The sequence below is a fragment of the Lynx canadensis genome, chromosome A2, assembly GCF_007474595.2.
Source record: "Lynx canadensis isolate LIC74 chromosome A2, mLynCan4.pri.v2, whole genome shotgun sequence".
Taxonomy (NCBI): domain Eukaryota; kingdom Metazoa; phylum Chordata; class Mammalia; order Carnivora; family Felidae; genus Lynx; species Lynx canadensis.
The window spans coordinates 85,413,895-85,558,073 of NC_044304.2; the positions used below are offsets into that span (position 1 = coordinate 85,413,895).

Genomic DNA, 144,179 nt, shown 5'->3' on the forward strand with positions numbered 1-144,179 from the left:
ACAAACAGTACCTTGTTCCATCAAGCTTTAACTTTGAACAGGTTTAAAGGACTAAGAGAAAGTAGGCCAATCCATTAGGTTGGGTAAAACTCCTCTTTAAACTACGTTTACTTATAATATGCAACAATTTAAAGAGGAGAATTATTAACAGCTTCAGTAGTTGTGACAGCAAATCTTAAAGACTTCTCTTGAAGGAATGATTCTAGCTCTCTTTATCTCACATAAATTTAAGGGCCTTACAGTCAGCTTTCTGTTACCTCTGCCCAATCCTACTGTATCAGAAGTGCCCTACCCCTTCACTGCTCCCTTGTTACTAATAACTTGATTTGGAAAAATCGTAACTATGAATGCATAGTTGTGCCAAGAAAAATATTTCATAATTTTTAAGTAGTGGTATTACTTAAATTCATCTATTGTGTATTTCCATTCTGTGAAAAGTGGGATCACAACTAAAATATAATACCAGTTGCAAACTCTGTTTCAAAGGTTGTAGTCTCCCAAACGACAAAGGTGAGGCACATTGGTAACTTTAACCACATCAACTATGAAGAAGACTGAAATAGCTAAATGTACACAAGACAACCACTAAAGTAAAAGTCAGTGGTTCACATGCACAGTGCAGAATCCTTACATTTCAATTTTCTAGCAAAACTTAACTCTAATTCTAATCTTTGGAGTTGATTAAAGATAAAATCAAAGTCAAAGGTGAAAGAGTTAGAAAGTGCTGCAGGAACTTGGAAGTCAAACTTGGTGATTTCCCCTCTCAGAAACAACAGACAAATGACTCCTAGGTAGAGGTGTACCTCATTTTATTGTGATTTGCTTTATCGTGCTTCTCAGAAAATGTATTTTTTAAACAAACTAAAGTATGTGGCAACCCGGCATGGAGCTGGTCTATTGGTGCACTCCATGTCTCTGTGGAGACATGTGGTGCATGTCTCTGTACCACACTTTGGTAATTCTGGCAATATTTCAAGCTTTTTTTTATTATTACTGTTATATTCATTACAGTGATCTGTGATCAGATCTTTGATGTTACTACTGTAATTGTTTTGGGGTGCCACAAACTGTGCCCATACACGATGGTGAACTTAATCTATACATGTTGTGTGTGTTCTGACTGCACCAATCAGGCATTCCCCCTCTCTCTCCCTCTCCTTTGGTCTCCCTAATTTCTGAAATAAAACAATACTGAAGTTAGGCCAGTTAATAACCTTCTAATGACCTCTAACTCTTCAAGTGAAAGTAAGACTTACACATCTTTCACTTTAATTCAAAAGCTAGGAGTTATTAACCTTAGTGAGGAAGACATGTCAAAAGCTGAGATAGGCTGGAAGCTAGGTCTCTTTCACCAGTGAGCCAAGTTGGGAATACAAAGGACAAATTTTTGAGGGAAATTAAAAGTCCTCCTTCAGTGAACACACAAATGATAAGAAAGTAAAACGGCATTATTGCTGACATGGAGAAAGTTTTAGTTGTTTGGACACAAGATCAAACTAACCATGACATTCCCTTTTTTCATGCCTGCTAATACAACATCCGTTCTGGAACCCATGAATTAAAGAGTAGTTTTGACTTACATGTTTTTTGTTTTTGTTTTTGTTTTTTATTTAAGAAATACATTTTGTAAGGCTATAGCTGTCATAGGTAGTGATTGAAATAAATTGAAAATCTTCTGGAAATGACTCATCATTTTGGAAGCCCTTAAGAACGTGTGTGATTCATGGGAAGAAGTCAAAATATCAACATGAATAGGAGTTTAGAAGAAGTTGATTCCAGCCATCATGGATGACTTTGATGGGTTCAAAACTTCAGTAAAGGAAGTAACTGCAGAGGTGGTGGAAATAGCAAGAGAAGTAGGATTAGAAGTGTAGCCTGGAGATGTGACTGAATGGCTGCACTCTCATGATAAGCCTTTCAGAGATGAGAAGTTGCTTTTTTAGGGATGAGCCCAGAAAGAAAATGGTTTCTTGAGATGAAAGCTACTCTTGGTTAAGATGCTGTGAGGACTGTTGTAATGACAACAAAGCATTTAGAAAATTACATAAATAGCATTTGAGAGGATTGACTCCAGTTTTGAAAGAAGTTCTACTCCGGGTCAAATGCTCTCAAACAGCATCTCTTGCTACAGAGAAATCGTTTGTGAAAGGAAGAGTCAATTGATGTGGCAAACTTCACCGTTGTCTTATTTTGAGAAATTGCCACGGTCACCCCAACATTCAGCAACCACCACCCTAATCAGTCAAGAGTCATCAACTTCAAGGCAAAAAGGTTTCAACTCAGTGAAAGTTCAGGTCATTGTTGGCATTTTTTTAGCAATAAAGTATTTTTAAATTAAGGTATGTACATTTTTTTAGACAAAAGGCACAGTTAAAAGACTACAGTGTACTCTAGACATAACTTTTATATGCACTGGAAACCAAAAAATTCATTTACTCACTTTACTGTGGTGGTCTAGAACTCAACCTGCAATATATTCAACTATGCCTGTGCTGAGATTTATAGAAGTACTTATTATGGTTTAAGGAGATTTAGCTTAATTTACCACTTGACCTTAATATGATTTAGTTAAAATATATACATATATTTTTATATTATTTGTGAGGTAAAATAATTTTTGCTCAGCTATAGTAATGTTCCCTTTTGTTCTGACAAAAAAAAAAAAAAGAAGAGAGAGGGAGGAAGAAGGAAAGAAATTTGAAAGTTCTCTTAATGAAACAACATGTAGACACATTATATTTCATTATGTATCAGCCTAGTATTTGTGCAAATGAAAAATTTGTTAGCAAAATATCCCAAAAGATAAGTGCACAGAAGGAATGACGGAAGCCAGACAATTTGTGCCTGCACTTCAATCAGGAAAGTCAGAGCAGTGAGCTAAATTAGAGACAAGGATGACAAATTGAGGTGGGAATTTTAAAATTTTAAATATACACTTCTGGCTTTCATAACGCAGAAATATTTGTTTATTTGCTTCCCTCATCGCTGTTAGAATTGATCTTTTCCACATCTTCCTGGGATTTCTTTTTCTTTTTGCACCCCTTCTGAAAGGGACCAAGAACTCCAGTCTTGAATAGCCTTCCTCCACAGAGCCAAGATATACTCTAAGAACTTTCTGGGGAACTCCCAGTTGCTGGAAAATAAGTTAAAATCTGGCAAATGGATTTATCAAGTGTTACAAAATTTAAAATATAGATGTTAAAAGCTTAATACCCACTGCAACATTAGCACCATATCCTTGATCATATTAATGACATAGACTAGACATTACTCTAATGACCATCTTAGTTCTAAAGCCAAAAGTACTTAATAAAATTGCCTTATATTTATAACCGATAAATGTGAAGCATAGGTGCATTTACATGTGATTGAAAGCTACATTGAATTATATGGCATTCTTTGGAGAGAATTTTACTTTTAGATTTATTTTTTGGAAAAAATCAAACAGCTGCTTTTAGTTTAAATTGTTTACTCTTGCTAAAAGCAATGGCAGTCCAGAAACATTTTTCTATCAAGGTTTATCTCCACTTGTTAAAGTTTAGATAAGAGACTGCCAGATTTTCTGCTTCAAAAGAGATAAGAACAAATGTAACCACAGACACTGCTCATTTATCACCAGCGTGTATGGTTTTACACAACAAAGTAAAAATGCATCTATCTCCACTTAGAAAGAGGATACATTTGAATTAGACCAAGAAAGAAACATCAGATATTTAATTTCAAAAGATAGTGGCACAGTTTTTGTACAAAGGAGAGAATAATTCATAACTAATACAATAATGAAATTTTAAAGATAAAGTTGATAAATTTTGAACTTCACTACACTCAGGTGCTTTTAAGGGTTTTTGGAGAAGTCTGAATGGTTTAAAACAGTCACTTATTTTTATTCTGTTGCTCAGGATTAAAACATAGTGATATTTTTATATAAGAAGAGTACTAATATTTTTTATGTTTGTATTGTACCCCTTTTGCTCAGCCACTAACATTTGTATGCACTTAAACACATAAATTATTGAGGCGCCTGGGTGGCTCAGTCAATTAAGTGTCTGACTTCAGCTCAGGTCATGATCTCATGATTCCTGGGTCTGAGCCCCACATGGGGCTCTGTGCTGTCAGTTCAGAGCCTGGAGCCTTTAGATTCTGTGTCTCCCTCTCTCTCTGTTCCTCCCCCACTCTCTCTCTCTCTCAAAAATAAATAAACATTAAACTTTTTCTAAAAAATGCATAAATTATTGAGAATTATTAATCATTATAGATAAAATAATTCTCAGGAATTGTTGTGTAGATGGTATAGTCTGGGCAAGTTGTTAAGCACAGAGATTTAAAAGACAACAAATAAAGAATTCTAGAGGGAGGAGGTATTTTTTAAAAGATACACTTAATCAGAATGTGGTAAGATAGGGATTATGGGAGAAAATGAGCAATCATTTTATGGATAAGGCAAGATTCATGGACAGGAGGATATTAAATCTGAGACTTGGAAAATAATCAGGGTTATATCGAATAAAGAATGATAAAAGGAAAGGCACTCTGTTTAAGAGGCATAATCAAAGGCACTGAATTGTAAAAGAATATTACGAATCTGGGGATAGAAATATAGTATGACTTTTACCAGGTGGTGAAATGGTCTGGGGGGAAACAATGGAGGAGATAGAGATGTGGGCCAGGTAATGAAGATAATTTAACTGAACATTTGGCATTTTAAGATGGTAAATTTCCATCACGTCAAATAGGTTACTATGGCTAAAATATCTTTGGGTAGCGAAGTGAAAAAGAGGCAGATAAAAAGACTGGAGGTGCATATGTGTGTGTGTGTGTGTGTGGATAGAGAGAGAGAGAGAGAAGGAGAAAGAACAAATTAAGAAGGGTTTTGCACATCACATAGTAAAAAGTTTGTATTTAACTTCAGCCAGTGAATGATCACTGAATTTAAGCTGGGAAATAACACAATATAAGAATAAGAATGTGAAGGAATCGAATTGCACAAGGTCAGAGACATGTTAAATTGGCCTTCCCGTAATTCTTCCTCCCCTTTTTAGTAAAAGCACCTTTCACTCTTTTTCTGACTCTGGGGGCAAGGAACATCCTATGCTACCTTGGCTGGGTTTAAGTACAGTATCCCTTATCTCTGGCTATAGTGAAAGGACTATAGACAGATATATGTGCTTAACAGAAGAAATTAAGGTTTCCCCCAGAATTATTATTTTTTTCATCCATTGCTGCTAGGGAAGAATTTACTTTCATCGTAAGAACAAAGCCACTTGCAACCTTAGGACTAGCTCTTGAGGAAATAGCTGCCTGAAAACTATGGATTAGAGCTAAACACAGGAAGAGAGGGACTAATTCCTGATAGAAATTACTTACATCTTCATTTCCAATCATCTGTACTATTAGCCCCATTTTGTTTCTCAGTTTTGTTTATGAGTATAGCCCATGGCACTAATTGTTCCTCTGCCTTTACCTGTGCCCTTTGCAATGTGAATTTTCAGCCCCTTTCATTTAGAAGTGAATCTATTTCCCCCTTTGAACTGAGATAGCCTTGTGACTTGCTTTGGCCAATAAAATGAGGTAGAAGTGACTGTGGGCCACTTTTTGCGCCTGTGCCTCGAGAGACCTAGGGCAAGTTGTTCTCTTGAAACTCTGCCATTACCATAAGAACAAACCCAGAGCAATCTGCTAAAAGGTTGGGAGACCACCTGGAGAAGAGCTGAGTCAGCCTCACCAGTTGGTCACCAACTTGGCAGCCTATCTCAGACACCTATGTTAGCCCAGCCAAACATAGTTCATATCAGTAGAATTACTCACCTAACTCAGACTTCAGAGCAAAATACGTTTTAGTGTTATATTCCATTGAGATTTCATGATTGCTTCTTATGCAGCATTGTTGTGTCAGTACATAATTAATATAATAAGCTAATAAATTTTCTCTTTTTGAATAAGTTGACTGGATTTGAAATTCTGACCTGTCTAAATGAACCCTATTACAACTGGTTAAGAAGGCATGTTGATACCTAGAGGAGAGTTCAAGCTTAAAATGCTATGGAATGCACAGGACATTAATATTAGAAACCAATCTGATAGGTAGTGCACAAAACTTGTTGTACAGTTGGATATGGTTTGAGAAGAAAGGGGGCATTATTAAAAATGATGCTGAGTTTTTGGGGTGCCTGGGTGGCTCAGTCGGTTAAGCGTCTGACTTCGGCTCAGGTCATGATCTCACGATTCGTGAGTTGGAGCCCTGCATCCGGCTCTATGCTGACACAGCTCAGAGCCAGGAGCCTGCTTCGGATTCTGTGTCTGCCTCTCTCTCTGCCTCTCTCTCTCTGTTTCTCTCCCTCTCACTGTCTCTCTCTCTGAAAAATAAATAAACATTTTAAAAATGTTTTTAAATGATGCTAAGATTTCAATCTAGAAAAATTGAGTGATTTGTAATTACAATGGAGAATAAAGAAGGAGAGCAGATAAGTGTGGCCTGGGGAAAAACTAAGCATAATTTAGGTATGTTGTATCTGATGTTGTATTGGACATAAAGGCAGAAGTGAGAGCAAGAGTACACATTTAATTTTTCTAGTGACTATGGATAGGTCAAATGCAATGGAGTCTGAGATGAAGGCATTGGGCTTGAAAATCAGCAAGGCATGATTGAATTTTCTAAGAGCAATTTCGATGAAAAAATAAAGTCAAAATGTAATAAAAAGAATAATCTGCTTTAATTATTAACAGCTAATATTACATTCTATGTATTGACACCTATCTTTTTTGAAAGGGGGGAATACATATGCATTTACTTACTCATTCAACATTTATTTATTGCCTGCTCTTTGTCATATGTTTTACTAGGCATGGAGAAAGAGACTCTGATCATAGTCTAGTAAAGGTGATACCCATGTGTACCTATACATGAAGAACACTAAAAAGATGACAAAGGAAAACATTAAATATAAAATGCCAGATTATCACAGAGAAATAGCCAGCTCTACCTTTCATGAGGCTTCCTGAAAGATAAAATATGAATTGGTTTTTGAAGTATGAATATAAGTTCTCCATTTGGATAAGCAAGTAAATGATCACTCAGGCAAAACAAACAGAAAAACGAAACAAAAACCAATTGGCCTGAAAGCACAGACTTGTAACGTAGTAGGGATTTTGCAGGAGCACAAATTGTGCTGTGGAAGTTGTAATCCATGACAGTAGGGGCAAAAACAATGAGGTGAGGGTCAAAAGCAGATCATGGAGAGCTTTGCACATTCCTAAAATTGAGATTTGTCCTATAGAGAGTTTTAGGAGTGGAAGACACTTAAGGCAAGGAGCTACAAGATCAGAATTTTGTTTAGGAAGATAGCTCAGAGGACAGTATAAAAAGAAGTAGAGAATAAGGCTGGCATAAAAAAAGACAGTCCAGGTATAACATATTTTTTCAAACACGAGTCATTCTCAGAAGTCATCAGAATGGTTTGCATATCAACATATTACCTACATATGTCTCTGCTTAATGCTTTATTTTATATCAACTTGCTTTAACATTCAAGCCTATCCATTCAGAGTGAAAACTTTTTATCTTAAAATAAAATATATGACTTTATTTTTGTGGTTTAGTCTTACATGCCATCTAAAATAAGCTTCTGTACTACTGACGGCACATGAACAACCTGGAAAACAACACCCTCTGTAATTGTCAGTGATAACAAAAGGGACAAGATAGACACAAAGAGAGAGAATCACCAAGACCTGGATGATTGGGTAATGGTGGTAATATCAGCTAACTTTATATTGGACACTTTATATATGCTGAACACAATTATAAGCACTTCACCCTATGAGGATATTGTTATTGTCTCCATTTTATGGAATTATCGATGGGAAATGATGCATAGAGTCTAGTAGGATGGTAATCAGTATTCTCATACTGTTGGTTTTCTCTAAACACGCACATGGATAAAATAAAAAAATCAATATCATTGTGCATAAGCCAACATGTATTATGCACTTGTATATTATTATTGCATATTGTAGTGGAGTTTTGATGGTAAGTCTAGGCACAAAGAAAAAAACATATTCTCCCGTGCTTATAAAAACTAACTTCTTGGGGCGCCTGGGTGGCGCAGTCGGTTAAGCGTCCGACTTCAGCCAGGTCACGATCTCGCGGTCCGTGAGTTCGAGCCCCGCGTCAGGCTCTGGGCTGATGGCTCAGAGCCTGGAGCCTGTTTCCGATTCTATGTCTCCCTCTCTCTCTGCCCCTCCCCCGTTCATGCTCTGTCTCTCTCTGTCCCAAAAATAAATAAACATTGAAAAAAAAATTTTTAAATAAAAAAAAAATAAAAACTAACTTCTTGTCTTCCACTACTATACACTTCTCTGTGGAGTTATTTTAAAGAATGGCAGAAAAATGAGGATTATTGAAAAATCTGATTGAGATAGGATTTCATAATCCCAAGAGAAAACTTTGATGAAATTGAGTTGGAATGTATAGCTTGGGCATACATCCTACCTTCTGCCAACCTGTCTTTTTTCCCCACCCCTATTCTTTTGGTAAATAAATATTGGGTACTTACACTGTGAGAACTACTAGGATTATAGGACTAAACATACACCTCTCTACTTCCTGGAGTTTATATTTTATTGATACAAGAGAGACAATTAACAATTAAGTTAGATTTTTAGTATGTTGGATAACCATAAGTGGTATGCAGGAATAAATAAAGCAGAGGAAAACAATAGGGAAAGCCTGAAAGATGGGAATACAGTTTGTAATAGGGTGGACAAGAGAAGGTCTCATTGAGTGCTTTGTACTTTAACAAAGACCTGAAGGAAGGAAGTCATGCAATAACTGAAATAAAAGCATTCTTTGCAGAGGTAAAGAGTGAGAGCTGGAAGGCTCAGCTAGGATCTTAGCCTACAAAGAAGAAGTGGAAGAGAAAGAACCAAACAATGGCAACCACCCTTTAAGTTAGTTATAGTGAGTCCATTTGCTGGTTATTGTGGTTTATGATAACTTGAACTCTGATCAGGCAGACCAGCAACTAGTTCTTCATTAAAGAAAGCCAGGAATGGGTTTAACAGAGGAATTCATGGCATGAAAAAAGGGCAAAAGTGTTCTCCCTAATGCTAGTCTGGTTTGATGAATGAAAATTAGTTCCTCATAATGGTGGTATTGGGAGGCAGGGGACAAAAGAGTTTAACTTTTAAATGTTGTTGATGATTTAAGACTAGATCCTTTAGAGAATTTGAGTCCATTGTGGTTTTTAAGTTGGATTACTAAACTTGTTTCTAGAAATATAAATTGTACAATACAAATAGTATTCATTATGTACACTTAAATAAGTGACATTAAATGGTCTAATAGAAAGAGTAAAGGCAATGTATTTATAGATACATATTCTACCTTTTGCAACCATCACCTTTAATTTTTAACTGAGAACCAGTTTCCCCTTCCTTTTGTAAAATTATATGTTATTACAAATTATATAATCATATATCATCATATCACTTTGTACAATGACAATATATCTAACTTGCATTATAGCTGGACAAAATTCACATAGAAGGTATCCAATAAATATTTTACCGCCACTGCTTTTATTCATAGGGTTGTTCTGAAGATAAAAACAATTTGTACATTTATACATTTAAAGTTCTTAGTATTAACCCTGGCACTTATAAAGCACAGTGTTTCATTTTCCTTTCTCTTTACTTTTAAACTGAAATAAGTGTTTGATTACATTTGTTTTACAAGAAAAGGCAAAAAAAATCTCATTTTGAAAATGCCGTAAGGAAATCTTAGGAATTAAGCAGTGTGATTTAAAAAAAAAAGTGACAAAAATAAACTTATGTGATATCCATTCACACAAGAAATAATAGTTTTAAAATGAAAGGCTGACCTCTTGACACACCACTAAAATATAGAATGATTTCAGGTATGAGAGAAAAAAAAATGGCCTATAAAGATCATCATGGAAAGATGCACATGATATAATGTTGAACATGCAAAACAAATTATAAACTAATATATACAGGCTGATCAAATATTAGACACAAATATGTATTATTATAAATAGAATACTATTTGAAAGATATATGCCAGATTATTGATGTTTCTGTGATGATGTGTTACTTTCAGTTTTAGCTTATATTGTCATATTGTTCTGCATTCTTTGCATTTTTTATACTTATAGGCATGTATTACATTTTTATTATAAATACAAAACTTGGTAATGCCTACACACACACACCCTTTAACAAGCTATTTGTTTATTGTGCACTGAGATAATACATGAAAGATAGCACTAAAGGACAAAACACCAATTCCTTTTACGCAGCGACCCAGCTCACAAAAATGCAAAGGGGAAGTGGTGGCTTTACCTTAATGAAGATAAAGCTGACATTGAGAAAGAGCAGGGGAGGGTAATTAAAGAGACATGCAGAGGCATGCCTCCACTCATGTTCGGTTCCTGACTACCAACACCGCTGCTGTGCATGGACAGCAGAGGCAATCTGTGAGGCTTACAATTAAGTAAATAAAGATAAATCTCACCCTTTATTCTACACAGAATGAGAAGCATAAGGAGTCAGGGACTGAGGTGATAAGTAGCATAGAATTAAACTTCAGCATATGGTACCTACAGCCACTCAGAGACTTTTCAGAGAACCCAACTAGAATTAAGAAAGTTTGTGTCATTTTCAAGTGATAAATTGGAAGTAGAAGATTTAGAAATGGATTAATATGGAGTCATAAAAAGTTTTATTCTAAGTTACAAACACAAAAAAATGTTGGCAATGGAAAGGGGAAAAATGCTATTTTTCATATAGGGGAGAACTCGGATTTTTCTCTTTTAAACACTTTGTGAACATTTTGCATTTGTATATATTATGTTTTCTGCTTAGATAAGCCCGAGGTTGAGAGAGAACATTTGGAAAAACACAAACTCAAATTACCTGCTAATCCAATATATCATGTTTAATTTATTTTCTCCCTCAATTAAATCTTGTCCTTTCGAAGATCAACTATAACACAATCTGCAAAATCTCATAGCCCCTACTTTTATCTATATTAAATGTGGGTGCATGCATATACAATAGAGTAATAAAATTTAGTGAAATAGTAAGAATAATTTAAAATCACTCCTTTGTCCATCATCTTATGATGACAGATGTTGCCATTTTGGTTTCTAGACATTCTACATTCTCTTTTTCACGTTTATTTTTACAATAAGCACTAGTATTTTATATGTAACCTCAGCAATGTAACACATTTCAGTGGCAGTAAAATGTATCTGAGTTTGCACTATATGTTATATCATTGTAAAGCTGGATATCTACTTTCTTGTTTTTAAGTATTACAAAATTGCATAAAGTACTAAGTATAATTATTATGAAATAACATATTTGTATGTTTTTTTCTCCGTATATACAATTGTTTTCTTACACTAGACAAGTTAGCCTCCTTGGCCACACTCTCTGCCCCAAACCAGAGTTGCTTGTTGGCAGGTCAACTCTAAATCAACATGTCTTCATTGGAAGTGTCTGCCTGTCTGAATTTTAATTTTGGTTCATACACGAAAGCACTGATTTTTTTTTCTTATTCCATAGAATCTTTTTTCCTAGCTCTATTGAGGTATCATTGACAAAATTGTCATAGAAACTTAATGCATATTGTGTGCCATTACTTACTGACCTTCATGTAGGAATTTTAGTGTATCTTAGTTGTAATCCTCAGAAGCATAATTATATTGATCAAGGTAGGCTCGGTTATAGTAATGCCATGGTGTTGAACAACATGAATATCCTAGTGGTTTCTGAGACAAAACCTTTATTTCATTTCTACCCACATATCCACTGCTAGTAACGAGGGCATGGAAAGGGCCATCCTCAGAACCAGCGGGGCTTGTATTCAAATTCTAGCTCCTCTTGGAAGCCAAAGCAGGAGAAAGTGTTCCTGTTACACTATATGAAGAAACCAAAATAGATGAAGCCAGAAAGCAAACTACTAATGATGCTCCAATGACACTTAGGTTTTCATATGTTGTTGATGGGAGCTTAAATTCATGCTTCAGTTATGGTCATCTCAATAATCTGGTAATTTTTTATCTGAGGCTCTAAATAAATAGAGATTTTCACCTGTTTGTTAGATCTATATGTTTCAATGAAATAGTTGGAGCATTTTTTTTCCAGAATTGGGAAAGTGTTTTTTAAATAGTATGATTTACATTTTTTTATGTGAAGTATACGGAATTTACTTGAGGACTCCAAAGGATTGTCAAAGTAACAGATGGTGAATGTGGTAGGCTATGTTATTATTCACAAATGCCCCTCCCCCTCCCTGAGGAAGGATTACACTGTCTGTCTCACAGATGCAGACTTGGCCACATGACACACACTCATCACTGAACTGAATGCAGACGTGATGTGTGTTGCCTCTGGGCAGCAGCTCTGAGTCCCTTCTGCAGCGATGACTGGCCATGGTCCAGATTCAGGCTTTTCCATCAAGCTGAGTAAGCAGAGCTTCCTAGTACATTTAGAAAAAAATATCCTAAAAACAACAAACTCCTAACCAAGGGCTACAAAGCTCTCCGTATATGATCTGACTCCTGTCTACCTATGAACCCCATCTTCCATTACTCTTCAGACTCTCCTCCAGACACCAGGCGCCTTCGTTGCTTTCATTCTCCAAGCATATGCCACTCCATGTCCTTTGCTAAGGCTCCCTTCCCCATGAGGATGCTTTTTTTCCTTCTTCTGTTTTTGGTCTCTACTCAAACATGATCTTCAGGAAGGGAGAGGTCTTCCCTGATCATAGATGTAAGACCTCAGGCTTTTCTTCTGTCTCCCTACTCTTTTATTTTCACTTCTAAAATCACTGTTTTTATATTTGTAGAATTTCTTCACTTGTTTACTGCCTGAGTTATTCACCACTCTGTTCCTAGTGCTTAGAAAAGTACCTGACACATAACATCTGTTCAATAAATATGGGCAGGTTAAATTAATTAACAAATATTATAACTTAGAACAGGGCCAAGTTTTATATTCTTGAATAAATGGTTTGTGGTCTTGCTGTAAGGAATTTCCCTAAGTATCAACAAGCAGAAAATGAATTAACTCCTTGAATTATATGCTTAAAAATGCAGAAGGCAGAACATACAAATACAGCAATAATGCTAGTATATCTATCAAAATAGATGTTTTAGCTATCTCATATAAAGAATATATATTCTTATATAAAGAATATATATATTATATATATATATGGTGGGGCATGAAAAATCTGTGGTAAAGAGCATGGGTTGAATGCAGTCACTTAATGGTAATCACCATACCTAGCTCTTAACATTCATTAACTTGCAGGTAAAATGAAGATATACAGATTATTCTGAAGCTGACATTAGAAATCTCTCATTTCTTAGTATAGTGGGATATAGGAAGCACTCAAAAAATATTAGCTGTTGTATATTAACTTTAATAAATATGTTTTAACTTGGGGGTATATAACATACCATTATTTGGACGTAGATTAACTAATGATAAATATTTTCCAAATGAAATGTCTACTTAATAATTAAAAAGTTGGCATTACATTAGATATACACATTAAATTAAGAATTTGGCCATTATAAAATAAAACCCCCTTTCTCATAACTATATGGAATCAGAATTCATATAAGAAATTCCTATGAAATATCAGGCTTTAGTGGTACTTTTTAATATACTGCATTGTTTATCACAATAATATAAATATGTTGAAACAGTTGCTAGAAAAATTATATATATATATATTTTTTTTTTCTTAATGTTTACTTATTTTTGAGAGAGAGAGCATGAGTAGGAGAGGGGCAGAGAGAGAGGGAGACACAGAATCCGAAGCAGGCTCCGGGCTCTGAGCTGTCAGCATAGAGCCTGACATGGGACTTGAACTCATGAACCGTGAGATCATGACCTAAGCCAAAGTTGGATGCTTAACTGACTGAGCCCCCACGTGCCCCTAGAAAATGTTTAAAAAGTACTATTCCATTTTCAGTCCTGCATAAAATCCAGCTCTTTCATAACTATCCAGTATCTCATCAAATCACACAAGTGTTACCTGAAGTATTCATGATGAGATAAGTATAATTTTGTCTTCCTAATTTCAAGAAGATATTATTTCAGGATTTTTTCTTGTCTTCTTTAAAACTTGTTCGTTGTACATTTTCTTCCCACAGAGTATAGAAAATTGATTACGGTAACAGTATGCATAACAAAAAGTAAAATATATTTAAATAGCAGGAAGGAGGAAGGAAGAAAAGAAGGAGGCCCCTCTCCCTTTAATAACACTTCCCAGGAATTCCTTGGCCACAACTCAGTCACATGGCCAAATCTTGCTGGAAGGGTGGCTAGGATACGTGGTATGTCAGGGTCCACATGCCCAGCTAAATATTAGGGACTCTATTACCAAGGAAAAAATGGAGAATGGATTTGGGGGAAACACTAGCAAACTCTTTGCTAAAGGAGATTTACTTTTCTGAAGAAAATATTTAAGTCTTCTTTTCCCTTCTTACTGACTATTGAGAATTGTTCACAAATTTGAGGAGAGTACCTAGCACATAGCCTCACCCTGTCATTTCAATAAAATGCTTTTATCACTAGGTGAGTTAGATAATTATGTCAATACTTGCTTTAATTCAGTATTGTAATAATACGAGTTTGTTATCTCCCCACCCTGTTGCTGCAGGGAAAATAGGTTCTTTAAGGATATCCATCTAAAAACAGATGGAACAGATCTAGAGCAGCGTTTTGCTCCCAGAAAATCAGGCTGGCAGGAACTGAACAAGAAAGTGGGACCCAGCCAGCCAGCTGGTTGGGATAAAGGCCAAAAAGAGGTTACACCTACGGTCAAACTCAAAAACTTAAGTAGAATATAGCAAATAATGGAGATAGGAGGGAGAACCATTTCAGGAAGACAGAACATCCATGACAGAGTTAGTGCGGCAAGAGACAAAGGATAAATGAAAACAAACAAACAATAAAACAAAACAAAACAAATCACTTTTTTTTTTTTCCAAGCAGCTAACATGGCATCTGTTTGAAGCACCTTAACAAGGAGGGAAGAGGTATTGAGTGAGCTCTGAGGTCACTGAGTAGCTTCGTCTACAGGATATAGGCTGTATCCTGGCAGATGGAGAGCCAGATAATGACTGTAGGCATGGGCTGCCCATTTCATATGGCTTTTAAGCAGATCACTGTAACAGCACAGATGATGATGGCTTCAGGGAGAACCAATGTGGATTCAGCGTTTTAGGAAACTGAAGCAGTCAAGGGAAATGATGACGGCTTCACCCAGGGAAAAGGAGGTTAGAAAGAAGAAGAATGATGATTTTCAAGGCATAATTAGGTGTCCAAATCAGCAGACCTAGCTGTCTGAGCTGTGGACAAGTGAGAGAAGCACGGGAGGAACCAGGGTTCTCACTCTAGTTTTGGTGGTTTGCACACGGTACTGCCACAGTGTCGTAGACTCTGGGTCTAGAGTTCTTTCTTGTCTAGCAAGAAAGTGGGACGCAGGATTAAAAGTGAGAGATGGCTAATGTCTGGGAGAAGACAAGAGCCCAATTAAGGGTTCTTGCTCCATTTTTATGAGGATCAGAAGGCTTACAAACATGGTGATGGACATGCACAAAGAGACAATAAATCTGTGAACATTAACTCATGGACATGAGGGAAAGAGGGTTTTGAAGATATGCGGGGTTAGGGGTTTGGGTTAATACAAAACAAAATCCTGGCACCCCAAAGCCTGGTGGAAGGTTGTTTACAGCAGACATAAGGCACCACTTCTGTGGGACAAGAGAGACAGAGAGAGCTACCTCAGGGTCAACAAGGCACCTGTCTTTTGTTAACTAGCTTTGCCCTGCAGGGGTCTATAGCCATATTACCTGTTTACCTTCCTTCCTGTGAAAACAGCCTTCTGCTATAGTACTAAATTGGGGGGGGGGGGTTGTTTCCGCCCTGAATACCTAATCTTGTTTACCTCCTATACCTTTGTTCCATATTGGGGCCTTTGCCTCACTCTCTCTATACCGGGGCTTTTGCCCCACCCTCTCTGTACCTGTTTACCTAATCTTGTTTATCCAAACTTGGGTGTGAGTATCTATGGTTTTCTAATTCTTTATGCCTTGTTAACCCATCCATGCTAGCCCAGAGAATTCCTAAGCTTACTCCCCACACAACTGAAATACAGAACAGAAAATAATAAAGGAAAATCAGGTTTAGAGGGAAACCGCATGGTGTGGGTTTGAATATGTTATCTGAAGTACCTATTGTACATCCAAGTGGAGAGAGGCACAGAAGTGTTTCTGAGTAAAACCCAGGAGAGCATTCTGGACTCTAGGTCCACTAAACTCAAAGCATAACAACACTGTAAGAAACGTCCAAAAATTTCAATTGACTAAAATGCATGCCACATTATTGGGTGGCTAATAAAAACAACATTTTTTTAGTTTGTCTTTTTTTTTCATTTTTTAACATTTATTTATTATTTTTGAGTGGGAGAGAGAGACACACAGAGTGCAACTGAGGAACGGGTAGAGAGAGAGGGCAACACAGAATCTGAAGCAGGCTCCAGGCTCTGAGCGCTCAGCACAGAACCCCATGTGGGGCTGGAACCCATGAACCATGAGATCATGACCTGAGCCAAAGTTGGACGCTTAACCTGACTGAGCCACCCACATGCCCCATTTCAGTTTGTCTTTTGGAAAAAAAAAATTCCACAATGTCAAGTTTATGCAACTGTACATTATTAACTACATGCTGAAGGGATAAAACTTCAAATGGGCAGAGAACACATTTACTAACCTTACCTCTCTTCCCCGTCAGAACTATTCATGAAGGAAAGACACTACACAGTGTCCAGACAGGATCATTGGACCAAGGTGGCTTTTTATTATGTTTTTAGACATGTGAATGTCCCGAGAATACTCATGATATTCCAAGGCACATAGAGACAGAGTTTAAAGACTCAGACTGATGAATTAAGGTGGCTGAGGCATATATAAGTCATGTGTGTAATATCAGGATCTGTCAGTACTATTTAATAAGCTTTTAATCCCAATGTATACACTTGTGTTTGGGAAACTTAGAGCTAGTGTTTCAAAGTCATATGTTGTACAGCCGCAGAACATCCCTGGCCCCTTTTCAGAAAGTGTAAGCAATTCTAGTCTGCCGCACAACCAATCTTCTAAAACTGCTTTAAAAAATAGAATCACCTGTCGAGGTCAGGCGCTCTTGCAGATTCCTGAATTGGTTAGCCTAGCAGGTTTATTCCCACGGGTTGGGAAGGATGGTCCTACGCTCATTCCATCTTATGCAACTGCTTGTTAACATGTGCTTTTGGTTCCTTTGCAATTTAATTTCAGTTTTGCAAGAAAATTAATCCCCCCAGCTTGTCCTTAGAAGGCTTCTTCCCAGTCAGAGATGGGGTCAGATTGCTAAATGAGCTGAGGAGGGAAGCCAAATGACATCCACCTTGACTCATTCCTTATGGAGGAGTTTGCTAGATCTCTACCTGGGATTAGCTCTCTCTGCCAGGCCTCTGTCCACATCCCTTTAGGCTATAAAGTAAAGAGGACTTCAGTTTCGTTGGGGCAGCCTTTTTAAGTTTTTTTTTTTTAACTATTCTTTTAAAATTCTTTTTAAGTACTACAGTCCTTTTGAGGTTTTGAGTATTATGTTCTTTAAATTTATGATCTCAGTTTAAAAATAAGTAAATAATAAAATCAAGGTGTTGAATTAAAAAAGGAGTAAATTTTGTTTCCAGGACTGGCTCTGCTTCCTAGGTGTGTGACCCTGTGCAGTTTGTTTCACTTTTCTCTTCTCTCTCTCTCTCTCTTTCTTTTTTTTTTTCCTCTGTAAAATCAAGTAGGTGATTTTTAGCATGTCTTTGCAGCTGTCAAAGTTACTGATTTCATGTAGTATAATGCAAAAACTAAATATGTAGGTCATATTTTTTTCTGGGACTGATGTGGCCGTATGTATATATTATAATGGCCTTTGAAGGTTTTTCCTTCTTTTCTAAAACACTCTCTGGTATGTACAATAAAGGGCAGGCACCATTAATTCTTTTCTTTGCTTCAGAATAAATTCTGGGCTTCCCCTCCCCCCCAATACAGGACCCTTTAAATTCTTACCACTAAGTGTTTCTCTAAGGTTCTTACTATTTCTGTCTCACAAACTTGATGCTTTTATCAATAGCTATATCCTCCCTCCCCCTTTAAAGATAAAGAAGCTTCCCCTTCTAAACTAGCCCCTTTACCCCCTAGCTTTCGACTCCATAGTAATTACTATTACAAGTAACTCCTATTTTAGCCATTTATATTGGAAGCTGAGGAAGCCATGGTCCTTTGAGTTGATGCCTCACAGAGCTTTGGGCCAGGCATGCTTGAAAAACAGCTTGACCTCTGAATAGCTTCTTGCTCATATCCTGCACAGATGATGGCAACATTTTCTTGTTTAAATAAGAGTCTCCCCTTTCCCCCTACGTTTTTGGGAAAATAATTAAATTAAATGTTCATTCACCAGAATAGAAGGAAAGGGTCAAGCAGATTTAATATTGAAAATATGCCCCAAATGCGTTCCTATTACAAGTTATTCGAACACTTCCTTTTCTCTAAAATGGATATAGTTGTAGAACTTGCCTATGGAACATTGTAATGATGATTAAATGAGATAAAACAGAGCTTGGCAAGTAGAAAGCCCTGAATAAGCATTATGTATTATTATTAGATCATCTTCAAATATAATTAAAAACTTATGATGATAAAACATTTATCAGTCTTGCACTAGCAGAAGAAATAATTTTTTCATCTCAAAAATTGCTATTGTTCTCGCCATTTGAGAAGTTATGCTATTTTCTTGATAATAAATGCATCAACCTCTCTGAATCTACTAAAAATGTCATAAGATTCTTGGGAATGTAATGAAGAAGAGGCAGGATTAAAAAGATTAGGAAGCTGGAAAAATGGAACAAAGAAAGGGGAAGATAAAAGAAAAGAAACTCTGTTAAAAAATTAGTAATGCAATGACAGAAGTGTTCAAAAAATAGAAAAATAATATTCAAATTGGCAGGATTTAAGCTACAGCAACACAAAAAGGTTAAGGAAAGATGAGCCAAAGAGCTCAGCAAAATCTTGCATTGTGTTCCAACAGCTATTTGCACTTCTCAGTTACCACTTTCAGGTTCTTGTTTTATGCGTGTCTCCTACACTTGTCTGTATTTATAAGGAGGATAGCAACTAAGTTTTATTTATTCACTGTTATATTCCCAGTACCTACCACAGTCATGGTGAATGATCAATAAATATTTGCTCTCATAAAACAAAAGTTTATGACAAAAGCTAGTAGAAACCACCTCCCCAACATGACCTTGAAAATAATCTGAAGATGTTACTATTTTAATAGTAAATAAAATTTAGCGATTGTATATGTCATTATATTTTAGAATTGAATAGAGGGAAAAAGAGAACCTTGTAAACAGATAATTACCGATGCATTCATTTAACAAATACTTATCATGTAGGGCTTAGCCAGTACTGAAGTTAAATGTGTGACGATTTTAAACCTAGCCTATATGTTCTCATGGAGCTTACAGTCTAATAGCTCTGACTATACATATATGCAAATATCTAATTAACCGAGGTAAGTGTTCTGAAATAGAAGTATATCATACTTTCAGATATGTGATGTGTAACTGGGTCAGGAGAATGAGCAGGGGGATAATTGATAACATTTAGGCTGAAGGATGAAGTAGGCATTAGGCAAAAACGAGTGGGTGGAAGAATAATTACAGTTAGAAAGAATAGGAAATACAAAGGCTTAAAGGAAGGAAAGAGCTTAGCCTGTTCTATGAATGGAAAGAGTCTGTCGTAGCTGGAATGTAGTGTGCAAAAGGAAAAGAGATGATGGATGAGCTGAACAGTCAAGGACAGACCATGTAGGTATTGGTAGGTCAGCGGAAATAGCTGAAGGATTTTAAGCAGCAAAATGACAAAGCTATATTTTAAACTGTGTACTTTAGAAACTGGATAGAAAATGGCTTGGAGTATATATGGAAAAATATTTTTATATTATTGTAGTAATGAAGGAGAAAGAAAATGGTGGCATGGGCCAAGATGGAGCCACTGGAAATGAAGACATGTGAACGATGCAGGGTATATTCAGGCAATAAAACTGATCTCTTGGAGTTTGTTTGGATATAGAAAGGGAGATACAAAATAGATAAAAAAACTAACTTTGTGGATTCTGGTTTGAGTAAACCAGATGAATGCAACTTTTATTGAGAAGAAGATTGAAGGGGAAGAAGGGATTGGTGTTTAGTTTTGGATACATTTAATTTAGAGGTGACAGCACATCTGAGCAGTGGTGTCCACTAGACAATTAGCTTTTGCCTTTGTATTTCCATTTGGTACTTCAATTCTTTCCTGTTTAGCTGCCTTGTTGAACTGCCAGCCAAGTTCACCTGCAAGTAATGGCAATAGAAAGATATTGAAGCCCTTGAAGTTGAGAAGAGTGTTCTAATGTTTCAGAGAGCAACATTAGTATAGAGAAAGCTTTGTTTTTCCATGTTACTTTGGATCACAGTTAAGATATAACTGATAGAAGCAGCAAATAAAAAAGGAATGGAGAACATGAAAGAATAAAAATGGGACATTGACTGTGGATGCACACTATCTATGCTCATACTCTATGTTTGCTTATTTGGGGATGACTCATTGCACTTCATGATTACAAGTGGATCTGGAAAATACAAATCATTATGACTAAGAAGGAGAGAGGCTAATAACAATGCTTTAGATCTTAATGTTGACCTTACCTTTGGGTACATGTAAGGACCCCTAGAAAATATCCTCCAGGTCTTTTTTTCTCCCTTTTACTCTTTTCATTTTCTTTTCTTTTATAAACTTCACTCATCTTTTCTCCCCCTTAGCTCTCCCATTTCCAAACTGGAAATTTCAGCTGATGAGGGGACATTGTGAGGGCCAATAAGACAGAAAAATATTAGGCTGTTTTGTCTTTTTTTGTCTTTTTTTTAGTTGTGGGTGGTGAAATAATATTGCCTTCATATTTTTGTGTTGTCAATTTGCTTTTATATTAATAACATGAGAGGTAAAGTAGATGGAATATATATGTCTAGATAAATATTCCTCAATGCTTCTAAAGTGTCTGAATTTTACTCAAATTGAGTATAAAAGAGCCAAACTTTGCCAAATGGAAGGATTGCTGGGAGATGTTTTTGGTTTTGTTTTTTAGAAAAGACAGATCATTGTAGATTATAAAACACAAGAGAAATCTCAAACTATATAGTTACCACTGCCTCCTATTCAGAAAATAAATATGCAAATCAAGTTTTCCTGGACAGTATTTCGCAGGTCTCTAGTGCTAACGGTGTAACTCTTGTCTACATATTTTTAATGGGGTTCTGTGGTATAGCATATTTGAAGAATATGCCATACCCTGTTCCCTCATGGAACTTCAAAATGCACGTGATCATTCAAATGTCCTTGAGAACTCTGCAACAAAGTGACCTGTATAAAGTATCCCAACATCTCTAAAAGTTATTCAAACCCCAACCATTTTGTTTTCATTACAGAGTTAAAGTGTCCAGCAGAATAGTGTTCCATGAGAGACCACTTTGGGTAAAACTTACCCAAGTCATTGAAGAAATATTTCCCGTATTAAGAAATATCCATAGTTAAGAATTTCCATGAGTTTTCATGGAAGATTTCAAGCCTTCAGAATTAGAAAATTCTGTCTAGGACCTAAACTATCTGAATTAAATATCAATCTTTTTTTCCCCAAATTCTTACTCTCCTAACTGGAAGGACCTGAGCATTTCCTCTCAGAATAATTCTTTGAACAACTGAAGAAAGATACTAAATCACACTTGCACCTTCTCTCTCCCCTCTAAAGATCCTTAATCACTGTTATCATTCCATTGTGCCAAATTCTCACTTATTAAATTATTCACTGTTTTCCTTTTATAGGATATAAAATCTTTGTTTTAGGGTATAATCATATATTCTAAACTATCCTGCATTTGAATTTCAACCACTTAAAACATCAGAGTTTTGAAAACTGGGCAATATCTCTGTAAAACTTTAAAATATATATGAAAAAATATGAAAATCCATCTGCCTTTTCTCCCAATTCATATCATTACAAGATGTTCCCCAAGTTGAAGTCTCTCAGTTAAGAAAATTCATCAAATGAAAATCTTTTGTTAATTGAGTAACAATATTGTGAAACTTCTCAATGCACAGCAGATGGCATATTTGCACATTAGTAATGAGTAGACTGTTGTTGCCTCAGAATATTTTTGCAATAATTGATATGATCTTTTTCCCCTCAATGGTATGACATCAGTGCTTTGTGGAAGAAACTCAGAAGGGAAAATGTTCACAAACAATCAAAACTGTATCAGGTTGTATGAAGTAAACACCTGCATCCATTAGCAAACTACAATCAAGTTCTACATTTTCATTTTTTAATGACTGCATTTACAAATATAAAGGCATAAACTCTTCAGAGTTAATAATTCCTCTCTTTTCCAGCTGCATGCTCTAGTGTATGAAATACAATAAACCATTGAAAATAGTCCCACTTACTAAGTCAAATCTAAATAATGTAATTAATTACATTAATTAGTTAAAAAAATATAAAACCCTAAAAGTTTTAACCCTCCCAGAGATTTTCATAATTTTTACAAAACTTACATATCTCTGCATAACACTGATAAACCTTCAAAAATAGGGTGGATTCTAGAAATTTAAATAGGGTGTTATAAAATATTTATTGGGTATCATTATGGGGGAAGCACTTTGAAAAATAAATATACAAAGCTTAATAACAAAATAATGCTGATGAAGCTCAAACTGAGTGGAGGCAGTTTGCACATTAAAAACAAAGCAGAATAAAACAAAACAAAATAAATCTCACGCGGACATAGGCAGACTCTTCTAACAAGTGGAAAGGAAGCATCAGCACACCCAGCAATAGGACTGAAGAAATAACTTCTAGATAAAGATGTTGAAGATGGGGGCGCCTAGGTGGCTCTGTCAGTTAAGCGTCCAACTTCAGCTCAGGTCATGATCTCACAGTCCATGAGTTCGAGCCCCACGTCAGGCTCTGTGCTGACAGCTCAGAGCCTGGAGCCTGCTGCAGATTCTGTGTCTCCCTCTCTCTCTGCCCCTCCCCTGCTCATGCTCTGTCTCTATCTGTCTCAAAAATAAATAAAAACATTTTTAACAACAACAACAACAACAACAAAAGATGTTGAAGATGGATTCCCAAGGGAAATTCCATGACATTTGAAGGTTTGGGGTGTCACAGAGAAGCTTGGTGCTTGCAGGGATGGTTTGAATACAAACATGAAGTTTAAAAGGGAAGACATTTAGGGGCACCTGGCTCAGTTGGTTAAGTGCCTGACTTTGGCTCAGGTCATGATCTCACAGTTCGTGGGTTAAGCCCCACATTGGGCTCTGTGCTGACAGCTCAGAGCCTGGAGCCTGCTTTGGATTCTGTGTCTCCCTCTCTCTCTCTGACCATCCCCTGCTCATGCTCTGCCTCTGTCTCAAAAATAAACATTAAAAAGAATAAATTAATTAAATTAAAAAAGGGAAGACTTTTAGGGTGTGAAATATAACAATGAAAATAAAGTGATGGGTGTTCAGGAGTCAGTTTGGAATTAGATAATATGTCAGATTGATAGGGCTTTTTTTTTGTTATTCTTTACCTTTTTAAAGCATAAAATAATACATATAATCTATAATCTCACACTTCTCTGAATTATTTCCTTTGCCCAGGATTTGCCGTCTTGCTTAGATGTGCTTTAGGCAATAATATATTCTTCATAGGACAGTAAACTTTGGCCAAATTACTATAAATATTCTTTTTATCTTGAAGTTATTTTAAATTTCCCTTCTCCTAAACAACACACACAACTGAGACATTTGTAAATAAAAGCAACTAGATAGATAGACTGTGTAGAATAAGACTTTTAAGCTGAATTTTACATGAAAGGGTTGTAATTTGGTAAAACGACATAGAAAGCACTTTTAGGGTTGTGTAAATTAAGGATGGTGCCTGTGTAGAAAATAATGAAATATAACAGCAATGAAACTCCTGGACTAAAACGTTGAGGAAATGCAAACCAAGGTGATTCTCTTCAGGATATTGGCAAGTGGGACTAATTAAAGCATTACAGTTTATAAGAGTAAATTAATACACTATATTAAGAAACTAACAAAAATATCGTTCAAGTTTTATTTATTAGACTCTAGATATTTACCCAGCTTGCTCTTTCACTTCATTGAGGACTCTGTTCAAATACCATCTCTTAAAGAAGCTTTCCTGGACTATTCTACTTAAAAAAGCAGAGTACACATTTAGAATGGAGTACACATTTAGAATTCAAATACATATTTGAATATATATATGTATTTGAAATATTAATTGATACTGCTACCAGAAATACTGCTACCAGAAATAAATAAATGCATATATTCTACTTAGCTAATAATCGTTAAGAAGACCAGATACAATTATGGTATAATAATTATAATACTACAATTCTAGAGAATTAGATACAGTAATCATCACTTGAGACAGGTATCTATGCCAGAAAATTAATAGAGCAACTTTTTTGGGAAAGAGGCAATATAAGTTGAAAAATCAATAGTGTTACAGAGCTCTTTTGGTTAGATGAATTGGTAATTTGTTCTTCCAAACTTGCTTTCAGTTTGAATTAGGCGCATCCATTGGATTCACATTTATTGTGAATTTAATGCTTATTTTAAAGGTAGAGTACAAATTGATTATTTGAATCATTTGCAATTACTTCTGTAATATATAATGATATGATAAAGGAATTTAGGTAATCATTCATGACAACATTTTTCTTATATTAGCAAGTTATATCATAGCACCATTCTAGCAAATATGAAAATGACTAAATAATTACATGTTACAGTGGAGGAAATCAAAATACATAGAGATGAATGGTTTACTGACAACCACTGATAATGCCACGGATACAAGTTTGGAATAAACTAATGCCTATTTGTCTTAGTTTTGGGATTTCTTACAACAAAGCATATGTAATTTCTGTCAATGAGATCATTGTTTTCTGCACTAAGCCCTAGAACAGATTCAAACATGCCCATGTGTATAATTATAATAAGAGAAAGGAAGCATTTTGATAAAATATTTTATTATTATTAAGAATAATAATATAATCATGGTTATAAAAATAGCAACTTTATTAACTACAGGAACTTTATACACAAGTCATAACCACAGTGTCCCCTTTTGGGTAAGCATCCAGCCATACCACTCAATAGGCAGCTTATCAATTTCCTATTTACACCAAGACAAACAGTTATAACATCCACAGTATTCCCTTTTCAGTTTCCTAAAGATAGAAACTTTCTGTGCAAATGGAAATGAACCTACTTAAAATTACACTGTCAAGATTTATAGGGACCAGAAAATGTTAACATTTTTCTTGTATTAGTAAATTCTTACTACAAAACTCAGTTGAACATTAAAAGATACTTTATTATGAGAGGTATTGACACACAACTATGTCTTTTTATTCAAGTTGACTTTTCTCCAAATGAGTTTGTCTATCAATATGTAATATAATTGAAAGTAGTTATATTTGGAACCTTAGTTAATCAATTTAAAGTTTTTAGCAAGAGAGTTTATTAAAATTCCTTACCTCATGATTTCTATATTGCAATACCAGTATTTATTTCTTAAAAAAAATGAAATGAAGATATTTAGAAACAACAACAACAACAACAAAATGTCTGACAACAATTTCTTGACAGTGCTTTTTTTTTTACCCCCCAAGAGAATGTTGCGGCTATAACATTCAGTTTGTATAGTACCATTGGTACCAACAAGAAATATTCACAGGAATAAGTGAAATACAATTTTGCTATCACATGCCATTACTGTTATTTTTCTTGCCTTCCAGTGTCTCAAATTTCCCACAGTTTGAAACACTCAGATAGCAAGCGAGAGCCTGTTAATACTAGAAATTGATTCAATATAAACCATTTTACTGGGGACCTGCCCACAGCAAATAGGTAAAACTTATTACATATTTTACAATAAAATTAAGGAAGTATACAAAAGGATTATCACCCCTTCTGCACGGCAGAGGCATTATGACAAATATTTTAATTTTACATTACTATTCCTGGAAGACATAAGAAAATGTCCACAGTGACAACTGCACATAACCATTATTCAAACAACCCAAACAAAAATAGCATTAAAAACTTCTAATTTAAAAGCTCCCTTTGTCCATTACTCAAAATACAATGGATTTTGGATAACTTGGATTTTTCATTTTTTATCATTTATTAAGAAAAGAATGCCCAGGAAATAGTATCTTTCACCAGAGAAAAATGACATTATTATTATCCATTGTCCTACCACCTAAAATAACATGGATCTTGTTCATCTTGCTTTTATTGTCAGTTCTGCTGACCTCCCTCTGTTACAAAGGGAACTTCCCAAAGCTGTAACTGCTTTGTGTACCATGTCTGATGTTTCATGAGTGGTATGTTTACACCCTTTAAGAAAATGGAAAACAGTGAATTCAAAATATCTACAAAGTTAGCTTCATCTTGTATCTAGGGAATCCCTATCTCTCGTTCCATGGAAATTTGGAAGAAAAGTCGTATAAGAAATATTTTAAAATATGAGTTTTTAAAAGTATTAGAATTTCATAAATGTTTTACAAATATCGCTAATATATGACTGAATAAAATTTTGCCAGTTCAGCAGGAAAAAACTGAAAAATAATTTTTGGACAATATACCTTTGAAATTCCTAGTGTTTGGATTAGAATGATATATCATATAAGGAAAGAAAAATACAATCAAATAAGATGGTGTGGACTGACAGCTTTTGGAAGTCTCTTTGCTTTCCCTGTTTCTTGATACCAGCACATATCTGACCATATGTACATATACAGCAAGTCGAGAAATGCCTATCCAAATTGTGCAATGGACACATACACACATATGTATATATGTGTCCATTGCACAATTTGGATAGGCATTTCTCGACTTGCTGTCCTACACTCTGTGGACTAAGTTTTCAAGTAAATTTAAGAGCATTTTACTCAAGATTAAACAGTGTCCTATGAAACTTTTAGAGCATGATTAGGATATCTGGCCTTAATTGACATTATTCAAGAAAAACACATGAGAGATAATGGTGATACCGGATTGGGAGCATTCAAATAATCATTTTAAAATTTGTACGGGATGGTTTTGTGAAAATTCACAGCCTATCCTATTAGTCCTTGTGATCTCATTTCTTGACAAATACATGATTTTTTTAGCTAATCATGTCAAATACAATAATAAACATGATAATCTGGTATTATTAGACAGAATACAAAATTCAAATGAATATTCCCCATGGCATTAGAAAGATGCCAAAGTTGTAAAATGAAATAAGACAAAATTTAGATACCTTGATAAAAATCTTTCATTCAGCAGATGTAACTCTCCTTTAAAAATATAACTGAATTCAGAGTTTAGACAAGCTAGTTTATTTCCTTTCCTATTACATTTTTTCCCCTTTACTTAAATAAAGTTTTATTAGGCTAAAAGAGTTCCAGGTTAAGAAATGTATTCTGATTTTTTTCTTCAATATGTACTGTAATGCATAGTTTGATGGAAGTCTCTTTACAAATCTTTGGGGATACATGGAAATTTTCCTCTGAAATAATCTTTAAAAATTCAAAGAAGGCGAACTACAAGCCAATCACCCAGCAAGTCTTATAATTAACCTACTTAAATACATTTTAAAGACCGAAACATTTTTAAGCTTCAATTACACAATTATCTAAGACTAGTAAAAAGTATTTTAGGAAAGTAGATCTAAAAATATCTTTCATAAATAAGTGTCCCTAAATTTGAAGGAAAGAAATAATACTAATACACATATTACCCTCTTCCTTTTAAGAATTAGAAACTACACAATGACTAGGATGATAAATATGTTTAAACACCTAGATTAGGCATTACTTAACTTTGTGGGTCATGACCACACCTTAAATGCCAACCAGTAGAAATCATCTGCAGATTATTTCTAGAGAATGAGCTGGTCACTTCTGTCTTGCACCTTTCCTTAAATTTTCTACTGGTCTTTAGACATTTATGGTTTCCTCTTAAGGACAAACTATATAGGTAAGCACTCAAAATATTTAGAGGCTACATTAGATATACCACGATTTGAACTCTAGTGCATGCACATGTGCACCCAGGTAGGATTATATGGGTACATGATTTCATAAAAAGTATGTGTACCAGTATTACAAGATACACAGTGAGGAGGAATGAATGAAATATAGTGTATTGCGTATGAAAGGTAAATTAATTTAATATAGAGCTACAGTTTAAGGGCACAGGTATAAATTGTCTTTGTGAGGTTAAAATAATGTTTAACTCATGGCTTATTCATTATTAAGAAATTAATCTTGGAAAGCAGCGTAGAGAGAGTAATTGAACTTTTCCATTAAATCTTTTATCATCCAGCAATTATACCTTTGCAGTTTTTAATCCATTCAAGTATCTTCAGGAGATATGTTACTACACTTGCATGTACCTTAATTCACTTCAACATTTACAAAATAACACTGACAAACGAAACGACAGAAAACACCCATAAATATTAATGAGTATCTTAACAAACATGACACTCAAGTAGTTGTCTCAGGATTGTTTTCAGTGACATTTTAATTCCATGTTCTCCGAAATCTTCATGTAAAAGGGAATTGTACTGATGCAAGCCTCAAACACAGTTACATCAGCTATGACTGTGGTATCTTATATGTTAATATAATTTTGTGTATCCATTTTGCATAATATGCTACTCGGACAAAAATGCCAGGACGATTTGGAATGGCACATCCACGACCAGGAACAATGACACCAAGGACCATTCTCATTTTATGTTGTTCACAAACAAGTGGGCCACCATAATCTCCCTAGGAAGAAGACGTGCAACAATAACAACAAAAAAGTATTATTTTACAAACAAAAATTAGTAATTCATTAATAATTTCTATATAGATTGATATCTCAAATATACACATCTACACAAAAAGAATAACTGCAGCTATGAAGACAGAAATAGATGTTCTAGACCTTTGGTTGTATTTCTACAGAATTAGTCACGTAAAACTGAGAGAAGTACAAAACTTCTCTATCGTGTTCTATTGTGTGTAGTATCCATTTAAGAATGACTTGTCTTATACAAAATATTCACTCATCTTTCTTTATGTTTATTTATTTTAAGAGAGAGAGCAAGCAGGGGAGGGGCAGAGAGAGAGAGGGTGAGAGAGGGAGAATCCCAAGCTTGCTCCGTGCTGACAGCACAGTAGGTGAGAGGCCAAAACCAAGGGTTGGATGCTAACCGACTGAGCCCCTAAGGTGCCCCTTCACTCATCTTCTAAAGTGGGTTTTGTCTTTGTTGAATGCGGACTAGTTAACACAAAGCCACTGATAGCTACTTAGAAGGTAGAATTTATATTTACTTTTCTTTTCTTCTGATGTTCAGAATATGTTTAACATAGAAAATTTAGAAAATTTAGAAAAATACAAGTACTTTTGTACCACATCTGTAATCATACAGGTTATGATTAATGCATATGATTAAACTGCATTAAATCTTCTTTTATTTCTAAAGCTTTTTGTTTTTCTTCCTTCTGTCTTGTCCCCAGAATTATTTTAACAAGTTAAATATAAATTGTAATTGATAAAATAATTTTATTTATTGTTCAGAAATTACTTTTCTTGGCATAAAGAAAGAATACTCCTGTATTTCCTGTTGGTGTTGGTAATTAAATTTATATATTTTTTTTATATTTCATACTCCCCTTCATGGAAGGTAGCCTGTGATTTCATGACCTTTCTCTCTTTCTTTTCGTCTTTTTGTGCAAATGCCTATTATATTAAAGCATAGGTGCTTACCCTGTTTTATCATCAGATGATAGAAGAAAGATGAATAGATTGATAGATTGATTTTTGTGTTATGTTTTTATAAAAATGTATATATTTATGCTTGTTATTATGTATAATCATTACAAATGTGCTGCATCATTTACATGTACCATGTAGCCTCCTAAGACTGCAGTGACTGGCTTTTGGCACCTCTTGTGTGAAGAAGAGTGTTTAGGACTATCTAAAATTTCCCATAACAGTGATGTGCTGAGATAAAACTAGAGTACTGCAAATTTAGTTTTGAAAATACAGGTGTAAGAAAGAGAGCTATCAGCATTATATGATGGGGGAAATCAAGGTAGGGGTGAAGCTGGTGATAAAACAGCAAGGGAAATATGTTAGTCTAAGAGATTTCATATAAGCTATGCCACATGACTTAATAAATCTGAAGTTTTACCATTGATTACTGATACAAACTCTTCAAAGCAATTCACTTTGGAAGACTTTCACTAAATGTGATTCCATTGCTATTATACAAACATTTGGGAGATTTTCTTCAACTGTTTAGATTTCAGTGGCTTCAGGGATTATATTACCTTGTTTTAAATATAAGTCATATTAAAAAAAACATTCTAGAGGATAAATACATTTTTGAGACATGGCAGAATCAATTTAAAATTTCTTGTCAGTATGGATAAAAAATAGGGGCACCTGGTTGGCTCAGTTGATTAAGTGTCCGACTTTGGCCCAGGTCATGATACTGTGCTTTGTAGATTCGAGCCCTGCATCGAGCTCTGTGCTGACAGCTTGGAACCTGGAGCCTGCTTCAGATTCTGTGTCTCCCTCTCTCTCTGCCCCTCCCCTGCTTACACTCTCTCTCTCTGTCTACCAAAAATAAATAAACATTTAAAAAATTGTTTAAAATATGGATAAAATACATATATGATAGTGTAATGAATAATTCAATTCAGTGATAAAGTTAGGAATCTTAGAATATATAGATGATAAATCAGATTACAGGCTGTTCCTGATAAGCAGTTGCAAAACATTTTGAGTAATGGCAGTAGGGCGGGAGAAGTGCATAGCTTCTTAAATGGTCGTGAAGATTGGACTGAGCTCAAAACTTTGTTTTTACTTAGTGTAAATAAATAAATAAATAAATAAATAAATAAATAAATAAATCTTTCTCCTAGTAGGATTTCTATTATAATAATGGACACAGTAATACTGATTTACTGGAAAAACACCAAATTTGAAAGTGGTTATAAACACATAATCTATTTCTGACAATATCATTTTAAACCAGTTTTTAAAACTCTTCAACTTAGTAAATATTTTCTTTTCAGGAACATAATATTAAAGCAATATATATAACACATGTATGTCAATACATATTTATGCTCCATATTTAGAGTATTTTCCTACATGTCAAAAGATACTTCATTATTGATTGAACTTATCCCATGCCTTACCGCATATAGTATTCCACAACTCCATAGCTCCTAGGCTTGGAGAGTATGTCTCTTATATTCAAAATACATAAACATGCCAGTGAAAGGACACAGGGTGGTGGGGCACCTGGGTGGCTTAGGGGGTTAAGCTCCTGACTCTTGGTTTTGGCTCCGGTCATGACATCACAGTTTTGTGATATCTGTGTTCATGATCTGTGCTATGTACACTGCTGTGTGGCGTATTCCTGGGATTCTCTCTCTCCCTCTCTCTATGCCCCTTCCCAATTTGCACTGTCTTGATATCTCTCAAAATACATAAATAAAATTTAAAAATATTAAAAAAACAAGACATAATGGATAAAAAAGCAAGATCCATGTATATGCTGCCTACAAGAGACTCATTCAGACCTAAAGACCTATGTAGATTGGAAGTGTAGGGATAGAAAAGCATTTATCATGCAAATAGAAGTAAAAAAAAAAAGCTGGGTTAGCAATACTTATATCAGACAAAATAGACTTTGAAACAAAGACTGTAACAAGAGACAAAGAAGGACACTATATAATCATAAAGGGAACAATTCAACAAGAAGATATACAATTGTAAATATGTATACACCCAACATGGAGGCCCCCTAATGCATAAAGCAACTAATAACAAACAGGAAGGGAATAATTGATAGTAATACAATGATAGTAGGGAACTTTAAGACCCCACTTACATCAATGGGTAGATCATCCAAACAGAAAATCAACAATGAAAGAGTGGCTTTGTATGACACATTGGCCAGAAGGACTTAACAGATACATTCAGAACATTCCATCCTAAAACAGCAGAATACACATTCTTTTCACTTGCACTGCATATTGTCCAAAATAGATCACATATAAGGCAATAAGTATCAACAAATTCAAAGAGATTGAAGTTGTATCATGCATCTTTCCAACCACAATGTTATAAAACTAGAAATCAACCACAAGAAAAAATCTGAAAAGATCACAAATACATGTAGGTTAAATAACGTGCTACTAAAACAATGAATGTATCAACTAAGAAATCAGAAAGTAAATAAAAAAATACATGTAGACAAATAAAAATGAAAACACAACAATCCAAAGTCTTTGGAAGGCAGCAAAAACTGTTCTAGAAGGGAAATTTATCACAATACAAGGCTACCTCAAGAAAAAAGAAAAATCTCAAATAAGCAACCTACCCATAAACCTAAAAAAAGAGCTAGAAAAAGAAAAACAAACAAAACCCAAACCCAGCAAAAGGAAGGAAATATTAAAGATTAGAGCAGAAATAAACAAAATAGAAACTAAAAAAAAAAAAAGAACAGATCAATGAAACTAGGATCTGTTTTTTTTAAAAGATCAACAAAATTAATAAACCTTTAGACTCATCGCAGAGAAAGAGCTTAAATAAAATCAGAAATGAAAGAGGAGAAATAGAAACAGATACTACAGAAACACAAAGGATTATAAGAGAATGTTATGAAAAATTACATGCCAACATATTGGACAACCTAGAATAAATTCCTAGTAATGTATAACCTCCCAAAACTGAATCAGGAAGAAATAGAAAATTTGAACATAATAACTACAAGCAGTGAAATTAAATCAGTAATTAAAAAAAAAAAAAACACTCCCAACAAACAAAAGTCCAGGACCAGACATCTTCACAGGTGAATTCTACATAAACATTTAAAGAAGAGTTAATACCTATTCTCAAACCATTCCAAAAAGATAGAAGAGGAAGGGAAGCTTCCAAATTCATTCTACAAAGATAGCATTACCCTGATAGCAAAAGCAGATGAAGGCACTGCATAAAAGAGAACTACAGGCCGATATCTCTGATGAACATAGATGCAGAAGTCCTCAACAAAATATTAGCAAACCAAATACAACAATTAATGATTTAAAAAACCATTCACCATGACCAAGTGAGATTCATTCCTGGGATACAAGGTGGTTCAATATTTGCAAATCAAACAATGTAATGCATGACATGAGCAGGAGAAAGGATAAAAACCATAAGATCATTTCAATAGATGCAGAAAAAGCATTTGACAAAGTACAACATCCATTCATGATAAAAACCCTCAGCAAAGTAAGTTTAGAGGGAACATACCTCAACATAATAAAGGCCATCTATGAAAAACCCACAGCTAATTTCTTCACCAATATGGAAAAATTGAGAGATTTTCCTCTATTATCAGGATGACAGGGATGTCCACTTTCACCACTGTTATTTAACATACTGTTGGAAATCCTAGTCACAGAAATCAGACAACAAAAAGAAATAAAAGGCATCCAAATTGTCAAGGAAGAAGTCAAACTTTCACTATTTGCAGATGACATGATACGCTATATAGAAAACCCTAAAGACTCCACCAAAAACCTACTAGAATTGATAAATAAATTCAGTAAGGCCACAGAATACAAAATCAATGTATAGAAATCTTTTGCATTTCCATACACTAATAATGAAGTAGCAGGAAAAAAGAAATTGAGAAAACAATCCCATTTACAATTGCACAAAAAGTAATGAAATAAAGTATACTTTGTTAAGTATAAACTTAACAAAGGTGGTGAAAGGCCTTTTCTTTGAAAACTGTAGCACTGATGAAAGAAATTATCAATGACACAAAGAAATGGAAGGATATTTCATGTTTATAGACTGGGAGAGCAAATATTGTTAAAATGTCCATACTATACAGAGAAATCTACAGATTTAATGCAATCCCTATCAATACACCAACAGCATTTTTCACAGAAGCAGAAAAAACAATCTAGAAAAGAGCATGAATAACCAATGTAATCTTGAAATAGAAGAACAAAACTGGAGGTATCACAATCCTAGATTTCAAGATATACTACAAAGCTGTTGTAATCAAAATAGTATGGTACTAACAAAAGATAGACTCATAGATCAATGTAACAGAACAGAGATCCCAGAAATAAACCCAACATTATATGGTCAATTAATCTGCAACAGAGGAGGAAAGAATGTGCAATAGGAAAAAGACAATCTCTTCAACAGATGGGTTGGGAGAACTGGACAGCTACATGCAAAAGAATAAAACTGGAACACTTTCTTTAACCATACACAAAAATAAATCCAAAATGGATTAAGAAATAAATGTGAGACCTGAAACCACAAAAATCCTAGAAGAGAGCACAAGAAGTAATTTCTCTAAAATCATCCATAGCAACATTTTTCTAGATATGTGCATCCTGTGGCAAGGGAAATAAAAGCAAAAATAAATTACCAGGACTATATCAATCATCAAAATAAAAAGCTTCTGCACATCCAAGGAAACAGTCAACAAAACTAACAGGCTACCTAATGAATGGGAGAAGATATTTGCAAATTACTTATCTGATGAAGTTAGTATCCAAAATATAGAAAGAATTTATACAAAATCAACACCCCAAAACCGAGTAATCCAATTGAAAAATGGGCAGAAGATGGGAACAGACATTTCTCCAGAATATACAGATGGCCAACAGATACATGAAAAGATGCTTAACTTCACTCATCAATAGGGAAATGAAATGCAAATCAAAACCATAATGAGACATCACCTGCCAGAATGGCTAAAATCAAAAACAATAGAAATAACAAGTGTTGGCCAGGATGTGGAAAAACAAGGAACCCTCTAGCACTGTTGGTGGTGAAAGCAAACTAGTGCAGCCACAGTGGAAGACAGTATGGAGGTTCCTCAAAAAATTAAAAATAGCACTACTGTATGATCCAGTAATTCTACTGGATATTTACCCAAGAAATATTGAAACACTAACTAAAAAAGGTATGTGCAGCCCTACATTTATTGCATCATTATTTACAATAGCTGAATTATGGAAGCAGTATTAAGGGCCCATAAACAGATGAATGGATAAAGATGTGATATATATATCTATATATATACATATACATATATACATATATACACACATATACATATATATGTATATCTACATATATATACACATATACATATATACACACGTGCATACACACAGGAATATTACTCAGTCATAAAAAAAGAATGAAATATTGCCATTTGCAGCAACATGGATTAATCTAGACAGTATAATGCTAAGTGAAATAAGTTAGTAAGAGAAAGATAAATACCATGTGATTTCACTCATGTGTGGAATTTAAGAAACAAAACTAAGAAAAACAGGCAAACCAAAAACAGAACGTTAACTACAGAGAACACACTGTGGTTATCAGAGGGGAGGTGGGTGGGGGAGTGGGTGGAATTGGTGTAAAGAATTAAATACCCTTATAATGATGAGCACTGAGTAACGTATAGAATTGTTGAATCACTATATTGTACACCCAAAACTAATGAACACTGCATGTTAACCACCCTGGAATTAAATTTTTTAATAAAAATATAAAAAAATATTCTCAGTTTCAGAAATAATTTTAAAAGTACAAAATTTGCATAAAAATAAATTAAAAACAAAATGTAAAAAAAATACATGTAAAATAATGGTTTAACAGCTTGTCTATGTAAAATAGGGATAGGGAAACTGCCAAGTTGAAAGAACAGTTGCCTAACAAATGAAAATGTCCAAGCTCTTGAAACCACAAACTTTGACCTTTTGTTTTTTTAAAATAGAATTTGTTTACACACACACACACACACACACACACACACACACACACGCATGCACACGCATGCGCGCACACTGGCTTAACCAAAAACACATTTAAAAATTTAAAACCAGGCCTGTATCTGCTAACAAAATTACTAATGGGGTTCATTTAGGGAGAATTTGGGAAGATCAGATAACTTTAGAAAAACATTAGAAAAATGCAAACTATTGTATCAAACTGTGTATTGAATACTTTTAATTTGAACAGCTGTCCATTAGAGTTCTGGCTGCATTATTTTATTGTATTTGTTTTTTGTTTTGAGAGACAAATGTCATCATAGCTTGCTGATAATGAAACATGGATTTTCTTACTGTTTAAAGTAAGTGTAGAAGAATAATGAAAGGTTATTTTTCCCAATTTCTGCCTCTTAGAACAAACTGGTATACAGGGGTTTTTATTTGAGAAAAATGGACCACGATACCAAAGAGACAAAAAAGAAACAAAAAACAAACATGAGAAACTATGACATTTATTACATACTGTTTACTTAAAAAAACAAAAACAAAAACAAAAACAAAACCTTTTACCTCACATGGTCCTGACACAATATTTTCGGCACCTGCACATATTTCAGACTCATTCAGAGTCACCTTCCCTTGATGGTATTGGCTACATTTCTCATTCCCCATAATATAGAGATGTGCTACTCGTAATAGACCATCAGAGTTGATTGCTAGAATGGTGTAAAAAATGCACAGTTAATGAGCACAAGGTAAGGTGAGAAAAAGGAAACAAATAGAATTGTTTTACATAAAAACATATGATATTGCCTTATCTTTTAAAAATAGCTTACATCCAGTATAACCCCAGCCATAAACACTGCAAGTGGTTTTTTCAGGAATGGTGCATCCATAATTAGGTAAATCAATTGTACTAACAAAATCATCCAGGACAGCAGGCCTGAAAATGGAAAATATAATGATAAATACCCTTGATTGAATCAACACAAAATTAACACATTGAAATTTGGTGTTAATTTTTAATATGAGATTAAGAGAGAATAAACAGTCTTGTTTCTTAAAAAAGAAAAAGGGAATGTCTAATCCAATGTAGGTAGTAGAGGTGGGGGTAGGTAGCAGGGAAATGAGTCATTTACTTGCTAAGTGGTCGCTGTATTTTTTAAACATTATTTTACCTATTAAAGTTACCAAATGATTACTCCCTAAGCTTTGGTTTTAGAGCAGGTTATTCAGACTTGGTCAAACTTCATTTATTAATTTTGAGAATTTTTAAGATGTCTTTGTCTCTTTGTACACACACACACACACACACACAAACACATATGACATGTGACATATGCTTTTATAGTAAATTTACGTGAAAGAGAGAGAATAGCCACATGGCTAAAGAAAAAGCTTCAATAATTCCAGTGTGGGTTAAAAATACAAAACTTTCTCAAGCAACTAACCTAGCAAGCTTCAGTAATACCAGATCTGACCCTTCAGGCCCATATACCAGCTGGGACACATTTAGAACCTGTTTGCGTTTCTCATCTCCTCTTCCGTGGACATCATGAATCCCAAGCCAAGCTTCGTAATCTTTCAAGTCTTTGTTTCTAAGTAAAAAAATTAAAATGTAAAATACAATTTTAAATTGGGTAGTATTATTCAGACATATGATCATTTTAGCTTATAAATAGGGCAGATACATAACCTAAATTTAAAATTTGAATCAAAGTATAATAAAGAGCAACACATTCGTTATGAGAGATTCTGAGTGTTGCAAGCACACATAAGGAGAAAGAGCCTTCAAACTGCTCAAATTCTAAATGGCTATTTAAGAAAAAAACTCTTTTAGCCACACGTGAAAAATTCTCAGGTGAAGCACATCACATGAAGTATAATTTTCTGCAGATTTTCCTTCTTAGCTTTGTATATGTTTGGTTTATTAATGGGGATTGAGAATTTATACCAACAAAATCAAAATGACTTTGATGAGAATCAGGAAGTAAGTTTACAAATGCTACCTCCTTAACTTTTCCTTAGGCTAATTATCATTAAAAATTAATCCCAGGATGCTTCTGAGCCTGGATCTACATAAGAAAGGAGAAGTGAGAATTGAGAGAAATTTGCTGGTAACTAAGAAAAGGATTTCTATCTGGAAATATAGAGTGCAAGTAGGAGGTGGGGGGAAAGATTATTTACATAATTCTAGCAAAATTCTCTCCCAAATGAGAGTCATGCCAATTGTAGAAAGAAGTGAACAGAAGTAGTACCCAGTACATAAATATCAATTAAGTCAAAGTAAGTTTTGCAAGCTAAATCTAAAAACAGAAAGTACATAATTTGTTCAACACTTGTTGGTGAATCTGTTAAATGAATACACATTTTAAGCCTAAAAGCTAAATGGAAACCCTACATATTTTTGAAGGCTCAAAACAAATATTGGTTTCAGAAACACTTTACCGAGAAGGGAAACATTGTCTTGCGGTAAGAATCCAACTTTCCTTTATCAATGATCCTCCACAGATATGTTTATTTCTATGAGAAAGAGGAAAGAGAAACAAGTAACATCTGTGCAGAAAGGGTGCCTGCCAATTAATGCAAAACCTATGGCTCCACTGTTAAAAATAAATGCATTTGAGAGGAAAATATAGAAATTAGCTCAGCGAGAATAAAATGAATAACTCTTTTACTGGAAGGATGATATTTGATGATTGAAGCATTAGCATTTTTTTCCTCATGTGATAACAAATACGAAATCATTTTTATTTTTGAGTAATGAGCCCTATCATTACACACTGAGATCCATTCCCATCACACATATTCACATGTGTGTGTATCTATCCTTGTGAGAGCAAGTATGTACTACAAATATAGAATATTTAGCATGAACAAAAATCACAAAAGAACAACAAAAACAATGTAGACCTATTTAAATTCAATGTCTGATTATAAAAATGCAACCCTGAGTTTTTACTTAAACCCTAAAAACTATCTGATGGCGGCAATATATATTTGGACATTATTTCCCTTCTTTCATTACCATTATTTATTTTTGAAATGTTAACTTTGAATATAGTGGAGTTTGAGTAAATTTGCTGAGCTTAAAGCAAGCAGTATAAATTTCACTTATAAAATTAAAACAATTTTATAAGACAAATCATCTAAGAAATTATTAAATATTTGTAGGGAATAAAAAATACTAGCACATTTACTTGATGATATTCTAAATCTGTAAATGCATTATTTTTTGGCAGAGAAATGGAAAAAAACACAACTTTTCCCAATTTACATTTCCAAAGAGTACAGATGTTCAATGCTTCAGAGGGTAATAGAGGAAGGTTCCCAGACTAAGACCACAATTATTTATGGCCAGTACCACAGAGGAGGCTAAGAGTGTATATCGAGTTTTAATTTCTATTCCTCTCAGTATGTGTTTTGGAAGAATAACTAAACAGCTGTTTTTACTGAGGACTTGGATTTAAAAGAAAAAAATATTTTTTTTCTAAAAGTTTATAATACTCTGATCTGATGGAAAAGAGTTTCACCTGCTCCTCTAAGGTTGGAGACTTCCAAAGGACTATTCTTATACATCCTCCCTTGGTCAGTAATAAATTTAGAAGTATATGCCTCTTTTTTTTCTGGAGTTATGAGATTTGCAAAGAATCAGTAATTAATTCATATATGTGGAATATTAGAACAAATTTATCATAAAGAAAATGAAACACTCTCTCCCCAAAATTGACAGTCTTCATTAAATCTTTATATTTCATAGTCAGCTCTAATATTCTGGTGAGTTTCACAATTCTGTTTCAGTACTACACGCCTAGGACAGCAACACCACAATTATTGACATAAATATTTGTCAAATTTGGTGGCTTACTCTCTGCAAAAGGGCATATTAAAAGAAAACTTTAGGCCATCTTCTACACAGTATCTAGAGTCTGATTTATATTTATATCAAATTTATGAATGCCATGTTTGCTAAGAATTAGTTTATTCATAAAAGAACTTCAGTTTCAAGTTGTCTTTATTCTACTTCAATATCCCTGATTTAATTGTAGCAAAAGATGTACTTTCTACCTCTACTAGAAAGTTAGAGGTAAAGGAACATAGAGGGTCTTCAAAAAGAGGAGATATTTGAGTTGGTATTTGAAGAATGAGAAGTATTTTCCAGACATAAAATAGAGGAAGAAAGATACAACATGTAGTGAGAACAACAACCTAAAGGCTTGGAGGGAGAAACATGGAATATCTTGAAAACAAGGGGAAATGGGGCTAAAATGAGTGTATTTTGGGATAGACTATATAATGAGGCTCCAAGAGAGATAAAAACAAAGGTACTTTAACATTCAGATTACCATATGGTGTAATATATGTAATGTATAGGAAGTTGTAAGATCAGATTTCAACTAACTTCTATTTTCAATATTTAATTCTTCCAACATAACTAGTGATTTTAATTTTTATAGGAGTATATTGTCCAAAATGATTTTACTGAAAACATATCATGAGATATGAGAAATAGACATGTCAAGAATTTTTCATCCATGCTGAATAGTATAATAGCTAGGCTATCCAACATCAATATAGTTGGTTAATCTTTTTCTCAATGATAGACTATTCTATAACTTAAAATTATTATTTTCATTAGAATGCAAATGAAAAAATTTAGAAATTAAAAACAAATATAAAGTTTCTGATATGATTACATATAAGCATGTTAGAAAATAAAGTCATGGGGTGCCTGGGTGGCTCAGTCGGTTAAGCGGCTGACTTCGGCTCAGGTCATGATCTCACGGTCCGTGAGTTTGAGCCCCGCGTCGGGCTCTGTGCTGACAGCTCAGAGCCTGGAGCCTGTTTCAGATTGTGTCTCCCTCTCTGATCCTCCCCCGTTCATGCTCTGTCTCTCTCTGTCTCAAAAATAAATAAACATTAAAAAAAATTTAAAAAAAAAGAAAATAAAGTCATAATATCCTAGATTAGGGAATTAATTGCATGTGTTTTATAACTGCTTCAGTGATATCAAGGTATAAGTAGGTTCTCTGTGTAGTTGTGTTTTCTTAAAAATTAATGAAGTGTCACTTGTCATCAGAGACAATGTCAACACATAGGGAACCTCCATGAACATTTAAAAAGGCACTGTCTCTGAAGGCACAAATTGTAAAATCCGGAGCTATTTGGTAAGCAGAATCTGGTCAGTCTCCTCTTGTGCTCCCCTCATATGGGTGCCTATATGGATGGTACAACCATCCTGTTGGGAATATGACTTTGCAAATAATTCAAATACATGTGATTTGTGTCTATTAATAATTACCTGTATTTCAAACTAACCATCCATCCTACATTTGTCCGCGTTGGGATTCCATTTACAACTCGCAGTTGTTTTGTTTTGGCACAAGATATTACGGGATCTAAAAAGAGGACCAAAGACAACATTTTGACAAAACATCTTGCAATAATCAGTGCCTCTCAGTTTGCTTAAAAGCATGGTACTTAAACAAATGTAACTACTGTAAGTTTGTCAGAAGAACATTTGGAGGAAAGAAGGTAAGTATTATGACTATAGTGTCAAAACGGGCCTAAAATGTTTGCTATGTTCATCTAAGTAGACAAGTAACATAAAAAAATGAATTAACTCAAGGTAGACAGCATTGCCATAGTGAGAGTGGCTTTGCCCACCAAGCACTAAATATAGGCTCTTCATATCTAACACTAATTGTTATTTCCTTCACAAACCTCTATACAAAATGGAAGAATGTTCTTTATAGTAGCCATTTCTGAATATCAATGGAAATCAATAGCCTCAATGAAAAAAAAAAAAACTATATTTGTTTTTTATTACTTCTTTTTTATGATAAGAATGTAGAGCCTTTTGAAACATGTTACCAGCATTGCATTTATTGAAATTGTATCCAGATGACAAAATTATTATGTCCAAATCATTAAACCCAAATGACATGATGCAGAATTCTTTGGCGTCAACTTTTTCCTGACCCTTCTCCGGATTCCTTGCCTTATCCTTTCTATTCCTGTGCATGGTCTAAAATTTCCATTTGCTTCTTCAGGCTGAGACAGAGCAGGTAGTCTCTTAAATCAAAATACTTGAGTATCTTCCTTTAGCCCAAGACATATGTGAAAATCAAAAACAAGCAGTTCTAAAAATATTTTCGTAAATTGAATATTAACCGAACCTCTCAGTTTGTATCGTCTTTTACCTAGTGGTGCATGTCAAGAGCCTTAAAAATAGAGTAGGTAGACACATTGCATAACTTTCCAACCTTCTGGTTTTATTTTTTTTCTGACTTTAGCATCCTGATTTAATTTAAAGGATGGTGAAGGTCCATTAATGTCCATTTTGCCCAAAATTATGAGTAAGATAAATGCTCTTCTCAAAGTTAAGTATTACATCTTATATTTTCTGATAGAGAATTGAATTTTGATGTTTAGTATGTAGTTGCCTTTGTAACCCCTTTACACAAGCACATAGAGAAGAATTTAATAAAAACAAATAGCTTAACTTGTTTTTATGACAGAAGTTAATATAGTGATAAGATATTTTCCATGAAGAAAATATCTCTGACACATAGAGATTCGAATATACTATATATTACAAAAGATTACTTACGGTCTAAATTGACTATTGTAGGTGTGGTATCACCTTCACCTGTAAAATAAATATATACATATATACATAATTCATTCATACATATTTCTGTTATATAGAATCAAAAGTATATATTAAAATCCAAATATCCATGAATTGGATAACTTACTAAAATTTCAACATTTTATTTAAAGATAAAATGTGATAGTACGCTTTTAGTAATAATGTATGACTTTACTGGGTATTAATGACTTTACTGGGTACTGTGAGGAAAGCCCTATTTTATGGCTGTGGAGACACTCAGGTGTGTGGTTTGATGAGTATTGGAAGCTTAGATTACACTGCTGGCCTCACGGAGCAGCCTCATTCTACAGAAATGTCCCAGAGGTGCCCAACATGATACACAATGAATATTCCATTGAATAGCACTAATGCTTATTATTGTTTGCTTGAGCCAGTCATACAGACTGACTGTGTTTTGTTTGCTTGTTTTTGCTTTTGTTTTTTTATTGTAATTTGGACCTTTTATAGTTTTTCTGAAAATCAGTTTTATTTTGTTATATGGTTGAGGATAACTGAAACACCACATGCTTCAGAAAACTCTTTTAAGAATTCTAGAAGATAGAGGGGCGCCTGGGTGGCTCATTCGGTTAAGCGTCCAACTTCAGCTCAGGTCACGATCTCGCGGTCCTTGAGTTCGAGCCCCGCATCGGGTTCTGGGCTGATGGCTCAGAGCCTGGAGCCTGCTTCCGATTCTGTGTCTCCCTCTCTCTCTGCCCCTCCCCCGTTCATGCTCTGTCTCTCTCTGTCTCAAAAATAAATAAACGTTAAAAAAAAATGTTGAAAAAAAAATTAAAAAAAAATAAAAAATAAAAAAAAAAGAATTCTAGAAGATAGAAATCAATGTCACTAATGGAAAAAGAGGTATGACAAAATATAATTGCATTTTGTTGGAATATTTCAAATACTGATTCTTCCACATGGTAACAAAAACAAAAGTATGGGAAAAAAAAGAAAACTGGGAACTGCAAGTTAATTCTAACTAAAATGTCATAACTTACTTTTTTTTTTTCATAACCTCCCTACCAGGGTTTAATCTCTGCAAAGAGAAAAGCTTGGAAGATGCTAGGATTTGAAAATACTTATGCAATAATGAATGAGGCATGCAACATTTCCTGTAGTTTAATGTCTGACTGTTCAGAATTCATGGTATAGAGTTTAGTCAGGCACTATTTAGACCCAGCTGGTTGTTAATCCCAGGAAATGCCCTGAGCTCAAATAAACCAGCAGCAAAACAATAATGGCATATGGATTCCTTTGTAATACATGCAAATTTGACTGTTATTTATGGGAAATCTCATAAGAATTAATATATGCTAAAGGGTTGTTATTTATGTTCGTTTTCCAGATCTAGATATTTTAAAATGAATAAGGGTAAAGGCAAACATATAAATTTCATTATTTCCCTTTTTAGCTTATCCTTGGGGAGGGTTTTGTCTTAGAGTCAGCTGAAGTCAGTGTTTTAGCTCATAGTACAAATTAAGATTGAGGCCAACTATGGTCATTAAAACATCAAGGATATTGGTTATTCCACTCCAATCAATCACTTGAAAATTCTAAATTTAAAAACTAGATATTTAGTCCTGGTGTTGTGATGAAAAACACTAGACTGACCATTCTATCCTTATTGTATATCAAGTTTCCTATTTTTAAGCATCAAGTTAATAGGTCAACAAAATACTTAGTTCATTATTGTAATTTACTACAATATTTACATTTTTAAAAATTTATAGATATTGTATATTTAGGACTTTAATAACTCATAGTTATTATATACATATATTTCCATTAAACCAATATTTCTCATGCTTTAGAATAAGCTGAAATACCACTTAAAATCAGATTTCTGAAGATTCTGAATTGGTAACTAGATTATGAGTTCTTTAAAAAACATTCTAGGTTCTTCTGTTGAACACTTTGAGCAAAACTTTGAGAAACTACTCTCTAGGCCTTTTCCATTTTACCATCAAATACTATTCTTGCTTCTTCTTTTTGCTTTTCCCATACTATCTCCACCACAGTACTCAAATCTGAAATACACTTATTTATGATACAAATCTTTTGTATTGATTCAAGTTAAACTTGAAGGGAAACATGTCATTGATAAAGGGTTTACCTATGGAAGAGTAGGTAAATGTGTATGTGTCTGCGTTTATATGGCCTCAGAACCAAATATGAATTCTTACTGAAAAAAACCTTCTTGTAATGTATTCTTAGTTTCAACCCAAGCTCAAAACTTTATGGACATCACATATTTTACCAGGCGGATATCTATGTTCCCATTCTCATTATATATTTTAATATGAATATATATTTATTAAATTATATTTACATAAATGTCTCTTTTCTACACTGAAAGATAACTGAAGGTAAAAAAAATATTGTTTATATTGCTGTATACCTAGCATGTTATAACATAGGGTTTTGTACACACTAGCAACTGAGTTTAAAATTAATAAGTGAATAAGTAATACAAACTGAGATGGAAGTTAAGTTTGTGCAAGGCACTTATAGTAATGGAGCTGAAATTCTTACCCTGGAAGTTGCAGTTGAAGCTCTTAACCACTACATTCTAAGTATTTAATATTGAAGATTTGTCTAAGATCTACAAATTATGTATGTGCATAAGTAAATATATAGGCATTTCTACAATTTTATTTTTACATATCTGATAATCCTAAAAATGTATGTTAAGTATTGTTCTGTAAACATTTTTTAAAAAGAAATTAAAACTTTTGCATGTTTTTTAATACAAATGTACAGTGTGAAAATGATTTATACAGTCTCTACAGTTAAATAAATAAGAACTCAAATCTTCTAAAGATAAATTTTATTAGGCTTTCACCAGTGGGAAAATATAAATAAATCCTGGCTATAAATATTAGTTAGAAAAATGACAGTGTAAAAATATTTATTGAAATTAATGTTCAGAATATATTGAAATAAAAATGAGTTATTTGCAATAGCATTTAATCACATACTAGCAACACTCTGAAGTCTTTCAATAGCACATTACTAACTTTTAGTTTTAAAATGTTAGTTGAAAATATGTTTTGAGAACTTTTAAATTATTAGAGTCCTGTGTCAGTTAGGTTTATAAACCAAATTACGCTTCTCTGAGATTCTACAGGACCATTTTACTCTGAACTATGTCGGTGTGCAATAGAACTGTTTTAGAAGCCTGACATTCCCTTCTTCCTAGACCACTGGATATTTTATTAGCCTCCATCATTCTTAATCATAGAGACGTCACAGAAAGATACCACCAGGTAAAGCTAATGTTTATAAAGAATAATCCTTTAACCATTAAAAAAAAATTATGTGCCAGATAGGTAGGTTTCTTTGCTTTTTATTGCTAAAACTAGAAAGACATCTTCTGTAGAAGAACATTTTCAGGACCTAAGCCAACCCTAATATGGGAAAAATAGAAAATTAGGAACGCACTAATTAATTTGAAAGGCTATGATTATAACTAATGAAATAAATATATGTAATATAATAACATATATAATAATATATAATTTATTTATAAGCATATAAGGTGTTTATTTACTATTATAGAGAATTTATTTATTAAAAATAGGTTGGGAAGTTACAAGTCACTTATAACCATACTAGATGAATATCATATTTAAGAAGTTTGTCTATTTATGATAAAATTTCAGAAACATGACTAGTGTTGGGGTGCCTAGGTGGCTCAGCCGGTTAAGCATCCTACTTCTGCTCAGGTCATGATCTCACGGTTCATGAGTTCAAGCCCGCGTAAGGCTCTGTGCTCACAGCTCAGAGCCTGCAGCCTGCTTCTGAATCTGTATCTCCCTCTCTTTCTGCCCCTCCCCCACTCCCACTCTGTGTGTGTCTCTCTCTCTTCCTCTCTCAAAAATAATCATTAAAAAAAGAAAGAAAGAAACATGACTAGTGTTTCCACTTAAGGTAAGAAATTATCTCTTTAATTTGCCATAAATTATGTGTTTGTATTTCATGTTTTTTTTTAAGGTTATTTATTTATTTTGAGAGAGAGAGAGAGAGAGAGAGAGAGAATGAGCAGGGGAGGGGCAGAGAGACAGGAAAAGAGAATCCCAAGCAAGCCTCACACTGTCAGCGCGGAGCCCATATAGGGCTCAGACTCACGAACTTTGAGATCTTGAGCTGAGTTGAAATGAAAAGTCAGATGTTTGACTGAGCTGCCCAGGTGCCGCTGTATTTCATGTTTTAAAGCAAACATCATTTCTTCATTTTAATCCTTTAAAATGGGTACTTTTGTTCCTATTTTCAGGGTACTTGCTACTGGCTTATGTCACAAGAGAAACATTCTTTTTTTTTTTGCGTTTTTTATATTTTAATTCCAGTGTAGTTAACATACAGTGTCATATTAGTTTCAGGTGTACAATATAGTGATTCAACAATTGTATACATTGCTCAGTGTTCATCATAATTGTACTCTTTTTTTTTTTTCAACGTTTATTTATTTTTGGGACAGAGAGAGACAGAGCATGAACGGTGGAGGGGCAGAGAGAGAGGGAGACACAGCATAATTGTACTCTTTAATCCCCTTCACCTATTTCACTCATCCCCCACCCACCAAGAAAAACATTCTTAAAATAAAAGGTGTCTTTTTGTAGACGTGAGATAGTTTAACATAATGTTTAAAGATGTTTGCTATAAACAGAGCTATGAGATATGTAGTCTGGTAAGATGGTCTTTTGCTACTGACACAGTTTTATAATAAGGCTTTTTCACTCAATACCATATGGAGGATATACTTCCATCTCAATATATATTATTCAGTGGTGCTCAATTAGGATGATTTTGTCCCCCAGGGGACTTTTGGCAATATTTAGAGATAATTTTTGATTCTCAATATTTTTTTATTGACATCTAGTGGATAGAGGCCGGGGACACTACCAAACATTCTATATTGCGCAGGACAGCTTCCTACATCAAAGATTTATGCAGTACAAAATGTCACTAGTGCCAAGATTGAAAACTCCCAAGACATTTCTCTAAGCTGACTTCCAGACAAGCTTTCCAATTCACCAAGTTTCACAGTATTGAAAGATTTTAACTAGCCAGACCTTCACAAACATTGGGCATAAATAATTACTTTTTATTTGCCAGTCTTATTGGTGAAAATGATCTTATGCTTTTATAATTTAATTTTTCTATTAAGTTTTAATCTATTTTTGTTTATTTGTTTAATTATACTTATTCTTTAAGATTCATTTTCTTCATTTTTCTCCTAAACTGTGACATTTTTTTTCTTATTGATATATAGGAGCCCTTTTATATGAGGTATATCAGACATATGTATTTTACATATATCTTTTACTTTAGACACTGATATTCTTTTAATAAAATCATCTTTGACTCAGAAATGTGGTGATAATGCTCTAGACTTTTTAATATTTGGTAAGGCACGAGAAGAAAATGAAAGCAATGTTATTTCAGGTCTGTGTATGGGTCTGTTACTGGATGGGGGCTTTGTAAGAGCTCTGCTATACTCACAGCCTGAACAGTTAGTATTGAGAAGGAAGTCTTTATGGTGCAGTCATATTGGAACCATGACCATTTATTGCGTATGGATTTCAAATGAGAATCTTCTGAGGAGGAAAATATTATTTAAAAGGTCATCAGAATGTCTCTTTGTCTACAAAAGAGATGAAGAAAGGTGTGTGTGTGTGTGTGTGTGTGTCCGTCAGTCTGGAATGCATCCCCACTTTAGGATTGACTCCAGCGCTCCTATATTTCCACCTCTGATTAAGGTATCAATTTAGTGGAGATTCAGTGTATTTAAAATATTTCACCTGAAGAAGATCACTGAAAGTACTTACAACGAGAAATAGGACAATAATCCCATGGAATGAGAGGATTTCCCGTGTAACACCAGGGGCCATGGGCATCATCATCAGGATTCCGGCAGTAATTCTTATTCAGCTTACTAGCATCTGGTTCCCAGAAGATATGCCTGCATAAACAACAAGCTCTGAAGATCACAAGATGCTCAGTTTGTCCAACAGAAACAAACTGTCACCAAGAAGATAAAATCCTAGCATGTAACTTCCATTATAGAAACAACACGAGCTTCTCTTTGGCGTGAATTTTAATTATTTTATTTTAGACTTATTTTGTTGTTCTTACAGTTTGGAATCATGTGCTCTAACTCAGGAATTTGGAATATGGCTACGTGATTAGACAGATAAAATGATGAGAAGTTTTGTGATTTGCTTCTATTTAATAATTACAGTGGTAAGGTAACAATACCCCTATTCATAGAAGTGGAGAAACACTGCCAGAAAAACAGCAGATGGCAAAGAAAATCAAGGTTATAAAACACCTAGAAAATGCAAGCTATTGCAAAAGTATTTTTCATGTTTCAAAAACGTAAGAAGCATGACTAGCAACATCATTATAAGAAAAGACAGAAAGACACACTGAAAAATTAATAGTAATGTGCTAATGAAATAAACTCTAAAATATCATTGTTTATATAATTACAATAGATGATCTTTGGACAGATAACTGAGTAACACTTTCTCATTTTACATCTTACTAAGTTTATTACATAAGAAAAGCAAAAACTCTCTACATTATTTTGTAAGGCCATGCCCACTCATATAACATCAATATTTGTATTTATTTTGATCTTAATACAGCCAGATCCCAAATGGCCATCCTGACCAAGTCATGAAAACTGTACAAGTAACTGAATTTGTTTTGGATTATCAATTACTACTATGCTTGATTGTAATTAACGGGTCATTCAAAACAACAGAAAGATCTTGGACAGGGAAAGTTGGACTATCTTTCCAAACTCAGGTTCATTCCCTGGACTAATGACAACAGCAAACATATATAGTAATTACTGTGTACAGATTCTATTATATGTGATTTACATATATAACCTTAGACCAACCTAATGAGACAGGCTATCTTATTTTTGAGGAAATAGTAATCCACAGAAGCCAATTTTTCTAAGGTCACATGGCTTATAAGCAGTAGAGCAGAGGTTTGAACACCTGGCTCTTTCCAGAGTCAGTTTTCAAAACCACCATTCCGTACTATGTCCTTACTCAGTTGTAGGTTATTCTTAAACCAAAATGGTAACATGCAACTTATCATTCATCAAGTTCCTGCAAATTGTTTTCAAATGACTTTTAACTATTTCTGAAGGTCCAACCCAAACTCAGTGAATTAAGAGTTATAACCATGAGTTTCCTAAATAAACACTTCCAGTGGTATGCTGGTAATGTTTAAAAGGGCACTCTGAGATGTATATGAAGTCTTTATTTGTTGTCCTTGCTGATTTCTGCAGTGTAAATTCTTCCATCATAAAAACGTCAAGTTCCCAATGTGAAATCTCTGAAGGCAGAATTGGTACACTTGTCTGTCACAAGTCCATAAAAGCTAGGTCCACCCCACCATATTTCTAAAAATGCCTTCAAAAGTATCAGTGTTGAAATATAGCATTTAATCTTAATCACACTAATTCTCACTTAAAATTCTGTAATGAATCTCTTTAATAAGATAAAATCCAAAGTTTTTTTAAGTTTATTTATTTGAGAGAGAGGGAGAGAGAGGAGAGAGAACATGAGTGGGGGAGGGGCAGAGAGAGAAGAGAAGAGAGAGAATCTCAAGCAGGCTCTATGCTATCAGCACAGAACCCAGCATGGGGCTTGATCCCACAAACCATGAGATGATGACCTGTGCTGAAATCAAGAGTTAGAAACTTAACTGACTGAGCCACCCAGGTACCCCCAAGTCCAAAGTTTTTAACACACCTTACAAGGCAATATATGGTCTTGCTACTGGAGAATTTCTTGTCTGTAGATATTGACCAACCTTACCAAAATTATTTCTGATTTTCAACACTTCAATCTTTGGGCTTTGGGACAAGCTATTCTTTCTGCCTGAGGTACTCTCCTCCTACACTTCCTTTGACCAACTCCTAGTTAACATATATGTCCCAATTAATGTCCCTTTTTCTAGGAAGCCTTCCAGAGTGTGAAATCCATGAGGCTAGAATTCTGCTTATGTTTGAAATCCCAAAGCTACGGTGTCCAGTACAGTAGCTACTAGCCATATGGGGCTACTGAAGAATTGGTATGTGGCTAGTCCAAATTGAGAGATGCTTTAATTGTAAATATATACCAGATCTTGAAGCTGTAATATGAAAAACATGTAAAAGGTCTCATTGACAATTTTTCTATTGAATACATATGGAAAGGAAAAGGCTTTGGATACATTGGATTAGTAACATGTATTATATAAAATACTTTTGCCTGTTTATTTTTACTTCCTTAAATGTGACTGTTAGTGCAGATTACATGTGTGAAATGCATATTTATGTTAGAGAACACTGCTTTAGAATTGTCTGTACTGGTTTGTGAAGTATATTAAATGAAACCATGTCATCCACTAGTGAGTACATTTTCAAAGAGAATAAAGTTATAATTTAAACAGGACTAGAGGCCAAATAACAACCTCTCCCGAGCCCTTACATCCTTATTCACACATATAGAAATATCTTCCACATAGGATTGTGGTGGCCAAATACGATCAAATGACACTAACTTTTTTCCTTTTATTCATAGTACGTATATTCTGAGATATTTGTTAAAAATCAGTTTTATGTCGCAACCATGTCTCAGATTTGCCACTTAATTATACAGTCTTATCAAGTCATACAGTTGCTTCCCAATATAACCGTATCATCCTTAAAAGTGGAGCCAAAACTTATGCCCACTTTTTGTTAACATCTCCCATGGCACCTATCACAGAACAGAACACATAGTAAATGTCCAATAAAAAATGTGCTAGATTGAATTACTTATCTAAAGGTTTGTTACATGGAGGGAAAATGCTAAATTGAGTTGCACAGAATGACAAATCTAAAGCTTTTATTACCTTAATATAATATATAAAAGACTAGAAAGAAATAGCAATGTGCGTATCTGAATATACTATCTGCTGTTATCACTACATATTATATATTGAAAGAAAGAAATTCACACACCTGTGTAAGTCTTCCATGTTCTTCTCCCACATTGAACATGTTAGTCCAGATCGTGTTTTGGATAAATTGCCCATATAATTTTTGCCATTCCCACGATAACAATCTAAACATAAAATATATGGAAGGAAGTCTAATGAATACAAGGAAGTATAGAACAAAAACATTTTTTACAAGCATGAAAGTCAACATAAAAGTTAACACACTCTGAAATCAGTATAAGTCAAAGATACTCCTATATTTCATATTAAAGTATCTTTACTTTCAACCAAAGTTTTCTTCCTCGAAATAAGGGTTTATATATCACACTACAAACTTAAAACAATCAAAGAAAAAATTAAATGAGTGGCCCATAGGGACACTAAATAAATGAGAATTTTTACAATGGTATATTTATTTCTCAACATTTTCTTCTGAAAAAATTTGCTTCACAGGAAAGTCACAAGAATGATAGAATGAACACTCATATACCCGTCACATTTGTTGTGTTTTGAATTTTGTCTTCCTGAGAAAACATTCTGAGTCACTCAAGCCAGCTGTTTTGCAAATGCTCTTTAATTCCATTTTGTCTGATTATTTTCTCATGATTAAAATCAAGATAAAGGCAGGATTATGGCAAAGATGATATTTTGTCCTTTTCACAGCAGTTTATCATGTGACGTGACATATTTTATCATGTTCCATTATTGGTAGTGAGTTTGATAATTTGGTTAACTGATGTAAAGGAAAATTTGGGGAACCTTTCAGATTGAATCAGCATCTTATTGCCAAACAAATGTTCATAAATGGCTTGGCCTACTTTGGTTGCTTTTGCATGAATCAGTGATTACTATGCTGGTTTTAAAATAATTATTTTACAATTTCCTGCATTTCTTTATTTATTATCATTTTTCTGTAAATGAGAATGTTTTCTTCTCCCCACTACGTCTATTTAAGTATTCAGCTACTACCATTAGTAGCAATAAAATGTCTGTAGTAGAAGTGGTAATATACACATAGACTTATGTGTCCTCTTTTTACTCAACATGATGATCTATTCCCGTTGCTGATTTTGATACTCAAAATTGTTTCAGAGTTGATTGATGGAAGCCATTTTAAGCTGGTTTTATGTCTTTTAATGTGTCCCATGTGGTTTTATTTTTCACTTTTTTTCAATTGAATAATTTGTGTTTTATTAAACATTGATAGAAATGTCAATATTCCTAATTTTTAAATATCACAAAAAGGAAGTCATGGTCTTCCAAACACATGAATTGCAGTTCTATATTTGAAAAGAAACACTTTCCTTATTTTAAAATAATAATACACATTTTCTTTTATTTTATTTTTTTATTTTTTTTTCAACGTTTATTTATTTTTGGGACAGAGAGAGACAGAGCATGAACGGGGGAGGGGCAGAGAGAGAGGGAGACACAGAATAGGAAACAGGCTCCAGGCTCTGAGCCATCAGCCCAGAGCCTGACGCGGGGCTCGAACTCACAGACCGCAAGATCGTGACCTGGCTGAAGTCGGACGCTTAACCGACTGCGCCACCCAGGCGCCCCAATAATACACATTTTCAAAGTGACTATCTATTAAACATTCCTGATTTTTATATGAATGAGCACTATAGATTTGACTATAAAATGTTATCTACAAATATACATCAACATTAAGACTATTTGTTTTAAATTTGGTAAACCATAGTCTATTGTCACTGGCTTTAAATATGCTTTGTATAATCATAATAAATAGGTGTAAATCCTAATAACAATTTTACATAAACAATTTAATAATATTTTCAGGAATCAGTTAACATAATGAAAAAGAAATATAATAAGCATATTCAAAAGCCATGTTTTCATATCCATGGATCACATTTTGCAGTAGCACTATAAGGAATTTGGGCTTAAATATAAAAACTAAAATAGGATAGGATTTGATACAGATGATATCATAGTCATTCCAATACACAATAAAATTGCTCTCAGCATAAATTTGTAAAATCTCATACTTGCACATATGCAGAATATACGAGTGAATTCATTTTCCTCTGACAGTGCTTCCCTCCCCCCCATCCCCCCCATGTTAGGAAAGTTTAAGTCTTTAGCTGTTAGGTAGTAAATTCTTTAGATAGACTCTTACTGAAGAAAACAATTGTGCAATACAGTATGCTAGTACTATTTTTTCATACATTTTGAATTTTTGCACATACGCTTTCTGTGTCAGAGGAAGAGATGCTCCTAACCACCATCACCCTTTTATTTGAATACAGGCTATGGGACTTTTTATTTTAGAATAGATTTGACTTACAGGAAAGTTTTAACTTTGTACAGAGACTTCTCATATACCAGACAGTTTTCCCTACTTTTAATATATTACATCAGTATGATAGATTTGTCTTAAATATTAAGCCATACTGATGCATTATTAACTGGAGACCATATTTTGTTTAAATATTTTTAGTTAACCTAATATCCTCTTGTGTATTCTAGGATTCCACATGATACCACATTATGTTGAGTTGTCATGTTTTCTGAGGTTCTTCTAAATATGACAGTTTTTCAGGCTTTCTTCTTTGATGACTTTGTCAGTTTTAAGGAAAATAGGTCAAGTATTTTGTAAACTGTCCATTTATTGGGTTTGTCTGATGTTTTCCTCATGGTTAGATAATGGTTATAGGTTTTTGAGAGGAAGACATGAATTTTTTATAACTTCTTAACTTGCTGGTGAAATATATTCCAGCCTCACCTTATACTCTCTTTGTCCCGGGCCTCCTAACATCATCAATTTCTCTAAGGAACTCTTGTTTATTTGGGGGATGGAAAGTAAGTAGAAGACAAGAAATCGGTGCCAAATGTGCTTATTTCTATTTGGTGCCATCATTTCTACTTCCTTTTATTTGATAGAGCTAGGTTGTGTGTGTGTGTGTGTGTGTGTGTGTGTGTGTGTGTGTGTGTCTAGCTTCAGTCTAATACCACAGTTCTTCCTTCCATACATTCCATTAGTGTGAGAAACCTCATTCCAGGTAACATTATGTTTGCCCATTTTCTCAATTCTACAATGTACACAAAATAATTTCAAAACTATATATCCCAATACTAACAAAAACTTACACTTTAAAGTTCAAAATCTATTTATAGTTATTTGGCCCTAAATATATCCCAGTGAGGCCATATACAGCCAGAAAATCATGTCCAGAAGTTAACTTAGTCTTTCTTCCTTCTCTGTAGTATTGGTATCTATTTTATATAGAGGGAGGCATATTGTTTTTGTTCCTCTTGAGGTCACTTTGCTTGTTTGTACCTCTTGAGGTAACATTGCTTAATGGTTAAAACTATATGAAAATATATCTCAGAGAATTCTCATTTTTCCCTTTCCCTTTGCATCATTGTATTTCTACCCACGACCTACCATTACCAACGAACCCAATCTCATTAACATCTTGTTATGACTCCTGTATAATTCCTTCACTTTTTTTGGCAAAACTAATCAAATATATATTTGTAATATAAATATACAGATTACTTTTATGTATATTCTATATATGTATTATTACATCCCATTTTTATTGCTAGTAGTACGTCTCTTTATTTATTTCTAACAGAGTACCAAATATGTACTTTAGTGCTTTGCTTTTTTTTATTATCAATATATCTGAAAATCACTTCATATAGCTCACAGAAAATTTTATTATTCTTTTTGCAAATTTATAATATTTCATTGTGTGACTTTGCCAAAGTACATTTGAGTTGTTTTGCTATTACAGAAAATGCTGCAGTAAAAAACTCATGCATATGTTTTTGCATATTGTTGGAGCTGTATATTCAAACAGTACATTGTTGAGCCAAAAAGTGAATGCATATGTAATCTTAATTATTGTAAAATTATGTTCGATGGGTTTTACCATTTTGAACTCCTAAGAGCAATGTATGAGAGTTCCTTTCCCCAAAAGGAAATGGATAACCAGCTTAGCAAAAAGATAGTGTTGTCAAGCTTTTGAATTCTTACAAATTATATGTGAGAAATACAAGTCTCATAATGTGAGAAATTTCAATATTTATATTTATTTTTGTATTATGTGAATTTAAGCATAATTTCCTTGAGTTTGAAGGGAATTTATATATATTTATATATATATACAAACAAAATACATAAAGTTATAAAGTTAAATATATATATAACTTTACATATATATATATAACTTTATGTATTTTGTAAAATATATATATATTGCTTTACATATTTTGTTCATTACTTAACTTTTTTGATCCTTTACACTGGTTTCAGAATTTTTATATATGAAAAATATTTCCTCTTTACCTATAATATGCATTTCAACACTTACTTCCAAATTTGTCTTTTGTCTTTTGAATTTAATATGGGTGTGTGTGTGTGTGTGTGTGTGTGTGTGTGTGTGCGTGTGTGTGTGTGCTTTGCCATGGTAGGTTTTCAATGTAGTTTATCATATTTTTCTTTTATTGCCTCTAGATTTTGAGTGTTAATTAAAAATCATTTCACCATATATAGGTTAAAAAGGGATTCTTCCAAGTTTACTTCTAGTATCTATATGGTTTCCTTTTTCACATTCAGATCTCTAATATATTTGGAGTTTATTTTGGAGTTTATTTTGGTGTAAGGCATGGATTTAATTTTATCATTTTTCCAAATTATTACCTTATTGATCCATTATTATATTTTAAAAGTTTGTTTTCTACTCAGTTATGTATAGTCACATTTTTAATATCATAAATCTCTCTAAGGAGTCTATTTCTCATTTCTGTGTTTTGTTCCAATTGCGAATTTATTCATTGTACTAGAACTACAGTCTTAATTACCAGCTCTTTATAAAATGTTTTAATATGTATAAAGTTAATTATCTCTAATCACCCTTATTTTTCAAGATTTTCCATAGTATACTTATGTATACTTATGTTTACTCTACCAAGAGAACTGCAGAATCAGTTTGTTGGTGTCAGAAAAAGACATTGATCTATTTATTAATATCACATTAAATTTGTACATTAGCTTAGGTAGAATTGATGTATTCATGATGTTGTGTTCTCATATCAAGAACAAGGGATGTTTTTCCACGTTTAAAGTACACCTTTGTGGCTTTGAGTGTTGATTTGAAAATTTTATTACACAGATTTTACACATTTCTTTCTAAATTTATTCCTAAGTTTCCGTCAGCTTTATTACTATTATAGATATAGTTTTCCCTTTAATTAAATCTTCAAACTCATATATGAATGCTACTTTAGTGATTTTTTATTATTGAATTTAATTTTCTAAGTATATTACTATTTATATCATTTGCATAAATAAAGATCAATATGATCTTTTATTTATATGGAATAACATCTCCAGTACAGTGTTAAAGAGGAATATGTTAACTTATCTTAACTTGTACTTACAATGTTACATAGTAAAGAAAATATTATACATTCTTGTTTTCTTTTTTACCTTCATAAGAATGTCTCTAATGTTTCCTCATCAATTGTATACTACATATATCCCCATTAACTATATAATATATACTTATATATGTGTTTGTGTCTATACGTGTTTGTGTATGTGAGGATGTCTATGTGTATATGTTAAAATGTGAATATATATTTTAAAGAAGGCTCTGTCTCAGCTTCTCTCTCTCTTTGTATATATATATGGATATACAGATATGTGTGTAGAGTGTGTGTATATTCCAGAAAATCTCATTTGAATGTTTTTATGAGAAAGGAGTAAATTTTGTAACAGAAATTTTAAAATTTATTTACATTTATTAGATGATTGCTTTTCTTAGGTCTAAGATGAATTATGTTAATGGATTTCTAAAACTAAATCATTTTTGTCCTTAGACTAAACTCCACTTAATCATTATGTTTTATATTTTAAGTCACTTTATTGGGCGTTTACTCAAATTTCATTTAAAATTTCTATATTCACAAATGAGATAAGCTTATTGTTTTTTTTTTGCTACCTTCATCATGTTTAGATATTAATATTATAATTTCAACATTCCTGGTGGAAGTTTCACATATAATTTATTGTGCTTTACTGTATTTGTTAAGCTACATAGGAAGTTATGTAGCATTGAGATTAACTGGCCTGTGAATGCACCTAGGCACAGTATATTTTTGATAGGATGGTTCATTAATACATTTCTATATTTCTTCCCTAAGAATAGGTCTAATTCTTGGACTAATTGAACTGACCAGGGTCAATTCGTAATTTGAATTTTCTTAGTAAATTATCCATTTTTTTTTATTTGCCAAGTTTCTTACATGAGGTTATATAAAATAGTCTCATGTTTTCTAATATTCCTGTTTCAATGCTTATTTCCCCTCTGATAATTATTATTTTATATTTTGGCTTTTTTTTCTCATATTTTGTCTTCTTTTTTTCACTAGCTGGTGACTATCTATTTTGTTAATTTTTTTCAAAGAACCATTATTTTGCTTTATTCATTAGTTCTAGACCTTATTAATGTTTGCTGTAACTTGGTTATATTCTTTTTACTGCTTTTGGTTTATTTTTCCCCCAACTCTTAAGTTTGAAATTTCATTTACTTGTCTTAATTATTTATGATATTGATATAAGTACTTAAAGCTATGAATTGCATCCCGTTTACTGCTTATAGTGTGTGTTATATAATCTAATAAGTTGTGTTTGAAAAGCATTTTTGAAGAAAGTCTGTAATTTCAGTTTTTAGTTTTCAATAGAGTTATTCAGTATTTAATTGGAAGAGCATTTGATTATATGCTAATTCAGATGTTCAATATTTAGGAAAATCTTTTCTAATAACAGTCTATACGTGTTTGTATTTTCTGTTACATGGAAAATATAACAACATCCTTCTGTGTGTGTTTATGTGCATGCATGCACACATATCACATATTTAACAATGCCAATGATTAGCTTGGCAGTATCATATAATGGCATAACCATTATAATTTCACAGCTATATGTCGAATTGGCTTAACAGTGTCTCTTAAGTAGGACTTGGTTTTTAACTTGCCCTACAGAGCTTAACACAACGTTGCACGTATCAGGTATAATATATTGTTAAAAATAATATATTTTTTAAAGTAATGAAAGATCATTTCAAGGAAGGTTATATTCAATCCCAGCTGTGCTATTTGAGAATTTAGGCAAGCTATCTGAATTCATAAAACTGAAACTAATTTCTTCATCTATTAATTTGTAGATTTACTAGATAAGCAACATCATCAGTTTAACTTTTAGAATCTAAAATTCTCTATTACTTGACCCTTTGGTAAGTGATATACATGGATATAAAAGCAGTTTAACATACATAAGAAGCCTTTTAAACAATTGTTTTCATTTGCCTCTATCTCAAATTAGCAGTGCTTGTTTACATGAACAAGACAGGGACAAAGAACATCCAGCTGGTACTAAACCTCACTTAAACACTGGTTTCAACTTTATTTCCAAATGACCTTTGAAATCTGCCAAAGAACGGTGAAATTGACTGAAAAGAGACTCAACCCCTCCTCCCTCTATAACTTTTCAGAACTGTTCATAAAAAAAAAATGACACTGCAGAAAAAGTTAAAGGATGGGAGATGTATAGGACAATAAATCTATGAGATGAACTTTAAATTTGGCTTGGGATGATTTAGGACTGACCATGATTAAATTTATGGGAAAGAATATGATTGCTTAAAAATCATAACCCTGAATTCATTATGTACTAGTAAATGCCCAGATTTCAACATTATTATTAATCTTTGACAAATGATTTCTTTTTTAAACCTAAATCATTTTGACTTTTCTGTACTACTGCTTTCTGAAACAATTATCTTCAATGGCATCTATGTTTACAAGTCAGTGGTGGTTTATCCCAAACCCCATTGCTACACATCATCTCCACTGCTAACACCCAGGTCCATATCGCTCTCCTCTTTTTACTGAATTACTGAAAACACGCAATGGATCCTCCTGTTTTGGCCCTTGTTAGAATCTCTAGCTGTTTTCTGTAATGCAGCCATACTCATTTGTTAAAATTGAAACCAGACAGATCATCTACATCTTTCAGAACCCCACAACAGAGTCCCTTCTCTTTCAGAGTAAAAGTGTAAATCCTTCCAATTCCTACCAGGCATATGTGATTTTAGCCCAACTGTTTTCTAACCACATCCTCTGCTATGGTCTCCCTTGCTTGTTCTGTACCAGCCACAGTGATGTGGTGTTTCTTTCCTTTCCCTTTTCAAGCACTGTCCCATCTCATGGCATTTTCACTTGCGGTTTCCTCTACCTAGAACGCTATTTACAGATACATGCACATGGTACATGACGCTCCCTCACCCCTTTGAGGTCCTGCTTAAATGTTCCCTTGATATGTAAGAGCTTCCCATACCGTTAAAATCTAATAGCAACACTGTCTCCTCTACCTCTGGGACATTTTTCCCTCTAGCATTTACACAAACGAACTTATCATTCCCACTTCCCTTTTGCTTATTTATTTTCGTTGTCTGTTTGCGGGAATTTCTGGAGTCCCATGGAGTGAGAGAATTTTGTTTTGCTCACTAGTATATCCCCAGTGTCTAAAACTGTGCCTGACACTAGTATGCACTCAAACAAATAAAAGTTGAACAAATGAACGTGTAAAAGAAATTCAACTGCAGACTTGGTGATTTTGTTTGCAAACCAGCAAAAAACCAGTGCAACAAGAAGTAGGTCCTCCGCTGTGAAATGTGTTCTCCCTTTAGGCATTAACCCTGAAATTAATCGTGCCCACCCTGAAAATGTCAGCTATTACCTTGTCCAGTCGACACATCACATTTTGGAATTTGGGAGCAGTAGCCAACTCGGATGTTTGGATCAGTGGTAAAACACCAGGGTGACTCAGCTCCATCTGGATTTCGGCAAAAATTTTCTCGTAGGTCCCTATTGAGAATAAGTGCGTTAATGCAAATTGCCTGAGTTCTTACAAATGGGGAAACAAGCGCTATTACATTTCTAGAATCCCCGAATGCATGCATGTTTATAAACAGAGTTCTAAGTTTTAGATTTAGGAGAGTTATAACAATTTAGAATTCAGTATACACAACTGACACCGCCCATATGACTGAAATAAAGGCTGTCAGAGGTCAGTATTCTTTTCATGCCACAGGCCTGGACTTCCATACAAACACTACTGCCTCATGAAAGGGAAAAATAGCACCACCTCATTTTTCTTACTCATTCTCAACGCCTGGACTCTCAACTATTATAATTTGTAAACACTGGCCTATTATTTTTATGTTTTCACGGCCGTTATATATAATGTAGAAACAACATGTATCTCTCATTTAAAATGAAAGTTCTACCTATCCAAACATTTGACACACACACACACACACACACACACACACACACACACACAAACACAATAGCTTTCTTTTTCTTGAATTCTGTATTCCTTTGATTTAATTTGCTGCATACATTTCTTTCCATTCCAGAACGCTGCTTTATTGATTTATAAAAGTGATCTCAAATCTTATAAATCTAATAAATATTTCTGTAAAACATTCTCTTAATTCTATAGAAACCCTAACTGTTGGAGAAATCATCAGTGTATTGCATAGACATCCTTTATGTTAGCAGTGATTTGATAGACACTTAAAGTGCTTAATCAGGAAAAAGTCTATATTAATATTCCCTATATATAAAAGAATTTTACCTTAATATAAGGTTCACGTTACATAAGACATGTAATTTATGGTTTGCTCTCCCAAGCAAATGCCCTCAAATTTGAAGCAAACATGGGCTTTAGAGACGCCCTGACAAATAATTTAACAAGATTAATATTCAATCTATTGGAAACTGCATTCTTTGTATCACTTAGGTCCAATCAGAAGTACAATTTTAGTAATATTCATGTTCACCATTAGAAACAGAGAAGTTTTTTGTTGTTTTTTTTTAAGGAAGAAACTTGAGTTCAGTTATAAAACCAAGTTAGTAGGTTATCTAGTCAAAATAGATCCTGATACCAACTGGGTTATGTAAGATCGTGAGAACAGTGATCACTAACAGCTAAAGCGACTGCATAGCAAGCGATCATAGTTACAACCCTTATTAAAGCCATTAGCCTTCTTATGAAATGATACAATTATTTTGAAGAAAATCTTTTATTTCTTTTAACCAATTTATACTTATATTTTAAAAATTTGTGCCAGCATAAAATATGCACATTGAGTTTTACATAAATTTTACACAAATTTGCTCTTTTAGATAAATAATTGCCTAGTTAAATTCTTTTGAGTATTTGTACATACACAGTTTCTTACTTGAGTATTATCAGCAGTCATTAGAAATTAACAAAACATGTGAATGGCATGGACACTGTCTCCTTTGTGCCTCTTAACTAATCTCTTCTCATTCTCTTTGCTTTCTCTACTTTGGCATTTACTTCTGAGGTGTGAAACACATGGGTCAGGAGCAGAGAGAATTGCTCTGAAGTAAACGAGGGAAGCAAACCCACAATGACAAGTAAACATTTGTTATTATAAAATAATGAAAAAAATACTTATGTTTTTACTATCTAAGCAAATACATTAAATTAGCTAAAACAAGCAACGAACCTATAAAATATCTCCTCTCTCCAGTGGATGGGCCAACTCATGCTCATAATTCTCCATCTTGAAATGTTAAGCTCTCTTATTAAAAGCCAATTACATAAAGCCAATATATGTTATTTATAGGTGCTATTTCGGCAAAGCCACTATGAATGGCACGTGTGTTATAAATTTCAAAAGCAATCATTTTATGTTCCTCATAACAAGGTGGACAATTTAAAAACACATGGCATTGTGGCTGTTCTGTCCAGCAAAAGTCAAGCGGTGAAAAAAAACAGCCATGGAGAAGGCACATAGCGGCAATATAATTGATATTGAAGGGCAGTTTCTTTGGCTTGATTCATCTAAATAATTGTTTTACTTTCCTACTCTTCAAAGGGAATCTAGAAACAGCAGAAAACATTCATTTGAGACTTTAAAAATAATATTTCTTCAAGGCCGAAAACACATCAGTTTACAATGTTGATTGAAATGAAGGCATGCCTCTTTTTGTAAAAGGAAAAAAATGTAATCTCCCCTAAAATTAATGTGAAATTTTAAGAAGGCACTAGCTTGAAACTTGGCTGGCTATCATTATCCTTAAATGAGTTATGAAATGTACCTGCAAAAACAAAGCTGTGATCAGAAACCTAGAGGTGCGTTTTCCAAAATATGGTACTTCAACTATCTGATTCAAAACTCACCTAGAGTGCTTATTAAAATGCATATTTGAGGGCCAAATCTCATATCTAAGGAATCAAAATATCTGCGTGGATGAATCTGCGTTTTAACTCCTGATTATCTCTAGACACACTAAAGTTTAAGAATTACTAACACAGGAATTATTAGAGTCACCATTCTTCCTCATTTCCTGAGAGCCTGCTGAAATTTATATGTGCCTAATATACTCACTTGCACTTGAAATTTTCAGGAGTTATGTCATGCTGGTGAGGATACTGGGAATCCCAACGCTGACAGGGAACTCCATTCCAGATGGAGTTGGTGGTGCCCCGGTAACCTTCTCCTTGACCCTGAATGCATTCAGTTGTTTCCATAGGCACATCTGTGTCATTCATAGTACTGTGAGCTAGTGGTAAAAACAGCATTAAACTTAAGTACAATCTTTAAATCTTTCATCCATCTCTTAATGTTCTTTTGCATATGGATTACTAAGGTATTCTGTCACATAGGTTTTTGTAATAATTGAGTAGAATATATTTTTTCAGTTATCATTATTGCTCTCTCACTCAGCCTAAAGGAGTGAGTTAACATGGTGGACTCAACTATAGAATTTCTCTGCTCATGAAACAGAATATTCTAGGAGCGGCTGGGCGGCTCAGTAGGTTAAATGTCCAACTTTGGCTCGGGTCATGATCTTGCGGCTTGTGAGTTCAGGCCCTGCATCAGGCTTTGTGCTGACAGCAAGGAGCCTGGAACCTGCTTCAGATTCTGTGTCTCCCTCTCTCTGCTCCTCCCCTGAGAGCATGCATGCTCTCTCTCTCTCAAAAATAAATAAACATTTAAAAAAAGAATATTCTAGCTTGACTTTATCTAGCCTAGTTTGAAAGAACGTCATCTAATAGCACTTAAATTTCCTGATTCTGTCTATTCATTCATTAATGTTAGATGTACAATCTTTCTATTTATTAATTTTTATATATTTTATAATCACTTTTCTTACTTTAGAAATTGAAAAATATCTATGAGTACTATAGTGAACAATCAGGGAAATTAAAAAGCACTATGCTGTAAGTTTGGTCATAAAAAAAGTAAGAAAGGGAAAAGTTGATCTACAGAGCAGTTATCTTTTAAAAAATCGATTTAGGTGGCTCAGTTATTAAGAGTCTGACTCTTGATTTTGGCTCAGGACATGATCTCATAGTTTGTGAGTTCAAGCCCCACGTCAGGCTCTGTGCACACAGCGTGGACCCTGCTTGGGATTTTCTCTCCCTCTTTCTCTCTCTCTCTCTGCCCATCCCCCACTTGCTCTCTCTCTCTCTCTCTCTCTCTTTCTTTCAAAAATAAAATTGCTTAGTGTTGACACTGTTTTAAGTCAATTTATTGTTATTACTATCTCCATTCCAAGTTTATTTTCATTCAAACACTAAAATAGTGTATTTTTGAAAAAATTTTTAAAGGCATTTTACTTCCATATGTCGCTATAACTAACATATGCTGAATAGACAGTATTTCTGAAATGGCTATACAATTATTCCGAAAATTAGTTTGTTTAAATACATACAAAAGTTGGTAATGGCATTAACCACTGTTCTCCTCCAGTATAATAAATATATTCTAAGCTATGTTAATGTTTTAATCAATTTGTTGGCATTAAAAGAAATCAATTGTTCCTAGGCAGATTTATTTCATGCTTTTTTCCTAGTCCAAATATAATGCTTACCACATTCCATGCAGATCATAAAAATCTCAGTAACAAAGTATAAAAAGTACAAAATTAAAATTTCACTAATTTTAATTCAGTAGTGAAACTGAAAATATTTAAGGAGCAACTAAAATCCACACACCTTCTCAAAATATCATGAAAATGTTTATGGTTCAATAGAGTAAAGTAATGTAAACTCCTCAGTTTCCTTTACAATCTAAATGGTCATTAATGATGCTTCTAGATAAAACTCACATTGCCACACTCTACAACAGCTTCGGATGTGAATAAATATCTTTGATTCATACATTCTGGAATTATATATATCATTTCTCAAAAGAATTCAGAATTAGACGTGTCTTCAGAGGCTAAGGGTGTCTATAAAAGTTCCATATTTAATAGTGTAAATTCTTTTTAAATGGCTCTTCAATTTTATTTAAATTTATTTATTTCTTACAAATAATCACCACCTTATGGGACTTAATGTTTTATTTCATTGAGTTCCATGCAAACTAAGTGGAGCCTCAGTTTGGCGTTATTCTATGAAACTCCGTGAAAAAGGAGGAAGATTAATTAGTGACCACTTCAACCATTGGACTAGGTTGTATAAACAGATTTCCATTAATTGCCCTTCTAATAACAGTTCTTTTTAAAATATGCTTTTATTTCTTATGTATCTCTTCCACACTTTTATTTTTTATTTTTATTTTTATTTTTTTAAGTTTATTTACTTGAAAGGGAGACAGAGAGCCAGAAGGGCAGAGAGAGAGAGAGGGAGAGAGAATCCCAAGCAGGCTCCGCTAGGTCAGCATGGAGCCCGATGCAGGATTCAAACTCACCAACTGTGAGATCATGACCTGAGCAGAAATCAGGAGTCAACGCTTAACCAGCAGAGTCACCCAGGTGCCCCTTGGCAGCTTATATATCTACTTTAGGGAATAAAAAATTGTCTCCGAAATACCTTAAATTAAAAGGAACTTGAAATGGAGATAAGTAAAATGTCCAGAGATTGATCTGTAAAGTGGTCATTGAGAGTTGATTTCTGAGAATTAATGTATACTGATATTGGTAACATACAGTGATTCAGGAAGAAAAAAAAATTATTGGCCTGGAAGAAATGACTTGTATAGAAAAAGTGCTACTTAACCAAGTCCTTTATGATTTTAATATTAAAGCTATTTGATGGAATAGACAGTAAGATGGATTTTATACATCCTCAGGAACTATATTTTATCAAAAGAAATACCAACAAGCAACTGTATTTCTGATTATTTGAGTCAACTGTTAAATGAGTTGAGGATACTGAGTTGGGGGGCTGGGGCACATCTTTAAAAGGTGATAACTTTAGACAGTTAAAAGGTCAAGCTGGTACTGACATATTTTAAATCTAGCTACAAAACTATGATGTGAAAAAAGACAAAAACAAATGTCTCCAGAAACCCATCAGTTCATTAGCTTAACATTTTAAGAAGAAAAGTTTTTAATCCCCCACCTGTTGGGCACAAGTTCCTGGGAAACAAACTTGTGACCTCAGGATGCAGAACCCAGGCCACAGCAGTAAAGTCAGAGTTAGGGCACAGAACAAAAGTACTTCAACTGCTCTTCTCAGGGACCTGATTGCCCGTCTTGTGTGCTTCTACTGTCTTGCTTTCCTATGTATTTGTGTGTGTTTGGTTTTATTTATTACTGTCCCATTTTTCTCAAGTATTACTCTAACATCGTGAATATGTAATCAAAAAACCCAAAGTTGACGATTTTCAATGTCTATCACACCTGCCTTTGCTTAGGTATGTGTCCATCACATCTCACTGAGAACATAGCTAGAGGCTGAGCCCATCAGAAATTACCAAACTCTGCTCCTTGGACACTACGATATCAATATAAGATTAAAAACAAATATAATTTCTAGAATGTGTTATTAGACAAGAATAATTGGATCTTCAATTTTTTTTCATAAATACCTTTGTAAAGTGACATTTTGCAGAAATAACCCATACAGTTAAAATTTGAAACCATACATAGAGACTTAATGTCAAAACAATTTTAATTGAACTTTTTTTTGTAAAAGGGGAGATAATTAAATAAATATTATCATAATTCATGAGGAACTCAATACCCAGAAAATTCATGTTCATGTTTAGAAGATATTAACAGGATGGGGTACTTGGGTGGCTCTTTAGGTTTAGCGCCCCACTCATGATTTCAGCTCAGATCATGATCTCACAGTTCATGCATTCAAGCCTCGAGTCAGGCCCCACGTTGACAGTGTGGAGCCTTCTTGGGATTCTCTCTCCCTCTCTCTCTCTCTCTCTCCCCCCTTCCTTCCCTCCTCCCCTCCCCCACTCATGCATACACTCTCTCAAATAATAAATTCAAAAAACTTAAAAAAAAGAAATTATTAAGAGGAATCATAAAATTTTAAAGCTAGTCGAAGATGAAAATTTTCCTAATTTGAGAGAAAAGTTTTCAAATTTCAAAAACCCTAAGTAAAAAAAAAAAAAAAAAAGGACTCCTTGAATAAGAATATTGTGGATATTGTGGAAGACATTTCACTGCTGATTCATCCACTAAAATCCCAGTGTCAAGTTTAGAGACCTAATTGTTGGTACTAACTTTGTATCTCAACTGCAAAGTTTCCTCAAAAAAGATTTAATTAAAGATTCTTTCACTTTTAAAAGTAGCAATCATAAAATCCTCATTTGGACAATTTTGTTGAAAAGTTTTTTTTCTAAACTTCCATTAGTATAATTTAAAAACTTTGATATAAATATAAGGAGCCACCAAATACTCACTTAAAGACAGTGTTAGTTAAAATGAGTAAATAAAACCCACAATTTTGGATTTGTTGTAAACAATTTGGATTATTTAACAGATTCTAATTTGGAGGTGGAAACTCAAACCTTTGGAAATTACAGAAATTACTGCACATTAATAAAAATACAACATAGTGCAGAATAAATATAACTTTTCATTAGGCCTTTCTACAGACTGAATATTTATGTCTCCCCCAAATTCATATGTTGAAATCCTCATCATAAATGTCATGGTATTAGGATGTGGGGTCTTTGGTAGGTGCTTAGGTCTTAAGGGCAGATGCCTCATGAATGGGATCAGTGCCCCTATAAAAAAGACACCACAGAGTTCCCTCACCCCTTCTACCATGTGAGGAATCTTCTAGTACTTTGATCTTTGACCTCTCAGCCTCCAGAACTGTCAGAAATAAATGTCTGTTGTTTATAAGCCACCCAGTCCATAGTATTCTGTTATAACAGCCCGAACTAAGACAGGCCTCAACAAGATATAAAAAAATATAATTAATAGTATTCTTTTTGTTTACTTTTATTTTAATAAGTATCCATAACTTTGAAATATATACCTCAAGTAATTTGATGGTTATGATTTTAACTGCAAACTAGCAGTATTGAGATAATATTTTTCTTCAAAAAGTGCTCTCTGAAGTTAGTGAGTCTGTATTTATCCCATTCGACATTCAACTGCTAAAAGTGCCTTCATAAAGAAAAGCTATATAATTCTGGTGAAAATGTATAGAATAAATATCATAGGCCAAAAAAAGATATATTAGTACAACAAGGTAACTAAATAATTTTCACCACTAAATAGGAGTTATTATGAAATTCCATACAGCTGTTGAACACATATTATCTGATGAGGATCATGTGAATGATTTTTCATAGACCATTTAACTGTGATACAAATGTTCCTTCTTTATTGCCTACATACATATTTCCTACTCAAACAAGATGAATTATTCCTGAACTGTAATAAAATAGACTCCTTTACCTGTCCTACTGTATAAATACCAAAACTTGATGCAAAAACAAAATAAATGTTTCATGCCAGTTGATTTGGAAAAAGCTATTAAATTTTGGGAAAGCTATTCCTCTGGACTTAATACTTTATAACATGGGACCTGAATAAGGGAAGATTTTGAGGTCTTCTGTGACCAAAGTGGTAAAGAAAAGAAGCACAGAAACGTCCCTAAATATCAGCTGCAGTTGATCAAGTTTAGCCAAGGCAACATGTGTATATCTTCATATATACAAACATTTTTGCAATTTTGTGTCTACCAAGCACACTGAAAAATCTGAGAAACTCACAAATAAGAGAGCTCCTCACAAATAAAGCATTTTTTTCAGGTGTGCCCGTGGTGGCCACCCTTTGGAAGCACATGTAAAGATAGTTGTATGATCTTTCATGACCTATGAGTGAAGAAATGTTTTTTCTTTGATGAGTGACATAAAGTTTTCTGTTTGGAAATGCTTTTTATAAAAACAACATTGACTACTGAAATTTTGTACTGTTCTTTCACAACATAATCAAATATAATGGGTGCCTCTTGGAATATTAATTTCACTTTGCTGGTATGGATGTGTTATGATCTGATTGCTATAATATCTGGTGGGGACTTTAAGGTTTGAATAGATTTTCTGAGAGAATGAACATTAACTGTTATGTGATGCTTGGGACAGACATCCTGCCACCCAACAGAAAGACCACTAGAATAAGATGACAAATAATGAATCTGATCCATTTTCTCTGTGGAAGTCTTGCTGAGTTTTTGCCGAGAAACTTCAGAGCCCTGATGGAGGTCTGTGAAAGGCAACTGGAGAATACAAGTGCACATGCATATTACAGACAGCCATGCACAGAGTTCCATAAGCTTTCCATGAAGGATAAGTAAACCCTGACATTTACAGTCCCCCTTCTCCCCCAAAATCTAGATATCCCAGTGGTGATACACTGTTGCTGTTGCTTTGCCTATAGCTAGGAGCAAGTTGCTCCACAGGCCATTGGACAAATACCTCATTATTCCTTGGAATACTTCTGCACAACCCACTTCTATTCCCACTTCAGCTACTGAAGAGCAACTGAAACATAGGATTTACTTTATGGTGGTCCCTAGAGATTGGGAACAGTGTGTGAAGCTATTCTCCCATCAACAGACTTGTGCTCTTTGGTCCGCAAATGGCAGGATCAGGCTCAATGAAAATTTAAAGAGCTTCTTGTTTTAAAATTGACATGGGAAAGTAGTATAAAGACTCCAAAGTACAAACCTCAAATTGCTTGCACGTTTGCTTTCCCTATGAGCCTAGAATTCCTATCTGAAACTTTTCTTTGGACTTTATCCAAGCCTTTACTGGTATAAAATGCTCAAGAGACAAGACTTTCACGAAAGGTCTTCAGTTCTATACTCTTATTCCTTAGAAGATGACTTGAAAAAGACCTCCAAGTATAAGATCTTTCCCCTGAGAAAGGGTATTGATGGCATTGTTTTTGTCTGACTCAGAATACAATGAGATTTCATTTCTATGAATCTCTGTTCTAGCCTTGGATAAAATAACAAGTTCTGAGAAATAAACAGCTTTCTTTAAGAAAGAAAATAATGTGCTAACATTCTTTTCCAAACATATAAACACGCTCAATTTTACAAGGTTAGATATTCTCTTAAAACCACACCAGTGTAGATTGATTACTAGAAGGAAGGATTCTTTTTATTTATTGTCAAACACACCTGTATTAGTGTGCTTGGGCCACCGTAACAAAATACCACAGACTTAAAAACAACTGAAATGTATTTCTCACAATTCTGGAGGCTAGGAAGTCAAACATTAAGGTGCCAGCCAAGTTGGTTTCTAGTGAGAGTACCTTCCTGGCTTGTAGATGGCCACGTTCTCGCTGTGTGCTCATAAGCAGTAGAGAAAGAGAGAGAAAGAGAGAGAGAGAGAGATCTCTTACTCTACTTATAAGGCCACTAATCCTATCAGATTGGGGTCCCACACTTGTGATCTCATTTAACCTTAATTACCACCTAAATGCCCTATCTCCAAATACTGTCACACTGAAGATTAAGGCTTAAATGTATGAATTTGTGTGTGTGTGTGTGTGTGTGTGTGTGTGTGTGTGTATGGCAGGAGGTGGGTGCATAGTTCAGTCTATAACAATACTTTGAATAGAAATCTTAGCTATCAAAGATCTGCCTAGGTAACATTTCTGAAATGGAGAGTTGTTTCATAGGTATAAAGTTTTAGTTACGCAAAATGAGTAAATTATAGAGACCTAGAGATCTGAACAACATAGTACCTGTGGTTAACAGTGCGACACTGTATACTAAAAAAAAAAAAAAAAATGTTGAGAGTAGATCTCAAGTTAAATGTTCATACACATACATTAAAAAAAAAAGGAGAGTAATGGCAGGAAGAAGTTTTGGAAATCATTGATGTGTTTATTACCTTGATTGTGGAGATGGTTTCATGGGTATATGCATATGATCAAATCAATCAGATTGTATACATTAAATATGTACAGTTTATATTAATTGCACCACAGTAAAGCTGTTAAAAATAAATAAAATGGCTCTGGACACATATGTGTCTAGAATTTAAAAAAAAAGAAGAAAATGGAGGAGAAAAATAAGGCAAAACATGACAAAATATGTCTATTTTTTGGTAAAGAAAAAGCCCTCCCGACAACTAACAACAAATGAACAAAAGTATCTCAGGGAAGCATGAAACCTCAGGATGAGTTCAGGATGGGTTGAGGTGATAGGAAGAAAGCATGAAACAAATCTTCATGCATGGCAATATCTGAGAAAAGCTAAGTTGTCATATGAAAATCTAGAAGCATAAAAGACATTCCAGGAGACACACACACACACACACACGCACAAACACACACAAATGAAAAACTACCACTATATAGGAATGTAACATTCATTCATTCAACAAATGCTTGTTGAATCCCTGTCTTGTCTAAGGCAATGTGCTGACCCGAAAAGAGACATGATCTGTGTTTTGGTGGAGCTTACAAATTTTGATAGAGCTATTAATCAAATAATTTCAAAAACAAATGTAAAGACAAGGCTCTGAGAAGCACATAGGAGAGGTTTATTATGGTATAAATATATACTAAGGAATTTGACCAAGTCAGAGAAGTCAGATGAAGAAATGCTAACTGAGGAAATAGTAACTGAGTGGAAATTTCAGCAATTAGTAGCTGTCAACTGGGTGAAAAAGAATAAAACATTTTCAAGGCAGAGAAGAAGTTAGGGGTGAAGGAAATATAAATGAGAATATAGAAAATATGAAGCATAGGAAGTAAGCTATTCTGGCTGGAATAGAGAACCTTGGAGAGAAATGTGGTAGTATATGAGGTTAGAGATATGGGTAGGGAAGTAAAAGATGGTTTTGTTTTGTCTTTGTTCTAAGGTAGAAGGAAATCATTGAAAGGTTTTTAACTGGTGTGTGTGTGTGTGTGTGTGTGTGTGTGTGTGTGTTGCTAGGGATGGGAAATGATATACTCAGATTTTTATATCATTCTGTTTGTAGTATGAAGAAGGGATTGAAGGGAAAAACTAGTGAATATGGATTCATCTCCTTTCAGAAGGCAATTTAAATATTCAAGAAGAAAAATAACACTAATGGAAAAAGGAGAGAGTGAAATGGCTAGACTTGAGAGGTATATACAAAATAAAATTGACAGTGGTGGGTCAAATGTGAGGAGTGAAGGAAAGATCATGTCTAGGATCATTCTAGGTTTTTGAACCTTAGATGTAATGGTGGTATCAGTCATACAAAAGACAGCTTGAAAAGCAGACTAGACCATCCTACAGGATAAAAGAAGAAAATCAGAAAAACGTGATAGATGATAGAAATCTCCAACCAGGTGATTTGCTCTTGGTGAGAACTGGAAAACAATTTGACCATCCAACAGGTATATGCTAGTTAATGTATATCCTAATGGGACCACATCAGCCTTACAGGTCTGACATGTAGCAAAAAAGCTGTTTGCAGAGGAACACCTGGGGTTCCAGAGGTCCTTTGGGGGATCTCGGAGATCAAAACACTCTATTAGGACAATTCTAACATGTCATTTGTGTTTTATACAGTGAAATTCCTAGAGCACTTGAGGTTTAATGTTCCAGAAAACTGAATGCAAAAGCAAATGCGAAACACAAAGCCATCTTCTAATTAAGGTATCAATTGAAGAAATTTGCAAAAAATCTGAATTTGCAGAAAATCTAAAACACTGCCATTGTTCTCCCTATTTTTCTGACAAATATAGTTTTCATTTTAAATATGTTGTATTTATTAGCATTCAATGAGCTCGTCACTATTTTAATGAATTAATATTCTTTAAATTTACATTTTAATTTCTAATGCAGTACATATAGATTCGTATAGCTTACATACACAATTTGGGGCTCTCAATAATGGTAAAGAATGTAAAGATATCTTCAGTCCAAGAAGTTTGTGAATAACTGATTTAAATAATCAAGAAGATTTTCTATGACAATCAACCAAATTATAGCTTTTCAATTGCCAGAGAAGTATTTTCACTTCAGAAAAATATAATTAGTCCCAACAAATATTATTATTTCTCTCTAAAAAGCAGTGAACTAATCTATGGAACTGTTATTCAGAATATAAAGTTATTATAGTGGAAAACCATAAGAAAATCAGAATTTCACTCAGGTATTATACAGGACTCCCAATTTGTTATATATTTGCAATGTCTAAAATTCCATATACTTGGAAATCTGTTAAAAGTTATATAGCCAGGTAGAACCAGAAGTGGATAGTGCAGAGCAAAGATCACTCTGTGGAATACATGTGAAAGATGGTCATGGAATTTTTAAGGGAGAAGATTGATAAAGAGACCCACTAGCCCCTTCAAGCCGCCATTTTAGAATTCACTTATATGCAGTTCTGCTCACTCAACTCAGAGTTTCTCAGGATAAATTGGTGAAATGATTCCCCTTATGGGACCCAGTGGGCCTACCTCAACATGGCGATGATGGATTTGACCCAAAACTAAATTTGAGTGACACTGACCCCTGGAATGATTGCTTTGCCTATGCTCATGTTGCTGGAGAAGAAAGCCCGGTAGAGTAGAAAGAAGACAAAATAGGAGTAAGAAATGGGATGACATTCAGGGGTGTGGCCACAGAATACTCTCAGAAGCAGTGGGAAAGCATGGACCCTGCTCAAAGGGCTTTGTACAGGGATCTGATGTTGAAGAACTATGAGCATCTGGTCTCTCTGGATGAGGATAACTAACCTCCAGAAGATGGGATCTGCCCTTGAGTTTCTTCATATTCCCTCCTTTAGGAAGTCTCTGCACTGATTGACGGAGATAGAAACCCTATTGACTCAGAAATGGAAAGCTTCATGATGCAGCACCTGGACTTTAAACTTGTCCCTTCAGATGATCTGCCCACTCCATACTACATCACGTGTGGTTCCAGAGCTTAAGTATGATTAAACCTTACGGCAACTTTAAAGTATTCAATTCCCTCTTTTCTACCCCTGTGCTTTTGATTCAGTGATTCTTAGTAGAAAATTAGACATGCACATTATACTGTTCCCTATGCATTCAGAAGGACACAGTGTATTCATAAAATTTTGAAACCGTTTTTCAGCTTTATTGAGGTATTAATTGTCAAATACAACTGTAATATATTTAAAAAAATTTTTTTTAATGTTTATTTATTTTTGAGAGAGAGAGAGAGAGAGCGAGCATGAGCGGGGGAGGGGAAGAGACAGAGGAAGACACAGAATCCGAAGCAGGCTACAGGCTCTGAGCTGTCAGCATGGAGCCCGATGTGGGACTCAAGCTCACGAACCATGAGATCATGACCTGAGCCGAAGTCGGACGCTTAACTGACTGAGCCACCAGGCGTCCCTGTAATATATTTTTTAAAAGGTATATAGCCAAGATGTTTGTGAACTGTTGCCATTTGGGTAGAAATCGCTTTCTGAGGAACATGGTGCAAAGGTTTACTGAGAAGGCCTGTCCTGGCCACATTTGTCAGGTGATGAGCAACACTCATCCTTCACTTTTGGGGATACGTCCACTGATTCTCTAAGATTAAAAGGTTGGGAGCAAAGTGACAGGAACTAATTTGTGGCTCATCCAGCTTTTAACAAATAAAAGGAACAGATAGCAGTCATCAAAACCTTGGCTCTGAAAGGTGTGAATATGCCCATGTCACGGCAATGTCAGCTTTTACTTTACTAGTTCTTGCTAGTGCTCTGAAATTTCATTTTATCATAGACCTTGGTGTGTTTTGTTCACTTCTATACCCCCAGAATCTAGAAAAAATTTTGAGGTATGAGAGCTAGTCAGTAAATATTTATTGAATAACTCCTATGCAAAAGGGGCCGACAATCTTCCTTGTGTTTTCTGTGTGCTCCCTGGAATTGCTGTTCTGGAGAAGTTTTTTCTGTCACTATTTACTTATGACTTTTCAAGACCTTCAGAAAAGACTGAAGTTGGATGTGCTATGAGCATAGACATCGAGCACCTACATCTCAGCATAAGCAGAACTCAGCTTTCTTATCTTCCTCCTCAAAGTTACATCTCTCTCAAATATGCATCATCTACTCAGTAACTTAGGAAATATGTAAGACTTTGCTCTTTCCCTATCTCATTTCCCACTATATCCAATTTGTCATTACATATTGGACATTCAGACTCTTCAGTATCATTCACATCCTTCCTCACCTTGTTATGCTCACTGTTTACGGCATTAATTCACATTACTGGCCTGTTCCAATTAGCTCTTATCAGACCCACCTGCCTCCTGTCTCAGCACTCTCCTGCCAATTACTGGAAATATATAGTGATCTTCAGTTGGTGGAGGTGTGTTGGTTTTTGCTCTTGTTTTTTTTTTTTTATTCCCATTACTAAGAGAATTTTGAAAACAAAAATTTATGTTCTCCCACATGTTTTTTAAGTTGGCATCCACATTTTTTATGGTAAGTTTAAATAGTTGCGAAAGATGTGATTTCTAGCGTATGTTAACTACTGTCATTTTTACACCTAAATTTTTATATTGCACTTTAAAAAAGATTAATGGAGTGATTTGATATCTACCTGTTCTTGGATAAATGTATATTATCAAACTCTTTTTCTCCTTGAATTAGTATTTCTATTCCACTTTACCCATGGAATGTTATTTGAATTTTTTTTTTAACTTTTAACTTTATTTATTTATTTTTGAGAGAGAGAGACAGAGAGAGTGAGCAGGGGAGGGGCAGAGAGAGGGAGAGGGAGAATCTCAAGCAGGTTCCACACTGTCAGCATGGAGCCCAATGCAGGGCTCAAACTCACAAACTGTGAGATCATCACCTGAGCCAAAAGCAACAGTTGGACACTTAACCAACTGAGCCACCCAGGTGCCCCTTGAATTTAATGTATTTTATGTTCGAGAGTCTTTTATTCTTAACCCCATCATACTTTTCTCAAAGATTTTTATATTTTGAAATTTATTTAAATTTCTTGTGACCATAGTATTCTAAGGGATAAATACACATGTACCCTACACACACATACAAAAACACTTGCACGTATGTATGTATATATTCCAAATAGAGTTGTGTAATTATTAGTAGTACATAAATGATAAGCAGCATGAATATATAGCATTTGCAAAGGTCTCTTGGTTTAGTTTTCCCAAGGTTTTACAGCCCAGGACAATGTACCAAAATAAAATTCAGGAAGGATGGGCAGTTTGGTTTTATTCGGGAAAGTAAGAAAGAGTAATGGTGAATGAGAAGGTAAGATTTTGAACTTGACTAACTCCTTAGTAACATGTACATCTCAAGCAGAAGATTTGGGGAAAGAATTAATCTGGAAGTAAAAGAGCTAGGATTTGAGCCTCTAAGCTGTCCATGTCCACAGACCCCTATGAGAGTTTTGTGTTCCCGAGGGCTTCACAGACAGCAATCTGGAGGCTTCTGTAACCAGCTTATGTTGTACAACAAAAGTGAAGAGATTTTGCAGGTATAAGTCAGGTCCCTAATCAGTTGACTTTAAGTTAATTAAAGGGAGCTTACCTCAAGTGGCCCTGAGCTAATCAGATGAGCTCTTTAAAAGAGTATGTAGAGCTTTAAAATAACTATTGCCCTTTAATTAGAAATTGCCATTATTGCACATGAATATTCAAGTGGCATGCTATTCAAAATGTCTATTACATTATATTACACCTATTCCATGCTATTGTTTTGTCCCTGTATCTCCTTGACAAACAAAAATTCTTTCCTAAAATATCTTGTGATTTATTGTTAAATTTTGAAGTTAATGTTAAGGCTTTTAGAGGATTTGTGTAATAAAGAAAAATTTTGAAAATTAAGAAATTAAAAAAAATAAAAGAGAATGTAGAGGTCAGAGGCTGAAACTAGCAGAAAACTCTGCCATTATCCTTGAAGAAGTAAAATTCTCTGTTGTGGAGAGGGTCGTAGAGCAGGAAACATCAGGCAGTGTTTCGGAGCTGAGGACCTCCATACTATAACCACAAGAATTCTGCCAACAACTGCTGGACTTGGAATGGGATACTGAGTCTTAAATGAGAGAGTAGGTCTGGTGGGCACCTGGGTCATGGCCTTGTGAGATCCTAAGCAGAGAATCCACCTGAGTCATGCCTGGACTTCTGACCCACAGAAATTATGGCATAATAAGTGTGTACTGTTTTAAGCCACTACATTTTGGCAAATTGTTATGCAGCAATATAAACCTGTTCTACAGTTGAAAGCATCACCAAATGTCTTACTTTTGCATTATATGCTTTGCTATAAATGTAAGCAAGAATATTCACAAAACCTTATCTCTTATGCTTTCCAGAATTGCAGAATATCAACTTCCATTCATCTGAATAAGAGTATAGTCTCCATGTATACTTTTACAAATTAAAAGCTTTCCTGTAATGAAATATTTCTGAAATATTCTCCATGCTTAAGAAATGATTTTATTCTTCACTATATGGGTTTGGCTTACATGTTCTACTACCATTTTCTTAGCATTACCATCCTATACACACGATTCTCTGTTTAACAAAGCCATCTGAATCACAGCATGTTAGTTGCATAATTAGCAAACACTTCTTTGGACAGAAGAGAAAAAGAAATCTATCTGGTAGTTAGGAAGCATCATATTTATTTTATTTCTTTTCTCTCACAGTGTCTTTTAAAATCACCAAATACTGGTTGGAAAAGAATAGGAGGGCAACAGTGAATGTGCAGATCATTATGCATGTGATCGTGTCTGTGTGTATGTATTTATACTGATCTTATTCCTGAGACAATTTACAGGAGTGCCTAAAAGCAAACATTTGTGCACACAAAACGGAAGGGAAACAGTTGGTTTATTGTATCTAAGTAGTCTAAAATGGTGGGAAGATTAATGAGATTTTAGAAGTCAATGAGTGGAACTACCCCAATCTATACAGAGAAACACTGTCACAGAAGTCATCTTTTATGCCAAGGGACCAAACAGATAATTCAGTTTCCTTAGAACATTGCATTCACACTGCAGGTCTACCAGAGTCTGCGGTTATTTCACACATGCCAGACGTGTCCTCCTTCTATGGGCTTTATTTGAGTTGTCCAAAACATTTCCTCTTATTAGCAGGTCTAGGTGGAGAGAGATTTACCTTGGCAGTATCACAGTGTGAATAATGTTGAATTAGGTTTGTTCAAAGGGATATCCCCATCATGCTGCTCTAGGAAGATATGCAACTACCTATTCTTATCCTCATAACTGTCCACTTATCATGCAGGGTGCTGGTACCTTATCTTACGTAGATTATTTCTCTTTGTACATTCCTCTCTATATGCATATCTTTATGCTGCCAAGCCCATCTCTAATGTTATTATACCTTAGCAAAGTCATGGAATTCTACTAGTCTTAGAGCATTTTAGGATCCAGCTGAAAAAATAAGACTTGTACCCATAGAAATTAAAGCATGCCTATATCTAACTATCCAGTATTATTTCAAAGAGTGAAACTGTGTAAGTTAACCATGGAGGAGGGGACCAAACATACAGATTTAAAGAGCTACCATAAAGCAAGTGAGGTAAGAAGCTTTTACCATAAATTCAGGAGTGTTGGGTAAAGGCCAGTATATAGAAAATGACCACAGTACAGCTAAAAGACAGGTTTGAACAGAATACAGGCTGCGTACGAGGTCAGCCAGAGGGGTGGGGATCAGCTACTAGAGATTAAAGATGTCTCTGAGATTCTTCTATTAGACTTGTTATTTTTCACCGCAGCCTCTGTTGTTCACCAGAAGAGGCTCACAGTCAGCTGACAGCTCATGTTATGTCTGGGGAAGAAAGGTATGGAAAGGATACCGGGTTGGAAGGTAAAAATCTAAGGTCCTAGCTTTTAAGGCCCTAATGACATTATGATACTGCACACAGTCCCTGATCTTTTTTCTCCCTCTGTGGATATTTTTTAAAATAACATAAGAATGTTTAGGCCTTCATCATAAGTATAAATGTTTTGTGTTCACTTGCACACTTATCTCTTTCAAAACAATGACTCTGAAAATTCAAAAGCCTTGGATAGAATTATGGAATGCATTCCTAAAATATTAAAGCCTACACCCATTAAAGCATCAAGTAAAATAGTTGTTAACTTGTCTCACTAATAATCGCCTGCTTAGATCCAGGCTGAGAGGAAAAGGAAGCAATAAATTTGACCCTAACTTACCGCACATTTTAATTGCACAGTACTCCCAGGGGGTGTCAGGGTCAAGAGTATAGCACCATGGCCTCGGCTTGCCATCAGGATTGCGGCAATAATTATCATCAAAGCCCTTGTCGGGATATCTGCAAACCACACCAAGAAAAGTGTCATGTAAATCTGCCTGGAAGCACCACCCACCCCTCAGTTCACAAAGTAACTTTCGACGGAGCTTGGATACTACTAGCTGGGGAAAGAAGAGATTTCCTGTTACCTTACAAGAACTGCTGATTATCAACTATTGCGTATGTTAGCTTCCATATCTGGTAAGTATAGAACACATCCCTTTGCTAATAAGTTAGATTCATTTGGTACCTGTCCACCAGGTTGAGCTCCCAAACTGAATCCCCTTCTCACAAAGCCCAGTTAAGGACAGATTACATAAACACGACCTCATGTAGCCTGCTCATTAAGAAAACGGGTCTTTTTCTGGGGCAGGCTTAAAGTTCAAACTGAAAGTTAGGTTTCAATAGTCCTGTTACTAATGATAGATCAATTTTGAAAATAGAGCCCTTCTAGGTCATGCCCTCACCTCCACCATGAGAGAGAGAAACTCCATTACACCACTTTCTCTGTACCCTCCTCCCTTTAAATTAACAGGGTCCTGAATTGGTGACTTGATTTTAATTGCTACCATATTCCTCCTGCACTCACTGAAAGGACAAGAGATTCACTTAAACACACACACACACACACACACACACACACACACACACGCGGTTTAATTTAAGAGAAAAACAAACAAAAAGATAAGAACAACACCTTTCAGAAAGATGGAAACAGAAATTCCCTTACAATTGTATTTTCATTCTTTATAACAAAAATAAAGACATTTTTGTCAACTAAAATATTTCATGTGAAAGGAATGAGCCATAGTAGACATATTTTTTTTTAACCATTTAAGCTCAAAACCTATTCCTGAGGAGAAATGTAGACGTGGTTGCCTGACTTCTCCAGACTGGCGATTTCAAAACACACTAGGATAAAGCAGCCAAAGAATTGTTTGTTCCATCTTTCATTCCCTGTCTATGGGCATGACCTATGTCATGGTGTCACACAGGTGACCCCACTTTACCTAAGTCATTGAAGATGTGGCTTTAGAAGGACATTGGCCTGTATTTAGCAATAATGCCTCCTCCCATAGCTTGGACTGTGGTCATTACTTAATGGATCTCTGTCTTTTCCCTGCCATGGAAGGGAAAGAGGAAGCTTCTGTTAGTGCTCCCCTTCTGCCCCTCACTGATGCTCCTGTGTTTCCGACCATCCTGATTTCAGGGACTCAGTCTCCTCAGCAGAGACCGGTCAGAGGTGGGGCCAGCATTCTCATATGCCTCGTCTGAAGTCCCTTTGCCCCAAGACTATCCAGAAATCATAATATAAGGAGAATTTCTCTAGCAGTTTGTCATGGAGCAAATAACACTTTGTGAAAAGAATCATTGGAAGCACGATTTGGTGGTATTTTACCTTTCTGGCAAGAATTTGTGCCGGTGTGGTGTCTGACGATCCCAGCGCTGACAAATCTTGCCTGATTCTGTATGATCCATGGGACCTCGATAACTTTCCCCATTGCAGGTCATGCATTCAACTAATAAAATTAAAGTACGGCATGTTAATTGCTTCTGACAGCAAAATCAAGAACACCACCATTCCATTGAAAGAACAGTAAATCACCTGTTTAGCAAAAAGATTTTTATAACAACTTACATACCATTTTAACGTTGAATTGGGGTCTAATGTCCATAAAGAGTGGCATAAAATACTCCCTACAGAACTCTTCATATAGTTTAAATGGGATTTGTGTAGTTAATGTCATAAAAATTTACCACAAGGCCAGGATGCTGCCTTTCTAATTTCTCAGTAACTGTCCCAAAGATACCCAGACTGGACATATAAGATACGCCCTTGGGATCTGCCCTTTGTTGGTCTAAAATGCAAAGAATTTCAGTGTCTGTACTGACAACAGAATAATTCTCTTCTCTCAACTTACTCTCCAAACACATACGTAGGAAATATACAACTTACACTGAGTACAGGTTATACCCCGGCAGTTAATGTCAAAGTGAGGACCAGATAAACTTGAGAGATCAGCTGCAAACCTAAATCTGGTACTATTCAAAGAATAGGGTTATTTTAAAAGAACAAATGATGGCTTCTTTCTGTTACTGAATAACCATGTCAAATACCTGGGCAGGCTTACATTCTTAACTAGCCTAGGCTAAAAGATGACCTGATATTGAACTCCTTGTACTCAGTGTTTTTATAATGTATAAGCTCATGTAATTATGCAGGACCCTACTGATGATTCTGTGAGGTTAATTAATAGTTCTCTTCTGGCTCGCCTCTTATGTCACACTGAAAACTCTGAATCACATCAGCTAGCTGAAAACGAGACTTCTCAAATGGACAGGTTGATTTGTAGCACAGCAGGCATCCTGTGGAATAAATCATTGGTTGGCTTTCTTACGAATCCGGCAAACTTCCCCAAACACATCATTTGTATCTTGTGACTACTGATCATCTAACTTTAGCCAAAGCAGGGAAAAGATACGGATGTTTAGCTTTATCCGCTGGTATATAGCCTAATGAGTATCTGTAATAATTTGGGATATAATATTAGAATAATCACTTCTGTACCTTTAATTTGTATAATCTAATAGGACATTAGATTAACTTTCTAGAACATGAGGCCATTTGGCTTGATCCATCTACTTCTTTTAATGTAGCTTAATCTATGAATGACGACAAGGGACCAATTCAGCTTCCTCTCGTGTGATTCCAGTATTCCCCAGACACATCTCAGCTTTCATTCGAATGGGCCACTGACTTATTTAGTTCCCCTTTTCAAAAGAATGCCAAGAGTGATATCTTCACAGAAAACGATGTGGCATTTATCATTCTTTGCTCCTTTGTACTGAATGAAAAAGTAAACATAATACTATGGTCACACATAAGAAATAAGTATCTACATGTACAATTTCTATCAGGAATCAGAATATATCTATAATGTATTCTTTAGCAGATGCAGTTGATGAGAGTATATCACTTTCTAATGAGAGTACATATAATTATTTTCTATGAAGCTGTATTGTGGGGATTATTATAAAACATTTTTCCTGGACTTTAGGATTTTTAATTTTCATAAGGAAAAATAGTTACACAAATTAAACCGGTGATTCTATAAGATGACCACTCTACAGAATGAGTGTAGTAGATCAGTGCTTCTCCAAACCTTACTGTACATAAAAGTCACTGTGAGATCCTGTTATAGAGCAAGTTCTGATTCAGAAGATCAGAATTGAGGCATCAATCAATAGCTCTCAGGGGATGCTGATGATTCTGGTCCTTGTAGGTCATAGTAAGTAGCAAGTGTGTGGATAATACATTCTATTCTAAAAGTCTTAAGTGTTTTGTGGCAATGGCTTTTTAGGAGAGAACAGATTTTACTTGGATACTGAAGGATGGATGAGATTTGGATAGGCCATTATGGAGCAAAATAACATAAAATGGTACAGAAACATAAATTACTATGTTACATTTATAGCAAAGTGAAGAGAGAGTTATGGATTCAGTCACAAACCTATGGAGCTATTTTTTAAAAATAATAAAAGTTAGCAAGAATAACATTAGGTTTTGGTAGGCAATGAAAGTCATTGATGGGATGGGAATTAAATGTGTCCTGTGATAGAACTGGGATGGTAAATATATTATAGTTACAAGTTCTTTGAGTACTCAGTACTTTTAACATATAAGACATCATTTGATCCTTGCAATGAGGAAAACAAGGCTCAAACCATTTTTAAGGGACTTACCTAAAACAGAAAATGTCAAACCTGTGCCTGGAACACTGGTCTTCTGACCCACAGTTCAGTGTTCATTCCATTCTTCCTAATTATCTTTTTGTCCCATGCTTTTGTTTCCTATGTGTTCTAACTGGTCATCCTCTTAAGAAAAACTCATAGCAATAATTTTAGAAAGTCGATCTCCCTGGCTTTTATAACATTATCTTCATTACCCTCTGCCTTCTTGCTTACAATAGGTTGCCCCTGTTGTATTGTCACCTATTGGAGGATGGAGAGAAGGAAAGCAGGTAGATTGGCCATCTTACCCAGGCTGAAAAGTTTGTTGTTTTACTACTGCATCAAACCATCAGGTTACTTATAAAAAGTACCTCAAGAAAGCCAAATTTTAAACTCATAGTCACTTTTCAAACTTCCAGCATTCTAAGAAACTTCTAAGTTGTCCAAGCTCAAAGTCAAGCAGTAGGGATGGAGATCAAGTCCATCTCCTCAGGGAGGTAGGTGGAAGTTATGATCTATACAACACTGCAGAAGATGAGGATTGGCCCTCTTGATCTATTTCCTTTGGGCTCTGTTTTTGCCAGTGTACTGTTCAACCGTTCTAGCAAGTTTATCCCTTAAAAACAGAAAACAAAAGCAAAATGCTGTCCTAGATGACATAAACTCAAACTAAATAAATGTTCCTATTCATAACTAGAATGGTTTTCTTAAATATATTTCTGGCCTAAATGAAAGTAGAAAACCATATTAACTGCACATGGATTGTAATATAAATAAGATTAATTTAGTATCTCTCTCATCATACTAACCAACTTACTCAAAACCTATTGTGTTCTGTTTTTCTCAGTCATAAAACTACAAGTGATCTGAGTTTACAGACTCTACAGACTAAAACTGAAACAACTATTTTGAGAATCCGTGCTGGTGCTTACTTCAGCAAAGCTGAATGTTTGAAATATGGATAGTTTCACAAATCCACATTTATAAATAATTGTTTCATTTAAATCTTTGTTTTTAAGGATCTTTCTCCACAGAATATGAAATTGTACACATAAAGTTATAGCAGAAGTATTTGGGATTTTAAGTGTAAGGCATTAAAAATAATGATTATGATTTAATAAAATATATTTACTTGACTATTTGACAGTCATTAAAAAAAAATCTGTTTCAATAACTGGTGATTGCTTTGTTTTAAATCCCAAGCTAATGTTAAAGCAAGAAATTGGATTTTAGATACCTCAGTTTTTTACAGTATTTGAATTATAATATTAATGCTATTTTCTTTACATAATTGTTCTAAATGTGATAAAAGTAGTTGTTTTCTTTAGGAATTCTTAATATATTTCAAAGATTAAATTTTTAAAAATAACATTAATCATTGGATATCAGATATATTTCTCTTATGAGCCAAACATTCAGATGCATTTCAGAAGATTATTTAGTCAAGAGTTAAATATGGTTACAAAAATCTCAAAAAATACACTTACATTATTTTGTATATTTTGTATTATCCATGTTATAAACAGCTGTTTTTTTTCTATTAATTATTGACAGTGCTTTTTATTTTAGATCTTCTTCAGTAAAATCCTGCTAAAGGATTATTCAGTATAGTGTGAATTTAAATATCACAGCTCAATTCACACTCCCTGAGATATATTTAGCCTACAGGGCAGGTGTTTGTTCACTCATAAGAGGGCTATTCTAATACTGTCATATTTCTGATTGCTTCCAGAAAAAGCATATCTGCAACTTTTAATGCCACAGTGACCAACAGCATCATGTGCAATTAATAGTAATGAGCAATGCCCTTTTCTAAGGGAGGTGTAGTGACCTCAGATTATTAAAGGATAATAGAGATGAACATTCTAATGTGATGAGGATAACTGGAAACAGGATTTTTCCAATTACTTCTTTTCTAGCACATTTTTTCTACGTTGTCTATCAGTCCAGATCTATGCCAGTGTATTTTGATGAAGGTTGTTATAAACCAGGGCTGAGAAATCTCCTTCCCACATGAACTAGACAGGTAACATAAATGCTAAGCTATTTAAAGTTGGACCAGGTTACGTTCCCTTGAAAGCACTTTCTCAGGTCAAAAAAAAGAAAATGAACAAAACTCCTTGCAATTGACTTTCAACCTCAGAAAACTGTGATATTGGAGAGTTCCCAAAAGAGCAAGGGTTTTTCTTCCATGTGTAAATTTAAAACAAATATTAATTACAGATTTACTCATACAAAACAGACTTGTGCATAACGTTATCACAGATCAGTTTATTATTTTTAAAAGAGAAGAAAACAATGAAGAAGTTATAGTGAACAGAATATGATACGGAATGGAAAGTAAGAATTTACAAACACAGATGGAACTGGCTCTAAGCACATGAAGTCAAGAATTTTAAATTAACTAACAACAGAAAACAAATTCACCTTCTCCGTGACAATTAAGCTAACAATGGCCTTTTTTATGTGATAAATATCAACCTGGTATTAAATGGATATATGGAAAAATAGTTCCAAAAAATGTGGTTAATAACAAACAGATACTATAAAAGTTGGACAGCATTCCAGCAGCCCCCTACCCCCGAGTACGTCGAAATCCTACTAAACTTCTCTCAGAACTTAATCCGTGTTTCCTTTGGATTTTTAGAAGCTTAGTTTCTGACAAAACTAAAAAGCCAGCTATTCAGTAGCCAGGTAACTAAGAAAAATGAAACCACATCCAGTGCTGAAGTGGTTACTCTTCCTTCTTGTCAGGCATGCAGTTTTCCAGTGCAACAGCGGGGACAGTGCCCCGTTATGCTGTGAGAGGAGGTGAAAACAGGCGTGGACTTAGGGTGCCTGCCTTCAAGACAGCTGGGGAGCTACTACTGCTTTGATCTCTTCAGATGCTATTCTCAGTGGTGTTTAGTGTCAGTCTGTGTGTCAGATTTGCTTCTCACCAAAAGGCACACGGGGGTATTGAACTTTCAGCGACCCCTTCCCATATTCTCTTCTGGGTTCATGTACTCTTGCCACACCACTTCAGAGTAGGTTTGACAAAATTTCTGCAGAAGCAGGTGCTAGATGGATGGAATTAGCCTTACTCTTAAAGAACTAAGCTTCACTGGGTTCCTTTCAGGTGGTGTATGGGAGCAGATTTTGAGGTATGTGAACTCAAGACAGTAGATGAGGAAGCCCAAGCTTTTACTCTCCCCAGAGGGATGCCTCAGGCTCTGTTGAAATTCAAACTCATAACCCTTTTGCATTAATCTGATGATAATCAGTTTTTAAGACGTCAAGTAAAAATGCTCAGATAATTATCTTTAGTTGCATTTGAATGAACAACATATTTATTATGGTTTAATTCATTTCTGTTAACCTTTAATGCGAGATGCAGTTCTACAGAAAGCGGGAGCAGAGTGCCCCACACGGCATTCAGGTTCATTTACCTTCTGAACACTGAGGAATGTCACAGACTTCGTAGCGTACCTCTGGATTGCTTGTGAAACACCAAGGTCCCCCTTCTTCCCCTCGAGGATTTCGACAGTAGTTTTCCTGTAGGTCTTTACCCCGATAGCTCGAAGGCAAAAAGCTAGTTTTAAAATGATAATCATTACAGTATAAGAGCATGCAACTTTATTTTTGGCCTATTAATTTTACTAATTAGTGGGTATGTTTTTCCTGAAGTACAGAAATCATTCTAGCTCAGACTTCCATATATATTAACTCAAGTTCATTTTCATCCATTCTTAAAATATTTAAATTTTATAAATACTCACCTAACTGAATTCCTACATTCAACACCATTAACAATGACTCATCTCTGGATTTGCTAAGAGCCAATCATTCTAGAACCTAACTGAAGTTTTCTGAACCACAATTTCAAAGCTCCACTTGAGCAAGGCCCCTAGGAGAGAATGGAAGAAACACTGCAGAAGGCCTTGAAATCTCACTCTTACAACGTTTATCCGAGATAATTATTTGTTTGTTTATTGCTTTTCTTATAAAGAATAGCCCCCTTTTTTTTCTGCACAGTTGAGAAACAGGTTGATGAAGTAACACAAAGGGTCTAGAATCAAATTAAACCTGGATTCAAATTTCAGTTCTCTCTTTTCCCAACTGGAGACCTCAGCAGGTAATTTAGCCTCTCTCAGACTGTGTTAGCAAACCTGTACCCGGAGCATAACCCTAACTTCATCACATCTTACACTTTATATGGTTGTTTTGAGAAGTTCAAAGAGATGACTGAGTAATCAACATTCAGTAAATGCTACTTATTGTTAAGCTCACTCTGCTTAGTAGTCTTTACCTTGTCATAGTGAAAAACAGAATTATTTATTCTCTTCAAAAATTTGACTAATTCTCACTGTGGGGTTTTGATGCTTCCAGATTTAGTTCCTAATAGTTTGCCATTGCGTGCAGAGACTATAATGCATCACCTTTATTTGAAATGTCTAATACCCTAGTTATCGTTTTCTTATTAGCATAAAGTATTTCAACACAATATCAGAAGAATCCAAAGCCTCTTTTATTGTTTAGTACTTCTTGTGCCATTGGCCTCATGATGCTTTCATCTGCTAGATTGCACGTAAAAAAATCACAAGTAAGGAAGAATATATATCTGTGAATAACACTAAACACTGTTTTGAAAATCTGGTTACATTTTCAATATCCGGTTCATTTGTTGCTATAAAGCTTTATTTCTACTCTCACTGATTCTTGAATTCTAAATGGTGTTTAAATTAGAGTGAAGTAAAAGGACTTTAGTCTCTAAGTAAAAACCATTCAAATGTGTCTCGTACCCACTGAAACTTATTTAGGAATCATCATTTTTTTTGTTATTATGTGACATAAAATATATATGGATGTTCATTGGGTACCAAGCAATATTTTGCAATGAAATTCTTTCATTTGGACATGAAATACACCATAGTTAAGTCTTCAGAAAACATAAAATATTGGTCAAAAAGAAAAAATCTATTCTAAGAGACTTAATACTAACCAAACATTTTCAAGGAAACTCTTATTACTACAAAATCCGAAATGTCTTTAGATAAAGTTTATTATATTCATACTACATTAGCATTTTAAATACGGGGAAACAAAAATTAGACATTAGGCCATACGATTGACAAAAATTATCATACAATTAAAGCTCATCATGATTTCACTATTCCTAATGGGTATTTAATTTTCAAAGGAAAGAGAAGTCCTTTTTTTTCTTTAGCCCTTTTATTCCAGAATAACTTAAGATACCTTTGGTTTATTCCATTGCTTGAAATTTTCTTTTGTTTTTGCCAGTTTTTCAACTTTTCATAGTAAATATAACAAAATACTCATTTTTCTGATAGAATCAAAACTAACCTTTACTTCACATTTTTTTTTCATAAAGTAATGCCTAAATTTACCTAAGAAAATGTTCCTATAACTCTATTTCATTAAAAAATAGAGTAGTAATTCGGGGGAAGTAATAGAATAATTAGTAAAGTAGTCTACAATCTTTAGACTTCTCTAAAGTCTTTGTTTTACACACACACACACACACACACACACACACAAACACACACACATATACCTTTCCTCTGGATTTGTAAAGCTAAAGAGAAGCTGTGAAAAAGTAGTGAACGAGTCAGTCAATGCTTTAGTCGTAAAAATACAAGTAAGGAAGAGAGAAAAAGTAGAAATCAAAACTAGACATGCAGAAATATGAATAAAGTTTTCTCACTGGAGTTAATAAAAGAAAACTGAAAAGGAAAGATGCATTGCTTTCCGTATGAAATTCCTCTTTAGGACATGCAGAGGAAAGAACAGTCTGGCCATCTCTTCTTTCATTCTTTGGTGTAATAAGGCTTTTTACCCAGATTAGCTGGTTTTCTTTTGTGTCCTGAGGGATAGCCTGCTTTTCTTTAGCATCTTAAACTCGATCAAGGGATGAAGCCAGCCCTGCTCTTTTCACTTTTATGTGTTCATTCAACAAATGTTTATGAGAACCTATTACATACAAACCCAGTCAATAGGCTCTGTAATAAACTTTTATTCACATATATACTATTTGTGGTTCTTTTTCCTTGTTAGCAAGGCTTTAAGAGGGAGAGTAAAGAAATATTTAAAACTGAGTTATATCCAAATATACTTTGAAATATAAATTAGATCTTCTGAGTGCTAGCCACCTTTTCTTTTCTTTTAATATATACTGCATTCATAGGGAACTTGATCTAGTCCATCATCTGCTTCATTAATGAATGCTGGTGGCCAATGAAGGATGTAGATGTAGATATCAAGTCACCTGATTTTCTGGTTAAGCTCCTATACTAATTTAATCATCTATCATCATCTTCCCATTAAGCCACTTGAAAAATATTTCAATCTAGAGTCAACAATAAATCACTCCTCCAAACAGATATATATATATATATATATATCTTTTTCCATTTCCCATAAAGTTAATCTGTAGGTAACACTTAACTTAAAAGTGTTAAGCTCTCATGCAGATATTCCAATAAGCTGCTAATTGATGAAAATTGTTACTGTTGAATACGAAAAAAAAAAAAGATTTAGTTAAAAGCAAGATCTTCTCAGCCCTAAACCACTATATCACAAGGAAATGTTTGTTGGTAAAATAGCTGATTGGACCGGGAAGCCAGTTCCCAGGGAGATCTATTTCACATTTACTCTTCTAGCAGAGAATCACAATCATAGAGAATTTGGGTTGAAATAAGACCTCTACTGGGTCAAACCAGTGCACTCAACTAGGGTAGGATTGATTTCAAATGCTATTCCTTTGTTCATGAAAAACTTAGATCTTGTATTTAAATAAAATGTTTTCCTCATATAGTATCATGGGAGAGACACCATGCAAATCCTCATGAGAGAACAAAACAATTATGTATATCTATCTATCTATCTATCTATCTATCTATCTATATATTTGCTTTGTAATATAAGCATAATGCTGTATTTCAGAGGTATTTGTCTATTATCATAAGTAACTAATTTGGGAAAAATTAGTTGTTTTCTGCTATTGAGACCCTGTAAACTGATCAGCTTGGCCACTTACTAGCTGGTGTTAATTAGGCCGGATCACAGGTTTGACCCCAGCGTAGAACAACTAACTTCTTTTCTTTCTATGTGGGCCAATTAACTCATCTCTGTTTACAGAAATAAAATCATGTTGCATAATTATGCCCCTCAAAAATGAAAGAAATGGAATAAAAAGCGATTTAATCAAGGCAAAGTCACCACCACTATGGCAAAAGCAGATCACAGCATGTGACCTACTGCTCGGTGTTTTGTGCCCTGTTTCATGTTAAAAACACAGGCTACACAGTGACACTGGCTGAGCTCAAGATTCTGGCCATCACACTTACTAGTTGTTCATGACCTTGAAAAGTTACTGAAGCCCTTTCTTCTTCAGTTTCACCATATATAAAATAGAATTAATAAAACTACTCACTATGTGGTTCTTGGGATATTAAATGAGATAAACAAGATAAACTGCTCAGCAAGATACTTGCTCCTGGTACACTAAATCTTGCAATGCATTTAATAACCAGAGAGGAGAATTGTTTTAAACTACTTCAGTTCCTGTTAAAATTATTTGTGAAATAAGTCTTGATAAACTGTGGCTATATTTAGTTCCTTAGTGGGTATTAGAAATCTATGTTTCTCCTCCATGATGATTAAAACTCTCAGACTAATGAGCCTCTGGATGCTGTGTTTACTCATCTTTAAATAGCATTCATCTGTTATAATGAACACACTTCTCTGAAGTGTAGACATTTAATTTCCACGGAATGAGAAGTTTTCTCCAGTTATTAGGCAATAGGTGAAATGGGAAAGCTGGTCAATCTGTGACATGAGTTATTAGCAGAGGTTCTCAATTTTGGCTGTGCTTTAAAAAAAAAAAAAGAAAATACCAGTGCCTGGATTATTTCCCTAAAAGATTCTGATTTAATTGGTGTGTGTTGATGCCTGGGTGGCGGGGTTTGTTCAAGGCTCATAGCAGTTGGTTTTAGTGTGCAACCAAGGTTGTGTACCACCACGGTTAAAGAACAGTCAGCCCCCAGGATCAGGCCAGAATCTGATCCGCTGCCTATTTATATCACAGTGAAAGCCTCCACTTGAGCTGCAGAGTGCTGTACCTTCTTGAAGGCGAAGAGAGGGGGGGAAATATATGTGTTTTCTTTAAATCACATTTTCATTACTTCTTCACAAATACCAAGATGTATAAGATGAGGTTTTGAGGTAAGATACTGTTAGGCCATACTTAATGGCAAATTTAGTCATCTTTGGATATCAGTCATGAATTCACATAACCCTTGGCTTAATGCAATTCAGTAAAGTAGGGTAAATTATTATAGAACCGTAGATTATTCTGAAGTACTAACATGAGATTGCTAACACACATATAAAAAAGAAAGGCTCTCCCCTCTTTTCTTCATGCTGTTCTTACCTGTGTTCATGTGGTATCATAGAATTCCAAGGCTGGCATTTGATGCCACTCTTAGTGATAGATACTGTTCCCTTGTAGCTACCTCCTTTGCCAATGATGCAGTTTCTAATGTAGTCTATCAGAGGAAAGCAGAGAAAAGTTTTATAACTATGTGTAGCATACTCTGTATATATTTAAAAAGAAAAAAAGAATTCCATCCAAATCTTTAGGTAATTAATGTTTATAAATTATCTCAAATCATACTGACATTTCTGGCCTAAAGTTTATAGTACTTAAAAAAAAAGACTACTTTGGAGTTTTAATTTTGTGAGTATATTTCTGGAAAATAGCAGAGATCAGTCCATGTTCTTAGTGGAGATTAGCCTGTATACTCAACTGGTCAGACAAATTTAATTTGGCAGAATGATTTGCTCAAATATACAGACCATTTTAAGAAAATATTAAAAATAAAAATTAAGTAATTTGCAAATTTTATTCAATTCAAAGAGTTACTTTAAGATAATAAAATAACTGACTTGTCTTTATCTCAGTAAAATTGTGTAAGTTTTGTATATGTGTGTGTGTATGTCTGAGTGATAGTTATATTACGTTCATTATTATTTTCTAAATTTTTGCTAACTTTAGTGCTGCAAAACTATAGACCAATTAATTTGACACAAGCCGTATATTCCTATCAAATACCAGTATATACACTTGTTAGCAACCTAGAAGATTAAAAAATGGTCTTATACTACATTATGAGTTATGTTTAGGATTTACAGAATTACTGGGGTATATAGATCATCTAATTTTCTTTTTTTTAGGTCATCTTATTTTCTACCATAAATTAATTTTAATTTAATTTAAACATCTACCTTCGTAACAAGGAAGTATCTCTGTATATTACCAAATACTCAAATTAAATGGCACAGTATGATTTAAGAAAACGTTAAACTTGATTAAGTACTATTATTATAAATACAATCCATAATTATTAATTTGTGTGATAAGAAATTTATTTGGTAAAATTCATATTTATATAACACTTTCCAGTTATTTCATTGATATAATTCTGCTTTGGATCAAAGTAAATACCTGTGAATACAATATCAAATGAACAAAATAGACACATTAACAAATAATATCATCTTAATTATTTTAAAGATTTATAAAGTATATAATTAGGAAAAGTCACAATTAATGTTTCAAAATCTCCACATTTTATTATCAGCAATCATCACTATAACATCAGTTATTCAAAGTTGTTAGAATTTAAAATACTATAAAATAAGCTCAAAATGTACTATATCTTAAACTATTAACTTAAGGTGGCACTTTCTAAAATGAACATGGGGAATATCAGTTCTAGGAGATGCTCCTAGAAATAAACAAAGAGGGAGGGGGCCAATATAATTATGGAGTGTTTAGGGAGTGTTCTTTTTAAAATACTATATTTAAAAGAGTCAAGACACTAGTATCTGTCTTAATGGAAGAATTGACTGCATAACAGATCTAGCATATGATAAAAAAATCAGCAGGAAAGAGCACTGTAGCAGGAAATTACACATATTTTATACTTTATTTTGTTATGAAACATTTAGGGAGAAACTAATTACCTTTGTTTTCATAGAGATCGAATTCATGACCAAACTCTTTTTTCACTCCACTTGTCATGCTATTGAAAGGGAACCAGAGGCATCGTTTCCTTGCTTTATCAAAAACAAAGGCCCTGAAAAAAATATCTAAATGAAAAGAAGGAATACTACTATTTATAAAGTTTTTAAAGAATGGGCACATGGTTTAGCCAAGGAGGGCAATATAAAAAGATATATGATTACATATGCATATAAAAATATGAGTGATTTTTGGACCTACCATTTTGATGGCCAAAGAAAGAACAAAATTAAGTTTTCATACATGTACATTTAAATATCAGAATACTGTTTGGAATGTTCTCATGTTATTCTAAATGATGTTTAGACAAATTAAGACTTAAACAAGCCAAATCAATATATAACACAACGCTTGGGTTACTTCTGAAGACTTTTTTTTTGTAAGTACACAACAAGTTGGAAGATTTTGTTCATTGGGGCGCCTGGGTGGCGCAGTCGGTTAAGCGTCCGACTTCAGCCAGGTCACGATCTCGCGGTCCGTGGGTTCGAGCCCCGCGTCAGGCTCTGGGCTGATGGCTCGGAGCCTGGAGCCTGTTTCCGATTCTGTGTCTCCCTCTCTCTCTGCCCCTCCCCCGTTCATGCTCTGTCTCTCTCTGTCCCAAAAATAAATAAACGTTGAAAAAAAAAATTAAAAAAAAAAAGATTTTGTTTATAGTTATATACTAATGATTATATTTAAAATATCGTGATTAATTTCCAAAGTTTGTAGTTGTGTAAAGTACACTGTAAAGTGACATTTCCTAAAATGCATTAGACAAATCACCATCCAGGAGATTCTACTAGCAAAAGGGATCTGACATCAAATATTTGGAAAATTTTGCATATTATAGAACTTCTTGGTGAGTTATAAAGCATGGAAGCTTATTAAAACTATGAAAATCTTGTTATTAGGATAGCTGTTTATGTAAGTCAATGTTTCCTAAATAGATTTGCTAACTTGGGAATTTTTAGTTTAAGAAATCTATTAATAACCCATAACATATGCTTTTGATATATCGTCTTGAAGAAAATTACTAAAATGTGTCACTCCTACAATTATCATTCCTACAGCTAATTATATTGGATGTTGTTGTTGACTAAAAAAAGTCTTTCTAAAGTAAAATGAGAAGTAGACAAAGCCTTTAACTGAGCTTAGTAAAGAGCACGATAAAATTTTCAACATATTAAATGCTACTATGTCTTACAATGTAGAAAATGAAGTTGGAATTCTGACCTGTTTAACTTCCTTTAAGAAATGGTACTAAAACTCTTTCTCACTATGTTCATGCTAATCACAATGTCATCATGTACAAGTATCCAATTAAAAGAAACATAGCATTTCTAAGAATAAGGATTTTTCACTTCTAATCCATATAATGTTTTGAGAACATATAGTTTTCTTATAATTTTAGATATCCCAAATTAGCCATTTATTTCTTAGCAATTTGCCAAATTTAAAATATTTAAATAAGGGGAAATAACTTTTATGAAACATGTAAAATATGTTATAAAATTATTTGAAACATTTTATCTATTATCTCTATTTTTATTTATTCTATGTCCAAAATACCCCAAAAATTATATTCATAAACGTTGTGCTTAAAGATATGTTGAAGTATCTACCTACAAGAACATCTTACAGCTGAAAGAGTAATTAATAGCAAATCATGAAAGTATATCTTTGCAGTGGTGGCAGAATAACTTACGAGAGAATTGGCTAATGATAGACTTGAATTTTGATCTGGTAGATTGTAGGCTTATGCAATACATGTTAAATTCCCTATTACTCTATTACAGCACCTTGGTGAGGGGCATGTTAAATGACTTTGAACACATAGTAATTAGATAAAGAGCTCATATAAACTAAACAAAAACCTAACTACAAATTTTAAAGTTACAGAATCAATAACTTGCCACTTAAGTTCACATTAAAAAATAAAATCATGGGGCGCCTGGGTGGCTCAGTCGGTTAAGCGTCGGACTTCAGCTCAGGTCATGATTTCATGGTTTGTGAGTTCAAGCCCCACATCGGGCTCTCTGGTGACAGCTCAGATCCTGGAGCCTGCTTCCGATTCTGTGTCTCATTCTCTCTCTGCCCCTCCCCCACTTGTGCTCTGTCTCTCAAAAATAAATAAATTAAAAAAATATATAAAAAACAAAATCATACCACACATATAATTACTCATCAATTAATAATATTGCTTTGACATGAGAATGCCTTGGAGGTGACTCATGAGTCCCATCAGGAACATGCAAGATTTGCCTCTGTGAATACACAGGTGATTGCATCCAAAAAGTGGGTATCAGAATTTCCAGCTTGCTGTCTCCATTCACCCTTTTCTCTCATTCCATTTAATGCCATATTCTCTCAGAAAGTGTTTCCTTGTCTCATTTTATGCCTCCAAATAGAATGGATCCAAACAGTCAGATTCTAGAGTAGCACCTTGTTTTAAGTTTGACTTTAAGAGTCTTTATCTTATCCTTATTTTAATTATCATATTCCTTTCATACATGTAGATTTAGGTTTTCATACATGTAGATTTTTTTGTCTAGTTTTCTCGTTATATATGTCAGAAAGGCAATCCCAATACCAGTTACTCAATCATGGATGGAGGAAGAAAGCCTCATATTTTCTTCTCTTGAGTCAAGTCATGGACAGCAATTTTCCGAGGAGCTTAGAATCAGGCATTCTGGTCATCTTTCCTACCCAGCAAAAAAAGAACTTCAATCTCTGTAAAATCAATATTGTTGATAACTTCTCAAGAGGAGGTATTGTTTGAGAATGTTCCACCCTGCACCCGTTGAATCACGGATGCTTTCATAAAGTATTACTGGTATTTTCTAAGCATTTTTGCATATTTGCCATTGCTTTTCAGTGATTCTAGTCCATATAACAAGCCTGCAAAAAAAATCCTTTAAATCATTAAGAGTCTAATTTCAGAGTATCACAGTATGCCCATTCAGTTCTGAATAACTAATATATTTAGTGATTCCAAACACATATGTATATTTGGGATAGACAAGTGAGAAGGATGACACATTTCTGGGCAGAGGAACTTTGGCTGTACAAAGGTTTTATACATGTGGTTTTCTGCACAGGTTGCCATAAAATTGAAGACTAAATATAACTCAACCAGAATATAGTAGGAAAGTATGAAACCTCATATGTGGGATATGTAAAGATTTTTAATCAGGTCACATGTGTTCTTTAATGCAGCAAAATCATTTTAGTTCCTCTTGAATAAAACAAAGGGAAAAGTTTTTCTTTTGTTTACTAGAGATAAGGCATGAAAAATGTGAAAATCGAGAGGTCACAATGCCTTCCTTACTTGTGGATTCAGGAAAGTGTGTTTTCAGATTCAGAGTTAAAAATCAATAATGAGATGAACTTCTCCCATTTCCTTCGACTCACCTTCCCAAGCCTGTGAGGGGAAAATACAATAAATCTAACCTCCTCAATTGCAAAAAGAACATCACTGTAGATCTACACAGCTATGACATCGATTGAGAGTAGTTTTCTCTAATTCATTTTATACAATCCCAAGGCAGGAAAGTCAGGGAAAGAAACAGAATTATCACAGGAATATACATGCAAAGTCAATTCTCCACTCCCCTTGCCAGGAAATCTCTCCCAGAAAGTGGCAGTTTGGCAAGAAAAATACTTCCAGAGGAGTTATAAATGAATAGAAAGGAGACAGCCTCTCTTCCTACATCTGTCGAGGACCTTCTCTGACCATACTCTTTCCCTCAGGCGCCAAACACTCATTTATCTAAAAAAAAAAGGTAAGATGAAAGTAGGGTCACTTGCCTCGACTTTACTAAAATCTGTATTCATGGGACATGTCACTGCCCAAATGTGATCATGAATAGAATTCAAAATTGACAAGATACCACATGCAATCCTGTCAAAATAGAATGAGATAGGGAATAAAGGGGTGTCAAGTAAGTGAGAGGCTGATTGTTTATGTGGAAGAATGGGGAAATGCATTTTCTTCTGGCAACTCAGAAAATTATTCAGATGCAATTGTCTCCTTCATGGCCCGAAACTCCCGAGTTTTATCCTTGGGCTCACTGGCAAAGTATGAAGGAGTTCTTCCCTGTGAGGTTAGGCAGGGAATTTCAAAAGATAAGAAAAGTCGCCTTTGGAATCTCCTCATACCTCTTTGAATTGCCCCATCACTTTTCACCTAAAACTTCATCATCACTATCCCCTAACTCTTTTTGAATAGCCTTTGCTGCTGACACCAATCCCTCTAGTCTTTTAATCTAATTCTCTCAACACCTTTTATTTCAATCCCTTAAGACAATGACGTAAGTTGCAGTAAATTCTGGCTCTTGCCCAACTTATATTCTGAAAATTCCTCCACTCCTCTTGCAAGAAAAAATAAATGTTTACTCTGAATAGAATATTTTAAAATGTTGGATAAAAGGCAATCTAGTTGAATTTTAGTTTCTAAAGTTCAACTATTCATAAGATGAGAAAACACAAATTCCATAACCAGAGGCACTGTGGATTCTAAATGATATCAGTTTATGTGCTCTCCCTTACTCACGTTTCCACCAACTGGGAGCAACATCTCCTGTTATAATGAGTGAAAACTCAAGTCAAGCTTATACTTTTAAGGGCAAATTACATGAATCCAAAAAATGGGGGGAACCATGATGATAATTAGTAGATGCTGTATTTGGAAAATTATCCTAAGAACAAAATGAAGCAACTTACTTGCAAGTGAATGGAAGTCCTTTATTCCTAATACATCTATTGGCACATTGGTCTGCAGTGTTCATTTTTTTTGTTTTTATCTTCAGTAATGGGTCTTCTTTAATTAGAGTAGTCTTTGCTGACTTTTTGAATTCATGAAGTGTGTTTCTTCTTTTCTTCTGTCCTTCTATTAATAATAATAATTTTTTTTAAAAATGGAGGAAAAGCTTTTAAGGCTCATATAGAAAAAAAAATGTCCTTAAGGATCATCCACAAGATAGTGATTTTATCTGACAACATACTAGATCTCCAGGGATTGGGGGTGAAGTGAGGTGGGGATTGATACTCTCAGATAGTTAAGAGCAAGAGAGGAATATTGTAATCAGTGAAGAATAAATAACTTGTCATGTAGAGTCACTCATCTACATTCTTTAAAATGAAATATGGTTTTAAAAATTAGGACAGAGTTCACTCTAAAGAAATAAATGACATGCTATTCTCCAAACAGTATGTAAGCAAATGCCCGGGCTTATCATATCATACCCTATAATTAAATTTGTCATTTCCTTCTACAGTTGGCCCTTATGTAAGTTATAGAATTAATTAGATAAGCCAACGCAATTACATGTGAGCAACTTCTCACTAGAAAATGGCACAGTGGATAAATTCTTCTGACTCTCTTTGAAGTATTTCATATTACTCAAGTTTAGCCCTTCTCGTTTCCTACATAAGTGTTTTCTGTGCTTTGGGGCACTATTTCTTAGTATCACTGAATTGTCTTGAAATCAAGCCAACTACTATAAATCAAATGTGTGTAAAACATCATCCTTTAATGTAGCAGTATCATTTTTCTTCATGAAAGTATTCTCCAAAGCCCCTAGATAGCATGAAGCCTCCTATTAAAAACATGAAAAACAGAACTAAAACATCCTAAAAGACTTCATCTTGTAGATAACTTCAGAGTATCAAGCGCTTACTTCTTTATTCTCAACTTGCCCAAAGTTACCTAGTTTCTAACGATGGTCGCCATCTTCACAATGAGGATGAAAATGTCTAAGAGACTGCACCTATTGTGTATTAAGGAGAGGCATGATTGTGCCTCTCTTCTGCCTGCCAGTTCTTTTGAACATCCTTGTAACAAAAGCGGTAATAATATATTCATTCTTAAGATGAAGAAACTGAGACACAGCGAAAAATTAATTACCCCTTAAGCAAAACTCATTTGAAACCTAGCCGCCTAGCTTCAGAACCCCCATTCTTAAACACTCGTGATGCCATCTTTTTTAAAAGAATTATAAGAAAGTATGTAGAAATATGGCTTACAAATATTTTTTGAAGATCTGGTTTAGGGCTATCAGTAGAGAAGAAATTTGGATGGTAAGACAGGAAATGCATTCCTGCTCTTTATATGTGGTGAAATATGCCAAGAAAAGAGGGTACAATTTTAGTGCAGAAAATTTGGAAATATGGCTAGCAGAGTGAGGTACAAACAATGGCATCATATTCTCAAATTTGCCAGCAACCACTGGCTCCAGTTGGTTTATTAAACATGCAGATGCTATTCATTAATGTCTATCCTAACCTGAAGTCCACAGTAAATAAGAGAAAACATGAAGTCCTCTAAATTTCTGGTTCTCTGTAAAACTCCAGAACACAATCCCCAAAAGACTGGTACTAATTTCTGTAATAATGTTTTCATTTTCAACTTTTCTTTGTCCTACAAGATGGAATGGCTATGGTACAACAGATATAATTTAAATGACATTTTAACATAGAAATTCAATCAACCAAATAATCTATCAACATGTTATTTATTGAGTGTGGACCAAATGCCTTGCATAACGTTGGCAGACAGATGATAATTCTGGCATTCTTACTGACTTGCCAAATGACTTTGTTTAATTACCTGAAATGCTAATATACCAATTACTCAATCGACAAAATGCAAGTTATGTTATATTTGAAGCTATTTAATTATTAAGTAAATATTTGGAAGTTAATTTGGATTAAAAAATGTTATTAATATGCAAAGTTTTAGCTTTGTTTCTGAAATTCCATTCTTTAATTTCTGGCATAGAGAAGAAATTGTTATTCTCCCAAGCAAAGAAGTGGTATAATTCTTTTCACATTTTGGTTTCTGCCACAGGACCATGTTAATGGGAGATACATTTCTACATTAAGAATTTCTTGCTTTGACCATAGTGCACTATCTCTTAGGTGCTATGAAATGTTTCACGGAATAATAATCATCTGATTTCCTATATACATATGAGTATTTCTTAGAAAAAATAGTGGTTAATGATGCTGAAAATCCAGTAAATAAAACTGTTGGTTAAAAGGAAATGTGCACATATACTATATATATGTGTGTGCACACACGCGCATGTGTGTGTATATACACACATATATGTTTGTCATATCTATGTCACATAAATTCAGTTAACTAACAATACAGAATTAAAATTGGCCTCATGCATGTGTTCATTATACATGTCTAGGTGTGAGAGAAGAGCATAAAGCTAAATTTTAGAAGTGTAAGGCAAACATTAAATTAAGATATGCATTTTACTATTTATCAAATAAAAGAGGACCCCTTGTCAATGCCCCAGTTTCTTTTCTCAATACCATGCAATATGAAGGCAAGTATTGAAGAAAGAGGTCTCTGTGGGATTATTGTTTGTGTTTAATTCTACAGATCCTCAGTTGTCCTATTGAAATGTGTTAATGTGTGACTGTGTCTCACAAAAGTAGCCTAACTCTTGCTTGCTGATAAGTTTTTCCATCACCACCTTTCATCTAAAGATCAAAAAGCATTCAGAAAAGCAAACAAATCTACGATTTTCCTTTACTAGATAACAGACAGGTGTGAAAAACTTGTCTGGGGCTACAGAGCTTATCAAAGGCAATGGGAGCCAGGTATCAGGATTCCCTTTCACTAGTTGTTTCTCATGATTTAGAAGCTTTCCCTTATAATTTAGTAATTTCTACTAGGTCAGTAACAAATTACTATAAAATGTGAAGTTTAAGCTAGCTGTGTATCATGTAACCCAGGCATCTATAAAACTAATTTCTTCTTCAATAAAAGAAAAATTCAAAACAGAAGTCGTTCAAAAACAGAATGTGAAAATAAAACTCCTTTGCTGAAAATAGTTTCAACTTTTTCTTCCATATGTATTAGCAACTGATGCTTGTTTTACTGAAAACAGTTAAAAGACCAGCTTAATTTGGGAAGAATATCTTTGGATCAGATTTTTCTCTACTATTTTTTCTGCATAACTATTAGTTGAAGTTTATAAACAAAATATTGAAATGAAATCAAAGGGTGAGAGATCACTGCAATTTTGTCATGCTTTCTTGTACTTTAAATTACAACTCCTTTCTCCTCTTCTCCTAGTATAGGAAAACATTCTGGAAGCTATATTTCTTGAAGAACCTGAAATCCCTACTTTAGAATTGAAATCATTAGGATCTTAGTGAAAACCTACAAACAGAAAGTAGGGTCAAATGTATCAAGGTGCTTGAAGAAAGACACATTTCTCCCTCTGGTCCGTGGCCTCACACTCATTTCTCTCAGTACCTCATATATTTTCTTCTCTGTATGGTCTAACCATTGACTTCAAAGGAAAATCATGCAAGGAAAGGATTTGCAGGGTGTGGAAAGAAGCAGGAATCTGGCTCCACATATTCTGAGAAACCTACCCACATGATTAGTGATTAACAGCTTGAAGTGGTGGCAAGATGTTAAGATGAAAGTACACAAATAATTAATGGAGGGAACGGTAGTGACTGGAGATTTTAAACTTCCCAAAGACAAGAATCATAAATACTAGTCCACATTTTCATTTTCATTGCTGTTATCTAAGGACTTGAATTTCACAGTTGGTATTTGAGAAGCAGCAAAATAGTCTCTTGCAAAGAAAATGGAGCAATAGTCAAGGTGAGATTCAGGGCCTCCCTTCTTCACCTTCGTTCGGCTTCCTTGGTCATTGTCATTGTCATAGAAGCCTCCATCTGGTCTCCTCCCTATTTCATCCAACAACTTTTTCTCCATGCAGCAACCAAAACAACCACACTGAAGTACAATTTAAGTCAGGTATCTTGTCAACTCCAAAATTTCCAGCTGCTACCCATGATGTTCAGAATACTTTGGCACACCATTCATGTTTGTGCATACGACCTTATTTTAGTTTCTAATCACAGGCCATGGTACTCCCTCTTGGTACTGAGGTACACCAATCCCACATGCTTACCTGTGCTCTTACTTTCTCACCTCTATGCCTTTGGTCATTCTGTGTTGCCCTGACTTAGGTACCGATCATACTACCATCCATCTTTTCATACTCAACCTGGATACCACATTTTCCCCAAACTTCTTACACTAGAAATGAACTCTCAGTCATGGTATAATAGTGTTCCTAACACAGAGTTTTTCTTACATTACTTAGCAAAATGGATTTTTAAAAGGCAATTTCAGTTAATTTCACGGCTTCTGGCTTCAGTATAAATAAAAGAAAAAAACCAGCACATACTTCATTCTCATAGATTTGAGTCAGAATCTCAGCTCTGTCCCTTTACTATGAAAAGATAATTAAAGTCTTTAAAATCAGGTGCCCCATGTAAGATGACCAGAATAATGCCAATCTTATCAGAATTAAATAAGTTCTTTTAGAGCTTGGCCCATAACAGTTGCTCAACAAATGTGGGTTTCTTTCACATTTGTTCATCTTTATATCTCTCACAGGTTCCTGGACATCAAGTGCTTATTTAGTGCTTCTTTTGTTACAGGGTACTGGATATTAGTTTCCAGTGTAGGTAGAAGCATATAGAGGGTAATTCTATGTAGACCAACTCCTATAAAGGTGGCCGGGGTCACTATATTGCATATTTCTTAAGAAACTTTTCAATAAAGTATCTCCTTAACACATCCTGCTCATGATTGATAGGCACCTCATTATAGTATCCACTTTCATTCTCACATTGTATTATTTGACAATATGTGCAAATATAGACTCATGGGATAAATCTAAGAGCATAACAAAAGCAATTAACAATAAAAGCCCTAAATGTTCAATGTGAGATGATATAAAAAAGGACCAACTTTCTTGGTATGTTCTAAGAGGACTGTCCATATTCTCCAGTTTGGAGAATGTCATAAAAAAAAAAAAAACTATCAAAATAAACTTACCACCCAAACCAAGCCAGACCCTCTTTTGATGACAATTTTAGCATTATCCACTTCAGGAATTATTCACAGCATATCTGTAATCCCCAATTGTCCTCTCCTTGCCTGCCAGCGCACTCTGGGGCTGCATTCTCCCTATACTCAGGAAACGCAGTCATTTCAACATTAGCCAAAGTGAAACATCATTACGAATGTATATCTCCTGCCAAAACTCCGTAATGCATGCCAAAAACAAATAGACATTGTCTATGGTTGATCTACTGTTTGGGTTTTCCACATTGTGTTTCCCTCACATTAGCACAGATGATTTCAGGTAACCATATTGTACTTCAGACCATCAACGTTTGAATCTTGAAAAATGAAAGCCCTGAAGATATTAGCCATGCTCTCAATTTATGCCCTAAACCTCCTGAAATCATCAGTGTCTTCTGAGAGTTCATTTTAGCATGACATACCTCAAGCATGACAACGTGCTTGATTGAGCTAACTTCTTTTTCACCTCTTCAGAAACCTTACCTAAATGTTTTCAAATCGGCCCTTCCCACACAGTGTTGTTCTCAAAAGGACCACTTCACAAGATTGAAGAAGAAAGCCAGGTGGGCTGAATGTTTTTCCTTGTCAGTTAGCAAATTCTTGATGTTTTCAACCCTTGCATTACATCAGAGACTAGATCAGAGTTCCAATAAATTTCATATTTAACTTATCTCAAAAGATATGGCCGGCTCTCTGGTTTGTGTTATGAAAAGGCCATGTCTACCATGTGGGCATTTGTTCCATTCTTTTATTCCCCTGTGCCCACCCGTGGTGCTCACTACCTTCTCCCTCTGGCATCTCAGCCACTACCATGATAATACGACCAAATACAGATGTTTCCTCTTGCCCTGATAACAACAGAAAACTTCCCAAAGCAGCAAATGAAATCTCTACACTTCCAGGAAGGTAGTATGAACTCACCAGCAATTCCTTCCCAACCTATAAATTCAGGGGAGAAAATGGGAGGCTGAAAGGACCCCTTCTGCAGCTTTAATCAGAGTCACACAATTTTTGCCTCCCTTACACTGCAGTTTCAGAGGGCAGACATCCATACCCAGACAGAATGAGATCTTAGAAGACAGGCTTTCTCTTTCATTTTTATAACATGCATATACTCAGGGCTTAATCTGCCTTCTCCAAATGAAAACCTGTATAAAGTCTTCATGTAGCCCTGAATGTTGACTGAGTGACGTGGGGTGGTGGAACGTCATGGAAAATATCCTCTGGAAAGAAGTGAGTCCCTGCTGTACTGACAGTCCCTCTCCCCTCTTCAGACCAGACCTTCTGTTCAGCCTTCAACTTGTCCAAACCAGCAAAATTCCAGCCAGTGTTAGCACTTCATTCCTGTCCCACAGTCCACAGCTAAGAGGCTAAGAGAGCCCTGGGATTGGGTTGGGGGGTGGGGGGGAGCGCACTGAGGGGATGTTAATTATCATTGTAAATGCCTTGCAAACAGGAACAGAATATCAAAAGGAAGCATAAGGAGAGGTTTAAAGGACCCAAGCCACACACAGAGCTGAGGAAGGATGCTGGGGATGGGGTGGAGAGAGTTAGGAAAAGGCAAGGTTAGCAGGAGAGAGTTAAAATCGTAATGATGAAGAAGAAAAAGAGAAGACTAACCTGCATAGGGGATGGGAAGCAGAAGGAGGTGGAGGAGGACGTGCTGCAGCAGCAGGACTGGAAGAAGTTTGGTCACCCACATGGTGCTGCTGGACGCGCTGGCGGATCCCACTGGAGGAGATGCCTGGCTGAGAGAAGCCTGTTCCGACTCAGTGCCTAAAAGAACCAGTCGGCTCTGAGCTGCTTTTTATTGCGATGAGCTAAGTTTGTTGTGTGATTAACTGGAAAGATCTAGGTCTGAACTCCCTCTTACGGTAAGAAACTGTTTAACAACAGCCCTTTACTCTCTTCCACCCCCTTCCTTTCCTCACTAACCACCCCCCCAACAACACCAAAGAGATCCCAGCTCCCCGCGCCCCCCCTCAACTCTGCTTAGGAAAGAAACTTACAAAGAAAAGGTCACCTGGCCTGAGGCCAGCTCAATTTGGAAGCTCGAGCTCCAGATCCCTGTGGCTCCTATCCGAGTAGGGAAGGGAGGAGCAAGGCTCAGCCCAATAGCTAAATCAAGGGACAGGCAGAGGACCAATTCGCTAAATTTAAACAGGAAAATACATGTGTTTACATGTCTCTTTGGGAAAAGAGGAAGGGGAAGCAGCATAAGAAGAAAGCAAAGAGCTGCCTTTCAGTCAAATGTGCTTTAGCTCCTAATCTGTCTACTTTCACTGCTAGAGCAAACTAGGGATTCAAAACACTAGCACAGGTTCCTTGGGGTGTTAGAGACGGAGCAGAGAGGAGGGAGGCAGGCGAGGAGGCAGAACCAGGCGGGTCCAGCCCAGGTAAAAAGAGTTAGGTAAGAAAAGGGTGTGGTATTGTGGGGTAAAAATAAACAAGCAAAATGAAAGCACCCACGGTGTCAGGTAAGAAAATTGCCCCTGCCCAATATCCGCAGGGCAGGCTGCTTTTTTCAGAAGCTGTACTACCTCTGCAAACACCACAAATGTGCCTGAAGTGCATAAAAGAAACTTGTCTGATTGAGGGTTGGCGATAAAATGTGTTCATGCTCTCTCTTAAAATGTCTAAGAGATTAGGATTATCTACTGCCTGTCCCCAACAGATAAATGTAGCATGGAGTATGTGTCCTTATACCACACACACACACACACACACACATGCACACGCGCACACAGGCGTGCGCCGCTCTCATGAATCTATGTCTATATGGTGCGCATATCTTCTAAGACTAACTTTCACTGGAAATTTCTCAATCTGTTTTAATTCATAAATAACTAATGTGCCTCTCTTCTCCAGTTCCATCCCTCTGAATGCACCCACCAGCCTCCCTAAATCTACACTGAGAGATAAGGAGTTTGTGTGGATTGGCAGGAGTGGGGGGGACTCATGTCTGCAGAATCTGTGAGATCATTGCTCAGAACGCTCATTTTATTGAAAGGATTTGTCTTTGCATCTCCAGGTGATGCTCAGATTACTTTGGGCAAGATGGATTTATTTTGCTTTATTTTGGATGGATTCAGGGGAAGAGTTGCCCCCATGCATCTCTGAGATGCATCAACTAGGAACCAGTGTCTCTGCGGGCAGAAGAAGAGATCCGGGTGTGATGTGAAAATGACCCTGGGGCCACGTACAGCTTGGACGGAAGTGTATGTGAGCAAAATTAAAACCATTCACACTACAGCCTTCCCTTACTGCATGGCTCTCATCCCTCCTCATCCAGCTCTGCCCACTGCCACCTCCAGAAAACACGCTTGGTTTAGGATTGCTAGAGAAGCTTGAGATTAAGATAATTACTTTTGAGCAATCTATACATTATATTACCATTTCCTTCTCTTTAATGATTTTCTCCTTATAAAAACAAAACCAAGCAAACTGAAAAGTCATTTGGTAGCCTCCCTCTACTGTCCCAAGTATCCATTTTACTTTCCTTTTTACTTTGCGATACACCTTTTTGGAAAATCTCAATTTCAGTGTATTGCCTGACCACGATCTTGAAAGGTCCTATAGCAACTCTTGCGCTTTATTAACAAGCATTCAAACTCCTTTTAAAGAAGTTAGATTTTTCTATAAATAAATACGTGTAGGTAAAGAATAAAGGCGACCGATCTTTGTATTTACTTTCTCTCTCTCTCAGAGAAAGCAGAATCAGGGCCTTAAGTATGATTGCAATTATCATTATAGGTTTGGAGCAAACTCCATCCTGGGTAGGAGATTTAGGGCACCACAAGGAAGTTGAATAAAATTGTTTAATAGGGCACACATTTTCACAATTCTGAATACAATAAATGCTTAAACCTATCTATAATTACATTTATATTTCTCTTTTAACAAGTTATTTGGTTTCTCTATGTTAAATGGTATCTAATATATAATGAGCTTTTAGTGTATGCTAAGCATTGTGACAAATACTCTTCAAAATTTGTCTTAATACTTACAATTTTTTTAAGGTTATTTATTTATTTTGAGAGAGAGAGAGGGAGAGAACCTGTGCGCACACACACACACAAGTGGGGGAGGGGCAGAGAGCAAGGGAGACAGAATCCCAAGCAGGCTCTGCACTAACAGTGCAGAGCCCAGTGTGGGACTCAATCTCACGAACCAAACAATGAGATCATGACCTGAGCTGAAATCAAGAGTCGGAGGCTTACATGACTGAGCTACCCAGGCACCCCGATTTACAGTAAACTTATATTAAGAAAAGATTCTCATAATTCCCATTCTTATAGTTGAGGAAACTTAAGGACACTATTTCTATCCTGAAATAACTTCCACAAGATTCCAAAGGAATAAAGATCCAAGTGTGAGGTTTGAACAGTTTGTCACATTCCGTAGGATGGAGAAATTTCTGTAAGCCCCATGAGAAGAACCGCCTGTCTTTCATTTAAGATTATAATCACCACTGTTAGCCCAGGATGGAACACATAAACGATGCTCAATAATAAGCTACAAAATAAACCAATATATAAATACCTTAAAATCTCCCAAAACTATAAACAAATATGCAAATGAAATAAATTATTAATTGTGCTATTATTTTACTTTGTCTTGATAACACATTCTCTTTGTTCTTTCTAAATTATAGTAATGATGATTTGCCCATCCCTTGCTATTGCCTTTGTACTCCTTAGGTGTTAAACTGTTCATACAAATCCCCCAAAATGTATCTGAAAATGTTTTGATGAATCAGAGAATCTTGCAAGGAAAATATTTTAACTGCTACAGTCTGTGTAATTACTTAAATACAGGATGAATACTCATCGCCAATATAATATCATTTTAAATCTAAGATCAAGGACTCTCATAAACCATGTACACTAGATGGATTGAATGGGAAAAGGTACATTGATGTACTCTCTGTTTCAAAAGGCTGCACGTAGTTTAAAACATTGTATCTTATAATATCATTTTAAATCTAAGATCAAGGACTCTCATAAACCATGTACACTAGATGGATTGAATGGGAAAAGGTACATTGATGTACTCTCTGTTTCAAAAGGCTGCACGTAGTTTAAAACATTGTATCTTCACAAGCCCCATGTTTCTTAAGCACAAGTGATGTTTACATTTGTAAATGGGGAAGAAGCTGATATGACCTTGTGCTTTGCAGACCACCGATGAGTTGTGTGCTCTTGGACTCATCATTTAACTTGTTAAGTGACTGGCACATGTGTGGTGTCATTCTGTTTAGTGCTTCTACTCCCATGGACTCAGTTTAGTCATATACTTGGCTTCGGATCCCAGCTATCTCATAAAATGTGTCACTAATTGAGAAAATTAATTAAACTCATATCTCAGTTTCCCTACCATAGAAATGGGACACTATGTGCCAAATCTCAAATGTATTCTCTCACTTAGCCACCCCCCCACTTAAAAAAAAAGAGATATATATATCTAACAGGTATGCATTTTTATGGTCACTGATTTATAGGTAAAGAAAGTGAGATTTGGAGGTGATATGTAACTAGCATGAGGTTAAACTGTTAATAAAATATGACTCAAAGCCACAGCTGTCCAGGTATCAAGTCTCCACTTTGACAGAAATCTAGCTTGAGAGATTTCCAACATCCTTCCCAGCTTTAAGATGTGATTATTCTACTTACCTGAAGTCTTTCGTGGTCATCATACAATTCTTACCGTCCACATCCGAGAAAGAAGCACCTGCATAATTTTTGGTATTGCTTATCTTTCCCATGCAACCTTATTTTCTCATTCTTTCCTTCCTTATTTGTTCCTCCCTCTAAATGGTATTTTGTCATCTATAGGCCTCACCACTGAATAGTTCATGTTGACTACGTTTAATGTAGGAAATATTGCAAAATTCACTGTAATTTGTATTAATTTCCTTTACATAATATAGCTCATTTCCGGGTGTGTGTATAAAATGTTGGTCACCACATTAATTTCCCTTGACTTAAGTCCAAGGTGCAATCCTCTGAATGTCTGTGTTCCCCTAAAGTGCAGACACTGAAATCCTAATGCCCAGAGATGATAGTATTAGGAGGTAGGGGCTTTGGGTGGAGCCCTTGTGAATGGGATTAGTGTCTGTAAAAAAAGTCCCCAGAAAGAGGACTCCCCCCCTTGCCTCTTCCACCATGTGAGGACACAGAAATGCACCATCTATGAACCAGAAAATGGACCCTCACCAGACTGAATCCACTGGTGCCCTGATCTCGAACATTGAGCATCCAGAACTGTAGGAAATAAATTTCTTTTGTTTGTGTGCCGCCCACTCTGTAGCATTTTGTTGTAGCAGCCCAAATGGACTCAGACACAGGTTTCTTTAATAGGAGCTCCTAATGAAGAAGAAATATAGATTCCAAGGATAGAAAATTGTTATTGGGTAATTGATGTTCAGAAAACAGAATTTAGAAGTGTGTCTATGGGAATGCAAGCTGGTGCAGCCACTCTGGAAAACAGTATGGAGGTTCCTCAAAAAACTAAAAACAGAACTACCCTACGACCCAGCAATTGCACTACTAGGCATTTATCCAGAGGATACAGGTGTGCTGTTTTGAAGGGACACATGCACCCCCATGTTTATAGCAGCACTATCAACAATAGCCAAAGTATGGAAAGAGCCCAAATGTCCATCAATGGAGGCATGGATAAAGAAGATGTGGTGTGCATATATATATATATATATATATATATATATATATATATATAATGGAGTATTACTCAGCAATCAAAAAGAATGAAATCTCACCTTTTGCAACTATGTGGATGGAGCTGGAGGGTATTATGCTAAGTGAAATTAGTCAGAGAAAGACAAAAATCATATGACTTCACTCATACGAGGACTTTAAGAGACAAAACAGATGAACATAAGGGAAGGGAAACAAAAATAATATAAAAACAGGGAGGGAGACAAAACATAAGAGACTCAGAAATATGGAGAACAAACTGAGGGTTACAGGAAGGGTTATGGGGAGGGAGGATGGGCTAAATGGGTAAGAGGCACTAAGGAATCTACTCCTGAAATCATTGTTGCACTATATGCTAACTAATTTGGATATAAACTTAAAAAAAAATAAAAAATAAAACAAGTTTAAATAAATAAATAAATAAACAAACAAACAAATAAATAAATAAATAAAAGTGTATCTAATGTCTAGCACTGAATGGTGGTTCAACTAAAACTTTGGATTACATAAATAACAGGTTTTTTTAATTTTTTTGTTTATTTATTTTGAGAGAGAGAGGGAGGGTGGGAGAGGGAGAGAGAGAGAGAAAGAGAGAGAGAGAGAGAAACGAGCAGGGGGAGGGGCATAGTGAAGATGAGACAGAATCCCAAGCAGGCTCTGCAGGGCTGGGACTCACAACCTGGGAGATCATGACCTGAGCTGGCATCAAGAATCAGACGCTTAAGTGACTGAGACACCCAGGTGCCCTCAGGTAAATAGTGTTTTTAAATACATAAAGCAGAATCAAAAAAAAAGAAAAAATGAAACAAACAGGTATGGTGGCATATTCATTTGAAAAAATTGTTCAAAAGTGAGTGCAATGGTCCCACAAACCCACATCCATGCTGTCAGTATGATAGCCTCAAAGCACTTGTGTAAATTCAAACTTAAATTAAGTAAAATGAAAACTACACTTTAAAGTTGCACTAGCTTTGTTCCAAGTACTTAATAGAGAAATGTGTGTGGCTAGTGGATCTCTTAGCGGACAATGCAAATATAGAATATTTCCATCATCGCCAAAAGTTCTATTAGATAATGTTGATCTAGTCTAAGATGATTAATATAAATGCCATCTAAATGTGATTATAGGCTCAACAAGAGGAACACAGCAAGACAATGTTAAAGATGTAATAAAAAGAGAACACTGAAGAGTAATCTGTATATTGGTGACATTTAGTTTGAAATTCCCCCTTCTTTCTATTCACATTTTACATAGTTTGAACACGAATAACAGGATTTCAATTAATTTGTCTTTTGAACATAAAGTAACTATGACTGAAGACAGCTCATTGAAGAGTAAGTATAGACACAAGCACAGAAAAATTGGTCATGAGAAAAATCTTAGTAAAATAGGTATTTTTAACAAAACATCTGTCTTCCATGGAATTGGATACAATCTGTACTTTCCAACATAGGGTCCTGAGACTGTGGCAAGTCTTTGCCTATAACATAAAAAAATGACCTAATTGAAAACAATAGACAGGACTTTAGGACACATTATAGGGATAATATAAAGTTTTTTCTTTATTTTTTTAAATTCAACAGACTCTAATGTTTACTCAATCAAATCATAGACTCAGCCACTCACTCATGCATGACTTTTGCCACACTCCCAGGAAATCTGTTGCAGAGTTTGTGGTGAGACCACAAAGCAACATCCAGGAAAGTGACAGTAATAGTTAAAGTGCCTCATCACAAGGTAGGAATTGTCAAGTGAGTAAAAAAGCGGGCTTATCTTTTCTCTAGAAATATATCATATACACTTATGCAGAGATCAGCATTTTTTTTCCATGCAGTTCATCAATGTCTCTATAAGGCAATAGTGTGGTACAGATTAAAATAAATTATCCAAAAATCAAAAGGATAGTCATAACTAAAGCTGTGTCTTGACTTTTGGGAATAGAGAAGACAGGCCTTGAGAACACCAGGAAATCTGAGCTAAAACTAAACTCTGTGATGCTGCCTTTTTAGTTTTCTTTTCTGAGCCATGAGGGGCCTTTCTCTGAATCCAGGGGGCCTAGTTAACTAACACTCATCACCTTGTGCTTAGAGGCCAGCTTTTATGTATTTCCAGGTGTTGGCTGCTTTGTTAAATCTGCAGTGCCCCCAAACTTATAAAGCTTAAGCATTCCACACCTGGCATGTTGGACACTGGCATATTAGTAAAATGTATGAACTTGGGGAATCGATTGCTTTTTTCTGAGTTGAGAATCCAACAAGGATAAAATCATTAGTGTAAGAAAAAAGGAATATTCACAATAAGGTACTTTTCAAAGCAACTGTTTAATCCATTTATTTAGCATCTTAAAAGCCACACAATAAAATTGAGGTTTCCCTTTTATTATATGTACATGTTGCATGTTTATTGTGGTCTTGGGGATATCTGAGGGCAACTCCATTTACCAGATGGCACTCAACACCAGGAATTACATTTCAGACTTGAGAGAAAAAGGCTTCACCTGGTGGAGCACTGCTTTTGTGTGAATGTGTAAGCCTGTATATGTGTATGGGGGGGGGGTCTTTATAACATACGACATTATATATCATCTGGTCTATTGGCCCTACTCATGAATTACTTAAAATGCTACTTACTGCCATGATAGCATAGCCCCATGTAACATAAGAACCTGGGGGATTTTTTTAAATGACTAAGTTTGTTTAAAACTAGTTTGTTTAAATGATCTAGTTTGTTTAAAAGGCAGTATGGTTTAGGTTTTTTTTTTTTTTTTTTTTTTAATCTTATACTTAAATTCTTAATCTAAAGCCTGGGACTCCTCATGCTGAGTGGTAGGGTCTTTGGCTGACTTCTTACCTCTCGAGTTTGGGAGTATTCGCACTCATTGGATTCCTGGAGACTTATAGAGCCAAGGGATTATCAAATCCATCAGAAACATCACTGTTCTCTAGCCATGTAGTATTGAATATGAAGACACAAATTCATGGTTCCTGAAACTGTCTGTATTCCTTAATTAATCTTGCTATATTGGTATGCTTTTATAATTCACAATAATGTTAGGGAAAAAATAGCAAAGTTATGGAAATTGCCAAGTTTAAAGGACAGATGAAGTATGTTGTTCAATGTTTCAATCTAATTCTGAATAAAGAGAGAAAAATGAACTCTAAAATGAACAAAATGTTCTCACCCTGCGACTCTAAAACAGAATTGTGCCTCATATATTGACTAGGTGATGACATTTAGCAGAACACCCACAATGAAGAACACCAGATTATAACTATCTTAAACTTACTTTTTATTTGTCCGGATAAAAGAAAAAAATGTCATAGAGTTTTCTGAGTCTCTTTTGCATGGTTAGTGTATTTGTTTGTTTGTTTATATGAATAAGAGTGGTTACAGCCTTCTCTTAAAAGTAAATAAAATATTTTCTTTAGCTATCTCTGTCTACCCCCAAAATAATATATTCATTCTAGCATTTCTTATGTTTAAAGGCATACTAATATTTTCTCCAAGTTTTCTTTCCCTTTTCCTCAGAAATAAATTTCCAGCTCCCCAAAGTGCTATAAGCCTTGTGGTTTACTCAGCATCCTAAGAGTTACTTATCAGAAGAAAACATACTGTCTTGCTTAATTTTTCATTCAGGATTTTGTACAATACATAGCTTTAATGCCCTATGATATAACACATCTGGTTATGACTTTATTTAATTTTCCTAATGCATGCAAAGCGATAAAGTCAAAACCAACTGGTTCAAGCCCTAATTATACCATTACTAACTGAGAAAACCTGGACAAGTAATTTACTTTACTCATCTGCAAAATAATTATAACAAGGGTGTGACAGTGATCAATAATTATATTTATTTTATAATTATTCATTACAGTAATGATTGATTAATAGTCATACAAAGCACGTGGGAAATATTTAGGAACCCAATATAATTTTAGTTATTATTATCCTTATTGGTACTGAAATATTTAAGATACTCTTTTGGTCACTTAATATCTCAACAGAAAATACCTAAATTGAAAGGCAAAGTGAAGATATACTCTTGGCATAATGGTATTAGGAAGCCTCTAGTGTTTAACAGTTATTTAATCTAATATTTTGTTATTATTTTACAATACATTTTCAGTGACACTAAATATGAATTTAAATTTTCCAGCTGCATCTATGTATTAACTAATCTAGAGAAGCAAAAAAAAACCACAGAATTCCATGTGATAAAATATTGCTATTGAAAAATTACATATAAGTAAAAAATTCTGATATTTTAAAATATAAAATTTGGGGCATGATCAACTTTGCATTGGATTCTTGTGTGGACTCATGTCATTAAAATAATTTTCTTGAAGTTACTTAAGTGAAATATAACATACAGAAATTAATAGTGTTTATGTTTTGTTCCATTAAATCAGTTAAAAAGACTGAGTATCGGGGCACCTGGGTGGCTCAGTCAGTTAAGCGACTGACTGGCTCAGATCATGATCTCATGGTTCATGGGTTCAAGCCCCACATCAGGCTCTGTGCTGACAGTTCAGAGCCTGGAGCCTGTTTTGGATTCTATGTCTCCCTTTCTCTGGCCCTCCCCCCCCTCAAAAACAAGTAAAACATTAAAAAAATAATTTTTTAAAAGATTGAGTATCGGGGCGCCTGGGTGGCTCAGTCGGTTAAGTGTCCGACTTCAGCTCAGGTCATGATCTTGTGGTCCGTGAGTTCAAGCCCGGCGTCGGGCTCTGGGCTGATGGCTCAGAGCCTGGAGCCTGCTTCTGATTCTGTGTCTCCCTCTCTATCTGCCCTTCCCCTGTTCATGCTCTGTCTCTGTCTCAAAAATAAATAAACATTAAAAAAAAAATTTAAAAAAAAAAAGATTGAGTATCAACACGCTTTATCCAAAAAATCCTTATGGACTCAATCTCTCAATGATAAAATATTAACTTTTTCCTATTTCCAAATCATTCAAGCTAGCCTCTCATTTGACATTCAAGTCTATAGAGTACACAATTAAAGAGATATTGCCCCCTTGCACTTTATAGCAAGCAGTGTCTAGAACATCCTAGTAACAACTAAAAGCTATTTAGACTCTGGATAGGCTTTATTAATTTTCCCTTAATATACCCAAAGTGTGTGATGTTTCTCTTCAAGCAGCATGACAAGATAGTAGTAAATTTACCATTTAATTGTATGCACATATACATATACACACACATGAATGCATAAATGAAATCTCTTGGTCAAAAACACCAAAACTACTCTAAGGAATACCAGTTTCCCAACTAGTGGACTGCTAAGATTTGTAATTGACCCAAAGTCAGCCAACTTACAAAAGAAAAAATTGAAATTAAAAACAAAGATCTATTTTTCCAGAACTCTCAAAGATCCCCTATTCAATGACACACATCTTTAGACGTTGATTTAAGACAAAACCCAAGATCCATGTCCACTGATGCTCTACTGAGATTGATTTCAGCTCTAAAAAATATCATCTTAATAGTATATAATTTGTAATAGCAAGGCTGAGGAGCTAACATGCATTAATGTTAGAATTGATTATTGATAATTATAACAATGCCTAATAATACATTTATAAGCATATGCTTAAAAGAAATTCTAAAATGATACGTTTAAGTCTTTTGACTTGAAATCTTTTGACTTCAAATAATGAGATATTTCTATAACCATGTATAAATCTATATACAAGTGCTGTGTATTTCCTAAAACCTAAATACGCTTTCCTTATATCTTTAATAAATTGCTGTGTGTAACTTTCTATGAGCACTCTGCTAGGTGTACAGATATTACAGTGATTTTATATGTTGTGGTAGGCAGAAGAACGATCCCCAAAGTTGCCCTTGTCCCATTTGCTTGATATGATGAATGTTACCTTACACAGCAAAAGGGACTTGGTGTATGTGTTTAAGGTGAAAACTTTGAAATGGGAGATTATCCTGGGTTGGTAAGGTGGGCTTTCCCTCATCATATGAGTCCTTTACATCAGAGAACCTTTCCAAACCTTTCCAAGCTGTGTTCAGAGAGACTTTGCTATGAGGACTGAAGAAAGGTCAGAGAAATGCAAATTGCGAACTTTGAAGATGAGGCGAGGGGGCCACAAGCTAAGGACTGGGGCAGCTTCTTGAAGATGAAAAAGGCAAGGGAACAGATTTTCCCTGGGAACCCCCAGAAGGAACACCGATGGGCCATCATCTTTATTTTTTCCTAGTGAGACCCATGGCAGACATGTGACCTGCACTAACAAAAGATAATAAATTTGCATTGTTTTAAGTCACCAAGTCTGTAGTAGTGATTACAACAGCAATAACAATCCATGCACACATGTTGTCTTAGCTCCCTGAGTAGTCTATAAGCTCCTTAAAGGTAGAAGTTAAGCCTTACATTCCCCTGTGTCTTTCAAATTACCTATTTCTATGCTTTCCATTTAGCAAGTATTCAAGAAATTTTGGCTGAATGATATAATAAGTTTTAAAAAATTATTTCTACTGATTAGGTTGTGATGGCAATCTTAATCTCATAGTGGTTTCTGTCTTGCCCTGTGTAATGATGCATTAACTGCTGTCCCAGAGAAATATTTTGCAATGTGCTGTTTATTCAAGTAATCAGAAGAAAGCACCAAAATTACACTTGACATTGCAGGAAGATTAGCAAACAATAGTGCTGTTTTGAAAGACAGAGATCTGTATCTTTGAAAGGGGAAGTTGCAAAACTGTCTTTTCCTTTATCTGTTCAGATTCCTAAGGAAGGAGGATTTTACAACTAGTATTATCCTTGTTGGAGGCTCTTTTATATGCCTGGCCCTCCTCCAGTTCAAGTTTATCTGATACCCTAAGTCTTCCCAAGGCCTCCTCTGGGATGCAAATCCAAATTCTTGTGCAAAATGTAACTGAAAAATTGATGTAGCAGTACAAAAAAAATTGCCAAATAATTTATTTAAAAGGAGCAGAAAAATAGTTAGAGGAATTACACAAAGTCTGTCAACCACAGATGGATTTTGCTAAAAATCCTGGCCTACATCCTGTAGGACCTATGAGTGTAAAGTGGGTAATTGAAAGTATTTTTGTCTGCCCCCCCCACCTCATTGGCCCATTTACTATTTCTTGGATGACTGTTGTATTTACACATCTTATTACAAACATAAATCATATGTTAAAACCTACTCCAAATCTTGCACCTGCTGGGAAATGACAATAATAATCTTTGAGTGCCCAATGTACTAATAGATATGAGATCATACAAAGAAATAGGAGACATGATCTCCATCCAAAGGAGAAATTATCTTCTACCAATAAGCCTAACAATGATAACCTGAGAGAGCCACTAGAGATATATAAATTTATGTCATGTATTTTTTACATTTAATTTTATATTTCCATTCTTCTTTTATTTTTCCCATGATTTTTAAACTGTTAAATAAGCAGAACTGGGTTTTAACCTCTTTCTTTCTTCCTCAGGTATCCTACTTTTTGGTCACTGTGATGGATAATCAGTGATATTCATCTGCTTACAGTTTCTTCAACTGCTTACAGTTTCTTCTTTTCATTATATATATATATATTTTTTTCATTATATACATATATGTATTTTTTAATTTGAAAATACATAGGGGCACCTGGGTGGCTCAGTTGATTAAGAGTCTGACTCTTGATTTCGGCTCCAGTCATGATCTCATGGTTCATGAGATTGAGTCCTATGGAATTGAATCCATGGGATTCTCTCTCTCCCTCTCTCTCCCTTTCTCTCTCTCTCTCAAAATAAATAAATAAACATTTTTAAAAGTAACTATAAATACCATCTTCATTTAGAAGTGTGCATGGGAAATCACCAACTTATCTCCCTTATTGATTTTGCTGTAAATAATTTAAATGCATTAACTCAGAGCTTGAATAATAGTAGACATTTATCAGAGCCCTAGTTTAAGCATATCCCATATTTTTGTGAATATTTTTGTAAATCCTCATGACAAATGTATAGGCAAATACTATTATTACCTCCACTTTACAGATGAAGTACTAAGTTTTACTACATACATTTAGTACATGCAAATGTAGGATTGGAATCCAAACCTATGTCACCAACCTACAGCAAGAAAAAAGAAATAAAAAAGAAGAAGAAGAAGAAAAAAAAAAGAAAAGAGTAAAGTTCTGCACAGCAGTCTACAACAGAGGATACAGGTTTTCCTCTAATTTGAATTTGATTAAATGAAGAAAATGGGGAGAAATCTGTTCCTTAATAATATAACTGATTTCTCCATTTGGTAGGTGACAGTATGGATCAGTCACTTCTCTTAATCATTACTCGTCTGCCCCATGCCCTGTATACATCTGTATAACCTTCCATTTCTTCTGAACCCTATTAGTGGTTACAAGTTTCTTGGACACTGAAATAAAACATTGATTCTAAAATTCTAGTTATCCACTGCTGTGAGCGACACCTTCAGCTAGTAGACACTCGTCTTCTCTGACTTCTTCAAAGAAATCCATTATCGGGGCACCTGGGTGGTTCAGTCGGTTGAGCATCCGACTTCAACTCAGGTCATGATCTTGTGGTTCTTGAGCGTGAGCCCCGTGTCAGGCTCTGTGCTGACAGCTCAGAGCCTGGAGCCTGCTTCAGATTCTGTGTCCCCTCCTCTCTCTCCGCCCCACCCCTGCTTGTGCTCTGTCTCTCTCTGTCTTTCAAAAATGAATAAACATAAGAAAATTTTTAAAAATGAAATCTGCTATCATTTTAGGTAGTCCTTTCTGCTGTCGAGCATTTGTACTGTTAGAAAGTTCTTCTTCATTCATACTGCTCTGAAATCTACCACCTTATAATTTTCATGGATTTGGTCCTGATTCTGCCTTTCAGAGTTGAGGAGAATAAGACTTCCCTTTTAAATACCTGAAGGTGTATGCCACTTCTTCAACTGAGGAACCTCATCCCAGTCCTTTCAGCTACTCATTTTCAGCTCTTACTTTTGTTCAAATGGCCTCTTAAATCACCAAGTTCAGAGCAGAATGGAACCCCATAAACATGATCCAGTCCACACAGAATACAACTCAGCTTATCTCTGCTCATGAATTCAAAATTAAAGAGATGTCAGTTGGATTCACTTCTTTTAATGCAGAATCTGCCATCTATTGACAGGCTATTATATGTCCAGAACTGGGAAAGAATTTTGTATAGCATCATACCATTTAATTCTCATAACAACCCCCTCGGGTGGGTACTGTGGGGAGCAAAGCATACTATTTCTGTCCAGATGCAAATTTTCTTTCTTCACATTTTGGTCACTGTGGTCTCTCAGTGCCCACTCAGTATCACTTCTTCAAGCAGCCTTGTGAAACTTCTCTTACATAGTTTGTGGATTTTTAGGAACAGTAAAATATAAAATGTACATAAATATATTTTATAGCAGTATTAAAACAATGTAGTAAAACTATTCCCACATAATAAATCCTCATAAATGCAGTAATTTTAAAGTGTTATTTTCCCATGTTATCCATTCTTTAACTCATGCTTATAAGGTTATGTCAGCCCATATATTTACATATAATTTGATTATGTAATATTTACCAATAAATATTTGGTCATAGGATTTTTATCTTTTTTTTCACAATTGAAATCCACCATAACTAGAAAAAAAATACATATTATTAAGGAAAAGTCATTTGGAACATGAAAGTCAAAAGAACTATACAAAAGTATCCATAAATCACAAAGAAAAGCCTTTGAAATATTTACCCACATTTAAAACCAGAGGCCTTGTTTTTCAACTGGAATGGAATTTAATTATGATACCGTTAGGATCAAGGATAACTGTCCAATAATGTGTTTTAAATTAACTAAATGACACCTTACACTCTTTTCACATCTACTCCAGGAACCCCCGATCTTCATAGTTCACAAAAATATAAACAGACTTGTCAGACCTCACTAAATTTATTAAGGTTTGGCAGAATGCCTGTGGGGGGGGAAACCATATTTCAGAATAAAATTTAAAATGAGCAAGAAAAAGAACCTCTTGAAAAGCTAAACAGCAGAGGAAAGCAGGTTGCAGCTAACTGGTAGAATAATGAGTTCCTTTAGTATTTATCTGTCATATATTTACCATTCCTTTTTTTTTTTAATAAAGTTCTAAAACAGATTTACTGCAGACTGAGTTCTGCTCATTCTGGCAGATGTAATCAAAATCTTACTGAGGTAAAAATATGTGTCAAGAAAATGAGGGAGCAGGATGAAGATAAGCATATGAGCTAGATGATGCTGTCACCCATGCGGAAGCCTTACATTTGTTTTTACCTGCGTCTTGAATTTATATAGTACTTGGTAAATCACTCTTGGATCATGTTGGCTTAGCGGACTTTAGGGGTAGAACCTCAGACTGTGGCTACTTCAAAATAATGAAGCAGTGGATAAGAAGTCTTTCATAATCGTTATGGAAATAAAATGCATTTCACTTCCCATTCTTTAATTTCCTTATTAAGAAATTAAGAAAATATTAAGGAAAAATAAATGCACTTATGTGAATATATATTTACACAGCCAGAATGTGTGCAGAGAAATTACAAGTAGTAAATTCACAATTAGTCTTTAAAGTAATTGGTGGTTTGTTGTCATTATTCTTAACAGGTCATCTCCCCAAAACTGTTTACTTTTACTTACAAAAATTTTGATACTAGTCATTAAGGATTTCTGGTGGTGGAACAATTTTCAAAGACAAATCCATTTTAATATATAAATATATTGATATTTGATTTAAGAATGAAAAACTTTTTCAGTAGGGTATAAATTCCCCAAGGGTTTATTAATGTGGTACATTAATTGTTTTCATGATTAGCCTAATTCTCTGTGACTGTGATTAAAAGTCTATATAGCGTGTAGTCCTGTAAACAGAGGATATGGATTTTTCAGGTGGATCTACAATTTAAACTGATTGTTTTTAATGACAGGAAGGAAAATAACTTCTGGAAAAAAATGAATAGTTTTATAAATTATTTTACTTTCATTCTTAAAATAAAAGCAAAGAGAAGTCAACTTTTTACCTCCTATTAAATATATCATAACAACAAAGACATTCAAGATAAAATAGTCAAAACTCAAACAAATTTGGAGACTAAACTGTTCAGTATATAATTACCCCATGAGTTACAGATTGAGTATAGGTTTCACTAAAATAAAATTTAAATGGTAATAATTAAAATGTAATTTTAATTTTCTGCCAAGAGAAATATTGTTTTCATTTTTGCTAATCTTTTCCAGCTATCGAACTACCACTAATGTTACACTTAACTCCAAATAAGGCCACTGATTTCAGAGGACGATGGTAATGTATAACAGACCAAATACTGTGTTCTGATAGAGAGAAGGACAATTCCACTTAACTGTTCAGAAGTTGCACATAGTATTATACTCTTTTCTATTGCTACTATATATTCATTATGTTATACAAATATGATATAAAAAGCACATGCAAATTTGTATTAAAAATATCACCATAGAAACACATTAGGAATGTTTGAAGTCAAAAGCAAAAATACTGTAAATTTTTAACTTATTACTCATCTTTGATTGGAACCAAAAGTACAGTTAACAAATTAGCATCTAAGTAGGTCCTGCATATTTTTTATGATGTCTGCAAGTAGCCAGAAAATTTTCTTATAGCACAAGCATTTTTCTCACTTAGGTGTCCATGATAATTTTACCATTGCTTCCATTTTTCTCTTCCATTGCACATCGTACCTTTGGCTGCTCTCTAGGGTTTAGTCCTTCATTCTGTTCTTATGCCTAAATACCTTCCCTCAGAAAATTGTTCAATTGTCAGGCCTTACCTCCTTAATGATGAGTAATATGCTTCATTAAATTATGAATCCTCTACAAAAAAAAAAATTATGAATCCTCAGTACGTAACTCAACATCTCAGTTGAATTATGTACATTCATTTCTTCTTTCTTTTACATTTTTTTTTCTATAAAAACTTATCAAGTGTCAGGGCGCCTGGGCGGCTCAGTTAAGTAGGCAACTCTTGATATTAGCTGAGGTCATGATCTCGGGGTAGTGAGGTCGAGCCCCGCATTGGGTTCTGCACTGACAATGCAGAATGCTTGGGATTCTCTCTCCCCCTCTCTCTGCCCTTCCTCCACTCGTGCTCTCTCTCCTTCTCTCTCTCTCTCTCTCAAAATAAAAAAATTAACATAAAAAACTTTATTGGGCGCCTACTTTCTGCCAATAATAGTTCTAGGCTCTGAAGATACATTGGTGACAAGATAGACAAAGGTCTCTGGTGATCTGGAGATGACATTTTAGTGGGAGAGGACAGCAAACAAGTAAATAAATAATTACTAAGTTTATTTCAAATAAAAGGGCTATAAAGAACATCAAGCACAATGATACATTAGAATGGTGGGGTACGTAGGGATGGAAAATTTAGTTTGGGCTAGGGAAGACTAAGTGGGAGGGGTGACAAGACCAGAATATCCTAAGGAAATAGTTCTGAAAAATCTGGGACAGGGAATTTCAGGCAGAGGAAGCAGGAGGCATGATTTTAAAGCTATGTTTCCAGAATAAGCCCATCACCTGACCTACCCTCTCAATTATTTTCAGTCACCTTTTGGTCATCTCAATGAATATTTGGATATCAATTCAGAGTCAGTTTAACAGATCATCATATTAACTTCTTCTTTAAACCTGCTGTCTCTTTTATCTTTGCAATGTTTTCATTGACATTACCAGTTTCAGATCACCAGATTCAGAATCTTGAATTAGCTGAGACATGTCCTTTTCAGGAAGCGTTGGCCATTATTCTAAGATGCTCTCCTGTCTCTTTCTTCTTACCTTCCTGGGTATGTCAACCTACACCAGTTATATGATTTCCTTAAAACATAATTTCTCCCCTGTAAAACAGGTGAGAAACAGAGCAGAAATTATCTCTGGATAATTTTTATCTTGTGGATATAGCATGGGTTTGAGAAGGAGAAAAACAAATTTAAAATGTGGCCCACTACTTAATCACTAGAGTATCAGAAATATGACAGCCTATTTTAATATCCTCCACCATATAAGAGGAGAATCCATAAAATAAAAAGGTATTTGCTTCACAAGGTTTTTGTAAAGAATAAGGGGAAGATATCACATAAAAAGAAATTAACAAATAATTAATGAGTGTTAAGTAACGTTTCTGTGCCCTTTTGACTATGGAACTAAAGTAATTAATATAAGAGAGTACAGGTAATATAAAACATTTTGCCAATATTTTCCCCCTCATATTCCCCATGTCATCATCTGACACAAATTCTCATCTCTTCCCACTTGAATTTTGCACTCATCTTTGGATGCTAATTGGAAAACTCAGAATTCTTCTGCCTTTAGCTGTCTCACATCAAGCAAGTTACAATTGGGATATTGGAGCATAGAGCCTGGAGATTTAGTGTAGAGAAGGTTAGAGGAGACAGAAACTGTCATGAGAACAGAGTCTTGGCAGTTCAAGTACCATGTGATTCTTGCTCCACCACAGAGCTCCTTGGGAATGAGAGTCTAAGTTCAGGGTAAGGTAGAAGGAGGATTCAAAGCATATTATTAGAAGAATCTTCTCCATTAAACTGTGATCTTCTGGAGGTCAAAGCCAGATCTCATGCATTTCAGTCTCACCAGTGCATAGCACACTTCTTAGAATATGATAGGTGCTTAATAAATGCATGTACTTATTTTCACATGATGCTAGCGTAGTCGAGTGAATCTTCAAATGAGAGGAGGATATAATACTGAATGTGAAACCAAGACTTCATCACACTGCCAATGATTGAGTTTCTAAGGGTACAGAGGTTTACATGAAGAAATCTTTGACTCCTGGCACTGTGTGATGTGAGTGACTGGTTATTCTGAAAGGACCACAATCAACGAGCCAGTTGGGAAGGGAGTCCTCACCCCATCCTGTAAACCCCACCACCACCACCACCACCACCACCACCGTGAGCGGGACCTTCGCAGTTTCCTTTGCAGACTTTGCCAACATAGTGACTATAATATCATAGAGCAGGTCCTAGCCCTCAAAGATCAACAGAGAATCTCTTTTTGAAGCTGTCGTTCCCTACACTGGGAGGTCCAGCAAAGAGGGTCTTTTGTTGTGGTTGTTATATTTGTTTTCATTTTTGGTTTTGTTTTTGCTTTTTTTTTTTAAACCAAGTTCAAGGCCAGAGAAGTGTATCGCCCATAAAGTCACCCCAGAAGTTTATGCCAGAGGAATTTCTAACAAAATGAATGGTTTCAAATGCAACAGCCTGCTACCAAGTTCCCAGCTTGCAATCTCCCTGGAATCTGAAGTCTTGGATTAACCCGAAGCAAAAAGAGCCCCTCATTCTGATGCTTCTGCCATCCCTAATGTCTGCTCCAATCCTATGGACTCTCTAGGCTGGGCAAGCTAATTTGGACAACTAGATCTGTGCACATACTTAAAAACCATTTTGTTTTATTCCTTCCAAATATACTTTTAGAAGAATCTAAGGAGAAAGTAGCAAAGCCTCTTTAAAAACCTAAATTCAAAACACAGCAGAAGGAACACAGGAAGTTTTACTGAGTAATTGAAGTGATTACATGCAAAGCACTTTCCCATAATCAAGGAGTTTCAAAGGAGGGTAGAGGGTGATTGACAGTGTTGGCCACCCTTGAAACTACATCTTGATTGGAGGAAATAATTACAAGCAGGGAGAAAGAGACCCAGTACTCTACATTTCCTTATTTTCAGATCTAATCTGGGAGAAGGAAGGCAATAGTAGAAAATAAAGTTTCGAAAGTTTGGAAATCTTGTTCCTGGGGAATAAGAAAGCAAGATCCCTTTTATTTATTAACTGAACACCTACTATGCTCCGAGTTGGGAGAAAGATCAAAAGATATGATGTCATGAAAACTATTCCTGTGAATCATAAACCTATAAGAAGATAAAAGGTCATTACAGATGTAATTTTTTTTTCAATTTTTTATTTAAATTCTAGTTAGTTAACATATTACTCCTAAAACATTGGTTTCAGGAGTAGAATTTAGTGATTCATCACTTACATATAACACTCAGTATGGCTATTAACTTTTCAAGAAAAGTAATTAGAGGAAAGTGACTAGCTATGATGCCGGATTAAGCTTGCTCTCTATCTGCCGGGATGGACTTCTGTATACACATAGGCACAGATAGACGCAGAGCAGTTTCAGTTGAAGCAGGCATGGGGCCACTTGACTCCAAGAATTTTAGAGGCCTAGGAAATCATTTGAAACCCACTGGGCTAGAAGAAAGTATTCATTCATTTCTGTCTGCTATTGATGTTTTGGCCCTTCAGAAAGATCCAGGCTATTTTCCTGGTGTCTTTGAAGTGCTTCAGCCTTCTTCTATCTTGTTCTTTCACACAAATGTTCTTACCTTTAAATCTTGATCTTTTTTAATTCTAAAAGAAGCAAAATCTTGACCATCTTCTCTGAAGTTTCCCAGATTTGCATTTATCTTTTGATTCCCCAATTTGCCTGTAGCGACTACTAAAAATACAGTATTTAATTGTACAGTATTACTCACTCAGTGTATGAGTTTATCTTAAGCCCCCAAAAGTTCATGACATAACTATCTACATCTTTTGGAGTCAGCTTTCGAAGGCATGAATCTTGGCTCTACCAATTGCCATTACCTATAAGTAAACTACTTACCATTTCCATGCTTCAATTCTTCATCTATAAAATGATGATAATATTAGTATTTTTCTTTTATGGCTACTAAGTAAAATAATGAATGTACAGTGTTTATCATAGTGCCTGGCACATAGTTAGTACTCAGTAACAGTGTTTATCATAGAGCCTGGCACATAGTAAGTACTCAATAGATTTCAGCCACTATTATTGCTATCAGTATTATGTTATTTTCTTAAATGCTTACTAAAATGGAATTCTGTTGAATAAAAATTAGATTAGGTCTGTTTCACATTCTTTCTCAGGAGAAAAGTGGAAACGTTTCAGAATGCCACCCATTCACAAGAATGCATTGCCAAAGCCAAATGGGAGGCAACTAGCAAATCCTGAATGGAACTGGCTAAGCAGAAAGTATATTAGACTAAACAATGAGGTCGGTGATGTAGGGGAATAAGGCATTTATAAGAAAGCATTGGCTTTGAAATCCCTGGTAACCCATGGTCAAGTTGGATGAGCAGAACTGTGATGTGGCCCAGCTGTCTTCATGCTCCTTCCATGTCGCAAGCATTTTTTTTTATGATAGGCGTAATACCAATAGTATTTAATTCTAACTTTAGGTATTCTGTCCCATTTTATGATTAAATAATTCTCATAGAATTTGTAAATTCTTTAGTAGACTTTGTAAAATTAATTATAGCTGCCAGAATTTAATTGGTCTAGAAGCAAATGCAAAACTTCGATGTTTTGGGAGACACAGATAACCAATTACTCTCAGCGTAAGGCTGGACCACCAGTTCCTCTGTGTGTCTTACCTAGTGATAGAGACAGGGAACCATGAAATGCTGAACAAAACTTTAGGTTCTATCAAATACAAAAAAATATGACATTTACAAAATGAAATATTTCATAAATAGTATATTATGCAGTGAAGCACCTTAAAAAGATTTCCTTTAGCTAAGTTCATGTAAACTTTTTTTAATGTTTATTTATTTTGAGGGGTGCCTGGGTGGCTTTGGTTGGTTAATTGCCTGACTCTTGATTTCAACTCGGGTAATGATCTCATGGTCTGTGAGAGAGAGCCCCATGCCAGTCTCTGCGCTGACAATGACACAACAGAGTCTTCTTGGGAGTTTCTCTCTCTCTCTCTCTCTCTCTCTCTCTCTCAAAAAATAAGCATAAAATAAAATAAAACAAAATGAAATAAAATAAAATAAAATAAAATAAAATAAAATAAAATAAAATAAAATAGAATGTCTATTTATTTTGAAAGAGGGAGATAGAGAGTGCACGCACACGTGAGCGTGTGTCAGGGAAGGTCAGAGAGAGGAGAGAGAGAATCCTGAGCAGGCTCCAAGCTCAGCTCAGAGCCCCATGCAGAGCTTGATTCTACAACCATGAGATCATTACCTGAGCCAAAATCAAGAGTTGGTTGTTTAACCAACTGAGCCACCCAGGGGCGCCTCGTGTAAACTTTTAAGTTTTGTAAATGTTTCTAATTTGGTTAGCATTCTCTGAGCTATCTTGTTAACTAAATTATGGTGACCATTGGCCCAGCACCATCTTATGTGTAAAAGAAGCTACTTTTTAAATAACTGAAATTTTAACTATTGTATCCTGTATGTGACACATAAAATAAAAGCAAAATACTGAATCTAATTTTTAAAAAATAAACTGTATAAATTGTATAATCCATAGGAGATGTTTATGATCACACACCCAGACCCAATCTATAGTGGTCATTTTGGGGAGAAGTGAAGAGATAGTAGTTTTAATTCTTTAATTATTCTTATTTTATTTTATTTAATTTATATATTTTTGTAAACTTTATTTATTTACTTTTGAGAGAAAGCGTGCATGAGAGTGGGGGAAGGGCAGACACAGACGGAGAGAGAGAGAATCCCAGGCATGTTCCCCACGGGGAGCACAGAGCTCAACATGGGGCTTGAACTCATGAGCCACGAGATCATGACCTGAGCCAAGGTCAAGAGTCAGATGCTTAACCAACTGAGCCACCCAGGCACCCTGTTCTTATTTTAAAGCCAAAGAATCATAGGATAGAATTAAGCCATTCATTTAACATATATGGCCCTGAACAGTTATAATTCCTAATATACAAAAAATTATATATCTTTTATTATAGCTGTATCTATATGTGTATATAGGTATGTGTGTATATTGTATACACACACAACTATAGAGCTTTTTTCCTGTGCCATATATTGCTTAAGACATTTTACTCATTTAACAATTGAAATGACCCAATGAAATGTATTATCTCCCATTTTGCTGATGAGTAAACTGAGACCTAGAGTTGAATTCCCTAAAGTCACACAGCATTAAGTATCTACAAAACTAGCCAACCTGCAACCAACAGAAGATGGATGAAAAGAAGAATTATAACCATGAAAAGAACTTTTAGTCATGAAAACAATAGAACATTGCATTTGCTTTTGTGACGTCCTTAGCTATTTTATGGAAGAAAATAAATTTCCATTCTTCTGAGTTTGAACAACAGGAGTGTATGTTCAGGAGAAACATTTTAATCATTACTTATAAAGCTGATTTCTCTCCAGTTCTTTTTTTTTATTTTTTTATTTAACATTTATTTATTTTTGAGACAGGGAGAGACAGAGCATGAATGGGGGAGGGTCAGAGAGAGAGGGGGACAGAATCTGAAACAGGCTCCAGGCTCTGAGCTGTCAGCACAGAGCCCGACGCGGGGCTCCAACTCACGGACCGCGAGATCATGACCTGAGCTGAAGTCGGACGCTTAACCGATTGAGCCACCCAGGCGCCCCTTTCTCCAGTTCTTAAATCACTCTTGCATTGATCGTGTATTTGGGAGAGGTCTTGATCACAACACTTGCCATTTGTATATGTTTTATTAAAGATTGCTGGTTTTTTCCCTGAAGTTTATTTATTTTGAGAGAGGGAGGGAGAAGGTAAGTGGGAGAGGGGAAGAGAGAGAGGGAGAGAGAGAGAGAATCCCAAGCAGCTGCGCATTGTCAGTGCACAGCCCGATACGGGGCTCAAACTTACAAACCATGAGATCATGACCTGAGCCTAAATCGGATGTTTAACTGACTGAGCCAGCCAGGTACCCTGAAGATTGCTGTTTATTAACAGTCATAACATTCCAAAAAAGAAACTTTTGAAAAAGATTCTTCAGCTCAGCTTGCTTTTTATCATTGCACCAAATAGCTTCCCAGGCAGCAAGGCTGATGTCGTTTTATCCGTTCATCAGATTGAAAACCATAGTTTAAAGAGGTCAGGAAACTTGCCAATCCCTTTACATTGGACCAAGATGAGACTAAAAGCCAAGTTTCTTCATTCCTACCCCAGAGTTTTCAGCCACTGCATACTATCTTCTCACATCAACTAGTGCCTCATATTCTAGAAAGAAATCATGATATAAGCACTGGGTTACATGGTAGTGGATGATGTTGTCTCCTTTAGTGTTCTCCCTTCCCATCTTCCCACCCACTGTGATTTCACTTTCAGTATCCAGTTCCTCTGACTCTTCTTCTGAAGGTGACTGTGAGGGCTTGTGAATTTGTAGCCCTCTAAGCAGTCCTCAGGGTTCTCAGGCTTCCTTGCCTGAGAGAACAACCGTGAAGCACAATTGCAACTTTAGAGGCCCCTTACGGGGGCTCCTGCCTAGCTCAATCGATAGAGCGTGTAACTTTTGATCTCGGGGTCGTGAGTTCGATTCCCACATTGGGTGTAAAGATCACTTAAAAATAATGATAATAAATAAAACATCAGGCATCAGGCCAAAGCAGCCCTTTGTAGGATTTTGCCTGTGATCACTCTGTTGTTTGGCTTATTTACCCTCCCTGTCCTGCTTCCCCCTTCTCTTGACACTTTCCCCCAGGGTGCTTCCTTAATAAATCACTCATACCTGTGTCCTTGACTCAGAGTCTGCCTCTGAGGAACTTAATCTCAGACACGGCATTTGTTTATTATTATCAATGTTGTTATTATTGTCATTAATAACTGAGATTTTGCTTTTTGTACCATAGAGTTTGTAGTCCCATTGACTACTACACTCTTATGACACCTTCCTACCACTTCTGAAATCCAGATTTAGGCTGGCCACACTGAACACTATCTGTGTATATATTTTGAAAGTCCTCCTAATGTCCAAAAGAGACTGCATATCTTCACACATTCTTACTGCCTCTCCTACTTATCTCTACTAGTGGAACGTTGCTAAGGAAGAAACATCAGTCATTTTAATTTTTTAAAAAATAGTCTTATGTTAAATCAGTGCCCAATACCTACCTGTTCATGCATTTTGTCAAATAATTTTTATTACTTTTTTTTTCATTACTACTTAGTTTACATTCTCTTTAGTCTCTTCTTATACTACTCTAATAATAGTCTACATTTCTTGGTTGTCTTCATTATGTATCCTCAAGTCTATCCCACACAGAACAACCTTGAAATATGACCATGTTATTTGTTTGCCTGAGGAACTGATGACTTTCCAGAGTCTGGGATACAAGCCCCTTTCCCACCCAGCTCTAATCAAAATCTCCAGTCTCATTGCAGACAGATTCTTCTATTCGATGCAATGCCAAAAGGAGTCAAAACTACTGACAAGCTTCGTAAGTGCACTTGCACCTTACATGCTAGTGTCGTCGGGTGTCCCTTCTGCCTGGAACACTTTTCCCAGTTTCTCTGGCTTATGCTTATAAGTCCTTAATCATTCTGTTTTACAACCCAACGCCTCCACTGAATTATCTTCTCTGCCTTCACCAGACAAAAGTAGTTCTTCCCTCCTTGTTTGTACAATGAGCTGATTATGATATTTGTCACATGGTTTTATCTATAGTGTGTCTCTCTCTCTCACTTTGGACTCTTGGATTCTGGTTTTTTTTAACTTTATTTTTTATTTTTTAAAATTTACATCCAAATTAGTTAGCATATAGTGTGGACTCTTGGATTCTTAAGGGTTAGGACTGTATTAATCATCTGTGTATTTTCAGTTGGGGACACATAATAGTTGAACAAAACGTGAATGTTAAAAAAACAAATGATAGATTTTATGAATGAAGAAAAGTACACATTTTTAAAGTTTTCTACTAATTCTGAGGTCTAAACTTCTAGAACTCTGCTGAATTACTTTGTTGAATTCAGAAGTTGTCCAGCACACATCCCAATTCCAAGAAGCCCATTAACAGTGTCCCTAATACATATGGTTCACTTACAATGTGCTTGGACACAATATTCTGAGTTTCATTTCCTTGTCTGCAAATAGGGATAATTATATGTACCTCACACATAATATGTAAAATCAACAACAACAACAAAACTCAAGATGCTAATCAGCTTTTACAAATGCAGATATTACCATTGGCACTAAAGAGTAACAGCAAGAAAAGCGATAACCTTTGAGAGAGTGCCCATTGAAAGGCCATTTCTGGAGGAAAGATTTTTCTATTATATTTGAACAAACGCATTCTTTTTTGAGAAAGCTCTAAGTCCACATTTCAGTAAACACTGCTCATCCACTTAAAATTTTAATGAAAATGTCATATAGTAATCTTTCAAATGACCAAAAAAGAATGCTTACATCTCCAGAATTTTCAGTAACTAATAATCACATCAGACTGAATCATTCAAAATATTCCATTAGGTGACCACCAGGTTGCTACAGATTTGGCTGTTTCTAGATTTATTGTAAATAAATTTTGGAATAAATATCTTATCATCTCATCTCATGACAACAATATATTTTCATTAAGAAACAGCTTAAACATTGGGGCACCTGGGTGACTCGGTTGGTTAAGTGTCTGACTCTTGGTTTCAGCTCTGGTCACGAACTCGCAGTTAGTGAGTTGGAGTCCCTGCTTCAGGCTATGCGCTAACAGTGTGGAGCCTGCTTGGAATTCTCTCTCTCCCACTCTCTCTCTGCCCCTCCCCTACTGGCTCTCTCTGTCTCTCTCTCAAAATAAGTAAATAAACTTAAAAAAAAAAACAGGTTCGGGGCGCCTGGGTGGCTCAGTCAGCTGAGCATCTGACTTTGGCTCACGTCATGATCTTGCAGTTCGTGAGTTCCAGTCCCGCGTCGGGCTCGTGCTGACAGCTCAGAGCCTGGAGCCTGCTTTAGATTCTGTCTCTCCCTCTCTCTCAAAAATAAATAAACATAAAAAAAAAAACAGGTTCAACATTGTAGATGTTTATTTATGTCTAAGAGAAGATCATTTGCTTCTAAATTTCCTTTGGCTCCATATAAGTCTTTGATCTCATATAAAATATAGATGTACAAATTGCTCTATAAATATTGATTGCAATATTTATAGACATGCTTTGCTAAATCACAATATATGAGAAAGCTTAAAATTTCCAGATTTAAATGATAACACTTCTGGCCATGCCAGATACTTTCTGTAAGCCCTACTCCTGATTTTTAAAAAGTTTAAAATATATGTATCAATAGATAAATACTTTTAGTAAAATTTCTGATTGATCTTTAGCTCCCTAAGTAATGCCTTAAAGAACTGCATTTCTTTGTTATATGAAAAAACGCAAAAAAAAATTTTTCAGGTGAAGTGTATAATGTGCATTATTCAGTGAAGTTCATGAGATGGTACAAATAGTAAGAACTTGTATTTAAATTACCCCAATGGAAATGTCGACATAGGTTAGAAATAGTCAAGGTGCAATAAGAAATGTGTTTGCCTTAAAACATAGTGTATGTATTTCTTTATGGGTGGGAAAAATAAGTGGAAGCTACTTACCTGCATTGTGCTATAGCCCTGTATCAAAAAGGTTCAGAACAGACTTCCACTAATTAGACAGTGACTAAAAAGAACCCTCGTACAGAATTTTAAATCCCTTTAGCCAGTGTTGGTTAGAAAACCTCCACCAGCACCAAAACACGAAATCAAAATGTAAATAAAGATCAAAGGCCTTGCACAGCTGGCCATGGTGGCCATCAATTCACACCAGGCTTCACTGAGCAGTTAGCAAAATCATGGTTAATGGCTGTGCTGAGTGTCAGTGTCACCCTGCAAGCAGTGTATGGCTGGAGATCAGGGAAGGAAAAAATGGACAAGGGATTATAAAGGAGAGAAGCTGAAAATATCAGCAAAATCCCTGAGGAAAACTTTGCCCCACAGAGAATAAAAATAAAAATAAAAATGACTTGGGCTTTAAAACTTATTTCACGGATTCATCTTGCAAACATTTGTTCTAAACTGCTTTTTGAATCTGTAAACATTTTATTTTCAAACAAAACCATAGGACATTATCAAGCAACCTTAAATAAGATTTGACACACGATGCATCATCGATGGCTCTGTTTAAATTAGGCATGCAAATTCCAAGTCACTTGCTAGGAATCAAGATTGAATTATATCTTGCTTATATGAGGTTGCTTTATGCACAGAGGCTTCATTCATGGAATAATTTCAAAGAACATGGTGATAAACATGAATTGAATTCTTCCAGAATGAGATTATTATACAGAGCAACAATGGGTGGATCCCTCAACTTGAGAAATAGAACATTTTCCCCTTCCCTTTATAATGCCCTTTAAAGTCTGTCTATAATACATCTGGTGTTTGTTCTCCTAGACTGAAAATAACTAGTAGACCACCAGTAATTTAAATTGTACCCTGTTCCAAGGATATTTGACATGTGGTCCCTTTGGAAGAACTAATGCAAAAAACTGGCTCTAACCCTGGAAATAAGGTTACTATAGACTCACAGAAGGTTGCAATTAACTAATATCAAGAAGGTTAACCTGCAAATTTCTCTCTCAAATACATACTAATCTCATTTGTAAACCATTTTATGCAGTTACAGAGAATGAAATAATAAGGGTTATAATGTTTAATTTTAAATCTGATTTCTTTTTTTTTCTAAAAAGCAAAATAAGAAGGAAATGTCACATTAACTTAATAGTTACCAGTTTGCCAAAGAACACACACACAGTGAATTTATTTAATGTCTCAAGTTTATAGATAGATATGAGAGAAAGATTCCTTCTGAAGACCACTATATCTGTGTTTATTAAAACAATTTTAAAAGAGAGAAATAAAACTTTATATTTGAAGGTCTTCTTCCAACATTCTCCATCGTTTTGATTTCCTAGTGGGGTAGAGGGAAAGGATAGACTCATTAGAATATTGGAGCACAAAGCACTGGAAATTATGTAATTTAACCACTGTACTTCATAGATCAGAAAACTAAAACAGATCACTGAAGTGATTGCTGTGTGTGCACAGCCAGTTACTGGCAAACATGAGCTAGAAGTCTGTTTTCCTGATTCAAAGTCCAGAACACTTTTTTACAATACCATAGTGTCTCTCATAAAATATTCTGCATCTATCACTGTAATTGATAAAATGTGGCTAGACTTAACTAGAGGGTTAAAATGGAAGCATATAAAACTTGGTGACAAATTTAAATAAATTCTTGTATAAAAAAAACTTCTATTTTAGAATATTCTTTAATGGAGGTGGCAAAGAGAGTGATTTTCTAATTAAAGGAAATCATCTATTTACTTTTTTCTTCTTCTTTTTTTCTAATGAAGAAATCTAACCTGAAACATTTAAGACTTACCAATAGTTTAAAGAATTACTTCAGGGGCACCTGGGTGGCTCAGTCGGTTAAGTGTCTGACTGCAGCTCAGGTCATTATCTCAAGGCTCATGGGTTCGAGCACCGTGTTGAGCTCTGTGCTGACAGCTCAGAGCCTGGAGCCTACCTCAGATTCTGTCTCCCTCTCTCTTTCTCTCAAATATAAATAAACATTAAACTTAAAAAATTATTAAAGAATTACTTTAGTTACACGTTGACTATCTGGAACAAAGTGCTTCAACTAGATAGAATAGGGAGGTACATGTTTCTCCAGTACCCTATGAATTTCAGTGTTGTTCATCCCTGCATAATAGGATCAATTGAAATCCGTTGAATATTTCTTTTTCTACCTCTGCTACTTAAGAGACCATGTAATAGAACCGCATACCAAGCTAAAACAGCAAAATTAAATTAAAAATGGAAACTGACAGAATTTTAATGTATATGACAATAAAATAGAAGATTTGTCTATAAAATAATAGAGACCAGTATATATAATTATCCAGAATAAGGAATTTATTGATCATTTTAGTCACTTACATTTGCCCTGTAGCCCTGCAGCACCCTTTCCCCAGTGACTGCCCTGCCTCCTGTGCCTTCCGGTGTTTTTTTCTTGGCTTATCCATCTGTGGAAAAGTAGATAACTCATTTATTTCCTCCATGTAAGTGTTAAATATGGAAACATAACTCATAATGCCATTAAAGCCTAAAACTATAAGTATCGTTGCACTAAAATCATTCTTGATTTTTATAACATATTCAAAATAAACTTGAACGACAGATGTGACACTAAAAATGTGAACAATTTGGCTGAAATGCAGGTCTTTAACACGGGGAGGGAGATGAGCATGTATTTGAAGGACTTAAAACAATATCACTAATAAAGTTAATAATCCCTATACATAAACCCATCAGTATCTATGATGGATATTTTTACAAAAAAAATATATATTCTTTTACAAAACTACAAAGTAAAAATATTAGAAAATGTTACTTTATGATCAGGAAATTTTGACATACTATTGACAAAATTTTACTCATGGAGATGTGATTCTGAAAAGTATCAAAAATCCACAAAGATATCCAATGTGAGTAAAAACACTGTTTGGCAACTCCTTCATATATGATAAAACTAATTTCTTTTTTTCTTTCAATGTTTATTTTTATTTTTGAGAGACAAAGTGTGAGTAGGGAAGGGGCAGAGAGAGAGGGAGACACAGAATTCAAAGCAGGGTCCAACGCGGGGCTCGAACCCACGAACCATAAGATCATGACCTGGGCTGAAGTCAGACGCCCAACCGACTGAGCCACCCAGGGGCCCCTGATCAAACTAATTTCTAAAATAAGTGTAGTTACTTTTATTTTTGAGACAAAAGTCACCTTGAAAGGGAGTATATCAAATTTCACCTCTGGTTCCCCTTCAAGGTCTGAAGAGAAGGTCTTGGAGAAGGTGCAGTGATAAAGTAGCTATGAAATCATCGAGATTATCGATGTGACTCACTGCTCCAATTTCTTAAAGCACACTTTCCTCATCTGAAAAATATGGAAACTAATAAATGCCTTGCAGAGTCGTGTTGAGTTTCACAAATAATATATGTAAAATGCCTGGTGCAGAAGAATATAATAAATGAGACCTGGTGTTATTAATGTCATAGGAGCACACAGGCCCAGCAACGCATGCAAGAAACTCCAGACAGAGGAAAGGAATAGAAAACACTACAATTTTGCTGGGTTTGGGTCTATTAAACATCATCTTGGCAAGAACAAATCATTTGTACGATGCAGCATTTTTTTATGCAGGTGCGAATGCATGATTTATGCACTTATAAATAAATCTGGCTTTACACAGAGTTGACTATGTAAAATGGGACTTTCTTTTTTTCCTGGGGATTTGTGATCATGATGTATCTGTGTATAAAAGAAAGTGCAATTGTTGGGAATTCCTAACAATAGGAATTGTGGAAATGATGATGGTAGGGAATGCTGAGATGTTTGAAAATGCATTTTTTTAATGCTGTTATACCCAAGCCCATGGTTATGGTTTACTTAAAAAAATAATAATTCTGGTATCTAACACACTATAATCAGCATCAGTGTATAAGAAATAATATTCCTCAGGTAACTAGTTGAGAGAAAAAGAGTTTATAATTAAAATCATAGGCAGTTTGCTATCACAGAAAGATCTATATGGAGGGGAATCATTAAACCCAGGGTAAAAATTTGGTTGTTCACTTGCTAACTATGGGACCATAGATAAAACACTGGACTTTAGTTTTACTAACAAAATGGTTAGTGTGTCATTAGTTTTCCTTTCCTTTCCTTTCCTTTCCTTTCCTTTCCTTTTCTTTTCTTTTCTTTTTTTCTCTTCCTTTCTTTTCTCCCCTTCCCTTCCCTTCCCTTCCCTGCCCTTCTCTTCCTTTCTCTTCCCTTCCCTTCCCTTCCCTTCCCTTCCCTTCCCTTCCCTTCCCTTCCTTTCCTTTCCTAATGTTTTTGTTTAGCCATGAATTTCTTCCTTCAGAAGAAAGTTTACTGATACGCCTGGTATTTAAGGCAGACAAAACTCCATGTTCTCTGACTGAAACAGAGATGGTACCCTAGCATTCTCCCAGCTTCCAGATTGGTCTGCATACCCTAACCATTTCAGTGTACCATGCAAGGAGCCCAGTTTGAAACAATCTTTTCAGGAGTCTTTTAACCGTAAAAATGTTTGGGCCAGTGTTTCACTTACAACAAGTGTTATAATTTCCTTAAGAATATATTTCCCTTTGTGATTATTCAAAGAATAATTGCCCTTTCTCATTTATTTATAAAGGTAACATTTCGGCGTGAGTTATACACAGTTATCCCGAAAAGATAGGATGGTATAAAGCAAGTAACAGTGGGTTTGGGGGAGGGGGTGGCACCTGGGTGGCTCAGCCAGCTAAGCGTCCAGCTTCAGCTCCGGTCATCATTTCACGGTTCGTGGTTTTGAGCCCCACAACAGGCTCTCTGCTGTTAGTGCAGAGCTTGCTTGGGGTCCTCTGTCTTCCTCGCTCTCTGCCTTTCCCATGCACATGCTCTCTCTGTCTCTCTCTCTCTCTCAAAAATAAATAAACATTAACAAAAAATTTTTTTAAAGTAACAGCAGGTTGGGAGTGACAAAATTTGGTTTGGTTCCATCTGTATCCATTTACAGTCTGGGTGACCTTGGTCAAATCTAACTTCCATGAGTCTCCGTGTTCTCAAATATCTAATGTACACGATGATTTCTACTTACCCCAAAATATTGTTATGAGCTTCCAGTAAGATAAATATACAAAATTGCTTGTAATATCTATAACATTCACATTCTGTACTATAATCACAGATTTCCACAGATGCTGCTTATAAATTTTTGTTCAATATTCAAATTGATTGCTAGTTCACTTTTCTCTTTCAATCTTTGAAAATAACTACTTTTTGCATAAAAATACCAGTTTATAGTCATCAGTAATATTGCAGAATTTTACACTTGCAATAATAAATATATTTATACTTTAATTCCTAATAGAACTGCAACATATGAAACACAAAGGCATCTTTGCCTCCAGGGGAGATGCGTATTCAGATATGAAAAATCAGTGTCATGACGTGGCCTGTTTCTTGTATTGACATTGATATGGCGATTAGCTTTCACGGGAATCCAATCACTTTTCATATATGAACTCAGAAGTGCCAAAAATGACATGGAAGCAGATATTCACCTTTCTGGCTTCCCAGAGGCCAGCACCGAAGATAAAGCCAATTAGCACATTTGGACAAAGTTTAAGGACTGAAGGAGAGCTTTGATGGGTCTTTAAAGGTATTTAAGCTTCGCGAGTTCTTTCTTGTTTTCCTTCTGTTCTTTTCTTTGTCTCATTCGTATGCTGTGGAAATGATTATCATTTCAAATCTCTCCAAGTGTAATTTGTAAAGATGTATTCAAATTTGCTTCCTTGTTCCAAGCACAGAAGGCCTGCTACACGGTGTGAGATCTGTGCAGCCTCACAGCCTCTGTGTTCAAAACATCTCTCTCTTGGTTTAATACTCGGCTGTGGTCATCTTGAAATCTTTAATAATTTTGAACAAGGGGACCCACATTTTTTTCACTGAGCCCCACAAATTATGTGACTGTTCTTGGTTCTAAGTTCACGCTTTCTTCTTGGGTCCGTTTTATTCTCCTCATCGTTCACCCTGTTCTCTTTGTTCGATGTCATTTCTTCTCTGCCTCTCTCTAGTCATCTTTGGTCGTCTATTCATTTTTTTAAGGTGAGCCAATTAAAAATATTTTTGGTATACGTGTGTATACAGGCAGGGTTTTGCCTACGGAGCTCTCCCCTCCCTGCAGGGACTTAAAGCTTGTTCTCGACATTCAACTCCACATTCCGTGGAGACAGGGAACAAATTTCTAATGAAATGCATTACTGATACAGTCACCTTTCAAGTTAGGATCGCTCCAACGTACAAATGAAAACCGACCCCTCCTTATCTGCCCCATCCAACAGAATACATCTGGATAAAATATTTTCTAGGATGATCTGCTTGTTATTTTATCATCAAACATCTGACAAATAATTTGTTTCAAGAATTAAGCAATATAAAATAGTGGGATTGATTTAGTGGGAGATATGTGTTTTGGGTAGCTAAAAGAAAGCCACTTTTTAAGTAAGGTGGTTCAGGCATAGAAAATACTGAGGAAACTTCAGGATAAGATACTTTGGTGTTTTTGTGGACATGAGAAAATGTGAACCCCTCTATGTCCCCATGCACACACCTGCATCTTTTTAATAAGAGAAAGTAGATGAATTTAGGAGAGTGGGTGATGTGCAGAGAAGCCTGGGGATGCTGAGAAAATTTAGTAAATTTAATTTAGTCTCATTTAATCTATCTTATTCTTACCCATTTCCTTACCCAAAGAGTTCATATTTTAAAACTGAAGAATACCTCAGAACTGTAATCTTTCTAGTAGTCAGTAATTCCTTTTTCAAATGGTGCTCACAATAATAGAAATTCACTATAATACCACAATTTGTGCAACAGAGACACAATTTAAATTTGTAGCAAAAAACATATAATGTTGTATGTTATATTATTATACGTATATCATGGACATTATGGCGTATGATGGCCATATTTCCTGGTTTAATCTCTCAGTACACATTCCCATAAGTAAATTCATGAATAAAAAAATACCAAATTAAAATGAGAGGTCTTACCACAAAACTATTGTCACTTGAATGGCTTTTTGGCTCAGTGAACTCCCCAAATTATTTATAGACTTGTGTGTGGGAGGTACATATGTATGTGCAGGTGTATTTATATACACATACTTTTTTTTTCCCCTGAGAGGAGGAAAGCAAAAAAGACTCAGAGTTACTATCAAATTCCCACGTGGTTCTTAACTTCAACTAACTTTAAGGAAAAAAAAAAACTAAAAAGACAGAGAAGTGACAGAAATTGGGATATGGTAGAGGGATATATTTCTTCAGTTTCTTATCCTTGCTATTCGTAAATAATTTCATGATCATTATCTTGGAGAAAAATATAAAAGACATTTAGGATTTGGTGCTATGAAATTTCAATCAATCGATAGCTTTCTCTTTTATTTGGCTGTAATTGTTGGCTAGAAATATCCGATAGAAGCTGAACAGTCCGCTTGCTCTTTGTGAAGAAGGGCATTTTAAGAAATTACACCTTAAACTATTTTCATCTAGGGAATGGGACTGGCAGAGGACTTGGGCATCAGTGACAAGGAACTTTTCCTTTTAAATTGGTAATACCTGAAGTTTTATAAAATCATTAGCAACAGATTTTTTATTGTTTTTGTTTTTTAAATACACAATAATAATAATAATAATATCCTATCTAGACTAGAAAGACAAATTTATCAAAATACACGGAGAAAGCAATTATAAACTATCTAAATAACAAACAACAACAAGAATCATCTTTACTTTTCCTAAAATGTTACTGATTTTCAACTGCAGCCTCATGTACTTAGGTTTGTTTTTGGTATGAACTTGATACTAGACGGTTTTGTAAATAATATGTTTACTATAGGGGCGCCTGGGTGGCGCAGTCGGTTAAGCGTCCGACTTCAGCCAGGTCACGATCTCACGGTCCGTGAGTTCGAGCCCCGCGTCGGGCTCTGGGCTGATGGCTCAGAGCCTGGAGCCTGTTTCCGATGCTGTGTCTCCCTCTCTCTCTGCCCCTCCCCCGTTCATGCTCTGTCTCTCTCTGTCCCAAAAATAAATAAACGTTGAAAAAAAAAATAATTAAAAAAAAAATAATATGTTTACTATATATTTTCAGAATATATTTGATTGCACACATAGTGTATTCAAGGAGCTCTGATTTTGCTTTTATCTTCATGAGAAGCAGCTGTAGGAAGAGTTTCTACGTTTATTTTATAACAGCTAGTGAAGGTGTTTGTAAATTAGTCCAACTGATTTATTAAGATCCCCGTTGTAACTTAGTACTGGCTTCATAGGAAGACTGTGAGGACGGACAGATGTAAAGCACACAGAACAACGTCTAGCAGATAATAAGCACCCACTAATTGTCAGATAAGATATTGCTCCTGTTGGCACTGCTGCCTCCCTTTGTATTGGACAGGAATCCATTTGGACTGATTGCCCAGCAATCCAATTCCCCTCATTTAAGACAACACTGATTTCCTTTTGCAGAATTGCCACTTTATGTAGCCTTGCAGGGAGTGTAAGTTAAGATGCCTCCCTTCCCCACCAGGGAAGCCAGTGAGGTCCCTGGAGGTTCCTTATGTCCCTGCCATGCTCTCACTGCCCCACACAGCAGTGGTAGGGACTTGTGCAACACCCAAGCTTAACAGTCAGTCTCTCACTGGACTTCACATCCTGAACATTTACAGATACGGAGCTGTTTTTCAGAATGTCTGATAACACCATTTGCTTTTTTAGGGGTGGCCCTTCCCAGCACTCCTCCCTGAAGGCGATAGGTTGACTCTCTCCTCCATACTCCTGCACTCTGGCCTGGGGTTAGAGGTGAGGAGGAGAGAAGGCTGAGATTCCCATTCAAAGTGCTACATTTTCTCCTGAAAAATTCTTTCTCTAAGTGCAGTGATTTGTGGTCTTACCGGATTAATAGATTACACGATCATTTCAGTTCAATATTCTCTTCCCACCTCAAAATATTTTGCTTGATCATACTAATTTTGAACTGCTAAGTTCTACTAACTATTGACATAGTGGGAAGAGGTGGGGGTAGACGATATAGCAAGAGAAGGAAAGCAGTTCTACATCTCAAGTGACCGGAGTAAATACTTGTTAAAGAAACAGGGGCAATGGAAACATTGGACTAATCTATTAGAATAGTGCCTGGGAGAAACCGTCAAACTCACAAGTCACCTTGTGATAGTTATAGACACAGGGACAGCAAGGAAGTGGACTCATTGAAGTACTATTGCCTGGGAAAGGCTGTCACACTGTTCTAACTACTAAGACTCTAAAAAGCCTGATTCCTCTTGGGTCCAAGCCTGGTTTTTCAACCTTCCCTTTGATTCTGAGAGCTCCCTTGTATCTTTTCAGTAAATTTCCTCAAGTTACCCAGAGGTGGTTTCTGCTGTTTGAAACTGAAGACTAACTGAATCAATGCTGTACAATGTCACTTATGAGATAAGCTCCTGAAAATTAGTGCGACGAGAAACTTTGTTCTCCTGGCATTCTATTGCTTCCCACGAGAGCCTCTACTCTATTTCTCTTTCTGCTTAGATGCTACAGAGTGTAGAGCTAGAAATAGTTCATAACTGCCGCAGCTATTTTTAAGGTAGGATCATGGGAGAAAAAAATAATGCTCTCTTTTTCTCCTGTTAGTACTTATTTGCCTTATTTTAATTACATTTTACCTTACTTTCATTTTAACTACGTTTGCTTTTTATCATCAGGTGTTTTCCTATGCTTAGATAGATGAATAAATTAAAAACTCAACTTAAAAGGAATTACCAACTCAAAGATAGAGATGGTACATTTTTATTTCAGATTATGAACCCGTTGGCCCCTTTCCCTCTTGCTGTTCTTCTACACATATCCTAAAAGAATCAGCTGTGAAGACATAAATTTTTATTCAATGTAATAAATTAGTCTTTAGGTTTCTTTTATCAGATTTCTTTTAAGCCTGATATTTGCATACATGCATAGGCATGAACTGCAGTGTCAGTAAGTCAGACTATCATGAAAATTTGTGCAGTTTTTTTTTCCTCTGATATTTAATGTCATTGGACTCTTTTCGTTATATTTAAACTCTTCAGTGACACTCACTAATGATTAATGACCCACTGGCTCGTGCTGCCTTATAACATGAAAGTCACCGAAATGCCTTTTCCCTGGAGAGCAATTATTCTATGGAACAATATCCCCTACCTGGTGCATTGAAGCCCCAAAGTCTGGCTGTTAAACTTGCAGTTGTAATTCGTGAAAAAGTCCAGAAAGCCAAGTTTTGAACTGCTGGGGATTTTATGCAGTTTCATTTTACTAGAAAAACTTGTTTCTCTTCTGCCTTTGCCTACAAAGATTTTGAATAAATCGCAGAAATGGCAAAAACTTAAATTAGATATTTGGATACCTAACTGGGAGCTATGTGTCTTTTAGCTTTTTTAGTTCATGAAATTATGCTGCTGACGTGAAAAAAATGCAGAAATTCAGGCATGTGTGTGTATTCAGAGGCTCATTATTTTTGATATGACAATTAGACAAGAGAATGCAGCTTAGGCAGCAGAGTTACATTTTAAAATAGGATAGAATTTAAATATATAATTCTGCATGTAAATCTCTAGCCCTTAAAGTAAAAAATGTTTCCTATTCTGATGCTTCCCCCATCAGAAGAATATTCCAAATATTTGTCTCAGGATAAATATATACATAAGCCTAAATTATTAGACTTGTAAAATCCAAAGAAGTTATTCATCTTCTTAAGATATTTGATACTGAGGGATGTCTTGTTCGCTTGCACTATCTGCATATAAAAAAATAATAATGCATGTTTAATGAGTCAGTTCCTAAAATATTACTTTTATGTGTCTTCAACTGTTTTGATGCTGTGAAAGGTGCAAGTGATATTAGTTCTACACAATAAGTATTTATAGTCTTTCTGATGAGATAAATCCATCACACCCATTAGAAGACAATGAAGGCCCAAAGCATATAATACTGATGAAAATCATATGAATTCAGCCAGAAGAGAAATTATTATGAACTTTTGAATCATAGAAGATGGGGGACAATGATTTTGAGCTGAGTTTCCAAGTATGGTTATAGTTTGAATGAAAGGAGAGAGGGAAGAAGGAGGGAAGAGAAAATTATTCCGGACAAAGTTTGGAAGCAGAAATAAAGTGACTTGTGTAGGAAAGTGGATGGAAAATGGCCTCCCTCAAGCTGAGAGTAAATGTTAGACTATGGTAGAAAGTAGACAGATTAGCAAGACTTGGAATCCCAGAAGTGTTTGGACTAGCTAGTGGCTGAGAATATTAACGGGCCACTGATCTGAAGCCAGAGTGGTGGATGATGGAGTGTAGGCCAGGGAGCCTTTCAGTAATTTAAGTCTGAGGTGATGAAAGCCCTGAGCAGTGAGGTAGCTGTGGGAATCAAGCAGGGGAGGCAAAGATGAAGGGATGATAACTCTTGGGGACGGATCATAATTAGACGATGAAGGAGCAGAAGGAGTAAAAGATGACTCCAAAATTTCTAGTCTCATTCAGATGACTAGAAGAATAACAGTGTCTGTGAGAGATAGGATGCAGTTAGGCCTTGATAAATTGAATGTAGTGGCAAGACAGTTCAGTGGCAACACCCTACAAGCAGTTGGAAATATGACTCAAGAGAACTGCTGAAAGATCCAGTATGTGTGTGTGTGTGTGTGTGTGTGTGTGTGTGTGTATATATATATATATATATATATATATATATCTTGAGATAGAAGTATTTCTATGACACTATGACACTTGGATGAGTGCCATAGACATTAATAAACAGGGCACTGGCAAACCTAAACTCATTTCAGTTTTGATAGAAGTAAACATAAAATGCCATAGTAAGAAATTCATGTTTTCAAACATAGTATCTGGTGACCCCAGATAAGTGTCTCAGCCACTTTAAAAACCAGTCTCTTTATCCATAAGCTGGAGTCAACAACCTTGGCCTTTCTCAGCTCGAAATAAAGTTTCTGAAGCTTTTCACTTGAGTTATGCTTTACACTTATAAAAAACAAAAACAAAAACAAAAAAAAAACAAAAAAAAACCCACA

The 144,179-nt window shown here is 35.1% G+C and overlaps 1 protein-coding gene across 6 annotated transcripts; it reads right to left on the reverse strand.

The window, feature by feature from the left end:
• Positions 1–25,202: 25,202 nt before the first annotated feature.
• Positions 25,203–105,171, reverse strand: HGF (hepatocyte growth factor). 6 transcript variants are annotated; one of them, XM_030307855.1, is made up of 19 exons: positions 104,967–105,142; positions 104,578–104,733; positions 97,764–97,929; positions 93,005–93,117; positions 91,410–91,524; positions 86,407–86,534; positions 80,646–80,766; positions 79,149–79,267; positions 63,167–63,341; positions 60,478–60,605; positions 51,721–51,823; positions 48,539–48,672; positions 42,669–42,707; positions 41,358–41,454; positions 38,504–38,578; positions 37,507–37,653; positions 36,892–36,998; positions 36,626–36,771; positions 25,203–29,023 (listed from the first exon to the last, which is right to left on the reverse strand). In XM_030307855.1, the coding sequence occupies exons 2-19, from the start codon at positions 104,657–104,659 to the stop codon at positions 28,847–28,849; spliced, it is 2,172 nt and encodes a 723-aa protein (XP_030163715.1). In that variant the 5' UTR covers positions 104,660–104,733; positions 104,967–105,142; the 3' UTR covers positions 25,203–28,846. The 6 variants fall into 6 exon arrangements, with proteins under 6 accessions (XP_030163715.1, XP_030163714.1, XP_030163716.1 ...); XM_030307854.1 differs by having other exon boundaries at positions 86,407–86,549; positions 104,967–105,137; XM_030307856.1 differs by lacking the exon at positions 38,504–38,578 and having other exon boundaries at positions 86,407–86,549; positions 104,967–105,148.
• Between the last annotated feature and the right edge of the window lie 39,008 nt (positions 105,172–144,179).

Excerpts from the sequence above, each read along its gene's own strand:
- HGF (XM_030307854.1), bottom strand. The coding sequence starts at position 104,659 with ATGTGGGTGACCAAACTTCTTCCAGTCCTGCTGCTGCAGCACGTCCTC. Across the intron at positions 91,525-93,004 it reads CGATCTCTATGAAAACAAAG|ACTACATTAGAAACTGCATC; the intron begins GTAATTAGTTTC and ends TTCCTCTGATAG. Across the intron at positions 36,772-36,891 it reads TGGCTGGGGTTATACTGGAT|CAATCAACTCTGATGGTCTA; the intron begins GTAAGCTATTTT and ends ACACCATTCTAG.